General features: G+C 46.1%; 1 protein-coding gene across 2 annotated transcripts; it reads right to left on the bottom strand.

The window, feature by feature from the left end:
• Positions 1-34745: 34745 nt before the first annotated feature.
• LOC138662420 (solute carrier family 2, facilitated glucose transporter member 6-like) lies at positions 34746-132399 on the bottom strand. Of its 2 annotated transcripts, none has more exons than XM_069748027.1 (10): positions 132101-132399; positions 126465-126627; positions 126068-126274; positions 124654-124753; positions 45170-45381; positions 44926-45078; positions 38209-38317; positions 37950-38123; positions 37082-37227; positions 34746-36423 (listed from the first exon to the last, which is right to left on the bottom strand). In XM_069748027.1, exons 1-10 carry the CDS (start codon positions 132199-132201, stop codon positions 36268-36270), a joined length of 1521 nt encoding a protein of 506 aa, XP_069604128.1. In that variant the 5' UTR covers positions 132202-132399; the 3' UTR covers positions 34746-36267. The 2 variants fall into 2 exon arrangements, with proteins under 2 accessions (XP_069604128.1, XP_069604129.1); XM_069748028.1 differs by lacking the exon at positions 132101-132399 and adding an exon at positions 131646-131660.
• Positions 132400-144179: the final 11780 nt, after the last annotated feature.

Here is a 144179-nt window from a genome sequence, read left to right as displayed (position 1 = left end):
AAAAGTCCATATGCGGTGAAATTGCAAAAAAGTGCAATCCCACACTTTTTTTTTTTTTTTTTACTAGGTTCACTAAATGTTAAAACTGACCTGCCATTATGATTCTCCAGGTCATTACAAGTTCTTAGACACCAAACATGTCTAGGTTGTCTTTTTATCTAAGTGGTGAAAAAAAAGTCCAAAGTTTGCTTAAAAAAAAAAATAGCGCCGTTTTCCGATACCCGTAGCGTCTCCATTTTTCGTGATGTGGGGTCGGGTGAGGGCTTATTTTTTGAGTGCTGAGCGGACATTTTTAATTATACCACTTTTGTGCAGATACGTTCTTTTGATCGCCTGTTATTGCATTTTAATGGAATGTCACGGCGTCCCAAAAAAGTAATTCTGGCGTTTAGATTTTTTTTCCGCTACGCTGTTTAGCGATCAGGTTAATCCTTTTTTATTGATAGATCGGGTGATTCTGAACACAGCAATACTAAATATGTGTAGGTTTGATTTTTTTTTTCTGTTTTTTATTTTGATTTGGGTGAAAGGGGGGTGATTTAAACTTTTATGTTTTTTTTTATTTTATTTTTTTAATTTTTAAACACTTTTTTTTTTACTTTTGGCATGCTTCAGTAGCCTCCATGGGAGACTAGAAGCTGGCATAGCCTGATCGGCTCTGCTACATAGAGGTGATGCATAGATCGCCTCTATGTAGTAGAATTACAGCCTTGCTATGAGCGCCGACCACAGGGTGGCACTCATAGCAATCCGGCATCAACAACCATAGAGGTCTCAAGGATACCTCAGGTTGTTATGGCAATGCAGCACTGACCCCCGATCACGTGACGGGGGTCAGCGATGCACGTATTTACGCCCAGCGTGACAGAAGCTCTAGTTAAATGCCCGCTGTCAGCAAGAAAAAAAATAAAAATATTGTTGGAATATTCTTTGAAAGAGCTACATGGGCATATACATAGATTCGGTCTCATTCATTTCCTATGGGACTTGCGGACATGTGCAGCTCTTGCGGTGAGACAAAAAAACACCGCTAAAAGCTTTTTGTCCCGTTGCTGCAAGTACAGCATTTGCAGGATCGTGGCAAAACTGCAAGTGCAGAACATGTCTGCAAGTCCCATAGGGAATGAGTGAGGCTGTAAGCGATCCGTTACGCGGCAGATGCGGAGAAACTGCCGGATGTGCCGCAAATGGCAAAAATCGCTGATGTGAAAGTAGCCTAAGTCACTGCTGACAGTGTCTGCATTAGTCATATTCACCAATGGGGGAGGCAGCACGAAAAGTGCCTAGGGCGGCATAAACTCTAAATACGGCCCTGGCTTCAGTAGAAGGAAAATTACTACGTAAAGGCTGCAAAGTTGTGGGATATGCTCTGACCCCACCAAATATATATACATTTTTTTTTTGGGGGGAGGGGCAATTAGAACTTTTGCTATGCCCCCTCCCCCCCCCCCCCCGTAATTTCTATGTATACCCCTGACTTTGACCCTGCTCAAAGGACTCAAATGATTTATGCATGGGTTCTGCAAAAGAAAGCCTCACCTAGGATGTCAAGGGCTGTCATGATGTCACACATTCTTGTATCTGCTGTGGTTTCGGCTTCCCCTATAAAATCTGCCACCATGAGTGAAGGTCATGAATGAAGCCGATGAATTAATTGGCACAAAGTGTGCAGATACACATTGATCACAAATACAACATTTTATCTCAAGGTTTCTCTATGTAGAGCACCATTCCTCCATACAGTGTTATAGAAATGTCTGATGCCTCATCAGTGCCCTACAGTGCACTATGCTAATGTCAACTACAGTGCAATATAGTAGTGACAGCCAGTGTGTGATGCCACATGAAGGTCAGTGGTGGAGATCACCATGATGACCAAGTGATACTGAGGCAAAAAGGGCAAATGTCTTGTGGCCTTCACCATCTTAATGACCTCACCAATCCCATAAGACTAATTAGATTCAGAGGTTAACTCAATATCATTTGAAACTCACGAACTGAAGTTTCTTTAAGGACCGAAAGGGTATTATTTAGCACTATATAGCTGTATTATTGAGCACTGTATAGCTGTATTACTGGCTCTGTATAACTGTATTACGAAGCACTGTATAGCTATATTATTGGTATTGTATAGCGGTATTATTGGGCACTATATAGCTGTATTGTATTACTGGAATTATATAGCTGTATTTTTGGCATTGTAAGCTGTACTATTGGCTCTGTATGGCTATATTATTGGCATGTTATATTGATATTAGAGTTGAGCGACTTTTACTTTTTTACGATCGTGTCGGGTTTCGCGAAACCTGACTTTCTCAAAAGTCGGGTCGGGTGAAATCGGCCGATTATTGAGAAAAGTTGGGGGCCAACTGAAACACGAAACCCACATAGGAAACACGGGAATCAAAGTCGGCAGTTAGTGGAGGACAGGAAAACACCTACAGTGCCCATTTTAATGCCAAAAACATCAATTCTTATTTCTTAAGCTTGTCAATCTTAATTTACTTTATAATAATAGTCAGGCATTGAAAACAGGGGCTCATTTGGCTAAAGTTGTGGGGGGGTAGTGCTGGCTCAAGATTTTCGTGGGCCCAGGAAACGCGGAATACGTCACGGCAGTGGAGCAGGTAGAGGTAAGTGGAGCGCCCCAAAGGGCTTGGGATTATACGGTACCGGGCCCTTCTGTTCTTGGTGGGGATGTCACAGTGGCTGACCCGGCCCGTGGCCCTCGGGAGGTCTGTTGATGTTGTGGGGGAAAGGTCTTTAAAGGGATAATGTTCGTGACGCCACCTGTGGTATTCGGTCAGGGTGACCGACGCTGCTTAGGGGTCCACTGGGGTGATGTTATGGCAGCTAGATGGTATACCTTCCCACAGGTGAAGTATGTCCCCAGGGCTTCCCAGAATGTAGATGGTAGATGGTGGATGACGAGGACACAAGGTTGCAGTCTCTTTACCTTTACTGAAGGCTTCAGCATCCACAGTCCAGAGTAGGTCCCACAGGGTAGGCAGAGTCTGGCTGGTCTGAAGGCAAATCCAGAGTTCCCTTATCCAGGTGGAATTCAATAGCCTTCCTCTAGCGCCTGGGCGTTGTAGTCCCTCCCTGCTGAGCAACTCGGTAAGGTCCTCACAACTATTGTAGATGTTAAGTCTCTTTCTCTCTGTCCCCCTGATGGATAGGACTGCAGCGCCCCAGAGACCTGGTCGTTGCAGTAGTGTCGCTCTGCCACTAAGGGGAGTGCTGGTACATCTGATGGCACTAAAGAAGTTCATGTGACCAGGTATCACAAGCACACATTACACTTCACACTCCGGCCACTAGGGGGAGCAAAAGGTTTTATTAGGCCACTCCTCACACTGGTAAAACTAGGGGTTGGATAGGAAGTTAGACAGAAGCTGACTGGGTTTTGCCCAGGCAACATCCCATGGCAGGGGGTGTTGCGGGGGAGACTTCAGGGGAGTCCCTGTCAGGCGTGGGAACCTGGCAGAGACTTAGCGACAAGGACAGATCGTTGCAGAGCCGCGCCTGCACTACCTTGCGGCGGCATCTAAAGAAAGGACACGAAGCGAAGGATATTGTGGACAGTGAGAAACGAGATCAAGCACAAAAGAGAGCCAGTAGGAGTCGTGCCCCGAGAACGGCAACATCTTACTGAGGCGCGTAGCCTGTGCCCGGAACACCGAGGAAGTAACTGACTCTATGCCTTACTTCAAATACCGCAGGACAGTTAATTATAGGTTGGCTGTCTACCTTACATCACCTAAGCAGACATAGGGGGCAACCGTGGAGAGGGGCGTCCCAGAATAGCTCCGAGCCTTCCCGTCAAACGGGTGCGTCCTAGCCATAACAAACTTGGGGGACGGAGAGAGAAAGAACTAGAAAGAATGAGAAAGAATGAGAACAGAAGTTGTGAGGACTATCCCGAATGCTCAGCAGGGAAGCACTACAACACACAGGCGCTACTGGTAGGCAACAATTTCCACCTGCAAAGGGAACTCTGGATGTGCCTTCGGACCGGCCGGTCTCAGACAGCCCTGTTAACAGTGCTCTGGATTGTAGATCCTGAAGCCTTCAGTAAAAGGTAAAGAGACTGCAACCCTGTGTCCTTGTTATTGACTGCACCTCACACCATCGCCACCTACACCACTGGGATGCCCTGGGGACTCACTTCACCTGTGGGAAGGTATACCATCTAGCTGCCATTCCATCACCCCAGTGGACCCCAAGCAGCGTCGGTCACCCTGACCGAATACCACAGGTGGCGTCACGAAGTCTTAGCTGACTGTTATCACCCCTTTTATTGGACGCCCCTTAGCAGGGTCACGGACCGGGTCCAGCCACCGTGACAACCCCAGAACTGAGCCAGAGAGGACCGGTACCGAGTAACCCGCGGCCCTGCATCTGGGGGCGCTCCAGGACAAACCCGTATGACTGGTGGCCTGAGGCTTTTTATAGGGACCCTAGAGACGACCCGGCCCCCACAAGTTGCCACCCTGCCTCCTGGGTTAATGGTCGGGCAGCTAACGTGGAATTAAGTGTCCTGCCAGTCTCTGGAGTAACGACATAGAGATCCTTACTCCCTCGGTGTTCTGGCTACCGGTAGTGCGCTTCAGAAGGAGGCAGCCTGCTTCTAGCTGGTCTCCCATTGATATTCCTCTCCTTTTGCTATGACTTCATTGCTCACTCACTGCAACACAATTCCTTTCGTGTCCTTTCTTAGGATGCTGCCGCATGGGATGCAGGGGCAGCTCCATGTACCCTCGTATTCCGCAGGCCGCAGTCTGGAGCTGGCTGGAACCCACTCCAACCAGCCTCTGCCAAACTCGGTTGGGACTCACTGACTATCTCCTACTCCCTCCAGTCAGCTTCTGTCTCACTTCCTAACCGACCCACCAGTTTTACCTAAGTGTGAGGAGTGCCCTAATAGATAGAAGCATGGCTCCCCCTGGCGGACTGGAGTGTGAAGTGTGTATTGTGGTTGTGATACCTGGACAGAAGATCTCCTTCATTGCCTTCAGATGTAACATCACTCCCTCTGGTGAAAGAATAACATTACTGCAACGAACCAGGACTCTGGGGCGCTGCATAAGTATTTCAACTTTGCAAGTGCTGTGATCCTGAGCAAGCAGGGGGGCCCACTAGCTGGCACTGGCACAGGGCCCCTCATAGTACGGCAGTGTGTTTGACGACGGGCGGCGCCTCACACTGCCAGAGACACTTTTGCGTACTATGAGGGGCCCTTTGCCAGTGCCAACGAGTATGCCCCCCCACCTGGTGAAGGAACCTGCACTTTCATCTGCACCTTCCTCTTTGTCCCTGTGTAAGGTGGTATAGTATGCGGGAAGAGGAACCTGACTTTCAGCAGGGTCAGATTCTGGCGGTGTGAAGTGCAAGGGGAATGTAGACTGCAACAAAACTCAGTCCCAGTGTATTACACTACACAATGTAAGTGGCAAAAAGTGGCTGGAAGATGTACGACAAACTAACAGAACTGTGAAGTAGATCCACTTAGTGCCAATTTAAATCTCCCTTTTTTGGGGGGGAGACTGCAACAAAATTCAGGCCCAGTGTATAACACTACACAATGTAAGTGACAGAACGTGGCTAGAAGATATATCAAAAAATACAAGGGCTGTAGTACAATTTCAATCTCCCTACAATGATCTCAGGACAAGTATGCAATAAAAAGGACTGCTGCACACAAAAGTGTGGACAAATAAACAAGAGAACTGTGCAGAAAGGAGCAACAGGATTTTTGCTTTTAAAAAAGCAGTAGGTTCGCACAGCGGCGTACAAACAGCAATGCAGCTATCGGGGAGCCTTATAAGGCAGCCTAATAAGCTACAGAGCTGATGCACAAAAATATAAACTCCACAGCACAGGCTGGAGCAGGCGCCCATCCCCCATGCGGCGCTTAGTGGAAGCCAACATGACAGGGGTTGGTGAAGGAGAGGGGTGGGGGTGGGTAATGAGTCATTAGAGGGGGTAGCTATGGTAATGGGTGGGGGGTTTATAATGTTAGGGGGGAGGAGCGGGGCACTTTCCCGCTCTGAAGCGCAGCGAGAAGTCCCCTCACTCCTCCACTCACCATGGCGTCCGTGGCCCAGGCCCTGGAATCCCTCAGGCAAGCAGCGGAGAGCCAGCCGCTGGGCTGGCTAGAAGCACAAGTGGCGGGGATCATCAGCGGTGGAAGCGGCGCTGCAGCGTCGGATTCCGGAGCGCTGTGGCGTTCACGCCGGGTACGTCCCCCAGAGCGGCTTTCACCCGACGTCCCGTCCAGGCCTCAGCGCCGGCGCCGGAGCCCTTCCCGGGACCCTCTAGTCCAGGCGCCTGCATCCAAGCGCCCCAGCAGGCCCCGGGCTGGGAGGAATCCACCGGCCGGGCTGAGGCCTACAGCGTCGCGCGGCCCTTCCCACCCTGTGCCTGGGGCGGTGTCAGCGCTCGCTGGGGCTGCAGGAGGATCCGGATATGTTACAGCAGGCCGCCGGGGTAACTCACCTGGCGGGCGTCCTGCTTCGTCGCCGGGAATGACCCAGCGGTGGAGCACAGCAGTGGATGCAGCGGCAGGTGGCTCCCCAGTGGTTTCGGGGTTGCTGGACCTGCCAGTAGATGGCGCTGATGGCGCTCTCGGCGCGTGCCAGCACTGGAGTGCTGGCAGTGGATCGTCGCATCACTCCCCGCATCGTGGATCGGGCAGCGGGTCCGGAGTCAGCGGGGACGCCCCAGTTAAGGGGCCCGCTGGCTCATCTGCAAGCAACAGGCTCCCCGTTTCCAGGGCGGCCGGGCCCTCTGCAGCATCGCCAGCGGTCATCAGTGGACCTCCTCTCCCGGAGGGTCCGGAGGGAGCTTCGAGATCATCGATCGACGGTATGGACGCACGCCCAGCGGCTGGAGGGATCACAGCTCTCTCGCAGCCAGGTGAGTATAGCTCCATGTCTTGTTCGTCCATTGCGGTATCTCAGTCTGTGGGGGTTGGTACGGTGGGGGCGTCGGGCGTAGTTAGTCAGAGTGCGTCGGCGGCGTCCGGTTTGGGGGAAGCTGGTGTTAGCGAACTGCTGGGTAATGTTAGAGAGTTGATCGCGCGGCTGGATAGTGGTGTGTCTTTGCCTGGTCAGTTGGCCGCGTGGGTAGGGCCGCGGGAAGCCGGGCGAGTGTTTCCGGGTTGGGGCCTGGTGGCGCACAATAGCGCTGTTGAGCCGGTGTCTGTATCAGTACAGACCGAGAAAGAGAAAGAATGCAGGATTCATTTAGATGACAGGGCGCACGGAGAAGTGTTTTTCTGTTACATGGACTCGATTGGGGAGGCGCACCGCGTATATGGGGGTCAGGCGTGGCTCCGATATGACGAGCAGTTCAGGCAGAGAAAAGCGATACGGCCGGCTATACGGTGGGATCAAAAGGATATTGGCTTATGGCTTCGGGTGATGGCACCCACTCGGTTGGGACAACCCTTTCAGGGTGGGGCCGGCAGGACCGGCCAGTCTGCATCCCAAGGGACCGCTGGGGGGGTCCGGGATTCAGTCGGGAGGGCAGAAGCATGGCTTGTGCTGGCAATTTAAGTGCAGATTCGGCGCTACGTGCAGGTTTAAGCACGTGTGTTCGCACTGCAGTGGTTCCTCACATGGTGCTGCACGATGTTTCAAAAAGAACAAGTCCAGGACCGAGTCTGGTAATTCCAAAGGGGGTGACGCCGGTGAAGCTGGGCACGATGGCCCCCTATCTAAGTAAATATCCGGATAGGAAGGGGGCCGAACTGTTGCGGTCCGGGTTTCAGGATGGTTTTAGGATAGCGCCCCCCGCCCCCGTTTGTCATCCCCCGGTCTTGTAAAAACCTCAGGTCTGCTGAGGAATATGCTGGTGTCGTCACTGAGAAATTGTCAAAGGAGGTTGCTTTGGGCAGAATGTCGGGGCCGTTTCAGGATCCCCCTTTTTTGGATTTGGTGGTTTCCCCGTTGGGTGTCGTGCCTAAAAAAGAACCTAATAAGTTCAGGCTGATTCACCATTTGTCGTACCCTCGGGGTCGTTCCGTCAATGACGGGATTGATCCGGAACTCTGCTCAGTTGTTTATACATCGTTTGACGAGGCGGCCCGTTGGGTCCGGCGTTGCGGTAGGGGAGCGCTGTTGGCGAAGACGGACATTGAATCCGCTTTTAGATTGTTGCCGGTGAACCCGGTGAGTTCAAAGTTATTGGGGTGTTTTTGGAACGGCGGGTTTTTTGTGGACAGATGTTTGCCGATGGGCTGTTCCTTGTCGTGTTCGTACTTTGAAACGTTTAGTTCGTTTATTGAATGGGTCATACGTGACTCGTCGGGCTTTGATTCGGTTATCCATTACTTGGATGACTTTTTATGCATTGGTCCGGCAGATTCCAGGTGCTGTGAACTTGTTTTGCGTTCAGTTTGTTGGGTGGCTGATCTCTTTGGCGTACTGTTGGCTCCAGGCAAGACTGAGGGGCCCTGTATGTGCCTTTCGTTCTTGGGCATTGTTATCGACACAGTGAATTGGGAATTTCGTTTACCGGAGGAGAAGGTGGTCGTGTTACGGCTTGAGGTCGCAAGGGCGAGGCGTGTGAAGAAGTTGCAGTTACGGGAGGTTCAGTCGTTACTCGGTAAATTAAATTTTGCGTGCCGCATCGTTCCGATGGGGAGAGTTTTTTCCCGTAGACTAGCGGCCGCCACGAGCGGAGTTCGGGCGCCGCATCATTTTGTAAGGCTAACAGCTGAGCACAGGGCCGATTTGGAGGTTTGGGATCGTTTTCTGGCGGATTACAATGGTAGGTCTTTGCTCATGGAGGACGTTGGATTTGTTTACGGATGCTTCCGGCGGTGTAGGTTTTGGGGCCTACTTCAGAGGACAGTGGTGCGCGACGAGGTGGCCAGCTGAATGGTTTGCGAATGGCTTGGTCAAAAATGTGACTCTGTTGGAGATCTTTCTCATTTTGGTGGCTGTGCATTTGTGGAAGTCTGAGTTTCGGAATAAGAGAATCCGTTTTAATTGAGACAATATGGGTGTGGTGTGTGCTATCAACAGCCTATCAGCATCCTCACCTCCGGTGATTCGGGTTTTGCGGCAGCTAGTGTTGTCTTGCTTGTCTTTGAATGTGCATGTTACCGCCATGCATGTTCCCGGGGTTCAGAATTCCATTGCTGACTCAATGTCTCGTTTACAGTGGGATCGATTTCGTGTACTGGCTCCGACGGTGGAGGAACGGGGTCTGGATTGCCCACCGGAACTCTGGAGCGTGGTCTCAGGGCAGCAGATCATTTGATAAGGGCTTCACTGGCTCCCAGCACTTGGGCCGCGTATCAGTCAGTATGGGGCGCATGGGAGGGGTGGTTGGAATCCTGCCAGGGTGGAGGTTCTGCGGAAGATCAGGTGGGTGCCTTATTGTTGTGGCTGAGTAAAGGGGCTAAGGAGGGTTGGTCCTCAGCAAAGGCGGGGCGCATTTGTGCGGGCTTGGCTTTTGGCTTTAAACTTAGAGGGTTCAGGGATCTGACGAAAGTGTTTCTGGTCCGGCATGCGTTTAAGGGGTTTGGGCGACAGAGTGGTGCGGGGGACCGCAGACGCCCGGTTTCTTTCCAAATGTTGGAATCTCTAGGGGGGCGTTTGTCAGAAGTTTGTGTTTCGGATTTTGAAATCGCTCTTTTCCGTTTGGCTTTTTCCTTAGCCTTTTTTGGGGCTTTGCGGATCGGGGAGCTGGTGGCTCCGAGCAGGAGTAGTTGTGGAGGTTTGCTGGCTAAGGATGTTGTGCTGGCTAACGGTCGTTTGGAATTCTGGATTCGGCGGTCTAAAATGGATCAGCTGTGAAGGGGTCGAAGGGTTGTGCTGGGGGCAGTGGTTAATGCATTGATGTGCCCCATTCGTTGTTTACAGGCGTTTCTCAGTTTTGATCCGGTGAGGTCTGGTCCTTTATTATGCCACGCGGATGGGTCATTTTTGTCAAGATTTCAATTCATAGCGGTTTTTAGACAGGGGTTAGCGCTGATGGGTTTGGATACATCTCGTTTTGTCTCACATTCCTTTCAGATCGGGGCTGCGACCGAGGCCGCGTCAGGCGGTTTGTTGCCTGAGGTGGTGCAGAGAATTGGTAGATGGGAGTCGAACCGGTACAGGAGTTACATTCGGCCCTGAGGGGCTGGGGGGCGTTACGAAGTTAGAGAGTTATAGTGTGTTTTTCTATGTTAAGTTTCTTTTTCATTGTAGGTGCCAAACCCTTCTTGGTCTGGATATTGGGACACTCATATGTCCATTGGGGCACCCGACGGGCCGATATGCAACGAGACAGACGGCAGCTCGGGTTTCATCGGGACATGGCGGTCGTTCGGTTGTTAGGTCTCCGAGGCATGGAGTGGAGCAGGGTCAGCCAGGATGTGCACAACAGTGCCCAGCTTGACAGGCCTCCAGACATTTTGGTGCTCCACGCGGGAGGCAACGATCTGGGTGTTCGGCCTCTACGGGAACTGGTGAGGGACATTAAGCACGACCTTTTATGCCTATGGTTGGCGTATAGTGGCCTGACTGTCGTGTGGTCGGATATCGTGCCGCGTAGGTGTTGGCGCCACGCGAGATCGTCTGCGAAGATCAATAAAGCGCGGATCAAACTCAATCGAGCGGTGTCCGAGTTTGTACAGCGGAATGGGGGAGTGGCGGTGCGGCATGTGGACCTGGAAGAAGGGGGCGAGGAATTTTTGTTGGGTGACGGTGTGCACCTAAATGCTGTGGGTATTGATATATGGGCACTGGGTTTACAACAAGTTATTGAGAGGGCCATAGCAATTCGGTGTGGGGGGGTCTCGGGTCTTTGAGGGGTCAAGAGACCCTCGTTGTGGCGGTTGGGAGGGGTCCTTGAAGTTGGTGCTAAATTGCGCTGGGGGTCCGTGGGTATATGGATTCCTCAGTTGGTCTTACGTGGTGGTTATTTGGTCTGGTGATTTGGGGGGATTTGGCCAGCGGTGGCTTGATCCTCAGGGGTTCAGTGGACGATGGCACCCTTCAGGGTGATTTGGTGCTCCCGAGCCAGGGGGTAACGGCTGGGAGTAAGTTACGGTTGGTTCGTCCACTGTTTGTTACGGTTTGTTTAATCGCCAGATTTTCAAGCTTCAAGGACCCACCCCGATTTATTGATTGGTTATTTATTGATTGGTTATTTATGTAATGTTAATTTGTTTGTTTAATAAAGGCTGCTGTGGCCAAAATTATCCAACAATGGCTTTAGTGTCGTTTATGGTTCTTTGGGAAAGGGGGGCTTCATGCCTGGGGCCTGAAAGGTTAAGCACCCTACGTAAATTAACCATACCAATGTCAAGCACAGGCTGGAGCAGGCGCCCATCCCCCATGCGGCGCTTAGTGGAAGCCGACATGACAGGGGTTGGTGAAGGAGAGGTGTGGGGGTGGGTAATGAGTCATTAGAGGGGGTGGCTATGGTAATGGGTGGGGGGTTTATAATGTTAGGGGGGAGGAGCGGGGCACTTTCCCGCTCTGAAGCGCAGGGAGAAGTCCCGCCCGCCCTGTGTTTGTTATTGTCTCCATGGGTTAGTTTATTTTCGGGTCATAGTGGCTAGCGGTTGGGGGGGGGTCCTTGAAGTTGGTGCTAAATTGCGCTGGGGGTCCATGGGTATATGGATTCCTCAGTTGGTCTTATGTGGTGGTTATTTGGTCTGGTGATTTGGGGGGATTTGGCCAGCGGTGGCTTGATCCTCAGGGGTTCAGTGGACGATGGCACCCTTCGGGGTGATTTGGTGCTCCCGAGCCAGGGGGTAACGGCTGGGAGTAAGTTACGGTTGGTTCGTCCACTGTTTGTTACGGTTTGTTTAATCACCAGATTTTCAAGCTTCAAGGACCCACCCTGAATTATTGATTGGTTATTTATTGATTGGTTATTTATGTAATGTTAATTTGTTTGTTTAATAAAGGCTGCTGTGGCCAAAATTATCTAACAATGGCTTTAGTGTCGTTTATGGTTCTTTGGGAAAGGGTGGCTTCATGCCTGGGGCCTGAAAGGTTAAGCACCCTACGTAAATTAACCATACCAATGTCATGTCCCTGCAAAGAAAAGGTGGTGTTGGACAGTGGAAATCATTACAGCACAAGCAGTTTGGGGGTTAATCTTCCCTCCCTAATTATATTCCTTCTTCTGATGAAGCTGCAGCAACCTCTCCCTATGCTAAGATCGTCAGAAGTAAGATGGCGGTCGGCGTGCACGTCCCTTTATAGCCCCTGTGACGCCGCAGAAAGCAAGCCAATCACCGTCATGCCCTTCTCTAAGATGGTGGGGACCGAGACCTAAGTCATCACGCTGCCCACACTCTGCGTCCTCCTAGTCTAGTAAGAGGTTTTCACATGTACCCATTCAGATGGAGACGTTTATTCTCAGCAAGGTAAGGCAAGTTTAGGACCTGGTATAAGAGAGATGCCGTAACGGGGCTACCAGGTACACATAAAATTGGCCATTTTTATGCGCTAAAAGCTCTCATTTTTCATATTTCTAGTGCAGTAATGCAGTTCTAATTTCGTTTTTCAAGTTTGTATGTTCTAGCGCTGCAGTGTGCTGCCTTATTTACTTAACTATATACGAGTTGGCGACTCTAGGTTCAGCACCTGTTCACACTGTGTCTATGTTTGGATGTGCCGGTCAGGTTTTTTGAAATTTATTCTCTAGCCTTCTGATCGTGCACTCCGCCTCCTAGCTTCAGGTGTTTTAATTACAGCAGGTCCAATACCCCTCCACAGAGAGAGAGAATTTTAGTCTGGTAAGAGGTTTTCACATGTACCCATTCAGATGGAGACGTTTATTCTCAGCGAGGTAAGGCAAGTTTAGGACCTGGTATAAGAGAGATGCCGTAACGGGGCTACCAGATACACATAAAATTGGCCATTTTTATGCGCTAAAAGCTCTCATTTTTCATATTTCTAGTGCAGTAATGCAGTTCTAATTTTGTTTTTCAAGTTTGTATGTTCTAGCGCTGCAGTGTGCTGCCTTATTTACTTAACTATATACGAGTTGGCGACTCTAGGTTCAGCACCTGTTCACACTGTGTCTATGTTTGGATGTGCCGGTCAGGTTTTTTGAAATGTATTCTCTAGCCCAGAGGTCCCCAACTCCAGTCCTCAAGGCCCACCAACAGGTCATGTTTTCAGGATTTCCTTTGCATTGCACAGGTGATGCAATTATTACCTGGGCAAAACTAAGGAAATCCTGAAAACATGACATGTTGGTGGGCCTTCAGGACTGGAGTTGGGGACCTCTGCTCTAGCCTTCTGATCGTGCACTCCGCCTCCTAGCTTCAGGTGTTTTAATTACAGCAGGTCAAATACCCCTCCACAGAGAGAGAGAATTTTAGTCTAGTAAGAGGTTTTCACATGTAACCATTCAGATGGAGACGTTTATTCTCAGCGAGGTAAGGCAAGTTTAGGACCTGGTATAAGAGAGATGCCGTAACTGGGCTACCAGGTACACATAAAATTGGCCATTTTTATGCGCTAAAATCTCTCATTTTTCATATTTCTAGTGCAGTAATGCAGTTCTAATTTCGTTTTTCAAGTTTGTATGTTCTAGCGCTGCAGTGTGCTGCCTTATTTACTTAACTATATACGAGTTGGCGACTCTAGGTTCAGCACCTGTTCACACTGTGTCTATGTTTGGATGTGCCGGTCAGGTTTTTTGAAATGTATTCTCTAGCCTTCTGATCGTGCACTCCGCCTCCTAGCTTCAGGTGTTTTAATTACAGCAAGTCCAATACCCCTCCACAGAGAGTGAGAATTTTAGTCTAGTAAGAGGTTTTCACATGTACCCATTCAGATGGAGACGTTTATTCTCAGCGAGGTAAGGCAAGTTTAGGACCTGGTATAAGAGAGATGCCGTAACGGGGCTACCAGGTACACATAAAATTGGCCATTTTTATGCGCTAAAAGCTCTCATTTTTCATATTTCTAGTGCAGTAATGCAGTTCTAATTTCGTTTTTCAAGTTTGTATGTTCTAGCGCTGCAGTGTGCTGCCTTATTTACTTACCTGATAAAAATATACACATGGACAGTTTGTTTCCGGGGTCCTTACCGAGAACGACTGGTGCTGATAAAAATTTTAAAAGTTATGGATGCTACCTCTTATTGTCCTGGGGCCCTTATCTAAGAAGGGTCCGGGTGTCCTCCTAAGAAGGAGAAGAAAACTGGACAAGTTTTCAGCTAATGTTTTTACAATTTTTATGATATATGCACTAATTCTTCTTTTAGACCCCAATATGGTCAAGGACGACCATAATTAAAGTGTGGGGAATGTAGAAGTAGTGGATGTGATGTTCTATTCCTTGACACTCCAAATGGTTAACTGTGGTAAATGGATTTTATATTGATGTATGTTATCTAAGAATAAAAACCCTCTGGGGCTGCAGCCTAGCCTAGATAAGGTTAACTAGAACTGCTGGCCCAAATTAGGGAGGGGGAGCTAAGAGTTAGTGCCAAGTTCAGGGAGTGTCAAGTGCAGTTGAAGGGAGAGTGATCAAGTGATAGCAACTGTCACAGGCAATAGGCTACTAGGGACAGCATGAGCCTGTTCCTTGGGGCAGTGGATTGCCAAACAATCCTTCTGTTCAAGTCCATCTGTCAGTCTGACAGGAGGTGATGGAATCCAGGCGCACTGCTAGTGGAGGAGAAGACTTCCTAGTGTAGAAGAGTTAGCAGGAGGGATGCTCTACCCGTACTGAGAACCATGGCTGAAGTTAAGTCCAGTACCTGTGGGAAAGACTGTAACCCGTTCGGCCTTATCCTATATACCTGATTGTAATGACTGAAAGCTGCCACGTAAAAGTTTAACTGTTTTAACGAATTAAGAGTCCCCTGGATTGTTTGCTGTGAAGGTTCTGGAAGATAAAAGCCTGGAGCCAGTGGAGGCCTATGGGCCATATGTAAGTGTGATGCATCAGGGCACCGGGACTGCGACGTGTTTTGTTTGCAGTTCGCCCAGTGCTACCTCGCTCTGGCACTGTGCGGCACTATTGGGCACAGTATTATGCTGTTCCATGTATGTTGTTATATATGTTATATTTTACTCTGCTGCCATCCAATTGCCTTTTTCCGTATGGCAGCTTGTTATTCATTTATTCTTATGGGGATGTCTTTCACTTCCGGTTCTGGGGTCAAGTCTTCTCTTCCTCTGGCAGCCATTTCAGTTTCAGTTTACATGCTGTTGTGAGAGGACGCTCTTTAACCGGCTTAGGAAGGCATCAGTCTTTCGACCACTCTCTCTTGCTGCTCACACTTGCAGTCATACTTGGTGCTACATCTTACTGTACCTTGTCTGCACCTGCATTTCTGGAGAAAGTACTGTATTACCAGTTATCGGCTGTATGTCCAGATTTCCAAATAAACAAGTCTGGATTGCACAATCCCTGGTGTGCATCATCTCTTCGGACGCTGAACAGCATTGGTCCTGTCTGCCTCATATAGAGGAAATACGAAGGTACGATTCTCTCTCACAAAGCTTATTAATCAACCACACCTCCATTTGCCTCATGTGGGGACAGAACAGTCGAAAGACTGCCTTGAAGCCCAGCCGGAATCATCCTTATATCCCTATCCATGTGCCCACGCTCTGCTGGCTCACATACTACAGCCCTGCTCTGCTAAGAAATCTCCTGCAGCATCACCTCAGACTGCATTGTGCATAAAGACTCTCTGTATATTATACCACATCGCTGCAGATTGTCGTACCGCAGATCCCCACAGTTCTCCAAAAACACCTTGGGAATCTTATCAGGGGGTCGCAACTAAGATACACCGCGATTTCCAGCCCCCAATTCAAAAGTTCAGTTTCTTAAAGAGACAGCGCACCTTAAATCAAAATGGCCGAAAAGGACCTTACGCAGTTCTCCCAATGCTGAAACAGAGCAAATACAACAACCCAATACTGTCCATTATGAAGATCGGGAAGCAGAGCCCGCTTCCGCAACAGACCCAGGTGCACGACCAGTACCCTCCATCAAGCCAACATTAATGGTCCTCGAGAATTACTGTTCCACAAGGGACGAGTTCAATGACAACCTGGACGATCTATGGGAACGAGTCGCCTCCCTCATGTCAAGCGTCCAACGCCACAAAGATGATGTAGCGAGTTTACAGGACACTATAAGACAGCTAGACACGGCCCGCAGCAGATACAAGAGACTGTCCGCAAAGTATGCTGCCTTCCTAAAAGACTCTAAAATCGATGAAGCCCCAACAGAGTTAAGCAAGGCAGATTCCACAGACAGAGGAAGGGCCGCCGCCGTGCAAGACGCCAAAGATAAAGCGGAGCTTCGTATCGCCCATCTGCAAGAAACTAGATCGCACAGGTCAGCCTCGTCTAAACACTCTGTTCGGTCATACAAATCATCCTGCTCAAGAACTTCAGCCCTCAGCAACAGAATTCTAGAGGCCCGTTTAAATGCAGAGCGATCCAAACTAAGACGTTCATACACAGAAAAGGAAGCAGAAGCAGAGGCCCGAGCAAAGATTCTTGAAGCAGAAGCAGAGGCCCGAGCAAAGATTCTTCAAGCAGAAGCAGAGGCAAAAGCAAGGAAAGCAGAAAGAGAGGCTCGAGCAAAGATTCTTCAAACAGAAATGGAGGAAGAAATCGCATTAGCTGAAGCAAAAATACTCGAGCAAGCATTGAAGCAAAACCTCGACCCAATTTGCCTGCCACCACAGGAAGAAGACGACCCAGCTGTTCGTACCAGAGACTACGTGCAGAATCAGATACCTGCAGCGCACACCTTCTCCAGCGACATTCAACCCAACATTGCGGAAAGTCCAAGTCAGCCCAACCTATGGTGCCAGTATCGCCCACAGCCCCAACAGAGACCCGAGACCAACGCCGTGATGTACCTCCTCAGGGGCAGTCATCACCGCAAGACAACCGCAAGGCACACTCCAGCCTGCCTCCACAGTTCAAGCAGCAGTCATCAGAATCTCCAGAGGTTAAACCACAGCTCAACCCTGCAGCAACATCATTCTACCCGGGAACAATTCACCCTTCCACGCCACACAGCTTATACGCCCGAGGGGCACCACAAGCTACTACGGTAACAAGGAGTGAAGGATCAGACATGTCCGAGTTTGCCAGGTTTATGGTGAGCAGGGAGCTAATCAGCACTAGCCTCTCAAAATTCGACGACCGTGCAGAGAAATACAGAGCCTGGAAAGCAACCTTCAAGGCCGCCATTGCTGATCTCAACCTATCCCCGGAGCAGGAGCTTGACCTCATGGTAAAATGGTTGGGTCCTGAATCCACAAACCGTATCAAGAGTCTTAGGACTGTCTATGTGGGGCAGGCTGAAGCAGGTCTCGCTGCGGCCTTGCAGAGACTTGAAAGAACCTACGGCAGCGCTGAAGCCATAGAAAAGTCCCTATTCAAGAGACTGCAGAATGTTCCAAGGATCAACCTTAAGGAAGCCCACAAGCTTCTGGACTTAAGTGACCTGCTTATGGAGCTGGATCTTGCTAAAAGAGACCCTCGTCTGTCTGGACTGTGCTACCTGGACACTGCCCATGGGGTGAATCCAATCGTCTCAAAGCTGCCACATAGTCTGCAAGAGAAGTGGGCAGTGTGCGTCTCCAGGTATAAAAGGTCACATGATGTCGCCTTTCCTCCATTCATTCAGTTCTGCAAGTTCATTGACGAACAAGCCCAAATGAGGAACGACCCTAGCCTCGACTTCCTAGAGTCTAACATTGCAGCTCCAGCAACACCTTCATCAAGGTATGAAAGCATCGCACATAGACGCAAGGACTCGAACAGTGTAAGCGTCAGAAAGACTAACCTGCCATCACCTGCAGTACCTGCCGATAAGCAGTACACTATTCCGTCGAGGGATAAGTCTTTCAATCATGATTGTCCCATTCATAAAAGACCACACTCACTGAACAAATGTAGAGACTTCAGGTCCAAAACCATGCAGGAGCGCAAGAAAATCCTCAGCGAACTTGGGGTATCAGAACACATGGCCAAGTACTGTAAATCTGCCATTAAGTGTGAAGAGTGTCACAGCGACAGACACCCATCAACCTTGCACCCAGCCTCAGCCACCAGCGATCCAGCAGTCGCAGTTACCTCTAGTCCCGCTATAAACCATGGCGGGGAGCCACAGAATCACGCCAAGTCCACCACAGCTGTTTCCTGCTCATGCTCAGAGGTATGTGGGGAGAATCAAAGTGCTAAATACTGTGCCAGAATATGCCTAATCAGAGTCTATCCAGAAATGCAACCAGAGAAGGCTGTAAAAATGTAAGCCATTATTGATGATCAGAGCAATCGATCCCTAGCTGGTCCTAAGTTCTTTGAAGCCTTTAGGATCAAGGGACCAGCAACGCCCTACACTCTGAATACTTGCTCGGAGCACATAGAGACTAGCGGCAGAAGAGCACAAGGTTTCATCGCTTCTCCTGTCAATGAAGACATAGAAATACCCCTTCCTACGCTAATCAAATGCGATCAAATACCAGACCAAAGGGATGAGATCCCTACCCCGGAAGCTGCATTCTACCAACCACACTTAAGGCACCTAGCCAGTGTTATCCCACCTTTGGACACAGATGCTGAAATCTTACTTCTGCTCGGCAGAGACAATTTGAGGATACATAAGGTCCGCCAACAGTGTAATGGTCCTGATTACACCCCCTACACCCAGAGACTTGACTTGGGGTGGGTAGTCATAGGAAATGTATGCTTGGACCGAACAGGAGTCCATTCCTTTAAGACCTACGTACGCCGAGACGGGCGCACTACTTTCTGCAAACCATGTCCTTATCACTATGAGGTGAAGGAAAAGCTTCCAGATCCTGTACAGCTGCCTGATGTCATCCCTTCTCCCTTTGCAGACGACTTGGGAAGATCGGTGTTTCGTACCACTAAGGATGACAACAAAGTAGCCCTGTCTATGGAAGATAAGGAATTTGTCAGGATAATGAACAATGAGTTCCTTAAGGACGAGACCAATCACTGGGTTTTTCCCTTACCCTTCCGAGCTACCAGGGTAAGGCTCCCGAACAATCGTGAACAAGCCTTGTCCAGATTCAACTCTCTCAAGTGCTCACTAAGCAATAAACCGGAGATGAAAGAACACATCATCACCTTTATGGGCAAAATATTCCATAACAACCATGCGGAGCCAGCGCCTCCCTTAAAGGAAAACGAGGAGTGCTGGTACCTACCCTCATTTGGAGTATATCACCCGAAGAAACCTAAACAAATTACAGTTGTCTTTGATTCAAGTGCCAAACATCAAGGCGTATCTCTCAATGATGTCCTCCTCACAGGTCCTAATCTGACAAACAACCTAGTAGGAGTAACATAGTAACATAGTTAGTAAGGCCGAAAAAAGACATTTGTCCATCCAGTTCAGCCTATATTCCATCATAATAAATACCCAGATCTACGTCCTTCTACAGAACCTAATAATTGTATGATACAATATTGTTCTGCTCCAGGAAGACATCCAGGCCTCTCTTGAACCCCTCGACTGAGTTCGCCATCACCACCTCCTCAGGCAAGCAATTCCAGATTCTCACTGCCCTAACAGTAAAGAATCCTCTTCTATGTTGGTGGAAAAACCTTCTCTCCTCCAGACGCAAAGAATGCCCCCTTGTGCCAGTCACCTTCCTTGGTATAAACAGATCCTCAGCGAGATATTTGTATTGTCCCCTTATATACTTATACATGGTTATTAGATCGCCCCTCAGTCGTCTTTTTTCTAGACTAAATAATCCTAATTTCGCTAATCTATCTGGGTATTGTAGTTCTCCCATCCCCTTTATTAATTTTGTTGCCCTCCTTTGTACTCTCTCTAGTTCCATTATATCCTTCCTGAGCACCGGTGCCCAAAACTGGACACAGTACTCCATGTGCGGTCTAACTAGGGATTTGTACAGAGGCAGTATAATGCTCTCATCATGTGTATCCAGACCTCTTTTAATGCACCCCATGATCCTGTTTGCCTTGGCAGCTGCTGCCTGGCACTGGCTGCTCCAGGTAAGTTTATCATTAACTAGGATCCCCAAGTCCTTCTCCCTGTCAGATTTACCCAGTGGTTTCCCGTTCAGTGTGTAATGGTGATATTGATTCCCTCTTCCCATGTGTATAACCTTACATTTATCATTGTTAAACCTCATCTGCCACCTTTCAGCCCAAGTTTCCAACTTATCCAGATCCATCTGTAGCAGAATACTATCTTCTCTTGTATTAACTGCTTTACATAGTTTTGTATCATCTGCAAATATCGATATTTTACTGTGTAAACCTTCTACCAGATCATTAATGAATATGTTGAAGAGAACAGGTCCCAATACTGACCCCTGCGGAACCCCACTGGTCACAGCGACCCAGTTAGAGACTATACCATTTATAACCACCCTCTGCTTTCTATCACTAAGCCAGTTACTAACCCATTTACACACATTTTCCCCCAGACCAAGCATTCTCATTTTGTGTACCAACCTCTTGTGCGGCACGGTATCAAACGCTTTGGAAAAATCGAGATATACCACGTCCAATGACTCACCGTGGTCCAGTCTATAGCTTACCTCTTCATAGAAACTGATTAGATTGGTTTGACAGGAGCGATTTCTCATAAACCCATGCTGATATGGAGTTAAACAGTTATTCTCATTGAGATAATCCAGAATAACATCCCTCAGAAACCCTTCAAATATTTTACCAACAATAGAGGTTAGACTTACTGGCCTATAATTTCCAGGTTCACTTTTAGAGCCCTTTTTGAATATTGGCACCACATTTGCTATGCGCCAGTCCTGCGGAACAGACCCTGTCGCTATAGAGTCACTAAAAATAAGAAATAATGGTTTATCTATTACATTACTTAGTTCTCTTAGTACTCGTGGGTGTATGCCATCCGGACCCGGAGATTTATCTATTTTAATCTTATTTAGCCGGTTTCGCACCTCTTCTTGGGTTAGATTGGTGACCCTTAATATAGGGTTTTCATTGTTTCTTGGGATTTCACCTAGCATTTCATTTTCCACCGTGAATACCGTGGAGAAGAAGGTGTTTAATATGTTAGCTTTTTCCTCGTCATCTACAACCATTCTTTCCTCACTATTTTTTAAGGGGCCTACATTTTCAGTTTTTATTCTTTTACTATTGATATAGTTGAAGAACAGTTTGGGATTAGTTTTACTCTCCTTAGCAATGTGCTTCTCTGTTTCCTTTTTGGCAGCTTTAATTAGTTTTTTAGATAAAGTATTTTTCTCCCTATAGTTTTTTAGAGCTTCAATGGTGCCATCCTGCTTTAGTAGTGCAAATGCTTTCTTTTTACTGTTAATTGCCTGTCTTACTTCTTTGTTTAGCCACATTGGGTTTTTCCTATTTCTAGTCCTTTTATTCCCACAAGGTATAAACCGCTTACAGTGCCTATTTAGGATGTTCTTAAACATTTCCCATTTATTATCTGTATTCTCATTTCTGAGGATATTGTCCCAGTCTACCAGATTAAGGGCATCTCTAAGCTGTTCAAACTTTGCCTTCCTAAAGTTCAATGTTTTTGTGACTCCCTGACAAGTCCCCCTAGTGAAAGACAGGTGAAACTGCACAATATTGTGGTCGCTATTTCCTAAATGCCCAACCACCTGCAGATTTGTTATTCTGTCAGGTCTATTAGATAGTATTAGGTCTAAAAGTGCTGCTCCTCTGGTTGGATTCTGCACCAATTGTGAAAGATAATTTTTCTTGGTTATTAGCAGAAACCTGTTGCCTTTATGGGTTTCACAGGTTTCTGTTTCCCAGTTAATATCCGGGTAGTTAAAGTCCCCCATAACCAGGACCTCATTATGGGTTGCAGCTTCATCTATCTGCTTTAGAAGTAGACTTTCCATGCTTTCTGTTATATTTGGGGGTTTGTAACAGACCCCAATGACAATTTTGTTACCATTTTTCCCTCCATGAATTTCAACCCATATGGACTCGACATCCTCATTCCCTTCGCTAATATCCTCCCTTAAAGTGGACTTTAGACAAGACTTTACATAGAGACAAACCCCTCCTCCTCTCCGATTTTTACGATCCTTTCTAAACAGACTGTAACCCTGTAAGTTAACTGCCCAGTCATAGCTTTCATCTAACCATGTCTCGGTTATTCCCACTATGTCAAAGTTACCTGTAGATATTTCTGCTTCTAGTTCTTCCATCTTGTTTGTCAGGCTTCTGGCGTTTGCGAGCATGCAGTTTAGAGGATTTTGTTTTGTTCCAATCTCCTCACTGTGGATTGTTTTAGAAATGTTCTTACCTCCCTTCTGAGTATGTTTTCCTGGGTTGTCTTTGTTCGAGTCTAATGTTTTTCTTCCCGTCCCCTCTTCTTCTAGTTTAACGCCCTCCTGATGAGTGTAGCGAGTCTTCTGGCGAATGTGTGTTTCCCAGGTTTGTTGAGGTGTAGTCCGTCTCTGGCGAGGAGTCCATCATGCCAGTAATTCACACCGTGGTCCAGGAATCCAAATCCTTGTTGTCTGCACCATCGTCTTAGCCAGTTGTTTGCATCAAGGATCCTGTTCCATCTCCTGGTGCCATGCCATGCCATGCCCGAGTGTTGATGAGGTTCAGGAAAGAGCCCATTGCCATCACCGCCGACATTGAACAGATGTTCCACTGTTTCATAGTCAGCGAGGACCACAGGAATTTCCTCAGGTTACTGTGGTACAAGGACAATGACCCCAGCAAACAGATGGTGGAGTATCGCATGCAGGTGCACGTATTTGGGAACAGCCCTTCACCCGCAGTGGCAACATATGGCCCACGGAGAACCGCACTAGAAGGAGAGTCCGAGTATGGAACAGACGCCAGAGACTTTGTAGAGAAAGTCTTCTACGTAGATGATGGACTAAAATCTCTACCCACAGAAGAAGCGGCAATCGACCTACTTAAAAGGACCCAACATTTGCTGTACTGAGCTAAGCTTAGACTGCACAAAATTGCTTCAAACAGCCTGGCTGTCATGAGAGCCTTTGAGTAAAGTGACCATGCACCTGGATTTAAGGACATAGACCTAGGACCAGACCGTCTGCCTCTGCAGAAAAGCTTAGGCCTGAGGTGGAACCTGTCAGCTGGCGCCTTCGGTTTCCAAATCAACTGTGCAGACAAACCATTCACTAAACATGGTGTCCTGTCAGTGGTAAATAGCCTGTATGACCCACTGGGACCCACTGGGATTCGTAGCACCAATTACCATACAAGGTAAATCCCTTCTAAGACAGCTCTCCGAATCCTTCAAGGACTGGGATACCCCACTACCTCCTGATAAGGAATCGAAATGGGAAACCTGGAAGCAGTCTTTGTGTGCTTTGGATGAAATCCATATACCGAGATGCGAATCTCACTTGCTGCTAGCACTAGGATGGAACTCCATGTGTTCTCGGACGCATCCACGGAGGCCATTGCAGCTGTTGCCTACCTGAAGGTGACGGGATCCGACAATCAAGATCACGTTGGTTTCGTTTTCGGCAAAGCTAAGTTGGCTCCCAAGCCTGACCACACTATTCCCAGGCTTGAATTCTGTGGGGCTGTGCTTGCAGTAGAACTTGCAGACTTTATTCAGCATGAGCTGGAAACTCACATTGATGACGTACAATACTACAGTGACAGTAAAGTTGTCTTAGGCTGCTTTCACACTAGCGTCGTACTCGGCCTGTCGCAGTGCGTCGGGCCGACGTACCGATGCTAGCAGTGAATGCGCCGCACAACGGGGGCAGCGGATGCATTTTTCCAGCGCATCCACTGCCCCATTGTGAGGTGCGGAGAGGTAGGTGCGGAGTTCTGGCCGCGCATGCGCAGTCGGAAATGGCAGACCGTTGGCAGCAAAAAACGTTACATGTAACGTTTTTTGCGGCCGGCGGTCCGCCACATCACGGCGCAACCGTCGCACGACGGTTGCAATGTGTGTCAATGCGTCGCAATGCGTCGCTAATGTTAGTCTATGGGGAAAAAAACGCATCCTGCAGACAACTTTGCAGGAAGCGTTTTTTCCCCTAAACGACGCATTGCGACGTATTGAAAACGATGCTAGTGTGAAAGTAGCCTTAGGTTACATCTACAACCAAACAAGGCGCTTCTACGTGTACGTCAATAACCGCATTGAGAGAATAAGAAGGTCTTCCAAACCTGAACAGTGGCACTATATCCCATCTGAACTTAATCCAGCAGATCATGCCACTAGACCTATGTCTATAAATTCTTTTGCTAACTCTTCTTGGCTTTCAGGTCCAAAGTTTCTCCTGGAACAGAAGGGAAGTGAATGTTTCCAGGAAGTCTTCAGCATCCAGGATCCGGATGACGATCCAGAAGTCCGCTCCGAGGTTGCCAGCGCTTCAAACGCTTCTCCAATTGAATGAAACTCGTTAAGACTATAACAAGGTTTGTCCACATTGCGAGATCTCATCTCATCTCACATGGAGACAAAGACTGTCATGGTTGGTACGTTTGCCAAAAACCACTCTCTAATGAGGACTTTCCGGGAGGATAAACCATGAACGGAACACTGCACTATTACTTTGTCCATTGGATTACAGTGGGTCAGAGATAGTTTGGCCTAGTGCTGCTTCTCTGATCCGAAGATGGGTTTTCCTTTGGATTATCTCAGGAACTGACTTAATGTCTTATCTTGTTTAAAGTTGTTGTTATTGCATTACATGCATGTTTGGTTTAATTTTCTAGGTTGTTGGACATTATTTTAATATAGTGAAATCCCTTACGGAATTTCAGACGGGGAGTGTGCTGTTCCATGTATGTTGTTATATATGTTATATTTTACTCTGCTGCCACCCAATGGCCTTTTTCCGTATGACAGCTTGTTATTCATTTATTCTTATGGGCATGTCTTTCACTTCCGGTTCAGGGGTCAAGTCTTCTCTTCCTCTGGCAGCCATTTCAGTTTCAGTTTACATGCTGTTGTGAGAGGACGCTCTTTAACCGGCTTAGGAAGGCATCAGTCTTTCGACCACTCTCTCTTGCTGCTCACACTTGCAGTCATACTTGGTGCTACATCTTACTGTACCTTGTCTGCACCTGCATTTCTGGAGAAAGTACTGTATTACCAGTTATCGGCTGTATGTCCAGATTTCCAAATAAACAAGTCTGGATTGCACAATCCCTGGTGTGCATCATCTCTTCGGACGCTGAGCACCATTGGTCCTGTCTGCCTCATATAGAGGAAATACAAAGGTATGATTCTCTCTCACAACGCATATTAATCAATCACACCTCCATTCGCCTCATGTGGGGACAGAACAGTATAGTTGTTTTATTTGCTCTGTAGTGCTGTACTTTTGGCACTGTATAGCTGCATATAAATATTGTATATGCGTATATATGATGGGCATGGAGCGGGGACAGATCTGTGTACATAGCAGTTTTGTAGCAGTGAGGGAGGGGAGGTGTTTTGAGTCTCCAGGAACGCTGGGCGTGTTACCTGTGTGCACTCACCTGCCCTACCTGGGAGGGAGGCTCCTTAGCATCTAGCAGTTTCTGGAGCTGCGCTTCAGAGTCTTCTTGCATTGCATTGGGGTAAGTACTCTCCTGTATTTCCAACCGGGGCACAGATTTTGGAGACTTTTGGCCTCTGCTTGCACAAGTCTGTTGAACCATATACAGAATACAGACTGGATCTCTCCAGCTGCTGTAGAACTACAACTCCTAGCATATCCTGACAGCCTGTAGACATAACAAAAACTAAAAAGACAGGTGATTAATTATTATTCAATCTGTAGTTTATACAGACGCACAGACGTGTGGTTATAATTAAAGCAGTACTCCGGACACGACTGGTACATTCAGGTCTCTCCTGGATGCCCAAAATAAGAGGAGATCTTGTGGATTCTGAGGAGATTCATCCAATATCCCAGGCGCCGCAGCCCCACATACTCACCTTTCACTGTTTCTGTACTTACCCCTGCTCCAGGGACCACCACGGAAAACCTCGGGAGCTAAGGAAGGTCTGTGTAGAGAAAAGCAAGATGGTGGGAAGAGAGTCTGAATAGTTGTTTAAGGGTCTTCGCTCTATGAATTGGAGGGGTTCTGGTCTGGGCTCTATGAACATTGGGGGTACTGGTCTGAGGGCTGTAAACAATGACATCTTGTTTAGGGTCTGTACACATTCCTCTGAGTATGAAGAATGATTTTCTTTTATCTTTCTGTCTCCCTATCTATCTATCTATCTATCTATCTATCTATCTATCTATCTATCTATCATCTATCTATGATCAAATACATCCATGCAGGTCAATGGTTGGCATGAATCTGGCTTAACGTTTTAAGAGGGCATTGTGACTGCTCAGACAACAGCTCACTCATCCAACAATGAACGGAAGCTGGTGGCAGCATCGCACGCATTGGGACAGCTTTGGACTTGGGGACACTTTCAAAGTTTCCCAATTTTTCAGACTGACTGACCTTCATTTCTTAAAGTAATGATGGCCACTCATTTTCTTTACTTAGCTGCTTTTTTCTTGCCATAATACAAATTCTAACAGTGTATTCAGTAGGACTATCAGCGGTGTATCCACCAAACTTCTGCTCAACACAACTGATGGTCCCAACCCCATTTGTAAGGCAAGAAATCCCACTTATTAAACCTGACAGGGCACACCTGTGAAGTGAAAACCAATCCCGGTGACTACCTCTTGAAGCTCATCAAGAGAATGCCAAGAGTGTGCAAAGCAGTCATCAAAGCAAAAGGTGGCTACTTTGAAGAACCTAGAATATAAGACATATTTTCAGTTGTTTCACACTTTTTTGTTAAAGGGACACTGTCACCTGAATTTGGAGGGAACAATCTTCAGCCATGGAGGCGGGGTTTGGGGGCTTTTGATTCACCCTTTCCTTACCCGCTGGCTGCATGCTGGCTGCAATATTGGATTGAAGTTCATTCTCTGTCCTCCGTAGTACATGCCTGCACAAGGTAATCTTGCCTTGCGCAGGCGTGTACTATGGAGGACAGAGAATGAACTTCAATCCAATATTGCAGCCAGCATGCAGCCAGCGGGTAAGGAAAGGGTGAATCAAAAACCCCAAACCCCCGCCTCCATGGCTGAAGATTGTTCCCTCCAAATTCAGGTGACAGTGTCCCTTTAAGTATATAATTCCACATGTGTTAATTCATAGTTTTCATGCCTTCAGTGTGAATTTACAATTTTCATAGTCATGAAAATACAGAAAAATCTTTAACCCCTAAATCCCATTGAACGTACTATCTGGTCAAGGTGACCTGGGACTTAATTCCCAGTGACGGGATAGTACGTCCAGCATGATCAGCTGTGCTCACGGGGGAAGCTTGGCCGATTGCGGCCGGGTGTCAGCTGACTATCGCAGCTGACATCCGGCACTATGTGCCAGGAGCGGTCACGGACCGCCCCCGGCACATTAACCCCCGGCACGCTGTGATAAAAAATGATCGCAGAGTTTCAGCGGTAGAGGGAAGCATCGCGCAGGGAGGTTGCTCCCTGCGGGCTTCGCTGAGACCCTCGGAGCAACGCGATGTGATCTCCTACCTTCTTCTCCCTGCAGGCCCCAGATCCAAAATGGCCGCGGGGCTGCATCCGGGTCCTGCAGGGAGGTGGCTTACCAAGCACCTGCTCAGAGCAGGTGCTGGTAAGCCAGGAGCCCTGCTTGTCAGATCGCTGATCTGACACAGTACTCTGCAAAGTGTCAGATCAGCGATCTGACCTTATAACATGATGCCCCCCCATGGGGCAATGTTATAAAGTAAAACAAAAAAAAATTAGTTGTATAAAAAAAAATTCCTAAATAAAGAAAAAAAATATATTGTTCCCATAAATACATTTCTTTATCTAAATAAAAAAGAAAAATTAAAGTACACATATTTAGTATCGCCGCATTCGTAACGACCCGACCTATAAAAGTGTCCCACTAGTTCAGTGAACACTGTGAAAAAAAATTAAAAAAAAGAGGCAAAAAACAATGCTTTATTATCATACCGCCAAAGAAAAAGTGGAATAGCACGCGATCAAAAAGACGGATATAAATAACCATGGTACCGCTGAAAGCGTCATCTTGTCCCGCAAAAATCAAGCTGTCATACAGCATCATCAGCGAAAAAATAAAATAGTTATAGCCCTCAGAATAAAGCGATGCAAAAATAATTATTTTTTCTATAAAATTGTTTTTATCATATATAAGTGCCAAAACATAAAAAAAAGATATAAATGAGGTATCGCTGTAATCGTACTGACCCGAAGAATAAAACTGCTTTATCAATTTTACCAAATGCGGAATGGTATAAACGCCCCCCCAAAAGAAATTCATGAATATCTGTTTTTTGGTCATACTGCCTCACAAAAATCGGAATAAAAAGCGATCAAAAAAGGTCACGTGCCCGAAAATGTTACCAATAAAAACGTCAACTCATCCCGCAAAAAACAAGACCTCACATGACTCTGTGGACCAAAATATGGATATATTATAGCTCTCAAAATGTGGTAACGCCAAAAAATATTTTTTGCAATAAAAAGCGTCTTTTAGTGTGTCACACTAATCATAAAAATCTGCCAATCATAAAAATCTGCTAAAAAACCTGCTATAAAAGTAAATCAAATAAATAAAAAAATTTAAAAAATGTATTTATTTCCATTTTCCCATTAGGGTTAGGGCTAGGGTTAGGGTTACGGCTAGGGTTAGGATTAGGGCTAGGGTTAGGGTTTGGATTACATTTACGGATGGGATTAGGGTTAGGGGTGTGTCAGGGTTAGGGGTGTGGTTAGGGTTATAGTTGGGATTAGGGTTAGGGGTGTGTTTGGGTTAGAGTTTCAGTTAGAATTGGGGGTTTCCACTGTTTAGGCACATCAGGGCTCTCCAAACGCGACATGGCGTCCGATCTCAATTCCAGCCAATTCTGCGTTGAAAAAGTAAAACAGTGCTCCTTCCCTTCCGAGCTCTTCCGTGCGCCCAAAGAGGGGTTTACCCCAACATATGGGGTATCAGCGTACTCAGGACAAATTGGACAACAAATTCTGGGGTCCAATTTCTCTTGTTAACCTTGGGAAAACAAAAATTGGGGGGCTAAAAAATGATTTTTGTAGGAAAAAAATGATTTTTTATTTTCACGGCTCTGCGTGTTAGAGTTCCTGCCTCTGCACAGGGGGAATCTCGATCCGTCTCCGCTGCGGTCTCCCATTCTTCTCCAGCCACAGTGGAGTCTGCTCAGCAGGGACGTCGATCCCAGCGTCTCGCTCAGTCTGACTCTGTGCGAAGAGTTACTGCTGCTTTTTCTGCTTCTGCCATTGAAGCCAGTGCTGGGCAGCGGCGAGTGGGCGTTTCTGGATCTAAGTCCTGCTTTTCTCTGTCTGAGCATGCCCAGGGCAGGATCTCCCGTTGGAGATCGAGGGTCACATGCTAAGGTATTGCAGCACATCCCATTGGTCCTCCAGGAAGGTCCTGAAAGGGCAAAACTTTGGTAGCAGCTTCCTGTGCTGCAACTATATAAGCTGTGCATGACCGCACGGCCATGCGCTAGTATTGTCTTGAAATTGTGTGTGTGTGTAGATGGATGTATGTCGAAGGATGAAAGCTCCTAAATATCCCTCCCTAGTGTTGTTGACTGTTTGCGGATGATGGTAGCTATCTAGCGCCCGACTAGCCATCAGCACGAAACACACATAACAGCGTCTAGTTGCTGTGACCGCCTGTACGGCGCCGTGCTCTTACCTGACCCAAGCCTGGGTGGTTAGCGGCGTCCGCTTGTGCGGCACCGCACGCACTCTTGTGCCACTTAAATTATATTATTTCTGTCTCTCTGACACCCCTGTTATGGTGTCGAGCGCATGAGGTCTTTTGAACTCAAATCCTAAGTCTTGGGATTGAGTTCTGAGACTCTTTGCTTGCGCTCTTTGTGCGGTACCGTGGCCCTGTGATGCAACAGGGTTCGCTTCCTCCACACTGGGTGAAGTTAACCCATGTGTGTATCTTTATTGTACCACCATATCGTCCTCTCTACTAGCAGCAGGGTTTTCACCTGCACGGTGGACCTCGGACTGCGACCACACCTAGTACCATAACATCTTGTACTTGGTGCGTTCCACCAGTCGTAACATAATACTAGCGCCAAGGTCTGGCTAGTAAAGGATTGGCGATCAGAGTTCACAGCGGTACATCCAGCAGCTGGAGGGAAGGTTGGCGGCTCTTGAGCGTTCAACCTCAGCTGTGGATGTCACTGCTGTCGCTGTTCAGGCTGCTAGTGTTGCTGCAGCCACCTTGTCCACTGCCGCTCCTGTCCCGACTCTAACCCGCCTCCCGCTACCAGAGAAATTCTCTGGTGACAGTAAGTCTTGTAGAGGTTTCGTGAGTCAGTGCTCTATCCATCTCGAGCTCCTGGCCTCTCGTTTCCATACAGAGCGGGCTAAGGTGGGGTTTATTGTGTCTCTTCTATCGGACAGGGCGTTGCAATGGGCTACGCCGCTATGGGAGCGTGGCGATCATGTGGTGCAGAGTGCTCCGTTGTTTCTGAGCACTCTGAAACAGGTCTTTTTAGGACCTCGTGTCACCCATGATACGGCGCTCCAACTGTTGGCATTGACTCAGGGCTCGTCCTTGGTCAGCCATTTTGCCGTCCACTTCCGCACCTTAGCATCTGAGCTGGAGTGGTCGGATAAAGCCCTCATTCCTATATTTTGGAGGGGGCTGGCTGACCACGTTAAGGACGCCCTGGCCACTAGGGAGATTCCCGCCACACTGGAGGAATTAATAACTTTATCCACTCGTATTGATCTCCGTTTTCACGAGCGGAGGTTAGAGCGAGCCCAGTGTAGGCAGAGGTTTCGGCTGGCTCCCACCTTCACCAAACCTTTGGAATCTCCAGACCAGGCTCCTGAGTCCCATGAGCCTGTGGTAGTGTCACGAGCAGGATCTAAGTCCCGGACCGCTCGTGCACTCCAGATTTGTCATCTTTGCCAACAGTCAGGACATCTTGCCTCCAGATGTCTCCAGCGGTCGAGGAAACGTCAGCGTCTAGTGGTAGTTGGTGGAGGTGCACTAGACACGGCGACGTTTGCCTCCAAATTGTCCTTTAAGGGGACAATAACATTAGGCTCATCCTCTCACTCGGTAGAACTCTGCGTGGATTCTGGGGCGGAGGGCAATTTTATGTCTTCTGCCTTCGCCCAACGTCACGCAATTCCCCTGGTCATGCTACCTCAACCATTAACGGTACGAGTGGTGAATGGGTCGACACTGCCCGCACAGATTACACATCAAACTATCCCTTTTACTCTGTCCATGTCACCACCTCATCAGGAGATTATATCTCTACTCATCATTCCTGAGGGAATTGATGAGGTTCTCTTGGGGATACCTTGGTTACGGTACCACTCTCCTCACATCGAGTGGTCCTCAGGCAGAATTCTGGGATGGGGTGAATCTTGTGGGAACAGGTGTCATCGAGAGTGCGTTCAGGTTGCTACTACAGAGGTACCCGCAGATCTTTCCTCTCTCCCCAAGCAATATTGGTCTTATGCAGACGTGTTCTCCAAAAAGGCGGCGGAGACCCTTCCGCCCTATCGCCCCTATGACTGTCCTATTGATCTCTTGCCTGGTGCTAAGCCTCCCCGGGGTCGAGTCTATCCATTATCTCTCCCGGAGATGGAGGCAATGTCTCAGTACATTCAAGAGAATCTGGCAAGAGGGTTCATCAGGAAGTCAGTGTCACCTGCTGGGGCAGGGTTCTTTTTCGTGCAGAAGAAGAATGGAAAACTACGTCCATGCATAGACTACAGGGGTCTTAATGCTATCATAGTTAAGAACAAGTACCCTTTGCCTTTGATATCTGAGCTTTTCGATAGGCTTCGGGGAGCTAGAGTGTTTACTAAACTAGATCTGCGGGGTGCTTATAACCTGATTCGCATCCGTGAGGGGGACGAATGGAAAACGACGTTTAACACCAGAGATGGGCACTATGAGTATCTGGTGATGCCCTTCGGGCTCTGTAATGCCCCAGCCGTTTTCCAAGACTTTGTCAACAACATCTTCCGGGATATGCATCGCGATGCCTGCAGACCAATCCATCTAAGTCTGTATTCCAAATGGCGCTCCTTCACTTCCGAGCTCTGCCATGCGCCCAAACGGTGGTTCCCCCCACATATGGGGTATCAGCGTACTCAGGACAAATTGGACAACAACTTTTGGGGTCCAATTTCTCCTGTTACCCTTGGGAAAATAAAAACTGGGGGCTAAAAAATAATTTGTGTTGAAAAAAAAAAGAATTTTTACGGCTCTGCGTCATAAACTGTAGTGAAACATTTGGGGCTTCATAGCTCTCACAACACATCTAGATAAGATCCTTAGGGGGTCTACTTTCCAAAATGGTGTCAATTGTGGGGGGTTTCAATGTTTAGGCACATTAGCGGCTCTCCAAAAGCAACATGGCGTCCCATCTCAATTCCAGCCAATTTTGCATTGAAAAGTCAAATGGCGCTCCTTCCCTTCCAAGCTCTGCCATGCACCCAAGCAGTGGTTTACCCCCACATATGGGGTATCGGGGTACTCAGGACAAATTATACAACAACTTTTGGGGTCCATTTTCTCCTGTTACCCTTGGTAAAATAAAACAAATTGGAGCTGAAGTAAATTTTTTGTGAAAAAAAATTAAATGTTCATTTTTTTTAAACATCCCAAAAATTCCTGTGAAGCACCAGAAGGGTTAATAAACTTCTTGAATGTGGTTTTGAGCACCTTGAGGGGTGCAGGTTTTAGAATGGTGTCACACTTGGTTATTTTCTATCATATAAACCCCTCAAAATGACTTCAAATGTGATGTGGTCCTTAAAAAAATTGTTGTAAAAATGAGAAATTGTCGGTTAACTTTTAACCCTTATAACTCCCTAACAAAAAAAAAATGGTTTCCAAAATTGTGCTGATGTAAAGTAGACATGCGGGAAATGTTATTTATTAAGTATTTTGTGTGACATATCTCTGTGATTTAAGGGCATAAACATTCAAATTTGGAAAATTGTGCAATTTTCAAGATTTTTGCCAGATTTCCATTTTTTTCAAATAAACGCAGGTAATATCAAAGAAATTTTACCACTATCATGAAGTACAATATGTTTTGAGAAAACAGTGTCAGAATCACCGGGATCTGTTGAAGCGTTCCAGAGTTATAACCTCATAAAGGGACCATGGTCAGAATTGTAAAAATTGGTCCGGTAATTAACGTGCAAACCACCCTCGGGGCTTAAGGGGTTAAATGAGAAGGTGTGTCCAAACTTTTGGTCTGTACTGTACATATACACTGCTCAAAATAATAAAGGGAACACTAAAATACCACATCTTAGATATCTCAGAATGAAATTTTCCAGTTGCAAATTTTTATTCATTTCATAGTGAAATGTGTGCAAAACAATAAAACATAACAATTATCAATGTAAATCAAAATGAATATCCCATGGTGGTATGGATTTGGAAAGATACTCAAAATCAAAGTGGAAAATCAAATTACAAGCGAATCCAACTTCAGTGGAAATACCTCACGACAAGGAAAAGATGCTCAGTATTGTGTGTGGCCTCCACGTGCCTGTAAGACCTCCCCACTGTACAAAGCCTGGGCGTGCTCCTGATGTGGCGGCGGATGGTCTCCTGAGGGATCTCCTTTTAGACCTGGACTAAAGCATCCGCCAACTCCTGGACAGTCTGTGGTGCAATGTGACGTTGGTGGATGGAGCGAGATATGATGTTCCAGATGTGCTCAATTGGATTCAGGTCTGGGGAATGGGCGGGCAAGTCCATAGCTTCAATGCCTTCATCTTGCAGGAACTGCTGACACACTCCAACGACATGAGGTTTGGCATTGTCCTGCATTAGGAGGAACCCAGGGCCAATCGCACCAGGATATGGTCTCACAAGGGGTCTGAGGATCTCATCTCGGTACCTAATGACAGTCAGGCTACCTCTGGCAAGCATATGGAGTGCTGTGCGGCCCTCCAAAGAACCCCACAACATTACTGACCCACTGCCAAACCGGTCATGCTAAAGGATGTTGCAGGCAGCAGATCGCTCTCCACGGCATCTCCAGACTCTGTCACGTCTGTCACATGTGCTCAGTGTGAACCTGCTTTCATCTGTGAAGAGCACAGGGCGTCATTGGTGAATTTGCCAATCCTGGTGTTCTGTGGCAAATGCCAAGCGTCCTGCACGGTGTTGGGCTGTTCCTCTTGCACAAAGGCGGAGGTAGTGGTCCTGTTGCTGGGTTTTTGCCATCTTACGGCCCCTCCACGTCTACTGGTGTAGTGGCCTGTCTCCTGGTAGCACCTCCAGCCTCTGGACACTACGCTAAGAGACATAGCAAACCTTCTTGTCACATCTCACATTGATGTGCCATCCTAGATGAGCTGAACAACCTGAGCCACTGGACATGATGACCCTGGAGATCCCTTTCTTTCTGTGGATTCCTGCATATTCTTTTCATTACTACCTTTTCCCATAGAATCCCATATTCCTTTTTACACTTTTTCTTTTTCCTTGCCAAGAGCCATAACTTTTTTTATTTTTCCATCCTCATAAACATAATTTTGAATGATAATATTAATTGTTACCATATGATGTAGCTAATAACATGAAAAAAAATTCCAAGTGTGGTGAAAAGGTGAAAAAAAACCTGCAATTCTGCCATTGTCCTTTGAATTATGTTTTTACAGCGTTCAATGGGCAATAAAAATGACTTGTCAACAAATTTCTCTAGTTCACCATGATTACAATGATACCAAACTCATATACGGTAAGTTTTTATTATATTTTAGTGGGTAAAAATATGTAGAACATTTTAAAAACAAAATTTTGGATTGGGCCACCATTTTCTGACACCCATAACTTTTTGTAATATTTTTTTGTGGGCACAATTTTTTTGCCTGGGGAGCAGATGTTATTATTGTTACCATATAGGATTACATACAACATTTTGATCGTTTTTATAGCATTTTTGGTAGGGAGGTTCAGTAGTCAAAATATTTTTTATAGGGAAATGTCGTAACTAAAAACTGTTAGTGTTTGTGCAAATTTATGTTTGGACATGGAGTGAGGTAAGTTTCAGCGTGTTTTTTATTGGCATAAATGAGGAATGGCACAACGAGGGCATTATTACCATGGGAAGGCACTTTCACCATGTAGGGAGACAGACTGAGTATTATTATACTGTATATCTGGGCACAGGGGGCAGTATTACAGTGCGGAGGCACAAAGCAGGGAATATTGTGGTTTGATTGTGAAGGGCAGATAAGTGATATTGTTACTGTCTATGGCATTATACATCAGGGAAGCAGTTGAGGTCTGTGCAGGGGATGACAAAAGTTGGGAGACTGCTGGAAAAGTGATGCGCTAAAGATGTAATTGTATTACATTCTGCATGGACGGTTCTTGGATGGAAAAAGTCATCATGGCTGTCTGGGTTAGAAAGATAATAAAAGGAAAAGTGAACAACTTCGAACTTAGAAAATAACACCGAGGAGTCACTGAATTTGTTTCTACATTATATATTTTCTGGGCCAGGGCTAGTTTTTGTCAGGCAGTGTATGATGCCGAATCCAAACAGTATGTAACATGAACACTGTTAGGATTCCTCTGTGCTTGCTGGTTTGTCATATGCAATTTGCATATATGCAATGATGCCGCTTTTAGCTTCTCTTTCTGCTGCTTCCACTGTTCAGATCAAGTGGAACTGAGACCTGACTGGTTGTTATGGGCATCAGCACCAGTCTTTATAAAACTCCCCCATTATTTAATCTGTATTTGCCCTTTACAGAGCATAATATATCTATGGTAGATGTTATCCTGTGGCTTGCAGGTAGTTCATTACAGATCAGATTTGTATATGGTTGATTTTTTTTATTTTGTAGTTAAATTTACTGTTGCACATCAGCAGTGGTAAAGAACGTCTCTGCTCATATCGTAATGACCCTTATAATTCAGCAATGTTTCTGCCATCAGCACCCAGCAAATAATCAGAGTTAATTCTGATTTCATAGAAGCCATAAAGTTAGCCACTGCCAGTGACGAAACCTCCTCTGTTAGTCAGATTACTTGCATATTTGAAATTTCCTGCCCATCAACGGCGTAACTGGACACTCCTGGGCCTTTGAAATTGAAGGACTACCCTATGCATAGACCATTAATATTCGATTAGAGCGCCTAAAAGACATCCAGTTCCATTTAAAGGGCCAATCTAATGTACACTGTTACATTGCTTCTTTTGCTCTTGGTATAGAAGCAGAATGGCGGTCTACCAGCCGCTCCGGTGGCTACTTGATGAAGGAACGTCGACCAGTTCGGAAGTAGAATTCAATTTGTTCCAGAGTTCGTCCCTTGGTTTCTGGGACATAGAAATAAGTGAAGATTATGCAGCACACGCAGATGATTGTGATGAAGAAGAACGGAGTCTCCAGATTAAAGGCGTTCTGTGAAAAAATGAAAATTTCGAATCAATTTATCACAGCATCAAGTATAAGACTTTCTAATGAGACCCAAGGTCAGAAAAATGTAACCACATATACACTACATTGCCATCCTATTACCTATCTTAGAAGACAAGGACTTTGACATTGGAGCTGTTGGTTGTTAAGGCCTTCATACACATTAGAGAAAAGTCAGCCAAATATGCTAATTTTGGGGTATAGAGGCCTTCCAATTATCCCCAAGTGGCAGATGCCAGGCGAAAGAAGCTAAATTTTAATGCTTGATCCTTTTAGGAGTTGGAGGAGGGTAAGATCACTGTCTCTCCCAATTAAAAACACATGCATGCTCGGTTGAGTCAAGAAAGCATGTACCGTATATGGGGAGTCAACAGCTATTGAAGGTGTATGGACAAATTTATGTTGGGATATCCTAATTCTTTACATGATTAATATTTTGACCATAGACACAACCAGCGGAACCAAGGTGTCCCTTTTGAAAATCAGGGCGCATAAGTCTCATAATGAACAACGCCACCTGCAATGTAAGAAGATATTTCCCACATTTTCATAGAGTAGACTTCAACCCAACCACCAACCCGACGGAACTGTGCTGTATAAGTAGGACCTATGGCATGGCTCACGTTCCTTTACTGGTACTCACCACAACAGGCAGGAAAGCTTCGGTGAGTACAAAGCCGGTGATCCAACTGACCATCACGCAGAGGCCTGAGGCCATTCCTCGAGCTTTCAGTGGTAGGATCTCAGACATGAGAAGCCAGGTGATTGGTCCCCAGCCAAAAGCATAACCTGAAGAAGAGATAGTGTTAGGACAGTGAAACAGGTACCTAAAATTATGATTACTCAACTGCCCATAGAGCATTTACTTAATGGGTTGTGCAATTTCGAAAACACATTTTTATAAACCCCATTAGTTAATTCAGATTAAATAAAAAGGGGACCTCTCTGTTCAGAATTCTCATCTCTTGTCCAAAGAGGAGAGTGGTTACAAAGGAACGTCTCTTTCTCTGGAGAACCCGTCCTGTCCTGCATCACACAGGCAGCCAAAAAAAAAAAATTAGGCATTGTTTAATACTTCCAATCCCCTCTAAAGGCACTGAAAGGAAATTGAATAGTTTTGCTACAGATTACAGATGACTGCTAGAGGTTCCAGAAAGAAGATAAGTCATCGAAGGTCTCTTTTTACAAGTAGGGAGAGTTTAATGTGTTTTTGATCACTGAGCTGAGATTGAAAAAAAACATTGGGCTCAAAAGAGTATAACAGGTTTATCCATAACTTCATAAGCAATGCAGTAACACTTCTACACTCTATAGAGGTGCACAGACATCTGATGGGCACCTGTTGGTTTCCAACAATGTTGGACTCCACACATGTCGGACCCCGATGGTCATATTGAGGCAAGTTACTCTCCATGGATAGGTATATAGAGCCATGAACAGAAAAGATGGGCCGCACCTGTCAAGGGAGGGTATCACATGAGGTTGAGTGTACGTGCCACCAGGTCACTTACCTAAGATATACAACATGATACATACAAGGGGGATGATTTCCAAATAGTTAACATGAGCATCATGGGTGCGCGGGTCATTCGCAGTTACAGTCAGGTTGGTGGAATTGTTCTTCATGTCTACCGTGAAATGAATGTACAATCCCATGGAGAGAGAGGACACCAACATCAGAGAACCTGCCATACAAGGTAGAAGAGGCAAATGAGGAGGGCACCATGTGTGGAGTCCATAGAGAAGCATTGATTAGATTCAAATGCTTACCAGATATAAAAAGGAGGAGTTTCCTGCCCGCTTTATCCATTGCTAGAGCTGCCACAAGCACAGAGACCAATCTCACAAGTCCAACCAGGACAGCATCATATCCGCCTCTCTAGAAGAAGACGCCGCAGGTCAAGGATCACCCTCCAACATATAAAATTTCCCAACATTTCCGGCAGTAGTAATTGTCCTCATACATCAGTAGCGCATCGATCCCTGTCCCCACACACTGCATTGTCTTTTTTATCATTGTAGATAAGATATCTCTGTCCTTATTGTGGTAGGTGCTTGTGAGATATCCCTGAAATCCGAGGCTCACTGAGATATCAACAATTGCCCACAGGATCAAAGGACTCTAAAGTAGTAGGAAGATGGAATTTTAATTTTTCTATCATGATATTTTAACTTCATGTATCTCTATGTACTCGTTCAGACTGAGAATGAAGTATTTACCGTGATTGTGATGCTCGACTCCCTCTACTTCTTCTGGACTATAAAATAGTAATGAGTCGCCCCACGAGCCAGGGGTTACTCGGTACCGGGCCCTGCGGTTCACAGGGGGATGTCATGGTGGCTGCGACCCTGTCCGTGGCCCAGGGCACCCATGTAAAAGGGAAAGGTCTTTAAAGGGATATAGTTTATGTTTGTGACGCCACCTGTGGTATTCGGTCAGGATGACCGACGCTGCTTTATGGGCTCCACTGGGGGATGTTATGGCAACTAGATGGTATATCTTCCCACAGGTGAAGTATATCCCCAGGGCTCCTGGTGTGTAGATGGTGATATAGGGAGAGGTGCAGAGAAGAACAAGGACACAAGGTTGCAGTCTCTTTACCTTTACTGAAGACTTCAGCATCCACAGTCCAGAGCACCAGATCACAAGGCAGACAGAGAAGTCCAGGCAGTCCAGAGACAAGCGAGTCCCCCTGGGTAAGTCAGGTGGGAGCCTACCACTCTGCGCTTTCTGTCTCTAAGTCCCTGCTGCCACTAAGTGTCTTAACAAGGTCTTTAATCGTTCTGCTGTCCTAGGACAGGTATGGCAGGCAGCTCGGGCCATGTGAACCGAGGTCTGTTCTCAGTGACTTCAGGCTCCTAGGTGCTGCTGTGCCACAAGTAATTATGGGCAAAGTCCTTGTAGAACAATACCCTCCGATTCTGCTCTGTGTTTTATAATCTACAAAAGCCTTGGGCTCCCGGTACCTGGATTCTTGCACTGTAACTCTTCAGAGGCCTGCTCATGGCCTCCTGGAGCTCTCTCTTTCCTCTGTGCTCCACTCCTGTCTGTCCTTGCACACAGACTCCTGCTACAAACTGAGCTGTCTCCGCTTCCAAACCAAGATCTTTATTCCAGGGAAGCTGCCCTGAAACAGGGCTTGGAGCTCCCCCTCCTGGCCTGGAATAGGAAGGTGTTGTGTGAGTGTAAACCTACCAAAGCAAACCTCACTTGTCTCCAGACATAGCACTATCCTCCCCGTGAGGAAGACAGCACTACTGTGGTACCCAAACTCCTGGGGTGCCACATCCCTTCCCCCTGTTAAATCCAGTGCTCCCGGACTGGGAAAAGAGAATAACAAAATACAAGTTAAATAATGCAAACAATTTGACAAACATTTGAACAATAATAAACTTTGGCTTCCCTTTATGGGAGGTGAGGACACTTGAACGTTGCAAAATCAAGTCTATAAAAGTTCATCCGGTATTGTCTTTGGTCAGTTTAAACAAACAAGGTTCTACCCATGCCGCAAGTGGGCAGAACCAATGTGCACCACGAGGGTGCCAAACTGTTTACAATGAAAGTTTTTGAGTAAGCATTGTCCATTACCGCAATGTCCATTTTAAACCTGTAACAAAAATAAACAAGAAATTCAAACAAATAACAGTAATTATTGACATTTCTAGTCCCGTGTAAAGAGTTGGAATTTGACTCTTGGTGCTATGTGTAGACCTACGCGGTACAGGGGTTGCTAGTGACCTAACGGAATTCACTGTTCTCGCTACCACTGGTGTAGTGCACTATCTTATGGCTTCACTTCTTGTGAGTCTACGTAGCACTGGTATACTGGACCTTCTGGGACTACTTCTACTTACCGTAGGCATGGCAAATTCACCAATAGCACCAATAGAGGGTGGATTTTCTGGTTCCACTGCTGGGGTGACACTGGCTGCTTGAACCTGTTGGTACGGAGTCTCTTCAGGTTCTGGATGGTTCTGAGTCGCTTCTTTCTGTGTTTCCGGCTGGGGAAATGTTAAGACAGGTATCACTATGGCCTGATGTACTTGAGTCCAAGACTGGGGAAAATCTCCAAGAACAGTGCAAATTTTCTCTTCCTCTGTTTCCATGGGTGGAGATGTTCCTGGGTGTTTCTCTGTTCCTCAATTTATCAGGGCATATCTTGAGATGGTCTCTGGATACTGCCGTCGAAGTTTCTCCTCTATCTTTACTGATAATGCAGACTTTCGTGTTGTCAAAGTTTGAAGGCAGGACAGTATACGGTTCCGCTTCCCATTGATCATCAAGTTTGTGTATTCTCCTTTTACGCTTGAGCACTTGTTCACCTCGTGACAAGGAACTTGCAGGAGCATGTTGGTTAAAGTCTCTTTCTTGCTTTTGTCTGGCTTGTGCTAAATTTCTCTACACGCATTCTTGCACTTGGCGGTACTTTTCTTTTCTTTCAGTTTCTCAATCTGTATCTGATGAGATATGTTCTGGGGTTAAGACTCCCATGTCTACATCGAAAGGTAGTTGACTGTACCTTCCCCCCATTAAGTATGCTGGCGTATAGTTGGTGGAATTTACTGGGACATGGTTGTATAAGTCTACCAAGTCTGGTAACTTTTCTGGCCATAAGTTCCTCTCATGTGAGGGCAATATTTTCAGGAGATCAATCACTATCTGATTCATTTTCTCACACATTCCATTTGTTTGTGCGTGATACGGAGTTGTTCAGATCTTTTTATATCTGTACAGGTGGCAGAATTCCTGGAATACCTCCGCTTTAAAGGCTGGACCTTGGTCAGTGAGCACCTTCTCAGGGTATCCATGGGGTCTACAGAAGTACTGTTGGAAGGCTTGGGCTGCTGTCTTGGCTGTGTTAGGATTTGAACCTGCGACTCTTTGTTTGCTAGTCTGTTCCTTTGCTTGGTGAGCTATTTGGAACTTGCTTGACTTCTGCCTGAAACCATATGAACTTAGTCTGGGATAGAGATCATCACCTGCCCTGCTTATTTGTCCCCATCCTGATTGAGCTTGATTGGACCTGCTATATATACCTGGCCCTGTGCAGCTTCCTGTTGCTGAGTATTTTGTGTGCTCAGTCTAAGTGAGTGAAGCAATCTCTGAGCTCCTGGTTGGAAGGTGTCCTGCTGGCATCTTTCTGCTTCTTATTGATATTCTGCTGCTACTAACCTGAACTCCTGCTGCTCATACGGACTTTGTGCATGTGTGTGATCCAGGCCGGCCCTGGCTCGGGCTGGTCCCTGCATCTGCGGATATATTGAACTGCCACTGCCATATATTGCATCTCCCGAGGTCTTTCCACAGTCCGGTCACTTGTATACATCTGCTTCAGCCACTGACCTTCAGTCCTGTATCGCCAGTAACGTGACAGGCTGTCTGATCCTTGAGAGGTACAACCACCAGGAATCTGGAGTACTGATCCACAATAGTCAAAGCGTAGACGTAGCCTGACCAGCTTGGGGTTAGCTTCACATTGTCTAAGGCCACCAATTCAAGTGGCTTTTTGGTGACTATGGGCTGTAGGGGAGCCCTTTGGCTGTCACGGTCCTTTCTGCGCAGACTACATGGGCCACACTCACGGCACCACTTTTCGATGGTTTTCCTCATCCCAGGCCAGTAGAATCTTCCACGTAACAGGATCTCCAATTTCTTCCATCCAAAGTGTCCTGCTCCGTTGTGGTACGCTTCTTAGAGCCATGGGCGCATCTCGTCTTGGGACCACTATCTGCCAGACTAGCTCATGTGTGCGTGGATCAATATTTCTTCTGCACAGTTTACCATCATAGATGAATAGTTTGCCTTTTTCCTTCCAGAGTCGCTGTTTCTTGTGGATCATCTGGACCAAGGTGCGAGTCTGCCTGTGTAAGCAGTTCTTTCACCAGATGGATTGCAGGGTCGCTATCCTGCGTTTCCACCCATCCATGGTGGGGCAACGGATTCAGCGTGGTTCCGCTTTTGTTTTTCCGACTGTTTCTCACATAATGAGAGTACTGAGTCACTCCAGGGCGATGGAACTCTGGCAGCTCTACTTCTTCAAGTTCTTCTGGATCCTCTTCCACGTCTGGTAGGTTGGCATTCTGGACAACGCATCTGCATTGGCATTCTTGTGCCCTGCACGGTATTTGATGGTGAAGTCGTAATTGGACAACCGAGCCATCCATCGCTGCTCCAGAGCACCGAGCTTTGCAGTCTCTAAGTGGGTCAGCGGGTTGTTATCCGTGTAGACTGTAAATTTTGCAGGGGCTATATAATGTTTGAATCTCTCTGTCACTGCCCAGACGATGGCGAGGAATTCCAGCTTAAAGGAGCTGTAATTTTCAGGGTTCCTTTCTGTGGGGCGCAGCTACCTGCTGGCGTACGCGATTACTCTCTCTTTGCCTTTTTGTACTTGGGACAGTACTGCTCCCAATCCCACGTTCCTGGCATCTGTGTACAGCACAAATGGTTGGTCGTCTTCTGGGTAGGCCAGTACTTCTCCCATGAGAGCCAACTTCAATCGAGTGAAGGATCTCTTCAGCCTGTCGTCCCAGTCAAAAGCGGTATTCTTAACCTTGGTTTTCTTGGATTGGCCCACTAACAGGTCTTGCAGTGGTGCGGCTATCTTAGTGAAGTCTTTCACAAATCTCGGTAATAGCCTACTAACCCGAGGAACTGTCGGACTTCATGGAGGTTTCTGGGTTTTGGCCAGTTCTTGATGACGGTGACCTTGTCTGGATCTGGGGCCACTCCTTCTGAGCTCACCACATGGCCCTTTGGATTTCAACAGATGACATTTTGAGGGTTTTACCTTCAAGCCAAAGTTGGACAGGGCTTCAAACACCTCGGCCAGGTGCTTCAGATGATCCTCATACGTCTTGGAGAAGACAATGATGTCATCCAGGTACAACAAGACAGTTTTGAAGTTCTTGTGTCCGAGACAGTATTCCATCATCCTCTGAAACATTCCTGCAGCATTGCACAGTCCAAACGGCATGTAATTGAATTCGGAGAGACCCATCGGTGTTGTGGAGGCTGTCTTCTCCTTGTCCGCCTCTGCTACGGGAACCTGCCAGTACCCACTGGTGAGATCCAAGGTAGATAAGTAGTTAGCAGATTTTAAAGCAGCTAAGGACTCTTCTATTCTGGTCAATGGGTATGCATCCTTGTGTGTAATGCGGTTTATCTGCCTATAATCTACACACATCCTTATGGTGCCGTCTTTCTTTCTGATGAGGACTAATGGAGCTGCCCAGGGGCTACAACTATCTCTGATTACCCCAGCCTCCTTCATCTTTTCATAGCACTATCCTCCCCGTGAGGAAGACAGCACTACTGTGGTACCCGAACTCCTGGGGTGCCACAGTAACAACGATTAATTTACTAGGACTGGGTTGGATAATGAGAATTGGGCAGCTGCTCCGGCCCTCCTTTTTCCATGGGCTCCCAGTATTCTGCACCAATGCCAGTTTTAGTAGTCTGCAGATTGGTCATTTAAACTATACACATTAGATGAAAGTCAGCCAAAACCACAATTTTTAATGGGACTGACTGACCATCTGATGTGTATGGGTTCTTGCGACTTTCCCCAACAGATGTTGGAAATTTGTAGGCTGATACTTTTGTTTTCATGGAAGAAGCCTGTAGCGGATGTCTCCTCTCTTCCCGTTGAAAACACAAGACAAGTGCTCACGTCAATGGGAAAGTCGGAAGAGATATCTCTCTGCCAAACAAATGTAAAGACAACAGCTGAAAACAGAAAAGGATAATGACAGCTCACCGATGAAGTTTATAGAAGCCCAGCATGCACGAAACTGAGAGCCGACTACTCATGTGTAGCAATTGCAGAAAAGGAAAAAATGTTCCAGCTTCTGGTAAAATTGTCAGAGCAATCTATATTCCACCAAAAAACAATTAAAAATATGGTGGACAGGAACAGGAGCAAGCGACGCGTTTCGAATACGGTTGTTCTTTATCAAGCTAAATAACCTTGGTAAAGAACAACCGTGTTCGAAACGCGTCGTTTGCTCCTGTTCCTCTCCACCATATTTTTAATTGTTTTTTGATGGAATAAAGATTGCTCTGAAAATTTTACCAGAAGCTGGAACATTTTTCCCTTTTTTTTGCAATTGTCAGACAACAGCCACCTGATGTGTATGGCCACCTTTCCTGGTGTGCCTTAGTGAATGAGAGTATTATTGGTGCGCTAAAATGAAAGAATTGTGCTGCATCATTGTCAGTCTCAGTTACTTTGCAAAGCTCTACATGGCTGTAATCTGGACACTGAATGGCTGTATCTTTTGGGCTGGTAATATATGACAGTTTTATGGGAGCACCATCAGGTAAAATTATTATTTGAGTACTGTATAGAGGTATTAGGCATTGTATGGTGGCATTTTACATACAACTGGAAAAGTCATTACAACAGCAGCAGTAAGAACTTAGGGTAATGGATATAAACTGGAGACGTTGGTAAGTGGGAAACTCAAAAGCACAACTGCCCTCACCAGAATGACTTTGGTCTTGTTAAAGATGGGCTCCAGGTAGGTCAGTATTGGATTAATTCCAGATAATTGCTGCAGACACCTCATGAATACGGAGATGAGGATGGGCTTGTAGTAGTATTTGTCGGAGAGTTCGCTCCAGGTGAGAGAACTGCTCTGAAAAGATAGAAATATACATTTCCATAATCATCTCATTCACTGCTCCCAGCATCCAACCATCCATTCATAACTCCCACTGGAGCCTTACCACTTTCAGGACGCTCTCTTTAATCCTATGGAACTCCTCCCTGTATGCCGTGTTGGGGCCACGGAGCCAGACCAGGGCCTGAAGAGCCTGCTCATCCTTACCCTTAGATATTAAATAACGGGGGGAGTCAGGCATGAAGCAGAGAAGGAAGAGCATGAGGAATACGGGCACCTCACCAACTATTGCCAGCCAGCGCCATGGCAGGATGAGCCCTTGGAGAATGAGAATGGAGAGAACATAATGCAATGATCCCATGAATAAGACTGATTTCTATCCTCTTGAAGTAAAACATAAAAAGTCACAGCTTGTCCCCAGTTAAAAAGTGGTCAGTTTTACTCTTATTTTATTGAATAAAATGTGAATAAAGTCTAATGTAGTAGTGTTCGTAACGCCATCTGTGGTACTCGGCTAGGCATGCCCAACACTGCTTAAAGGGGTCCTCTGGGGATGATGGTATTGCAGCAGAGGTGGTATAACTCCCCACAGGTAGAGCTTAGTCCCCAAGGCTCCCGGTGCAGTTGGTAAGGATGATAGATGGTGAAGTGCAGGAAAGAATTGGAGGACACAAGGTTGCAGTTTCTTTACCTTTTACTGATGCAGTTCTGGTACAGGTCACAGGTGTTCTTTGGAATCTGGGCAGCCTGGAAGCGATTCGGAATCCCCCAAGCCAGGTGGGGTTGGAAGCCTCCCTTACTGCGCTGTATTCTCAGTCCCTTGCTGCCTGAGGCTTCACACAAGGTACTCTCTCATTCTGTCCTCTTAGGTGGACACTACCCGCATGGCAGGCAACTCAAGCCTTTTTTCAGGTGTCCCTTCTCCTGGTGACTCCAGGCTCTAATCTGCTGCTGTGCCTCCGGGTGTAATTGTGGCCAGGAGACTTGGAATCTCCTGCCCGCCGTTTTCTGCTGTGGGGCATACAGTTCCCCTCACAACCTCGGATTTCCGGCCTCCGGTTTCTACGCTTGATCCTGGGAGTGAGCTCACTCTCAGCTCCACTCCCAGTTTCTCTCTCCTCCTATGCTCCTTCTCCCCTCACTGTCTAATACAGACTGCCTGACTCTCCTGTCAGGAGCTGCAGAACCGCACGTCTGCTCAGCTCCAGCTCTCTTCACAGACTCTACTAGCTCCTCCTCCAGCCAGAATATGTAGGAAAGCTACCCTTAAACCCGGTCCAGAGCTCCCCTTTTGCCTGGAGTCAGAACAGTGTTGTATGTACGTGTTACCTGTTAAAAGGATCCTTGTCACTTCCAGGCATGGCATCCCCTCCCCGTGAGAAAAGCAATACTGTGACAACCGGCTTCAAATAGTAATTTGAAAGCTACTTTCTTGGCAGTAAAGAAGCAATGTCAAAAAAGTAGGTTTTGCTGAGTATTTTCTGCATTTTTTGGAGCATTTTGCAGCGTTTTTGGTACTTTTTTCCAGGTACATTTGTCTCCTGTGCATTCTAATAATGTTTAGTGCATAAAAAAATCTGATTCAACTTCTTCAAAAACACACCAAAACCTGACTCCTTCGTTTTATGCACCACCCATTGTCAGTGGGTGAAAAGATGCTGAAAGAAGTGACTTGCTACATTTTATGCCGGTTTCACACGTCCTGATATGTTCGGTACCGGTAAACACGGTACCGGAGATATCCGTGTCCGTGTGATATATCCGCGTGACAACCGTGTGCCGCATAAGGACCAAACGGTCGGCCAGCGGGAAGCAGCTCTACAGTAAGCGCTGTTCCCCTGCGTGTGGTGCTGAAGCCGGATGTCATCCCTTCTCCCCTGCTCAGCCAGTGACAGATTTCTTTAGCTGCGTCCGCAGCCTCTCTGTACTTCTTTCCTCCTAGATGAGTTCTTCAGTACTATGTATCTATACTATGCTGGGCCCCTTTCTTCAACGTTGTGGGACACAGTGACTTCTGGCCAGGCAGCTCTGTGAGCTGCACGGGCACCCAGGCCCCGACTGACTAAAACCAGGAAGCCTACCTATTCTTATGACACTGTGTGACACCCTGCACCGGGAGCCTTGGGGACTAAGCTCTACCTGTGGGGAGTTATACCACCTCTGCTGCAATACTATTATCCCCAGAGGACCCCTTTAAGCAGTGTTGGCCATGCCTAGCCGAGTACCACAGATGGCGTTACGAACACTACTACATTAGACTTTATTCACATTTTCATTAACCTCCTTTTACTGGATGCCCAGGGCCACGGACCAGGTCACTGTCACCGTAACCACCCCTTTAAACCCTTTATCCTCAAGGGTGGTTTGCACGGTAATGACCGGGCCAATTTTTACAATTCTGACCACTGTCCCTTTTTGAGGTTATAACTCTGGAACGCTTCATCGGATCCTGATTATTCTGACAATGTTTTCTCGTGACATATTGTACTTCATGATAGTGGTAAAATTTATTTGATATTACCTGCATTTATTTGTTAAAAAAAGGAAATTTGGCGAAAATGCAATTTTCCAACTTTGAATTTTTATGCCCTTAAATCACAGAGATATGTCACACAAGATACTTAATAAGTAACATTTCCCACATGTCTACTTTACATCAGCACAATTTTGGAACCAATTTTTTTTTTGTTAGGGAGTTATAAGGGTTAAAATTTGACCAGCAATTTCTCATTTTTACAACACCATTTTTTCTTAGGGACCACATCATTTTCAGGGGTCTATATGATAGAAAATAGCCAAGTGTGACACCATTCTAAAAACTGCACTCCTCAAGGTGCTCAAACCCACATTCAAGAAGCTTATTAACCTTTCAGGTGTTTCACAGGAATTTTTTGAATGTTTACAAAAAAAAACGAACATTTAACTTTTTTTCACATAAAATTTAATTCAGCTCCAATTTGTTTTATTTTACCAAGGATAACAGGAGAAAATGGACCCCAAAAGTTGTTGTACAATTTGTTCTGAGTACGCCGATACCCCATATGTGGGGGTAAACCACTGATTGGGCACATGGCAGAGCTCGGAAGGGAAGGAGCGCCGTTTGACTTTTCATTGCAAAATTGACTGGACTTAAGATGGGATGCCATGTTGCGTTTCGAGAGCCCCTGATGTGCCTAAACATTGAAACACCCAAATGACATCATTTTGGAAAGTAGACCCCCTAAGGAACTTATCTAGATGTGTGGTGAGCACTTTAACCCACCAAGTGCTTGTTAGGGCTAGCGGAACGCACCGAGTAGAAATAGAAATTTATTATTAATGGTGCGTTCGCAGCCCGGGGTCCACCGTGCAGGAAGAACCTGCTGCTAGTGAATGGTGGCACAATATGGCGGTGTAGACTAGCTCTGTTACCTCACAGAGCAGCCGCGAGAGGAAAGCACTGCGCCCTGTTAGCCTCACAGGAGCACAAGCTTACTGCCAAGCTGATAGCAGTCTGTGGTTAAGCAACACGCAATCTCCTCACCGGAGAAGCCGGTATTCTAGGGGCTTATTTCAGCCGGGTCCCTGAACACACTCATACAATCTCCTCACCGGAGGTGCCGGTATTCTAGGGGCTTATTTCAGCCGGGTCCCTGAACACACTTATGCTAACCACACTGGCGCAAAGCACATATGACTTGATACTAGCGCATGGCCGTGCGGTCATGCGCAGTTTATATAGCTGCAGCACAGGAAGTGGCTATAGAACTTTTGCCCTTCCAAGACCTGCCAAGAGGACCAATGGAATGTGCCGCAGAGCCTGAGCACATGACCCTCGATCTCCAACGGGAGATCTTGCCCTGGGCATGCTCAGTGTGTGCAGATAAGGACTTAGTCCCAGAGAAGTCCGCTCGCTGCTGACCAGTATAGGCTTTAAAGGCAGAAGCTGGAGAAGCAGCAGTAACTCTTCTCACAGAGTCAGACTGAGCGAGACGCTGGGATCGACGTCCCTGCTGAGCAGACTCCACTGCGGCTGGAGGAGAATGGGAGACCGCAGCGGAGATGGATCGAGATTCCCCCTGTGCAGCAGAGGAAACTCGACTCCTAACATTACCCCCCCTCCTAGGGCCCCCCCCTCCTTGGGCCTCACTACGTTCGAAGGCAGCAATGAGCTGCGGAGCCCGAATGTGCTCAACAGGCTCCCAGGACCTGTCCTCGGGACCATAACCCTTCCAGTCCACCAAATAAAATTTTTTACCACGCACCACCTTGCACCCCAAAATAGCGTTCACCTCATAATCGTCCGAAGACGAACCCGATGTCCCAGCAGATGCCTCGGAGAACCAGGACATATACACGGGTTTCAAGAGGGACACATGAAAGGTGTCCGTGATACCCAGGTGTGGCGGAAGGGCCAAACGATAGACCACAGGATTAACCTGCTCGAGGACCTTGAATGGGCCCAAGTAGCGAGGAGCAAATTTAGTGGACTCAACTCGCAGCCTGATGTTACGGGCGGAGAGCCACACCAAGTCGCCAGGAGCAAAGGTCGGGGCAGGGCGCCGATGTGCATCGGCGGAGGACCTCATTCTCTCCTTCGAGGCCCAAATGGCATCCTGAGTGCGGTCCCAAATGTCCCGTGCCTCCACTGCCCAGTCTGCCACCCTGGAGTCAGCAGAGGACACGGGCATAGGCACAGGAACCCGCGGATGCTGGCCGTAATTAAGGAGGAAAGGAGTCTGACCGGTGGAGTCGGCTACAGCGTTATTAAGGGCGAACTCTGCCCATGGTAATAAAGATGCCCAGTCATCCTGCCTGGCAGAAACAAAATGTCGTAGATATGTGATCAGAGTCTGATTGGCCCTCTCTACCAACCCATTCGTCTCGGGATGATATGCGGAAGAGAGATTTAACTCAATGCTGAGAAGACGACAAAGCTCTCTCCAGAACCGAGACGCAAACTGGGGACCCCAGTCACTGACAATTTTGTCTGGCATGCCGTGTAGGCGGAAGATGTGTCTTATGAACAACGCTGCAAAGGCCCGTGCAGAAGGTAACCGTGGGAGCGGCACCAAGTGCACCATTTTCGAGAAATGATCGGTAATAACCCAAATGACGGTACAGCCGCGAGACTTGGGCAAACCCACTACAAAGTCCATCCCGACCATCTCCCAGGGCCTGTCTGCCACCGGCAAGGGATAGAGTAACCCAGACGGCCGTTGTCGAGGAGACTTATTTTTGGCGCATGAGACACACGCCAGAACGTAATCTCTGACATCTCGCAGCATATGCGGCCACCAGTACGTCCTCGCCAGCAGCTCAGATGTCCTTTTTGTCCCAAAGTGTCCACCCACCCTGGAGGAATGAGCCCAAGAGAGAACCTCCGGTCGCAAATTTATGGGCACAAAAGTCTTGCCCGGAGGCACAGACTCAAGCGACACCGGAGCCACGGTTCTCAAGCTCTCAGAAGGAACAATAAGCCGAGGCTCTCCTTCCTCCTCCTCAGATGACACAACAGAGCGAGAAAGAGCATCAGCTCGAATGTTCTTCTCCCCAGCGACATAATGGAGGGTGAAGTGGAACCGGGAGAAGAATAAGGACCATCTGGCCTGGCGAGAATTTAGCCGCTGGGCTGTTTGCAAATATAGCAAATTTTTGTGGTCTGTAAATACTTGAAAGGGAAAACGAGCCCCCTCCAAGAGATGTCTCCACTCAGAGAAAGCCAATTTCATCGCTAGCAACTCCCTGTCCCCGATGGAATAATTCCTCTCCGCTGGTGTGAAGGTCTTGGAGAAGAAGAAGCACGGATGCTTCCGACCTTGAGCATCCTTTTGGAAGAGGACTGCTCCAGCACCAACGGAAGAGGCATCCACCTCCATTATAAACGGCTTATCGACATCGGGACGATGTAGGATGGGAGCGCTAGCAAAATGAGACTTAGTAGAAGAAAAGGCCCTGGAGACCTCTTCAGACCACACTTTGGGATTTGCTCCCTTCTTGGCGAGGGCTACCAAGGGAGCTACCAAAGTTGAGAAATGGGGAATGAACTGGCGGTAATAATTAATGAACCCCATAAAGCGCTGCACCGCTTTAAGTGAATGAGGTTCTTGCCAGTCCATCACAGCCTGTAGTTTGGCAGGATCCATAGCCAATCCCTGGGCAGAGATGATATAGCCCAGGAAAGGTAAAGACTCCTGCTCAAACACACACTTCTCCAACTTTGCGTAAAGAGAGTTTGCCCGTAAGAGGTTGAAGACTCTGCCAACATCTCTCCGGTGGGAGTCAATATCTGGAGAGAAGATGAGAATATCATCCAGATAGACTACGACCGAGGTGGAAAGCATATCCCGGAAGATGTCGTTGACAAAGTCTTGGAAAACAGCTGGGGCGTTACAGAGCCCGAAGGGCATCACCAGATACTCATAGTGCCCATCTCTGGTGTTAAACGCCGTCTTCCATTCGTCCCCCTCACGAATGCGAATCAGGTTATAAGCTCCCCGCAGGTCTAATTTGGTAAATACCTTAGCTCCCCGTAGCCTATCAAAAAGCTCAGAAATCAGGGGCAACGGGTACTTATTCTTAACGGTGATGGCGTTAAGACCCCTGTAGTCTATGCAAGGACGCAATTCTCCATTCTTCTTCTGTACGAAGAAGAACCCTGCCCCTGCTGGTGACACTGACTTCCTAATAAATCCTCTTGCCAAATTCTCCTGGATGTATTGGGACATAGCCTCCGTCTCCGGGAGAGAGAGGGGATAGACACGTCCCCGAGGAGGTTCTGCTCCAGGCAAGAGATCTATAGGACAGTTATAGGGACGGTGAGGCGGAAGGGTCTCCGCGGCCTTTTTGGAGAAGACGTCTGCATAAGACCAATAGTATTTGGGGAGAGTAGAGAGATCTGCGGGTATCTCAGTGGTGGAAACCTGAACGCACCCTTTCACACATCTGCCCTTACAGGATTCACTCCAACCCAATATCCTCCCAGAGGTCCACTCAATATGTGGGGAGTGGAAACGGAGCCAGGGTATTCCCAGCAGAATCTCATCCATTCCCTCGGGAAGGACAAGAAGGGAAATAATCTCCTGGTGGGATGGGGACATGGCTAACGTGAAAGGGACAGTCTGATGTGTGATCTGTAATGGAAGTGTCGACCCATTCACCACTCTAACGGTTACTGGTTTGGCAAGCATAACCAGAGGTATTGCGTGGCGCAGAGCAAAAGCAGAAGACATAAAATTTCCCTCTGCTCCTGAATCCACACAAAGCTCTACTGTAAGAGTGGATGTGCCTAACAGGATTGTCCCTTTAAAGGACAATTTTGAGGAAAATGCCGCAGTGTCCAGTGAACCTCCTCCAATGGACACTAGACGCGATCGTTTTCCCGACCGCCGTGGACATTTATTAGCGTAATGTCCCGGTTGCTGGCAATTTTTACATACCACAGGTACTCGAACGGTCTGAGACCTAGGTCCCGCTCGAGAAACCTCCATGGCCTCATGGGAGTCGGACGCCATAACAGGAGATTCTAGAGGTTTGGCAAAGGTGGGAGCCAGCCGAAACCTCTGCCTACACTGGGTCCGCTCCAACCTCCGCTCGTTAAAACGGAGATCGATGCGGGTAGCTATAGTAATAAGCTCCTCCAGTGTGGCGGGAATCTCCCTGGTGGCCAAGGCGTCCTTCACATGATCTGCCAGTCCTTTCCAGAACACCGGAATAAGGACTTTATCCGGCCATTCCAGCTCAGAAGCTAGAGTCCGGAATAGGATGGCAAACTGGCTGACCATGGATGAAGCCTGAGTAATTGCCAACAATTGGAGCGCGGTATCGTGGGTGACACGGGGTCCCAGAAAGACCTGCCTCAGAGCATCCAGGAAGATAGGAGCACTCTGTACCACACGATCACCACGTTCCCAAAGCGGCGTTGCCCACTCCAACGCCCTGCCCGACAAGAGAGATATAATGAATCCCACTTTTGCCCGTTCCGTAGGAAAACGTGCAGCCAGCAGCTCGAGATGTATGGAGCACTGGCTCACGAATCCCCGACATAGCTTACTGTCACCAGCAAACTTGTCTGGAAGCGGGAGACGGGATAAGGTCGGAGCAGGGGTGGCAGCGGACAAACTGGCTGCAGCTGCACTTGCAGCCTGAACAGCGACAGCAGTAACGTCCACAGCTGAGGTTGTGCGCTCGAGAGCCGCCAACCTACCCTCCAGCTGCTGGATGTACTGCTGTAGACGCTGACCGTCCGCCATTTACTAGCCAGACCCTGGCGCTAGTATTATGTTAGGGCTAGCGGAACGCACCGAGTAGAAATAGATATTTATTATTAATGGTGCGTTCGCAGCCCGGGGTCCACCGTGCAGGAAGAACCTGCTGCTAGTGAATGGTGGCACAATATGGCGGTGTAGACTAGCTCTGTTACCTCACAGAGCAGCCGCGAGAGGAAAGCACTGCGCCCTGTTAGCCTCACAGGAGCACAAGCTTACTGCCAAGCTGATAACAGTCTGTGGTTAAGCAACACGCAATCTCCTCACCGGAGAAGCCGGTATTCTAGGGGCTTATTTCAGCCGGGTCCCTGAACACACTCATACAATCTCCTCACCGGAGGTGCCGGTATTCTAGGGGCTTATTTCAGCCGGGTCCCTGAACACACTTATGCTAACCACACTGGCGCAAAGCACATATGACTTGATACTAGCGCATGGCCGTGCGGTCATGCGCAGTTTATATAGCTGCAGCACAGGAAGTGGCTATAGAACTTTTGCCCTTCCAAGACCTGCCAAGAGGACCAATGGAATGTGCCGCAGAGCCTGAGCACATGACCCTCGATCTCCAACGGGAGATCTTGCCCTGGGCATGCTCAGTGTGTGCAGATAAGGACTTAGTCCCAGAGAAGTCCGCTCGCTGCTGACCAGTATAGGCTTTAAAGGCAGAAGCTGGAGAAGCAGCAGTAACTCTTCTCACAGAGTCAGACTGAGCGAGACGCTGGGATCGACGTCCCTGCTGAGCAGACTCCACTGCGGCTGGAGGAGAATGGGAGACCGCAGCGGAGATGGATCGAGATTCCCCCTGTGCAGCAGAGGAAACTCGACTCCTAACAGTGCTTCACAAAAGTTTATAATGCAGAGCCGTAAAAATAAAAAATCATATTTTTTCACAAAAATGAACTTTTCGCCACCAATTTTTAATTTTCCCAAGGGTAAGAGAAGAAATTGGACCCCAAAAGTTGTTGCAATATTTGTCCTGAGTATACTGATACCCCATATGTGGGGGTAAACCACTGGGCGCATGGCAGAGCTCGGAAGGGAAGGAGCGCCGTTTGACTTTTCAATGCAAAATTTACTAGAATTGAGATGGGATGCCATGTTGCGTTTGGAGAGCCCCTGATGTGCCTAAACATTGAAACCCCCCACAAGTGACACCATTTTGGAAAGTAGACCCCCTAAGGAACTTATCTAGATGTGTGGTGTGCACTTTAACCTACCAAGTGCTTCACAGAAGATTATAATGTAGAGCCATAAAATAAAAATTCATATTTTTTCACAATAATGATCTTTTCGCCCCCAATTTTTTATTTTCCCAAGGGTAAGAGAAGAAATTGGACCACAAAAGTTGTTGTGCATTTTGTCTTGAGTACGCTGATACCTGATATGTGGGGGTAAACCACTGTTTGGGCGCATGGCAGAGCTTGGAAGGGAAGGAGAACCATTTGACTTTTCAATGCAAAATTGAATGGAATTGAGATGGGACACCATGTCGCGTTTGGAGAGCCCCTGATGTGCTTCAACAATGAAACCCCCAAGTGAAACCATTTTGGAAAGTAGACCCCCTAAGGAACTTATCTAGATGTGATGTGAGAGCTTTGAACCCTCAAGTGTTTCACTACAGTTTATAATGCAGAGCCGTGAAAATTTCTTTTTTTTTTCACAAAAATTATTTTTTAGCCCTCAGTTTTGTAGTTTCCCAAGGGTAACAGGAGAAATTGGACCCCAAAAGTTGTTGTCCAATTTGTCCTGAGTATGCTGATACCCATTATGTGGGGGGGGAACCACCGTTTGGACGCATGGCAGAGCTCGGAAGGGAAGGAGCGCCGTTTGGAATGCAGACTTAGATGGATTGGTCTGCAGGTGTCACATTGTATTTGCAGAGCCCCTGATGTACCTAAACAGTAGAAACCCCCCACAAGTGACCCCATATTGGAAACTAGACCCCCCAAGGAACTTATCTAGATGTGTTGTGAGAACTTTGAACCCCCAAGTGTTTCACTACAGTTTATAACGCTGAGCCGTGAAAATAAAAAATATTTTTTCCCACAAAAATGGTTTTTTAGCCCCCCAATTTTTTTCCCCAAGGGTAACAAGAGAAATTGGACACCAAAAGTTGTTGTCCAATTTGTCCTGAGTACGCTGATACCCCATATGTTAGGGTAAACCCCTGTTTGGGCGCACAGGAGAGCTCGGAAGGGAAGGAGCACTGTTTTACTTTTTCAACGCAGAATTAGCTGGAATTGAGATCGGACGCCATGTCGCATTTGGAGAGCCCTTGATGTGCCTAAACAGTGGAAGCCCCCAATTCTAACTGAACCCCTAATCCAAACACACCCCTAACCCTAATCCCAACTCTACCCAAAACCCTAACTACACCCCTAACCCGAACATGCCCCTAACCCCAACCACACCCCTAACCCCAACACACCCCTAACCCCCACAGACCCCTAACCCTAATCCCAACCCTAACCACACCCCTAACTCCAGCACACCCCTAACCCTAATCCCAACCGTAAATGTAATCCAAACCCTAACCCTAACTTTAGCCCCAACCCTAACTGTGGTGAAATATGTGCGTATATATACACGTGTGCAGTGGACTATGTATAGATTTATTATGTCACTGGCAAATGTAGCATCTGTCTTGAAAGCTACAAGTCGCACCTAGGTGTTAATATGTACTTTCCTGAGACAAGTAGACCTCTGTCTCCAAATCTCACCAGAGGGTCTAGCTAGGGCCAAGAAGAAAGGGAACATTGCCCTTGTGATATGATATATGTAGGGCAAACCTCTCAGGAGCTAAGAAAAAGAGCGCAAAACATATCCACCATATATTTGGCAGCCATGAACCAGAGGAAGGGTAAGAACCTCACCCCTGTGGCCGCCCATTTCTTGACAGCACATAGGGGCTCTCCTTTGAACCTTAGGATTGTGGGGCTACAGAACGTTGCCTGCGGTGACAGGGGTGGTAACCTCCTCCTGCAGATAGAGTCCAGGTGGATTTTTGAGCTCCAATCGGTGACACCGACAAGGCTCAATGAGGAGTTGCTTTTTACGGGGTTTCTGGGATAATTTTGTGTAGGGCATCAGGTCTAATGTGGGGGTATTCAGTATTTTATAAATCTATTTTTTGATTCTTATTAGGGTGTTCGAGGAGGATATGTGGTCATGCCTTTGCCTTTGACATATAGTGACGTTGGAATGTCAGAAATAGCATTATACTCCACAGAGTCGGTAACATCTATCAACATCTTTCCTTTATTGTATACTGGACATTCTATCAACGGTAAACCTCATGAACCTCCTTAGGCAAGTATGATGCATCTATACAGATTACAACAGGTACGGATGTGAGTGGCTACTGAACACATATCTTGTGATTTTTCCATGGTATTTGTGGATGTTGTTGGATTGGAACTCAAGGACATTTGGACACAATGGGCGGTGGTACACACAGCGATGGCCCATGACACATGACAGCATGTCTGAGCGGTCACATCCATCGGACTTGGGACTGCCTCGAATAGAGGGATTTAGCTGTTAACGGTGGAGAGTCTGAGGACCCTTAAACTATGTGGCACGCAGGGGGACACCACAGGGTTCACTTGTCCTTATATAGCATGATCATATGTGATATATTGCAATAAATGTATATTGAATTGGAACCATTTTGTTTTTCTATTTTTATTCTCCATCAACATCTATGGGGCTTTATTTAATTAAGTATTACACATTGTTGTTTCTTATATTTATTTATTTGTTGTAATTTATCAATATATATGTATTTTTCCCATAGTGTCAAGACTTATTGCCTTAACAAAATGCTCTATTTAGCATTGTTATCTTAATTCACCATATTCTATTCGCTTATTTTCATGCTCTGCATTTTCACCTATTTCCGCTCCTCCATCCATTTGGTCCTGGGAGATATGTTTGCAGACTATTTTCCCTGCATCTGGTACTCCCTTATGGGCTTTCCTTGATCTCCTACTCATTCCCTCCCCCCCTTGGCTGGTACCGGCGCTTGCGATCCCTCCTCCACTTTCCACTCCCACATTCCGTCCCTTCTCTGTCACTTTTTCCGTCCACATTAGCGCATGCGCAACGTGACTCTGCATTGAATCGCGGTGTGCGCACGTGCAGTTTCCATCATGGACGCCATGGACACTTCCGCTCCTGGATACAATCACGCTGATGGCGCGCCTTCCTCCCCTCCTGGTCCATCTAATTTCTGACACAGCGGTATGTCATTTACATAATTTTTTCTGATATTTAATCCTGATGCATTCATCTCTAGGCCACTTCCGCTGACAAAGCTGCTGCTGCAGCGATACGCGTGGGGCCTGTCCTTCACTTCCCCCCTCTTTTCAGGGCTATCATACCAGGTTCCCCCTTCTGGGAATTCCATTTTCTTGAGCCTTTTATCGGATCATTTTGGTGCGCGCTTATGGACTGCTTTGTTCATTTAGTGGTCACAGGAATACGGGACTCTGGACCATGACTTTGCCATTCGGCAACACTCAGGTTGTATTTTTCCGGACGTGTGGGGTTGTTGCTATTTACCCTATATGATACTTGTCCAGAGTGCCTCTTTTTCCAGCAAACAGGGTAATCAAATACCTATGGGTCGCTGATATATTGGCTTTCGCCTGGGCAGAACATTGATATTATTTGTGATCGATATTTCGGTGTGCACAGGGTCAAGGATTTAATGTACACATAATATTGTTCATGTTATTCACGTTGTTATTTCAATTGTTATTGGCTCAGGGTTTGAATTAAACCTATGAGTGTGGGTGTGACTTCTTGTTATGAATTTTAAATGTTTTTATGTACTTTTGTGAGGTGATAATAAAGGATTTTTTGAAATTCATACATTTGTGGTTGTGCCTGCCTACCCCAATTGGTCTATCTTTTCTCTTGTTGATGGGTGTTGTTATATATAGACTAGGTAGTGCACCTCTTTTTTCATTTATTGTTTCTTTTCCAATTAGTGCACCCCTTCCTATTGATTTTGAAAGGGAACATTTGACACCTCCTAGGTTGTCTCAAGAGAAAAAATAATATATTCATTAGTAGCGCGGCCGTGGCTCAAACAAAAAGCCAGCAATTATGATATTAACCCCTTCCTGACCCAGCCTATTTTGACCTTAATGACCTGGCTGTTTTTTGCAATTCTGACCAGTGTCCCTTTATGAGGTAATAACTCAGGAACGCTTCAACGGATCCTAGCGGTTCTGAGATTGTTTTTTCGCGACATATTGGGCTTCATGTTAGTGGTAAATTTAGGTCGATAATTTTTGCGTTTATTTGTGAACAAAATGGAAATTTGGCAAAATTTTTGAAAATTGTGCAATTTTCAAATTTTGAATTTTTATTCTGTTAAACGAGAGAGTTATGTGACACAAAATAGTTAATAAATAACATTACCCACATGTCTACTTTACATCAGCACAATTTTGGAAACAACATTTTTTTTTGCTAGGAAGTTATAAGGGTTAAAATTTGACCAGCGATTTCTCATTTTTACAACGAAATTTACAAAACTATTTTTTTTAGGGACCACCTCACATTTGAAGTCAGTTTGAGGGGTCTATATGGCTGAAAATACCCAAAAGTGACACCATTCTAAAAACTGCACCCCTCAAGGTACTCAAAACCACATTCAAGAAGTTTATTAACCCTTCAGGTGCTTCACAGCAGCAGAAGCAACATGGAAGGAAAAAATTAACATTTAACTTTTTAGTCACAAAAATGATCTTTTAGCAACAATTTTATTTTCCCAAGGGTAAAAGGAAAAACTGGACACCAAAAGTTATTGTACAATTTGTCCTGAGTACGCCGATACCCCATATGTGGAGGGGAACCACTGTTTGGGCGCACGACAGGGCTCAGAAGGGAAGGAGCGCCATTTGACTTTTTCAATGAAAAATTGGCTCCAATCTTTAGCGGACACCATGTCGCATTTGGAGAGCCACTGATGTGCCTAAACATTGGAGCTCCCCCACAAGTGACCCCATTTTGGAAACTAGACCCCCCAAAGAGCTTATCTAGATGCATAGTGAGCACTTTGAACCCCCAGGTGCTTCACAAATTGATCCGTAAAAAGTACTTTTTTTTCATAAGAAATTTCTTTTAGCCTCAATTTTTTAATTTTCACATGGGCAACAGGATAACATGGATCCTAAAATGTGTTGGGCAATTTCTCCTGAGTACACTGATACCTCACATGTAGTCACAAACCACTGTTTGTGCACACGGCAAGGCCCGGAAGGGAAGGAGCGCCATTTGACTTTTGAATGAAAAATGAGCTCCAATCGCTAGCGGACACCATGTCGCGTTTGGAGAGCCCCTGTGTACCTAAACAATGGAGCTCCCCCACATGTGACCCCATTTTAGAAACTAGACCCCCCAAGGAACTTATCTAGATGCATAGTGAACACTTTGAACCCCCAGCTGCTTCACAAATTGATCCGTAAAAATGAAAAAGTACTTTTTTTTCACAATAAATTTCTTTCATCATCAATTTTTTCATTTCCACATGGACAACGGGATAAAATGGATCCTAAAATGTATTGGGCAATTTCTCCTGAGTACACTGATACCTCACATGTGGGAGTAAACCACTGTTTGGGCACACGGCAGGGCTTGGAAGGGAAGGAGCGCCATTTGACTTTTTGATTGAAAAATTAGCTCCAATCGTTAGCGGACACCATGTTGCGTTTGGAGAGCCCCTGTGTGCCTAAACATTGGAGCTTCCCCACATGTGGCCCCATTTTGGAAACTAGACCTCCCATGGAACTAATCTAGATGTGTGGTGAGCACTTTAAACCCCCAAGTGCTTCACAGAAGTTTATAATGCAGAGCCGTAAAAATAAAAAATCATATTTTTTCACAAAAATGAACTTTTCGCCATCAATTTTTAATTTTCCCAAGGGTAAGAGAAGAAATTGGACCCCAAAAGTTGTTGCAATATTTGTCCTGAGTACACTGATACACCATATGTGGGGGTAAACCACTGGGCGCATGGCAGAGCTCGGAAGGGAAGGAGCGCCGTTTGACTTTTCAATGCAAAATTTACTAGAATTGAGATGGGATATCATGTTGCGTTTGGAGAGCCCCTGATGTGCCTAAACATTGAAACCCCCCACAAGTGACACCATTTTGGAAAGTAGACCCCCTAAGGAACTTATCTAGATATGTGGTGTAAAAATAAAAAGTTATTTTTCTTTCCTCAAAAAATATTTTTTAGCAAGCAATTTTTTATTTTCACAAGAGTAATAGGTGAAATTGGATCCCAAAAGTTATTGTCCAGTTTGTCTTCAGTACGCTGATACCCCATATGTGGGGGGGAACCACTGTTTGGGCACACGTCGGGGCTCAGAAGGGAAGTAGTGACGTTTTGGAATGCAGACTTTGATGGAATGGTCTGCGGGCATCATGTTACGTTTGCAGAGCCCCTGATGTGCCTAAACAATAGAAACCCCCCACAAGTGACCCCATTTTGGAAACTAGACCCCCCAAGGAACTTATCTAGATATGTGGTGAGCACTTTGAACCCCCAAGTGCTTCAAAGAAGTTTACAACGCAGAGCTGTGAAAATAAAAAATCATTTTTCTTTCCTCAAAAATTATGTTTCAGCAAGCATTTTTTTATTTTCATAAGGGTAAGAGGAGAAATTGGACCCCAATATTTGTTGCCCAGTTTGTCCTGAGTACGTTGATAACCCATATGTGGGGGTAAACCACTGTTGGGCGCACGTCGGGGCTCGGAAGGGAGGGAGCACCATTTGACTTTTTGAACGCAAGATTGGCTGGAATCAATGGTGGCGCCATGTTGCGTTTGGAAACCCCTGATGTGCCTAAACAGTGGAAACCCCTCAATTTTAACTCCAATACTAACCCCAACACACCCCTAACCCTAATCCCAACTCTAGCCATAACCCTAATCACAACCCTAACCCCAACACACCCCTAACCACAACCCTAACCCCAACACACCCCTAACCCTAATCTCAACTCTAACCACAACCCTAACCCACCCATAACCATAACCCTAACTACAAGCCTAATCTTAACCCTATTTCCAACCCTAGCCCTAATTCCAACCCTAACTCTAATTCCAATCCTAACCCTAAGGCTATGTGCCCACGTTGCGGATTCATGTGAGATTTTTCTGCACCATTTTTGAAAAATCCGCAGGTAAAAGGCACTGCATTTTACCTGCGGATTTACCAAGGATTTCCAGTGTTTTTTGTGTGGATTTCACCTGAGGATTCCTATTGAGGAACAGGTGTAAACCGCTGCAGAATCCGCACAAAGAATTGACATGCTGAGGAAAATACAATGCAGCGTTTCTGCGTGGTATTTTGCGCACCATGGGCACAGCAGATTTGGTTTTCCATAGGTTTACATGGTACTGTAAACCTGATGGAAAACTGCTACGAATCCTCTGTGGATCCGCAGCCAAATCCGCACCGTGTGCACATAGCCTATTTCTAACCCTAACCCTAGTTCTAATCCTAACCTGTTATGATCCGGTGACCTTGGAGCCGCATGGAACTTTCTCTGGAGTTGGTGTAAACTGTACTGACCGCAAAACCTGAACCTAACACCGCAACTAGAAGTAGCCGTGGGGTGTGCCTAACAAATCCTAGACACCTCGACACAGCCGGAGGACTAAATACCCCTATAGATGGAAATAGGAATTCTACCTTGCCTCAGAGCAGAACCCCAAAGGATAGGCAGCCCCCCACAAATATTGACTGTGAGTAGTAGAGGAAAAGATACACGCAGGCAGGAAACAGGATTTAGCAAAAGAGGCCACTCTAGCTAAAATAGGAAAGGATAGGACAGAATACTAAGCGGTCAGTATTAAAATCCTTCCAAAAATATCCACAGCAGAAAATACAAAAATTCCACCATCTAACTAAAGATGTGGAGCGTATATCTGCAACTCCAGAGAATCCAACAAGACTGAGAAAACACTGACACAGTCTAAGCAAGAGAAAACAAATGAATAGCATAGAATTATTAAGCACACAGCATGTGTGCCACAGAAACAAAAACAAGACACTTATCTTTGCTGAATTGGCAGCAAGGCAGGAGGAACCAGACAAAGATCCAAAACCTCCCAGAACCATGGACAACTGGCAAGGACTAATGAATCCTGCACACCTAAATACCCCAGTCAGAACTGCAATCAGCAGAAACACCTGACCAGGACTGCAACTCAGGGACAACTGCATTACCACCTACAACCACTGGAGGGAACCCAAAAGCGGAATTCACAACAGTACCCCCCCCCCTTGAGGAGGGGTCACCGAACCCTCACCAGGGCCTCCAGGACGATCAGGACGAGCCAGATGAAAGGCACGGACCAAATCAGCAGCATGGACATCAGAGACAAAAACCCAAGAATTATCCTCCTGGCCATAACCCTTCCATTTGACAAGGTACTGAAGCCTCCGCCTCGAAAAACGAGAATCCAAAATCTTCTCAACCACATACTCCAACTCCCCATCAACCAACACAGGGGCCGGAGGATCAACAGAGGGAACAACGGGCACCACATATTTCCGCAATAAAGATCTATGGAAGACATTATGGATAGCAAAAGAAGCCAGAAGCGCCAATCGAAAAGACACCGGATTAATAATCTCAGAAATCCTATAAGGACCAATAAACCGAGCCTTAAACTTAGGGGAAGAAACCTTCATAGGAACATGACGGGAAGACAACCAGACCAGATCCAAAACCCGAAGCTGGGAACCAACACACCGACGACGGTTAGCAAAAGATTGAGCCTCCTCCTGAGACAACACCAAATTGTCCACCACATGAGCCCAAATCTGCTGCAACCTGTCAGCCACAGAATCCACACCAGGACAGTCAGAAGGCTCAACCTGCCCAGAAGAAAAACTAGGATGAAAACCAAAATTACAAAAGAAAGGCGAAACCAAAGTAGCCGAACTAGCCCGATTATTAAGGGCAAACTCGGCCAATGGCAAGAAGGCCACCCAATCATCCTGATCAGCAGACGCAAAGCATCTCAAATAGGTCTCCAAAGTCTGATTAGTTCGCTCGGTCTGGCCATTTGTCTGAGGATGAAATGCAGAAGAAAAAGACAAATCAATGCCCAGCCTAGCACAAAAGGCCCGCCAAAACCTAGAAACAAACTGGGAACCTCTGTCGGACACAATATTCTCCGGAATACCATGCAGACAAACCACATGCTGAAAAAACAATGGAACCAAATCTGAAGAGGAAGGCAATTTAGGCAAAGGCACCAAATGAACCATCTTAGAGAACCGGTCACAAACAACCCAGATAACAGAAATCTTCTGGGAAACCGGAAGATCAGAAATAAAATCCATAGAAATATGTGTCCAGGGCCTCTCAGGGACTGGCAATGGCAAAAGCAGCCCACTAGCACGGGAACAGCAAGGCTTGGCCCGCGCACAAGTCCCATAGGACTGCACAAAAGAACGCACATCACGTAACAAAGAAGGCCACCAAAAGGACCTACCAACCAAATCTCTGGTACCAAAAATACCAGGATGACCAGCCAACACAGAACAGTGAACCTCAGAAATCACTCTACTAGTCCATCTGTCAGGAACAAACAGTTTCCCCACTGGACAGCGGTCAGGTCTGTCAGCCTGAAATTCCTGAAGAACCCGTCGTAAATCAGGGGAAATGGCAGAAAGGGCCACACCTTCTTTCAGAATGCCAACCGGTTCAAGGACCTCAGGAGAATCAGGCAAAAACCTCCTAGAGAGGGCATCAGCCTTAATATTCTTAGAACCCGGAAGATACGAAACTACGAAATCAAAACGGGAAAAAAACAAGGACCTTCGAGCCTGTCTAGGATTCAGCCGTTTGGCAGACTCGAGGTAAATCAGATTCTTATGATCGGTCAAGACCACAATACGGTGCTTAGCTCCCTCAAGCCAATGTCGCCACTCCTCAAACGCCCACTTCATAGCCAACAACTCCCGATTGCCAACATCATAATTGCGTTCATCAGGCGAAAACTTACGGGAAAAGAAGGCACATGGTTTCATCAAGGAACCAACAGGATCCCTCTGAGACAAAACGGCCCCTGCCCCAATCTCAGAAGCGTCAATCTCAACCTGAAACGGAAGAGAAACATCCGGTTGGCGCAACACCGGAGCAGAAGTAAATCGGCGTTTAAGCTCCTGAAAGGCAGCAACAGCCGCAGAGGACCAATTCGCCACATCAGCGCCTTTCTTCGTCAAATCGGTCAAGGGTTTAACCACGCTAGAGAAGTTAGCAATGAAACGGCGATAAAAATTTGCAAAACCCAAACATTTCTGAAGGCTCTTCACGGATGTGGGTTGAATCCAATCATGAATGGCCTGAACCTTAACCGGATCCATCTCCATAGATGAGGGAGAAAAAATGAAGCCCAAAAAAGAAACCTTCTGCACCCCAAAGAGACACTTAGACCCCTTCACAAACAAAGCATTGTCACGAAGGATTTGAAATACCATCCTGACCTGTTGCACATGAGACTCCCAATCATCGGAAAAAATCAAAATATCGTCCAAATATACAATGAAGAATTTATCAAGATAAGTCCGGAAGATATCATGCATGAAGGACTGAAAAACAGATGGAGCATTAGTAAGCCCGAATGGCATCACAAGATATTCAAAATGACCTTCGGGCGTATTAAACGCAGTTTTCCATTCATCACCCTGCTTAATACGAACAAGATTATATGCCCCCCGAAGGTCAATCTTAGTAAACCAACTAGCCCCCTTAATCCTAGCAAACAAATCAGAAAGCAAAGGTAAAGGGTATTGAAACTTGACCGTGATCTTATTCAAGAGGCGATAATCAATACAGGGTCTCAAGGAGCCATCCTTCTTAGCAACAAAAAAAAATCCCGCTCCCAACGGTGAAGAAGATGGCCGAATATGCCCTTTCGCCAATGACTCCTTAATATAATTCCGCATGGCGGTATGTTCAGGCACAGACAGGTTGAAAAGTCGGCCCTTAGGAAACTTACAGCCTGGAATCAAGTCAATAGCACAATCACAGTCCCTGTGTGGTAGAAGGGAACTGGACTTGGGCTCATTGAATACATCCTGAAAATCAGACAAAAACTTAGGAATTTCAGAAGAGGAAGAAGAGGAGATTGACATCAAAGGAACATCATTATGAATCCCCTGACAACCCCAACTAGTCACAGACATAGACTTCCAGTCCAACACAGGATTATGTGTTGTGAATTCTGTGGCAGAGTTCACTCCTGTGGTCACAAGTGGTACTTCGGCTGATTCTCTCTGGGATCTTCCGTTTGTGGAGGAAAGTGGTACTGCAGCTTCTGAGTTTCCTCCCTCAGGTGATCTGGTGAGCTCGTTAGCTTCTTCTCTACTTAACTCCACCTGATGCTTTGATCTATGCTTCCTGTCAATGTTTCAGTGTGGGACTTGTTTTTTCCCTGGATCATTCCTGTGGCCTGCTGCTCTGCAAAGCTAAGTTTTGCTTATGTTATTTTGTTGCTATTTTTCTGTCCAGCTTGCTTAATTGTTTTTTCTCGCCTGCTGGAAGTTCTGAGACGCAGAGGGACCACCTCCGTACCGTTAGTCGGTGCGGAGGGTCTTTTTGTCCCCTCTGCGTGGTTTTTTATAGGTTTTTGTGCTGACCGCAAAGTTATCTTCCCTATCCTCGTTCTGTTCAGCTAGTCGGGCCTCACTTTGCTAAATCTGATTCATCTCTATGTTTGTGTTTTCATCTTACTCACAGTCATTATATGTGGGGGGCTGCCTTTTCCTTTGGGGAATTTCTCTGAGGCAAGGTAGGCTTATTTTTCTATCTTCAGGATTAGCTAGTTTCTCAGGCTGTGACGAGGCGCCTAGGTTCTGGTCAGGAGCGCTCCACGGCTACCTTTAGTTGTGGTTTGATAGGCTTAGGGATTGCGGTCTGCAGAGTTCCCACGTCTCAGAGCTCGTTCTATTATTTAGGGTTATTGTCAGTTCACTGTATGTGCTCTGACCTCCATGTCCATTGTGATTCTGAATTGCCTTTCATAACAGTACAGGAAGCCAAAAGTGCTAATGATTCTCAATAGAGGGAAAAAATAAGTTCTGAGACCATTTTTTTTTTCTTTGCACTGTGTTTTGTCTTTTTTTTCCCCTAGACATTTGGGTGGTTCAGGACACAGGTGTAGCAATGGATATTAAAGGTCTGTCTTCATGTGTGGATCAGCTCACGGCAAGAGTTCAGAATATTCAAGATTTTGTGGTCCAGAATTCTTTGCTTGAACCGAGAATTCCTATTCCAGATTTGTTTTTTGGAGATAGAACTAAATTTCTGAGTTTCAAAAATAATTGTAAACTATTTCTGACTTTGAAACCTCGCTCTTCTGGTGACCTAATTCAACAGGTTAAGATCGTCATTTCTTTTTTGCGTGGCGACCCTCAGGACTGGGCGTTTTCTCTTGCGTCAGGAGATCCTGCATTGAGTAATATCGATGCGTTTTTCCTGGCGCTTGGGTTGCTGTACGATGAGCCTAATTCAGTGGATCAGGCAGAAAAAAATTTGCTGGCTCTTTGTCAGGCTCAGGATGAGATAGAGGTATATTGTCAGAAATTTAGAAAGTGGTCAGTGCTGACTCAATGGAATGAATCTGCGCTGGCAGCAATATTCAGAAAGGGTCTCTCTCAAGCCCTTAAGGATGTCATGGTGGGATTTCCTATGCCTGCTGGTTTGAATGAGTCTATGTCTTTGGCCATTCAGATAGGTCGACGCTTGCGTGAGCGTAAACCTGTGCACCATTTGGCGGTATTACCTGAGCTTAAACCTGAGCCTATGCAGTGTGATAGGACCTTGACCAGAGTTGAACGGCAAGAACATAGACGTCTGAATGGTCTGTGTTTCTACTGTGGTGATTCCACTCATGCTATCTCTGATTGTCCTAAGCGCACTAAGCGGTTCGCTAGGTCTGCCACCATTGGTACTGTACAGTCAAAATTTCTTCTGTCCGTTACCTTGATCTGCTCTTTGTCATCATATTCTGTCATGGCATTTGTGGATTCGGGCGCTGCCCTGAATTTGATGGACTTGGAATATGCTAAGCGTTGTGGGTTTTTCTTGGAGCCCTTGCAGTGTCCTATTCCATTGAGAGGAATTGATGCTACGCCTTTGGCCAAGAATAAGCCTCAATACTGGACCCAGCTGACCATGTGCATGGCTCCTGCACATCAGGAGGTTATTCGCTTTCTGGTGTTGCATAATCTGCATGATGTGGTCGTGTTGGGGTTGCCATGGCTACAAGCCCATAATCCAGTATTAGATTGGAAATCCATGTCGGTGTCCAGCTGGGGTTGTCAGGGGGTACATGGTGATGTTCCATTTCTGTCAATTTCGTCATCCACTCCTTCTGAGGTCCCAGAGTTCTTGTCTGATTACCGGGATGTATTTGATGAGCCCAAGTCCAATACCCTACCTCCGCATAGGGATTGTGATTGTGCTATCAATTTGATTCCTGGTAGTAAATTCCCAAAAGGTCGATTGTTTAATTTGTCCGTGCCTGAGCACACCGCTATGCGCAGTTATGTGAAGGAATCCCTGGAGAAGGGGCATATTCGCCCGTCATCGTCGCCATTAGGAGCAGGGTTCTTTTTTGTAGCCAAGAAGGATGGTTCGCTGAGACCTTGTATAGATTACCGCCTTCTTAATAAGATCACGGTTAAATTTCAGTACCCCTTGCCATTGTTATCTGATCTGTTTGCTCGGATTAAGGGGGCTAGTTGGTTCACAAAGATAGATCTTCGTGGTGCGTATAATCTGGTGCGAATTAAGCAAGGTGATGAATGGAAAACTGCATTTAATACGCCCGAGGGTCATTTTGAGTATCTCGTGATGCCGTTCGGACTTGCCAATGCTCCATCAGTGTTTCAGTCCTTTATGCATGACATCTTCCGAGAGTACCTGGATAAATTCCTGATTGTGTACTTGGATGACATTTTGATCTTCTCGGATGATTGGGAGTCTCATGTGAAGCAGGTCAGAACGGTTTTTCAGGTCCTGCGTGCTAATTCTTTGTTTGTGAAGGGATCAAAGTGTCTCTTTGGTGTTCAGAAGATTTCATTTTTGGGGTTCATCTTTTCCCCTTCTACTATCGAGATGGATCCTGTTAAGGTCCAAGCCATCCATGATTGGACTCAGCCGACATCTCTGAAAAGTCTGCAAAAGTTCCTGGGCTTTGCTAATTTTTATCGTCGCTTCATCTGCAATTTTTCTAGTATTGCTAAACCATTGACCGATTTGACCAAGAAGGGTGCTGATGTGGTCAATTGGCCTTCTGCTGCTGTGGAAGCTTTTCAAGAGTTGAAGCGTCGTTTTTCTTCTGCCCCTGTGTTGTGTCAACCAGATGTTTCTCTTCCGTTCCAGGTCGAGGTTGATGCTTCTGAGATTGGAGCAGGGGCTGTTTTGTCGCAGAGAGGTTCTGGTTGCTCAGTGATGAAACCATGCGCTTTCTTTTCCAGGAAGTTTTCGCCTGCTGAGCGTAATTATGATGTGGGCAACCGAGAGTTGCTGGCCATGAAGTGGGCATTCGAGGAGTGGCGTCATTGGCTTGAAGGAGCTAAGCATCGCGTGGTGGTATTGACTGATCATAAGAACTTGACTTATCTCGAGTCTGCCAAGCGCTTGAATCCTAGACAAGCTCGTTGGTCGTTGTTTTTTGCCCGTTTTGACTTTGTGATTTCGTACCTTCCGGGCTCTAAAAATGTGAAGGCGGATGCTCTGTCTAGGAGTTTTGTACCCGACTCGCCGGGTTTATCTGAGCCGGCGGGTATCCTCAAGGAAGGAGTAATTGTGTCTGCCATCTCCCCTGATTTGCGGCGGGTGCTGCAAAAATTTCAGGCTAATAAACCTGATCGTTGCCCAGCGGAGAAACTGTTTGTCCCTGATAGGTGGACGAATAGAGTTATCTCTGAACTTCATTGTTCGGTGTTGGCTGGTCATCCTGGAATCTTTGGTACCAGAGAGTTAGTGGCTAGATCCTTTTGGTGGCCCTCTCTGTCGCGGGATGTGCGTGCTTTTGTGCAGTCCTGTGGGATTTGTGCTCGGGCTAAGCCCTGCTGTTCTCGTGCCAGTGGGTTGCTTTTGCCCTTGCCGGTCCCGAAGAGGCCTTGGACACATATCTCTATGGATTTTATTTCTGACCTTCCCGTTTCTCAAAAGATGTCAGTCATTTGGGTGGTCTGTGATCGCTTTTCTAAGATGGTCCATCTGGTACCCTTGTCTAAATTGCCTTCCTCCTCTGATTTGGTGCCTTTGTTCTTCCAGCATGTGGTTCGTTTGCATGGCATTCCAGAGAATATTGTTTCTGACAGAGGTTCCCAGTTTGTTTCGAGGTTTTGGCGAGCCTTTTGTGGTAGGATGGGCATTGACTTGTCTTTTTCCTCGGCTTTCCATCCTCAGACTAATGGCCAGACCGAGCGAACCAATCAGACCTTGGAAACATATCGGAGGTGCTTTGTTTCTGCTGATCAGGATGACTGGGTGTCCTTTTTGCCTTTGGCTGAGTTCGCCCTTAATAATCGGGCCAGCTCGGCTACCTTGGTTTCACCGTTTTTCTGCAATTCTGGGTTCCATCCTCGTTTCTCTTCTGGACAGGTTGAGTCTTCGGACTGTCCTGGTGTGGATACTGTGGTGGACAGGTTGCAGCAGATTTGGACTCAGGTAGTGGACAATTTGACCTTGTCCCAGGAGAAGGCTCAACTTTTCGCTAATCGCAGACGCCGTGTGGGTCCCCGACTTCGTGTTGGGGATCTGGTTTGGTTATCTTCTCGTCATATTCCTATGAAGGTTTCCTCTCCTAAGTTTAAACCTCGTTTTATTGGTCCGTATAGGATTTCTGAGGTTTTTAATCCTGTGTCTTTTCGTCTGACCCTTCCAGATTCTTTTTCCATACATAACGTATTCCATAGGTCATTGTTGCGGAGATACGTGGCACCTATGGTTCCATCTGTTGAGCCTCCTGCCCCGGTTTTGGTGGAGGGGGAATTGGAGTATATTGTGGAGAAGATTTTGGATTCTCGTGTTTCAAGACGGAAACTCCAGTATCTGGTTAAATGGAAGGGTTATGCTCAGGAGGATAATTCCTGGGTTTTTGCCTCTGATGTCCATGCTCCCGATCTTGTTCGTGCCTTTCATGTGGCTCATCCTGGTCGGCCTGGGGGCTCTGGTGAGGGTTCGGTGACCCCTCCTCAAGGGGGGGGTACTGTTGTGAATTCTGTGGCAGAGTTCACTCCTGTGGTCACAAGTGGTACTTCGGCTGATTCTCTCTGGGATCTTCCGTTTGTGGAGGAAAGTGGTACTGCAGCTTCTGAGTTTCCTCCCTCAGGTGATCTGGTGAGCTCGTTAGCTTCTTCTCTACTTAACTCCACCTGATGCTTTGATCTATGCTTCCTGTCAATGTTTCAGTGTGGGACTTGTTTTTTCCTTGGATCATTCCTGTGGCCTGCTGCTCTGCAAAGCTAAGTTTTGCTTATGTTATTTTGTTGCTATTTTTCTGTCCAGCTTGCTTTATTGGTTTTTCTCGCCTGCTGGAAGTTCTGAGACGCAGAGGGACCACCTCCGTACCGTTAGTCGGTGCAGAGGGTCTTTTTGTCCCCTCTGCGTGGTTTTTTATAGGTTTTTGTGCTGACCGCAAAGTTATCTTCCCTATCCTCGTTCTGTTCAGCTAGTCGGGCCTCACTTTGCTAAATCTGATTCATCTCTATGTTTGTGTTTTCATCTTACTCACAGTCATTATATGTGGGGGGCTGCCTTTTCCTTTGGGGAATTTCTCTGAGGCAAGGTAGGCTTATTTTTCTATCTTCAGGATTAGCTAGTTTCTCAGGTTGTGACGAGGCGCCTAGGTTCTGGTCAGGAGTGCTCCACGGCTACCTTTAGTTGTGGTTTGATAGGCTTAGGGATTGCGGTCTGCAGAGTTCCCACGTCTCAGAGCTCGTTCTATTATTTTGGGTTATTGTCAGTTCACTGTATGTGCTCTGACCTCCATGTCCATTGTGATTCTGAATTGCCTTTCATAACAATTATGTACCTGCAACCATGGAAAACCCAGCACGATAGCATCATGCAAATTATGCAACACCAGAAATCGACAATCTTCCTGATGGGCTGGCGCCATGCGCATGGTCACCTGTGTCCAAAACTGGGGCTTATTTTTTGCCAAAGGTGTAGCATCAATGCCCCTTAAAGGAATAGGGTTCTGCAAAGGCTGCAAGGGAAAACCACAACGCCTGGCAAACTCAAAGTCCATTAAGTTCAAGGCGGCGCCTGAATCCACAAACGCCATGACAGAAAATGATGACAATGAGCAGATCAAGGACACAGATAACAGAAATTTAGGTTGTACAGTACTGATGGTAAATGAACTGGCGATCCTCTTTGTCCGCTTAGGGCAGACAGAAATGACATGAGAAGCGTCACCACAATAATAACACAACCTATTCTGACGTCTGAAACCTTGTCGTTCCATTCTAGACAGAATCCTATCACACTGCAGATCAGAACAGAAAATGCGGCAGCACTCACCCATCTGTGGTCCAATTCTTTATTCAAAACATGAAAAAGTACAGCCTTGCGATCCGAGGTAGTGCAGGTGGACGGGAGGTGAGCAGGTGAACGACGACAGCTGTTTCGCGCTGATCCAAGCGCTTCTAGGTCTGTAGAAGCGCTTGGATCAGCGCGAAACAGCTGTCGTCGTTCACCTGCTCACCTCCCGTCCACCTGCACTCCCTCGGATCGCAAGGCTGTACTTTTTCATGTTTTGAATAAAGAATTGGACCACAGATGGGTGAGTGATGCCGCATTTTCTGTTCTGATCTACAAGTTTGCATCTATCTTCCATGCGAGCACCCCCTATACTGAAGTCAGTCCGTCACCACTCACTGCTGCTGATCTGCCGGAAGAAGGAAGGCTGTGCAGCTCACTTTTTCCTTTGTTTTTGGCCTATCACACTGCATTGGCTCAGGAATTTGCTCTGAGGACAACGCCACAGCGCGCACAGTTCTGCGCTTCCGCAAGCGCCGATCAATCTGAATGGCCAGAGACATAGAATCACTCAGACCGAAAGGCGTGGGAAACCCCACCATAACATCTTTAACGGATTCAGAAAGACCCTTTCTGAAAATTGCCGCCAAAGCATCATCATTCCATTTAGTCAACACAGACCATTTTCTAAATTTCTGACAATACAATTCTGCCGCCTCTTGACCCTGAGACAGGGCCAACAAGGTCTTCTCCGCTTGATCCACAGAATTAGGTTCATCATATATTAAACCCAAAGCCTGAAAAAAGGAGTCTACATTAAGCAAAGCCGGATTCCCAGATTCCAGGGAAAATGCCCAATCCTGTGGATCGCCACGCAGCAGGGAGATGATGATTTTAACCTGCTGAATGGAATCACCGGAGGATCGAGGTCTCAGAGCAAAAAACAGTTTACAGTTGTTTTTAAAACTCAAAAATTTGGACCTGTCACCAAAAAACAAATCAGGAGTAGGAATCTTCGGCTCTAAAACAGGAGTCTGAACAATATAATCAGAAATACCCTGTACCCTAGCAGCAAGCTGGTCCACACGAGAAGCTAATTCCTGAATATCCATGCTAGCACAAGACTCTTCAGCCACCCAGAGAAAAAGAGGGAAGAGAAGACAAAACAGAGTGCAGAAAAAAAATGGCTCAACACCATTCTTCCCTTCTTCTGAGATGCATTTAACTCATTATTGGCCAGTTGTACTGTTATGATCCGGATCCGCACGGAACTTTCTCTGGAGTTGGTGTAAACTGTACTGACCATAAATCCTGAACCTAACACCACAACTAGAAGTAGCCGTGGGGTGTGCCTAACAAATCCTAGACACCTCGACACAGCCGGAGGACTAAATACCCCTATAGATGGAAATAGGAATTCTACCTTGCATCAGAGCAGAACCCCAAAGGATAGGCAGCCCCCCACAAATATTGACTGTGAGTAGTAGAGGAAAAGACACACGCAGGCAGGAAACAGGATTTAGCAAAAGAGGCCACTCTAGCTAAAATAGGAAAGGATAGGACAGAATACTAAGCGGTCAGTATTAAAATCCTTCCAAAAATATCCAAAGCAGAAAATACAAAAATTCCACCATCTAACTAAAGATGTGGAGCGTATATCTGCAACTCCAGAGAATCCAGGACTGCAACTCAGGGACAACTGCATTACCACCTACAACCACTGGAGGGAACCCAAAAGCAGAATTCACAACACTAACCCTAGTTCTAACCCTAACCCTAGTTCTAACCCTAACCCTAGTTCTAACCCTCACCCTAAAACCCTAGCCCTAGTGGAAAAAAAATATTTTCTTTATTTTACTATTGTCCCTACCTATGGGGGTGATAAAGAGGGGTTCATTTACTTTTTTTATTTTGATCACTGTGATAGGTTTTATCACAGTGATCAAAATGTACCTGTAACGAATCTCCCGGCCGGCAGATTCGGCGGGCGCACTGCACATGAGTCTGCCATTTTGGAGGATGGCGGCGCCCATGGACAAGACGGACGGACACCGGGAGGCTCGGTAAGTATAAGGGGGTGAGATCAGAGCACGGGGGTGCATCGGAGCACGGGGGGAGCGGACAGAAGGACGGGTGGAGCGGACAGGAGGACGGAGGAGCGGACAGGAGGAAGGAGGGGAGTGGAACACAGTACGGAAGACTGGGGAGGAGATCGGTGGCGGTGGGGGGGGGGGGGGCAGATCAGGGTTTCCAGCCATGGACGATGATATTGCAGCATCGGCCATGGCTGGATTGTAATATTTCACCACTTTTCATAGCTGAAATATTACAAATTGCTCTGATTGGCTGTTTCACTTTCAACAGCCAATCAGAGCTGAAGTACCACTCCCCCTGTCCCTGTGGGTCGGGTGAAATTGGAGTTAACCCGATCATTCTGTGACACAGTATATGCGTCACACGCCACCTCATTGTAGATTGTAAGCTCTCATGAGCAGGGTCGTCTTATTTCGCTTTAATTATTGTATTGTTAACGTTGTTACTTATGACTTTTGTGTTTGAAACTGTTAAACTGTAAAGCGCTGCGGAATATGTTGGCGCTATATAAATAAAGATTATTATTATTATTATTATTATTATTATTGGCACCGACTTTCATGATGCATACGCTGTGTCACAGGTCGGGAAGGGGTTGACCTGAGGGGGCGGTCTAGAAACCTGACCTCCAGACCAAGCTATAAATTAAGGCTGTGTACAGAGAATTGTGTTTACATAATGGGGGCAGCCTGAGAAGCTGGTGTGATCCAATCTACATTCGTCCTACCCTCAGGGAGCAGAAAACAACTACCAGTTAGATCATTTCTGTAAGTTTCTCCTGTTTATTTTCATATTGTTTTGCATAAGTTGTATGTCTTTTTATTATCATATTTTTTATACCTTTTCTTATTGTAAGCACTGAACCTTTTTCGTGTTAAAGTATAAAACTTTAAAAGTTGAACCTTGAATGTTCTAAAAGAATCCATAGCCTAAGGTGTGTGAGCCTTATGAGTGGTAGACAATATTAGCATTAATAGTCCGGGACTCATCGCCCGTGTATTCGGTGAGTGGTGGCAGCGTGTATGAGTGGTTGTGTGGCCTGGGTCGGTGTAGGATTTATGCTCCCATTACAGCATAGGACAAAGGTTGAATGCTGGACTGAGAGTGGAGAGATAGATAACCCTTGCAGGCACAACCCCAAGTCACATATGAGAGCGGACACGTGACGAATTAGTGACACCACGGAGTAGGGATCCATGACACAAACCCTAACTTTAGCCCCACCCTAACCCTAACTTTAGCCCCAACCCTAACCCTAACTATAGCCCCAACCCTAACTGTAGCCCTAACCCCAACCCGAGCCCTAACAATAGCCCCAACCCTAACCCTAGCCCTAACCCTAGCCCCAACTCTAACCATAGCCCCAACCCTAACCTTAACCCTAGCCCCAACCCTAACCCTATCCCTAGCTCCAACCCTAGCCCCAACTCTAACCCTAACCCTAATGGGAAAATGGAAATAAATACATTTTTTTATTTTATTATTTTTCCCTAACTAAGGGGGTCATGAAGGGGGGTTTGATTTAATATTTATAGCAGGTTTTTTAGCGGCTTTTTGTGATTGGCAGCTGTCACGCACTTAAAGACGCTTTTATTGCAAAAAATAGTTTTTGTGTCTCCACATTTTTAGAGCTATAATTTTTCCATATTTTGGTCCACAGAGTTACGTGAGGTCGTTTTTTTTGTGGGACGAGTTTATATTTTTATTGGTACCATTTTCGGGCATGTGACATTTTTTGATCGCTTTTTATTCCGATTGTTGTGAGGCAGAATGACCAAAAACCAGATATTCATGAATTTCTTTTTGGGGGGGCGTTTATACCATTCCACGCTTGGTAAAATTGATAAAGCAGTTTTATTCTTTGGGGTAGTACGATTACAGTGATACCTCAGTTATATCATTTTTTATGTTTTGGCGCTTTTATACGATAAAAACTATTTTATAGAAAAAATAATTATTTTTGCATCGCTGTGTTCTGAGGACTTTAACTTTGTTACTTTTTCGCTGATGATGCTGTATGGCAGGTCATTTTTTGCGGGACAAGATGACGTTTTCAGCGATACCATGGTTATTTATATTCGTATTTTTCATCGCGTGTTATTCCACTCAGTGATCACTGAAGGGGTTAAATAGTGGGACAGTTTTATAGGTCATGTCGTACTAAATATGTGTACTTTTATTGTTTGTTTTTTCTAAATAAAGAAATGTATAAATAAGAAATGCATAAATAAAGAAATGTATAATATATACCGTATATACTCGAGTATAAGCCGACCCGAGTATAAGCCGACCCCCCTAATTTTGCCACAAAAAACTGGGAAAACTTATTGACTCGAGTATAAGCCTAGGGTGGAAATGCAGTGTTTATACTGGCCCCATAGATGCCCCAATACAGTGCTCTGCAGTGTTTATACTGGCCCCATAGATGCCCCAATACAGTGCTCTGCAGTGTTTATACTGGCCCCATAGATGCCCCAATACAGTGCTCTGCAGTGTTTATAGTGGCCCCATAGATGCCCCAATACAGTGCTCTGCACTGTTTATATTGGCCCCATAGATGCCCCAATACAGTGCTCTGCAGTGTTCATAGTGGCCCCATAGATGCCCCAATACAGTGCTCTGCAGTGTTCATAGTGGCCCCATAGATGCCCCAATACAGTGCTCTGCAGTGTTCATAGTGGCCCCATAGATGCCCCAATACAGTGCTCTGCAGTGTTCATAGTGGCCCCATAGATGCCCCAATACAGTGCTCTGCAGTGTTCATAGTGGCCCCATAGATGCCCCAATACAGTGCTCTGCAGTGTTCATAGTGGCCCCATAGATGCCCCAATACAGTGCTCTGCAGTGTTCATAGTGGCCCCATAGATGCCCCAATACAGTGCTCTGCAGTGTTCATAGTGGCCCATAGATGCCCCACATTAATCTGTGCGATGGCCGCTGCTGCTGCAATAAAAAAAAAAAAAAGCCATACTCACCTCGCTACTTGCAGCTCCCAGCGTCTGGTCCCGGCGTCTGTCTGCACTGACTGATCAGGCAGAGGGCGCCGCGCACACTAGTGCGTCATCGCGCCCTCTGACCTGAACAGTCAGAGCGCAGATAGACGCCGGGAAGATGGATCGGCGGCTGGAACGAGGACAGGTGAATATAACATACTCACCTAGTCCTGGCGATCCTCGCGCTGTCCCCTCCTGTCTTCCGCGCTGCAGCTTCTTTCTCTGTCAGCGGTCACCGGCACCGCTGACAGAGAAATGAATACGCGGCTCCGCCCCTATGGGAGGTGGAGCCGCTTATTCATATCTCTAATGAGCGGTCCCACGTGACCGCTGAAGAGAGGAGGAAGCTGCAGCGCGGAAGCCCGTGGGACGGCAGGGACAGCGCGAGGATCGCTGGGACTAGGTAAGTATACCCCAGCGCCCTCAGCCCCTCACCCGCCGACCCTGCCACTACCGTGACTCGAGTATAAGCCGAGGGGGGCACTTTCAGCCCAAAAATTTGGGCTGAAAATCTCGGCTTATACTCGAGTATATACGGTAAATAAAGAAATGTATAATATATTGGGAACAATATTTTTTTTTTTTTTGCTTTACTTAGGATTTTTTTTTTTTACATATGTGAATATTTTAATTTTTACTTTATAACAGTGCCCCGGGGGGGGGGCATCATGTTATAGGGTCAGATCGAACAGGCACTGCAGGGACGCTTGCAAGCGCTTGCTCTGAGCAGGCGCTTGCAAGACACCTCCCTGCAGGACCCGGAAGCAGCCCCGCGGCCATATTGGATCCGGGGCCTGCAGGGAGGAGGAGGTAGGAGACCCTCGGAGCAACGCAATCACATCTCGTTGCTCAGAGGGTCTCAGGGAAGCACGCAGGGAGCCCCCTTCCTGCACGATGCTTCCCTATGCCGCTGGAACACTGCGATCATGTTTGATCGCAGTGTTCCGAGGGTTAATGTGCCAGGAGTGGTCCGTGACCACTCCTGGCACATAGTGCCGGATGTCAGCTGCGATAGTCAGCTGACACCCGGCCGCGATCGACTGCGCTTCCCCCTTGAGTGCGGCGGATCGCATATGACGTACTATCCCGTCACTGCGAATTAAGTCCCAGGTCACCTCGATGGGATAGTACGTCATATGGGATTAAGGGGTTAAGAACAGAATCTGCCAGGTACCGAGTACCCCACGATCCTAGAGGGCGCTCCAACTTGGCATCACGAACAGGATGAACCGATCCTGTGCACCATGGATTATACCGAATTGTTTAATTGCCACCATTGTTGGACCTCGTGGCGGGTGAGGAACGGAAAAGATGTGCTGTCATGGGTGGAGCCTCAGGACGGACGCGAAAGCTGGACCCGCCCACTGCAGAGACTGTAATGCGAAAGGAACTTGTCCGTCAGGAGGATGGATCCACCTCCAAAGATTGTTGGCGGGAAAGTGGAGCAAGGACCTCTCACAGAAGAAAGAGGAAGATAAGAGCGCGGGAAAGTGTGGCCGCAGCATGGCTGCGTGCTACCCGGTGGATGCTATGGCAAGTGGGGTGAGGAGCCACAGCAGCAAGTGGAAGGAAACGTGGACCTACCGGACAGACAAGACAAAACCCCGGACCAGATGACAGCGTTGGATCTGGAGCTCCTTGGCGCTGAAATGGAGGAGCTGGCACGACAACTCCTACGGTCGCAGCTGGCAGCGGTGGCCGCGCGGAAAGAGGCACTGCTGAAGAGGATGGCGGTGCCTATGAAAGACCTGGAGCCAGTACGGGATCTCACAACTTGTTGAGCAGAAGTGTTGCTGACATTATGTTTTCCACTTGAATGCTGTTTGTACCTTTTACATGTTTGCACTACCTCAGTTCCAGAATAAGTTGCATTTGTTGCACTTGCAAGGAAAAAGTGTTAGAATATTTCCGACAGTTTAATATATGAACGAGTAATATTAGCAAGTACCATTTTGTGTTGCAGAAAGTTCTATTTTTTGTAAAGCTATTTTTCACCTTATAGTATAGTGATTTGCAACGTTCAAGAAAGTAACCTCCAATAAAGGGAAGAAAAGTTTATATTACCTGTTACAGTTAAAATGAGCATTTCAAAAATTTTGTATGTCTAAACCCATTTATTGTTTATGCTTTCCCAGTCCAGGAGTACTGGATTTAACGGGGGGGATGTGACACCCCAGGAAGCCGATTGTCACATTGGTATTGCCTTCCTCACGGGGAGGGTGATGCCATGACTGGAAGCGACAAGGATCCCTTTAACAGGTAACACATACATATAACACTGTTCTGACTCCAGGCCAGAAGGGGAGCTCTGGACCTGGTTTCAGAGTAGCTTCCCTATATATTCTGGCTGGAGAAGGAGTTAATAGAGAGTCTGTGAGGAGAGCTGGAGCTGAGCAGACGTGCGGTTCTGCTGCTCCTGACAGGAGAGTCGGGCAGTCCGTAGGAGACAGTGAGGGGAGAAGGAGCATAGGAGGAGAGAGAAACTGGGAGTGGAGCTAAGAGTTAGCTCACTCCCAGGATCGAGTGCAGAAACCGGAGGCCAGAAATCCGAGGTTGTGGGGGGAACTGTATGCCTTACAGCAGAAACCGGCGGGCAGGAGATTCCAAGTCTCCTGGCCACAATTACTCCAAAAGGCACAGCAGCAGATTAGAGCCCAGAGTCACCACGAGAACGGACACCTGTAAAAAGGCTTGAGTTGCTTGCCATGCAGGTAGTGTCCATCTAAGAGGATAGATTGAGAGAGGACCTTGTGTGAATTCTCAGGCAGCAAGGGACTGAGAATACATCCCAGTAAGGAAGGCTTCCCACCCCACCTGGCTAGGGGGATTCCGAATCGCTTCCAGGCTGCCTGGATTCCAAAAACCACCTATAACCTGTGCCGGAACTGCATCAGTAAAAGGTAAAGAGACTGCAACCTTGTGTCCTCCAATTCTTTCCTGCACTTCACAATCTATCATCCTTACCAACTGCACTGGGAGCCCTGGGGACTAAGCTCTATATGTGGGGAGCTATACCACCTCTACTACACTGCCATCATCCCCAGAGGACCCCTTTAAGCAGCGTTAGCCATCCCTAGCCGAGTACCACAGGTGGCGTCACGAACACTACTACATTACACTTTATTCCCATTTTCATTAACCCCCTTTTACTGAACACCCAGGGCCACGGACCAGGTCACTGCCACCGTGACCACCGCTATAAGAACTGAACCGGCCCGGTACCGAGTACCCCACGGTCCTAGTGGGCGCTCCAACTGTGCCCCTCCTACTTTAACTATATGCTACAGTGTCCCCCTCTAATGGCCAACTATAGACACTATGCCCTTATCACCATACTGGGCCCGGGGACAAACTTTCCCTAACACAAAGTGTGCAAAACATATACAGAGCAATATACAAACAGTATAGCAATGCTTTTGTACATGGTGGTAATACACTTTATGTGTAGCTGTACCACCATGTACGAACACATAACATTCATTATGCACACTTAAAGGGGTTGGGGAGAAGAGGGAACAATAACATATTTATATCCCCTACATTTCCCCTTTCTTTAAAGATGGTTGTCTTCAACCATGGCAACCTTTAAATATAAAACATTATTTAAACAATAGAAAGGACTCAATGTGAGTCATGTCCATGATATCTCCAGAGGGGGAGATGACCCCCTTCCTTTAAACATGGTACTCCTGTACTGGAAACACAATTTTACTGTAGAATCCTGCTTCTCCAGCAGAATGAGCACCACGGGTGCAACAAAGAGAAAAAGAGTCCATAGGCGCTAAATGTTATTCATCAGGTTCGCAGTCCTCCAGAACAAGCAAACACACACAAGAAAAACACTACAGTCCTGTGTGACCGCTTTTGGCCATGGAACTTTCTTTCCACTGAGGAAAACAACAGAGAGCTTCTTTTCTGCCCTGAAAGGACGCGGAATAGTCCTGTTAGTATACGGTACAACGGCACCAGAAACGCAAGAGTTCAGTCTCTTCAATGGCACGCACCTCGCGCCGCTCCAATAACATCACTTTCCCTTTCCCTGTCCCAGATCAGGGGTGACTCTGCGGCCACAGCAGTCACAGGTTGCCTCGGAGAGGCAGGGGTGGCAAGAACATCATGGGCAGTCAACTGTGCCGAGCTCAAGTCAGCATGTTGTGCTATCTCCTCTGGGGTGCATACGGCCACCGCCACTGCGAAATAGCCCCGTGGGCAACGCTCTTTGAAAAAGGAGACCCAGTCCCCTTCTTCCAGTATCCTTTCAAATTTAACTGAGGCTGCATTTACATAGACCTTGTGATGGGTCTTGACCTCACGTATGATACTGTAGCCTTGGCCTATTTCCACATAAGACAGCTGGCCATAGGTGTGGTGACCAGCCATAGCACCACCTCCTGGCTGGCGCAACACGGCTCAAACTTCATTCTCCCTTTTCTACTTCTGTTCTATGACCCCGGCAATCCAGGCCTGTTGGTCGGGGGAAGGGAAGGGACCCCCGCAAGGCGAGCAGGACCCACGGCTCTCTGGGGCACCTGGTGACACATGGCACATCTCCCCTCCAGCACCTGGTGAGCTGGAGTGCGGTTCTGGACCTCTTACTCCTCTCTCACAGGTCGGTTAGCCGCGGCAGGGAGTAACGACCAGGAACGGGTTCCAGATGGAGACGGTATTCTTGGGACACGGGTGGATGTTTACTCACCACCCCTGGCTGTCGTGCTCTGTTCAAGTCCTCTCCTTGGTCGCCGGAACTTCTTTCCGGAAGTAGACCCGACTGTGGCCTAGTTTACGGTTTGAGATTCGGTGGACGTGGAGGCTCCGAAATCGCAGCAACATCACCCGTCCTCAATAGACGACTCGGCTCCAGACCCGGAGGCTTCGGATGGGATGACACTTGCTCCGTTGGGACTTGTCGCTGTTTTTTCTTGGGATGGTATGTGGTCTCAAACAGACTCCGAGGTTCCCCGGCTTCAGGTAGGGACTCTGCTCCTCACGCGACATTGTTCTGCTGCAAGGTCTGAGCCCGCTCTTTCTCCTGCCGCCATTGCCACTCGAAGCGGTTCACCCCTCTACCGCCACAGGACCGATGCATGCCTGACGGTGCTGAATCGCATAATGACACCGTGCAGCTGCAGCCATGATGTTCTTCTGGGCCACATCCATTCCAGGGTGGGGTTGCTTCCAGTAGGAGTGGGGGCACATTTCTTTGGTGCATTCTCCGGAGGTGTCGCTCAAAGGAACTTCATTTCGGCGCAGACACACCCACGGGGGATACAATTATAGCAATAGTCCTTCTTTTTGGAGCCACTCATTGCCTTCTTGATCGCCATCTTGGTTGAGTCAGTCCTTAATACATTTTCAGTCACATACAGATTTTCCGTCATCTACAGGGCATCCATACCTCCTGAAGTTGCGGCGGTAGTCACAGCCAAAACATTTTCTTCTGTCTTCGTTGCCTTGCTGGCTTCACCGCCATATGGGGCAGTGAGATCCTGCTGACTACACCAAGTGTAGGAGGGGGGAGCCAGGGAGGTAGCCATGGCCGACAGCAATCCCTGTATCACTCCCTGGACTCCGTCCTACATAAGATCACATCTCCCTGTTGCAGTACTTTGTAGCTGGGCTATCTGGACTTGCCCGGTACGGGATGTATTCCTCATTGACGGTTCCGCAATAATGGAGACACACTCCGGCTCAACTTCAAAGTTAACTCTTTTACTCAGCACAGCTTGTTCAAATACAGGCACTTCAAGGATCACAGTTGATTTCTTCCTTTATGTCCCTTCTTTGTCTTTTCCAACACTATGTTCAGCCCCGGGTCAAACCATATCTTCCGGTCCCGCAGAATCTATTCCATCCGGAATTCTTGCCTCACATGGGGGAGTCCTACACCGCTTTGCCCCGGTTCTAAGAACTGCCACCCAGGCAAAGATCTGCCACATCTTGCTTGTGCTGCCCGGCTGAACAATCTTCTTTCTCTCTCTATGGGGACAGATTCATTTAACTGCGTCCGCAGCATCTCTGTATGCAGCGCCCCAGGGTCCTGGTCGTTGAAGTAATGTCATTCTTCCATCTGTGGGAGTGATGTTACGTCTGATGGCAATAAAGGAGATCACCTTACCAGGTATCACAAACCACACAACACACTTCACACTCCAGTCCACCAGGGGGAGCTATGCTCCTATCTATTAGGGCACTCCTCACAATTAGGTAAAACTGGTGGTCTGGATAGGAAGTTAGGCAGAATCTGACTGGGCTTCACCCAGGCAGCACCTGTCAGGCAGACAGGGGGAAGGAGGAACATCAAACAGCTGCAGAAAGAGAGGTCCCTGACAGAGGTGGGATCCTGTCAGAGGCCTAGATAGAGGGTTACGGAGTTGCGCCTGCCCCGACGAGCGTCAGCATCCTAAGAAAGGACACGAAGAGAATTGCGTTGCTGAGAGTGAGAAACGAAGTCATAGCACAAGGAGAGGAATCCAGAGGGAGTTCTGCCCTGCAATAGGCTGCCTCTCTCTGAGGCGCAGAAGCCGGTAGCCAGAACACCGAGGGAGTAAGGAACTCTATGCTTTACTTCAGAGACTGGCAGGACAGTTAATTCCACGTTAGCTGCCCGATCTTACACCCAGGAGGCACGGTGGCAACTTGTGGGGGCTGGGGCGTCGTAGGGTCCATGTAAAAAGCCTCAGGCCATCAGTCATATGGGTTTGTCCTATCCATACCATCTGGGGGATAGAGAGAGAGAGAGAAATGTAGAAAAGCCGCGGAGACACCATCATGTGTTTCTCAACGCAAGCAATAAATAACCAGGTCTTTAACCGGGAAGGAACAACCACGGGAAGGGCAGCATCCAAAAGGAAAACCACCTATGCCAAAACATGGTATCCATCCACAGACAGCTGTTTCGGGGTATTTGCCCCTCATCAGTGTGGAGTAGGAGAAATATGCAAATGCTGCGGAGACACCCAAGGGATGGGAGCAGTGTTCTGGATCACTGCGTTGAGAAACACGCGATGATGTCTCCGCGGTGTTGGATGTTTTGATCTCCCCGAGGTCATTCATCCTTATGTTTATAGTCCTTTTACTAGGCACTGCTCCTAATAGCCAGTTTCCTACTCCACACTGATGAGGGGCAAATACCCCGAAGCAGCTGTCTGTGGATGGATACCATGTTTTGGCATAGGTGGTTTTCCTTTTGGATGCTGCCCTTCCCGTGGTTGTTCCTTTCCGGTGAAAGACCTGGCTATTTATTGTGTGGCACCCCTAGGGGTATTTGCCACAAAAATAGTTACTGACACTAAATACAAGTACTAAAATAGCAAAACTGCACTACCACCTCCGGCCAGAAGGGGGAGCTCCAGATACTCCCCTTGATCCATTCTGGTCTGAGAGAAAAACTGGCAGTTAGGCTAAGGAGCTGAAAGTGAGAGGTCATACAGCTGAATTTCTAACAGCCCTGTGACTGTTTCCAGGCCTAAATCACTGGCCTGAGGAGAAGAGGGACAGAGAAAAAGGACATTGTGAGAACCGGGTAGCATTAATCACTACCCAGAACAGGCGCAAAGACGGATACCGGATCCGTGGCTGTATTCATTATATATAATACAGCAACCGGAAAAACGTGAGGTGATATCAGCTTCACTAGGGCCGGACGCAGCAACAGACACAGAGTTCAGCGGTACTCCTGGAGGGGGTAAGCCGATAAAAGGACTCGGGTTGCCCGTTGAACCAGGACCCGGAGGGGACAGATTGGGCCGGCAGCCAGTTCACATACAGCAGCAGGGCCACACAGAAACTGCGTACAATAAGAGGCGAAGACCCCGGCAGGGTCAAAGTAATTCAGAGTTCCCATACAGACTCCGGTGACAGGACTGGTTGTAAATCCCTTTATGTTGAAGTAAACTGGTTAAACGTTTCAGTGCCTCAGTCTTTCATTTGGACAATAGCCATCTATCCAGGATCAGGATCATCACCGCTGGGAGAACCTGCTGCTGATCAAGTAAGTGCCTGTTCCCTCATGATACCCCTTACACTGTGCATTGCCTGAGGCCACAGCACCGGGTCAAGCCACCCTTGACATCTCCCTCAAGAGACAGACCCCATTGGTCCGGTGCTGGGTACCCCGGTCTCCTGGGCGTCACATTTGGCATCACGAACAGGATTCAGCCAGCCCATATACCGGGTATTGTGTGCCGTGATTGGAGCCCAAAACTGTGAAAACTTGGATGAAAAATCTTGAAAATTGACTTTATTAAAGAAAATTCCATTTCCCATTAAAAACTATTGAAAGTGACTTTTCCCCATTGGTTATAATGGAGTGAAGATGGCCGCCATCACCTCATAACCGTTAGGCACGAGACTGTTAATTGAGTTATGCCATTACCTGAGCCCCAGTCTGACTGAAAAACTTCAGAATCCGCCATTACAGAGCGCGTGGCGGGCGGGAGCAGCAGGGGGCGTGTCATTGTGGGCGGCACCAAGCTGATCGCTCTGATATCAGAGCAAGAGGAAAACCAATCCTGCTGCACAGCGGAACGAATCTACACTATCCCGACGGAAGCGGAGGACCGGAAGGGTCCGGATTAACTAAGGGGGCACAGTATGTCGCAGCACGGAGATGCCGCAGCACCCGGCGACGCTAATGCAGCTGAAAGACAGAGTGTCGATAGAGAGTCCGGCAGTGCAGCGGTGCAAGGAGTGGCGCCCATCATGTCGGTGCTGATGCCATATACCCCGGGTGGCCCGTGGCTTCCAATGTATGAAGGTGAGCCTAATACCCTTGACGATTTCAGAGAAAAGATGCTGGCCCATTTTGACATGTTCCCCGTGGGTGAAGTTCAGCGTGTTAGTCTCCTGATGATGCAGTTAAGTGGCCATGCTAAGCGAGAAGTCACAGCATGGGCAGCTGATCTAAAAGGCACTGTTGAACGCATATTTGCTGGATTAAAAGCTACATTTGAAACCACTGCCGGCAGCAAAGCTAAAGTACGATTCTTTAATTGCAAACAAAAAGCTAATGAGGGCGTGAGAGACTTTGCCTTAAACCTGCAGGAAGCCCTTAAATCACTTACACTGGCTGAACCCATTTTTAAAACCGGAGCGGATAAACTGCTAAGAGATCAATTTATTGAGGGACTCTACACCCCTTCTCACCGGGGGCATGTGAGTATGCTTGTTTTTAAGAACCCTGAATTGACATTTGCCCAATTAAAGGAGAGCGCTATACGTCTCCAGCTGGCAGAGGCACCTCGGGATCAGGATCCTGCGCAACCCATGGCAGAGGCACCTCAACAGCAGGGAGTGCAAGTGACATCAGCTATGTCCGGGGCCATTGCTAAGCCGCTGGGGCCCAGTACTAATGAGGCTCTTCAACAAAAGCTTGACTCTTTAACTGATGTTGTTGCTTCAATGGCTAAAACCATGCAGGAGATGAGAGGACCCAAGATGGAGTTGCCAAACCGTAGAGAGGATGTTCCATGGATGAGACCCCGGAAATACCCGACATGGAGAGGACGACCCCGCGACCGCTACCAACCGGATGGACAGCCCATTTGCCGCCGTTGCCAGCAGCCAGGCCACTTTGCACGAGATTGTGATTTAAACGGGAATCCCCTGGGAATGCGGGCCGCTTCACAGGAATGAACTTTCAAGGCCCAACACCCTGGCACGACAGGTACATCGGAACACGACCCATTATCCCTATCGTGCTGGACGGAATTCCCCTCAACGCTTTGCTGGACACAGGTTCCCAGATTTCATCTATACCATATATCCTTTATAAGAGGTACTGGGCTGATGCAGATATTGATAAAGGGCCCTCTGATGTTGAACTAGATATATGGGCCAGTAATGGTAAGTTGGTACCGAAACTAGGATTCAGGGAGATGACCATAAAGATTGGTAAAGTAGAACTGAAGAAATAGGGTATAATTGTTGTTGATGTTGACCGGCGGAAATGTGAACCAACTGTATTGATAGGAATGAATGTGTTAGAGAACTGCTTTGCCGAAGTTATTTCTGTCTTACAGCAAATTGCTGAAACTGCCCAATCCTACCAGCAGAGAGTTCTCCGGAGGGAAATAAAAGTATTGATGTTAAGGCAACAGGTAGAAGTTGCAGGTGGAGAAATCGGCAGTGTGAGGGTAAGTGATCCAATGTCTATTGCAATCCCACCAAAAACAGAAATGCTGGTATGGTGTAGAGCAGCCATTGGTACTAAGGGACGAGATTATCAAGCCTTAATAGAACCAGTGTACACCGACAGCAGGCCCACTATACTCACAGCACGAGGGGTAGTCGAGGTACACCGGGGACGAGTGCCGGTACGACTTTTGAACTGTGGAGAGGAAGAGGTCACTTTGCCAAGGTATGCTACAGTGGCAAAGCTATATACTGTTGACAACAATGCCATCACAACCATTAAGCCCTTAGAACCAACCTGTCAGGTGGAAGTCAACGGCTCAGATGGAGAATTGGAGGATTGGTGCCAACAGCTACACGTGGGCATAAATTCAACACCTACCCATCAAAAACAAGGGGTGTATAGGCTAGTGACGGAATATGAACAAGTCTTCAGTAAACACCCATTGGACTTCGGACGGATAGAAGGGGTAGAACACACAATCCCCACCGGTGACCATCCCCCAATAAAAGAAAGATATAGACCCATACCGCCCGCTCACTATCAATGTGCAAAAGATATGCTGAGGGAGATGAAACAGGCCGGGGTAATAAGAGACAGCTGTAGCCCCTGGGCGGCCCCTCTAGTGATTGTCAAAAAAAAAGGACGGAACCATGAGAATGTGCGTAGACTACCGGAGGATTAATAACATCACCCATAAAGACGCCTACCCCTTGCCTAGGATAGAAGAGTCCTTGACTGCTTTGAAATCTGCTAATTATTTTTCCACCTTAGACTTAACAAGTGGGTATTGGCAAGTCCCTGTGGCTGAGAGAGATAAGGAAAAGACGGCATTCACCACACCAATGGGTCTATGTGAATTTAATCGCATGCCATTCGGACTCTGCAACGCATCCGGTACCTTCCAGCGGCTGATGGAATGCTGCCTCGGACACAAGAACTTCGAGACCGTCCTCCTGTACCTAGATGATGTGATCGTCTACTCAAAGACTTACGAACAACACTTAAAAGACCTGGCAGAAGTGTTCGAAGCCTTATCCAGGTATGGCATGAAAATCAAGCCATCCAAATGTCACCTTCTCAAGCCAAAGGTACAGTACCTGGGACACATCGTGAGTTCGGAGGGAGTAGCACCGGATCCCGAGAAAATAAGCGCCATAAGGGATTGGCCAAGACCTACCAACGCAAAAGAAGTGAGGCAATTCCTGGGATTGGTGGGTTACTATCGCAGATTTATAAAAGGATTTACCAAGTTGGCAGCACTGTTGCAAGACGCCTTGGTAGGGCAGACGAAGAAACCTTCAAACCGAGACCCTCCTTTTCAGTGGAACGACGAAAGGGAAGACTCCTTTGAACAACTAAAGAAGGCACTAACCGGAGAAGAGGTTCTGGCATACCCAGATTACCATCAACCTTTCATCCTCTACACCGATGCCAGTAATGTGGGACTAGGAGCGGTGCTGTCACAAAAGCAAGAAGGTCGGGAGAAAGTCATCGCCTTTGCAAGTAGAAAGCTCCAGCCAACTGAAAGAAATTCAGAAAATTACAGCTCCTTCAAATTGGAACTACTGGCAGTAGTTTGGGCTGTGACTGAACGTTTCAAACACTATCTGGCCGCTGCAGAATTTATTGTCTATACTGACAACAATCCGTTGACCCATCTGGACACAGCCAAATTAGGTGCGTTAGAACAGCGATGGATAGCCCGGTTATCTAATTACAACTTCATAATCAAGTATCGAGCAGGTCGCAAGAATGGAAATGCCGATGCCCTATTCCGGATGCCACACTTGAGAGATGTAGAAGAAGAAACGGGGGAGCTTGAAGAAATTGAACTACCAGCCTTCCATCATCCCAAGGCAAAACATCATCAGTCAAGTACCTATCAGAAACAACAAGAGGTGAATTTTAATCCGTTAGCACTAGGGTTGAGCGACCTTGACCTTTTTAGAGTCGAGCCGTGTTTCGCGAAACCCGACTATCTTAGAAGTCGAGTCGAGTGGAATCGGCCGATTATCGCGAAAAGTCGGGTATCGCCCGAAACACGAAACCCAATGCAAGTCAATGGGGGAGCATAGTCGGCAGTGAGTGGAGGCCAGGAAAACACCTACACTGCCCATTTTAATGGCAAAAACATCCATTCTTGTTAAAGAAGCTTGTCAATCGTAATTTACCTTATAATAATTGGAAGGCACTTGAAATTGGGGGTCATTTGGCTAAAGTTGTGGGGGGTAGGGCTGGTTCAAGTAATTAGTGGGCCCAGTAAATCTGGACCACATCACGGCAGTGGAGCAGGGAGAGGTAAGTATTTAAACTTTGCAAGTGCTGTGATCCTGAGCAAGCAGGGGGGGCCCACTCGTTGGCATTGGCACTGGCACAGGGCCCCTCAAAGTACAGCGGTGTGTTTGCACGGCGGGGGCGCCTCACTTTTGCGTACTATGAGAGGCCCTGTGCCAGTGACGTCGCCAACTAGTATTCCTCCCCCCACCTGATGAAGGAACCTGCACTTTCATCTGCACCTTCCTCTTTGTCCCCGTGTAAGGTGGTATGGTATGCGGGAAGAGGAACCTGACTTTCAGCAGGGTCACAATCTTGCTGTGTAGCGTGCACGGGGAATTTTGCGTTATGGGTCAATGTACCAGCAGACTCATCTATCACTGGCTGGGCAATGGGCAGGATGAGGAGGAAACACAGATATAGGCCCAAAGAATAAAGTGGGCTAAATGCAGTTCAAAATTGGTAACACAGGACTAACCAGGGGGCATTGCAGTGGAGGACAACTGGAATGAGAGGCTGACACAGAGAGTAGGCCCAAATCAGTAAGTAGTCGACATGCAGTTCAAAATTGGCAACCGTAGTAAACAGGCGGCCCAGCTTTGTTCAGTTGAGGAGAACAGCAAGGAGTGGCAGACACCGATAGTAGGCCCCAACCCAACTAGTAGGCCAAATGCAGTCTAACATTAACAACTACTTAACAAGAGCCTGAAAATGGAATTTCAGGACAGGAAACCAGGAGAACAGCAAGGAGTGGCAGACACCGATAGTAGGCCCCAAACCAACTAGTACGCCAAATGCAGTTGTTCCATTTAACTACAATTTAATGAGAGCCTGAAGATAGAAGTTCAGGAAAGGCAACCTGGAGAACACCTTGGAGTGGAACACACCATCTCTCTACACCCCATACCCAATTTGTAGGCCTAATGCAGCGTAGTTTCCAACAACTACTAAACGAGAGCATGAAGATTGAAGCTCAGGAAAGGCAACCTGGAGAACACCTTGGAGTGGAACACACCATCTCTCTACACCCCATACCCAATTTGTAGGCCTAATGCAGCGTAGTTTCCAACAACTACTAAACGAGAGCATGAAGATTGAAGCAATGGAGAGGAAACCTGGGGAACACCTTGGGGAGACAGACACCGTTAGTAGGCCCTACCAAAGTTGTACACCCAATGCAGCTTTAAAATTCCTAGAGGCTGAAAACAAGACAATTGACGCTCAGCTTTTTTCAAAGGAACACAGCTGAATTGAGTGGCGCAGACAGACACAGGTAGTAGGACTCAAACCAAAAATGTGGCTCACTGCAGCAGAAAAAAGTTACAGGGGTACACAAGCTGCAGTGCTCTGGGCAGTGGAGGACAATTTCAATAGTGAACCGCAGACAGACTTTGTACGCCTACTATTAAAAAAAGGATGCTCTATGCAATTATAAATAGGTTCTAGGGGTACACGGGCAGCAGTGGTGTGGCCAGTGGAGGCCTAGTGGAAGGAGTGACCGCAGACAGGCATCGAAGGCCTAAAATAATAACACATGGCTGTAGGCAATTTTAAATTGGTTCCAGGGGTACACGGGCAGCAGTGGCCTGGTCAGTGTAGTAGTAGTAGAAAGAACGGACCGCAGACAGGCATCGAAGGCCTAAAATAAAAAAATTGGGCTGGCTGTAGGCAATTTTAAATTGGTTCCAGGGGTACACGGGCAGCAGTGGTGTGGTCAGTGGAGGCATATTGTAAGGAGTGACCGCAGACAGGCATCGAAGGCCTAAAATAATAACACATGGCTGTAGGCAATTTTAAATTGGTTCCAGGGGTACACGGGCAGCAGTGGTGTGGTCAGTGGAGGCCTAGTGGAAGGAGTGACCGCAGACAGGCATCGAAGGCCTAAAATAAAAAAATTGGGCTGGCTGTAGGCAATTTTAAATTGGTTCCAGGGGTACACGGGCAGCAGTGGTGTGGTCAGTGGAGGCCTAGTGGAAGGAGTGACCGCAGACAGGCATCGAAGGCCTAAAATAATAACACATGGCTGTAGGAAATTTTAAATTGGTTCCAGGGGTACACGGGCAGCAGTGGCCCGGTCAGTGTAGTAGTAGTAGAAAGAACGGACCGCAGACAGGCATCGAAGGCCTAAAATAAAAAAATTGGGCTGGCTGTAGGCAATTTTAAATTGGTTCCAGGGGTACACGGGCAGCAGTGGTGTGGTCAGTGGAGGCATATTTTAAGGAGTGACCGCAGACAGGCATCGAAAGCCTAAAATAATAACACATGGCTGTAGGCAATTTTAAATTGGTTCCAGGGGTACACGGGCAGCAGTGGTGTGGTCAGTGGAGGCCTAGTGGAAGGAGTGACCGCAGACAGGCATCGAAGGCCTAAAATAAAAAAATTGGGCTGGCTGTAGGCAATTTTAAATTGGTTCCAGGGGTACATGGGCAGCAGTGGTGTGGTCAGTGGAGGCATATTGTAAGGAGTGACCGCAGACAGGCATCGAAGGCCTAAAATAATAACACATGGCTGTAGGCAATTTTAAATTGGTTCCAGGGGTACACGGGCAGCAGTGGTGTGGTCAGTGGAGGCCTAGTGGAAGGAGTGACCGCAGACAAGCATCGAAGGCCTAAAATAAAAAAATTGGGCTGGCTGTAGGCAATTTTAAATTGGTTCCAGGGGTACACGGGCAGCAGTGGTGTGGTCAGTGGAGGCCTAGTGGAAGGAGTGACCGCAGACAGGCATCGAAGGCCTAAAATAATAACACATGGCTGTAGGCAATTTTAAATTGGTTCCAGGGGTACACGGGCAGCAGTGGCCTGGTCAGTGTAGTAGTAGTAGAAAGAACGGACCGCAGACAGGCATCGAAGGCCTAAAATAAAAAAATTGGGCTGGCTGTAGGCAATTTTAAATTGGTTCCAGGGGTACACGGGCAGCAGTGGTGTGGTCAGTGGAGGCATATTGTAAGGAGTGACCGCAGACAGGCATCGAAGGCCTAAAATAATAACACATGGCTGTAGGCAATTTTAAATTGGTTCCAGGGGTACACGGGCAGCAGTGGTGTGGTCAGTGGAGGCATAGTGGAAGGAGTGACCGCAGACAGGCTTCGAAGGCCTAACATAACAAAAATGTCAATACAATGGTATTGTCAGTGGCAGGCATTGAAGGATGTCAGCGCATAGACTAAACATTGGTGGAGCTGTGAGATAATTTTGCAAGTGGTAGAGCACTGTTTGAGCTGGGGGGGGGGGAACTGTCTTGTGGCCGGCGGTACAGGCCCAGGGCCCCTCATATTACAACGGTGTGTCTGACGTTGGGTGCGCACCACCACCGCCAGAGACACTTTATTGTACTAGGAGGGTCCCAGTGGCAGTGCCGTCGACGAAAAGCAGGCACACCCACCTCTTCAGACAAACAGCACTCTCACGGGTGCTGTCGCCAAGTGTCGATACCACGGCCCCGTGTGGGGAGTTTGGCCATTTAGTGAGGTGTAAACATGTCGTATGCTGGACAATCAGGTGCAGAAAATTACGAGATTGGAAAAGGCATTCAGAATAGTCCACAGGCAAGACCTTTTCATACGAAAGCTAGGTGTCAGCCGGGCAAGGTGGGGCAAAAGATTTCGAAATCCAGTTGTGGTTCATTTTAATGAAGGTTAGATCATCTACATTTTGGGTAGCCAGACGAGTCTTTTTTTCTGTTAGTATTGAACCTGCAGCACTGAATACTCTTTCTGATAGGACACTAGCTGCCGGGCAAGCAAGCTCCTGCAATGCATATTCTGCCAATTCTGGCCAGGTGTCTAATTTTGATGCCCAGTAATCAAATGGGAATGACGGTTGAGGGAGAACATCGATAAGGGATGAAAAATAGTTTGTAACCATACTGGACAAATGTTGTCTCCTGTCACTTTGAATTGATGCTGCAGTACCTGTCCTGTCTGCGGTCATAGCAAAATCACTCCACAACCTGGTCAGAAAACCCCTCTGGCCAACGCCACTTCTGATTCCTGCCCCTCTAACTCCTCTGGTCTGCTGGCCCCTGCAGCTCGTGTGAGAACGATCACGGGCGCTGTGTGCAGGGAATGCCAGAAGCAAACGGTCAACAAGAGTTGATTGTTTGGTTGCTAATATTAGTTCCAAGTTCTCATGTGGCATTATATTTTGCAATTTGCCTTTATAGCGAGGATCAAGGAGGCAGGCCAACCAGTAATCGTCATCGTTCATCATTTTAGTTATGCGTGTGTCCCTTTTGAGGATACGTAAGGCATAATCCGCCATGTGGGCCAAAGTTCCAGTTCTCAAATCTGCGGTTGTGCTTGGTTGAGGGGCAGTTTCAGGCAAATCCACGTCACTTGTGTCCCTCCAAAAACCAGAACCCGGCCTTGCCGCGCCACCAATTTCCAGTGGCCCCGGAAAAGCTTCCTCATTAAAAATATAATCATCCCCATCATCCTCCTCGTCCTCCTCCTCCTCTTCGCCCGCTAACTCGTCCTGTACACTGCCCTGGCCAGACAATGGCTGACTGTCATCAAGGCTTTCCTCTTCCTCAGCTGCAGACGCCTGATCCTTTATGTGCGTCAAACTTTGCATCAGCAGACGCATTAGGGGGATGCTCATGCTTATTATGGCGTTGTCTGCACTAACCAGCCGTGTGCATTCCTCAAAACACTGAAGGACTTGACACATGTCTTGAATCTTCGACCACTGCACACCTGACAACTCCATGTCTGCCATCCTACTGCCTGCCCGTGTATGTGTATCCTCCCACAAAAACATAACAGCCCGCCTCTGTTCGCACAGTCTCTGAAGCATGTGCAGTGTTGAGTTCCACCTTGTTGCAACGTCTATGATTAGGCGATGCTGGGGAAGGTTCAAAGAACGCTGATAGGTCTGCATACGGCTGGAGTGTACGGGCGAACGGCGGATATGTGAGCAAAGTCCACGCACTTTGAGGAGCAGGTCGGATAACCCCGGATAACTTTTCAGGAAGCACTGCACCACCAGGTTTAAGGTGTGAGCCAGGCAAGGAATGTGTTTCAGTTGGGAAAGGGAGATGGCAGCCATGAAATTCCTTCCGTTATCACTCACTACCTTGCCTGCCTCAAGATCTACAGTGCCCAGCCACGACTGCGTTTCTTTCTGCAAGAACTCGGACAGAAATTCCGCGGTGTGTCTGTTGTCGCCCAAACACTTCATAGCCAATACAGCCTGCTGACGTTTGCCAGTAGCTGCCCCATAATGGGAGACCTGGTGTGCAACAGTGGCAGCTGCGGATGGAGTGGTTGTGCGACTGCGGTCTGTGGACGAGCTCTCGCTTCTGCAGGAGGACGAAGAGGAGGAGGAGGGGGTGCGAACGGCTACAGCCAACTGTTTCCTAGACCGTGGGCTAGGCAGAACTGTCCCAAACTTGCTGTCCCCTGTGGACCCTGCATCCACAACATTCACCCAGTGTGCCGTGATGGACACGTAACGTCCCTGGCCATGCCTACTGGTCCATGCATCTGTTGTCAGGTGCACCTTTGTGCTCACAGATTGCCTGAGTGCATGGACGATGCGCTCTTTAACATGCTGGTGGAGGGCTGGGATGGCTTTTCTGGAAAAAAAGTGTCGACTGGGTAGCTCGTAGCGTGGTACAGCGTAGTCCATCAGGGCTTTGAAAGCTTCGCTTTCAACTAACCGGTAGGGCATCATCTCTAACGAGATTAGTCTAGCTATGTGGGCGTTCAAACCCTGTGTACGCGGATGTGAGGCTAAGTACTTCCTTTTTCTAACCATAGTCTCATGTAGGGTGAGCTGGACTGGAGAGCTGGAGATCGTGGAACTAGCGGGGGTGCCGGTGGACATGGCAGACTGAGAGACGGTGGGAGATGGTATTGTTGCCGCCGGTGCCCTAGATGCAGTGTTTCCTACTACGAAACTGGTGATTCCCTGACCCTGACTGCTTTGGCCTGGCAAAGAAACCTGCACAGATACTGCAGGTGGTGCGGAAAATGGTGGCCCTACACTGCCGGAAGGGATGTTGCGTTGCTGACTAGCTTTATTGGCCGAGGGTGCTACAACCTTAAGGGACGTTTGGTAGTTAGTCCAGGCTTGCAAATGCATGGTGGTTAAATGTCTATGCATGCAACTTGTATTGAGACTTTTCAGATTCTGTCCTCTGCTTAAGGTAGTTGAACATTTTTGACAGATGACTTTGCGCTGATCAATTGGATGTTGTTTAAAAAAATGCCAGACTGCACTCTTTCTAGCATCGGATACCTTTTCAGGCATTGCAGACTGAGCTTTAACCGGAGGGCCACGCTATCCTCCAACAGGTTTTGGCTTTGCCACGCGTTTTGGGCAAGATACGAGCCCTGCAGATGGAACCTGTTGCGATGTTGATGCCTGCTGCGGCCCCTCCTCCTCCGCTTCAGAACTGCTGCCGCCTGCACCCTGTTCCCCCAATGGCTGCCAATCGGGGTCAAGAACTGGGTCATCTATTACCTCTTCTTGTAGCTCGTGTGCAACTTCGTCTGTGTCACCGTGTCGGTCGGTGGTATAGCGTTCGTGATGGGGCAACATAGTCTCATCAGGGTCTGATTCTTGATCATTACTCTGCGAGGGCAATGTTGTGGTCTGAGTCAAAGGACCAGCATAGTAGTCTGGCTGTGGCTGTGCATCAGTGCACTCCATGTCAGATTCAACTTGTAATGGGCATGGACTGTTAACTGCTTCACTTTCTAAGCCAGGGACGGTATGTGTAAAGAGCTCCATGGAGTAACCCGTTGTGTCGCCTGCTGCATTCTTCTCTGTTGTTGTTTTTGCTGAAGAGGACAAGGAAGCGACTTGTCCCTGACCGTGAACATCCACTAACGACGCGCTGCTTTGACATTTACCAGTTTCACGAGAGGAGGCAAAAGAGCTAGAGGCTGAGTCAGCAAGATAAGCCAAAACTTGCTCTTGCTGCTCCGGCTTTAAAAGCGGTTTTCCTACTCCCAGAAAAGGGAGCGTTCGAGGCCTTGTGTAGCCAGACGACGAACCTGGCTCCACAGCTCCAGACTTAGGTGCAATATTTTTTTTCCCACGACCAGCTGATGCTCCACCACTACCACTACCCTCATTACCAGCTGACAATGAACGCCCCCGGCCACGACCTCTTCCACCAGACTTCCTCATTGTTTTAAAAACGTAACCAAACTAACGGTATTTGTTGCTGTCACACAACTTACACGGTGAGCTATAACTTCAGTATGATTTAGCTACCCCTTTACAGGTGAGTGAGACCACAACGAAAATCAGGCACAATGTTACACACTCTGTTGTTGGTGGCAACAAATGAGAGAGATGCCACACATGCAGGACTGTCACTGAAGCACAAATGTAAATATTAATCTCCCACTGATTTGATTTTTTTTTTTTTTTCAGGGAGACTTTAGGAAAAAAAAATAATAGAATAAAATGATTTTTTCAGGAAGAATTTAGAAACCAAATAAAATAAAATGATTTTTTCAGGGAGAATTTAGAAAACAAATAAAACAAAAAAAGGCTTTCTATGGCCCACTGAGTGAGAGATGACGCACACAGGAGTCAGGAGTGGCACACAAGCCCAGAGGCCAATATTTATCTCCCACTGATTGATGTAGTGATTTTTTCAGGTAGATTTTGGAACCCAAATCAAGCTAAAAAAATAATAGGCTTTCTATGGCCCACAATTGGAGAGAGAGAGAGAGATGGCACACCCAGGAGTCAAGACTGGCACACAAGCAGAAAGGGCAATATTAATCTCCAACTGATTTGATTTTTTTTTTTTTTTCAGGGAGACTTTAGGAAGAAAAAAAATAGAATAAAATGATTTTTTCAGGAAGAATTTAGAAACCAAATAAAATAAAATGATTTTTTCAGGGAGAATTTAGAAAACAAATAAAACCAAAAAAGGCTTTCTATGGCCCACTGAGTGAGAGATGATGCACACAGGAGTCAGGAGTGGCACACAAGCCCAGAGGCCAATATTTATCTCCCACTGATTGATGTAGTGATTTTTTCAGGTAGATTTTGGAACCCAAATCAAGCTAAAAAAATAATAGGCTTTCTATGGCCCACAATTGGAGAGAGAGAGAGAGAGATGGCACACCCAGGAGTCAAGACTGGCACACAAGCAGAAAGGGCAATATTAATCTCCCACTGATTTGATTTTTTTTTTTTTTTCAGGGAGACTTTAGGAAAAAAAAATAATAGAATAAAATGATTTTTTCAGGAAGAATTTAGAAACCAAATAAAATAAAAAAGATTTTTTCAGGGAGAATTTATAAAACAAATAAAACAAAAAATAGGCTTTCTATGGCCCACTGAGTGAGAGATGACGCACACAGGAGTCAGGAGTGGCACACAAGCCCAGAGGCCAATATTTATCTCCCACTGATTGATTTATTGATTTTTTCAGGTAGAATTTAGAACCCAAATCAACCAAAAAAATAAATAGGCTTTCTATGGCCCACTATTTGTGAGAGAGATGGCATGCTCAGGACTGGCACACAAGCCCAGAGGCCAATATTAATCTCCCACTTTTTATTTTTTTTCAGGGAAAATTTATAAACCCAATAAAAAAAATAATAAATAGGCTTTCTATGGCCCACTATCTGAGAGAGAGAGATGGCATGCTTAGGACTGGCACACAAGCCCAAAGGCCAATATTAATCTCCCTTTTTTTTTTCAGGGAGAATTTATAAAATCAAAAAAAATAAATAAATAGGCTTTCTATGGCCCACTATTTGTGAGAGAGATGGCACGCTCAGGACTGGCACACAAGCCCAGAGGCCAATATTAATCTCCCACTTTTTTTTTTTTGTTCCAGGGAAAATTTATAAACCCAATAAAAAAAATAATAAATAGGCTTTCTATGGCCCACTATCTGAGAGAGAGAGATGGCACGCTTAGGACTGGCACACAAGCCCAAAGGCCAATATTAATCTCCCACTGATTGATTTATTGATTTTTTTCAGGTAGAATTTAGAACCCAAATAAAGCAAAAAAAAAAGGCTTTCTATGGCCCACTGAGTGAGTGATGATGCACACAGGAGTCAGGAGTGGCACACAAGCCCTGAGGCCAATATTTTTCTCCCACTGATTGATGTAGTGATTTTTTCAGGTAGATTTTAGAACCCAAATCAAGCAAAAAAATAAATAGGCTTTCTATGGCCCACTATCTGAGAGAGAGAGATGGCACGCTTAGGACTGGCACACAAGCCCAAAGGCCAATATTAATCTCCCTTTTTTTTTCAGGGAGAATTTATAAAACAAATAAAACAAAATATAGGCTTTCTATGGCCCACTGAGTGAGAGATGACGCACACAGGAGTCAGGAGTGGCACACAAGCCCAGAGGCCAATATTTATCTCCCACTGATTGATTTATTGATTTTTTCAGGTAGAATTTAGAACCCAAATCAACCAAAAAAAAAATAGGCTTTCTATGGCCCACTATTTGTGAGAGAGATGGCACGCTCAGGACTGGCACACAAGCCCAGAGGCCAATATTAATCTCCCACTTTTTTTTTTTCAGGGAAAATTTATAAACCCAATAAAAAAAATAATAAATAGGCTTTCTATGGCCCACTATCTGAGAGAGAGAGATGGCACGCTTAGGACTGGCACACAAGCCCAAAGGCCAATATTAATCTCCCACTGATTGATTTATTGATTTTTTTCAGGTAGAATTTAGAACCCAAATAAAGCAAAAAAAAAAAAAAATAGGCTTTCTATGGCCCACTGAGTGAGTGATGATGCACACAGGAGTCAGGAGTGGCACACAAGCCCTGAGGCCAATATTTTTCTCCCACTGATTGATGTAGTGATTTTTTCAGGTAGATTTTAGAACCCAAATCAAGCAAAAAAATAAATAGGCTTTCTATGGCCCACTATCTGAGAGAGAGAGATGGCACGCTTAGGACTGGCACACAAGCCCAAAGGCCAATATTAATCTCCCTTTTTTTTTCAGGGAGAATTTATAAAACAAATAAAACAAAAAATAGGCTTTCTATGGCCCACTGAGTGAGAGATGACGCACACAGGAGTCAGGAGTGGCACACAAGCCCAGAGGCCAATATTTATCTCCCACTGATTGATTTATTGATTTTTTCAGGTAGAATTTAGAACCCAAATCAACCAAAAAAAAAATAGGCTTTCTATGGCCCACTATTTGTGAGAGAGATGGCACGCTCAGGACTGGCACACAAGCCCAGAGGCCAATATTAATCTCCCACTTTTTTTTTTCAGGGAAAATTTATAAACCCAATAAAAAAAATAATAAATAGGCTTTCTATGGCCCACTATCTGAGAGAGAGAGATGGCACGCTTAGGACTGGCACACAAGCCCAAAGGCCAATATTAATCTCCCACTGATTGATTTATTGATTTTTTCAGGTAGAATTTAGAACCCAAATAAAGCAAAAAAAAAAAAATAGGCTTTCTATGGCCCACTGAGTGAGTGATGATGCACACAGGAGTCAGGAGTGGCACACAAGCCCTGAGGCCAATATTTTTCTCCCACTGATTGATGTAGTGATTTTTTCAGGTAGATTTTAGAACCCAAATCAAGCAAAAAAATAAATAGGCTTTCTATGGCCCACTATTTGTGAGAGAGATGGCACGCTCAGGACTGGCACACAAGCCCAGAGGCCAATATTAATCTCCCACTTTTTTTTTTTGTTCCAGGGAAAATTTATAAACCCAATAAAAAAAATAATAAATAGGCTTTCTATGGCCCACTATCTGAGAGAGAGAGATGGCACGCTTAGGACTGGCACACAAGCCCAAAGGCCAATATTAATCTCCCACTGATTGATTTATTGATTTTTTCAGGTAGAATTTAGAACCCAAATAAAGCAAAAAAAAAAAAAATAGGCTTTCTATGGCCCACTGAGTGAGTGATGATGCACACAGGAGTCAGGAGTGGCACACAAGCCCTGAGGCCAATATTTTTCTCCCACTGATTGATGTAGTGATTTTTTCAGGTAGATTTTAGAACCCAAATCAAGCAAAAAAATAAATAGGCTTTCTATGGCCCACTGACTGAGAGATGGCACACACAGGAGTCAAGAGTGGCACACAAGCCCTGAGGCCAATATTTCTCTCCCACTGATTGATGTAGTGATTTTTTCAGGTAGATTTTATAACCCAAATCAAGCAAAAAAATAAATAGGCTTTCTATGGCCCACTGAGTGAGAGATGGCACACACAGGGATGGCACTCTAGCAGAAATGTCAATCTTAATCTCCCACAAAAAAAAAAACAAAAACAGGGAGTGTCCAACAATTACTATCTCCCTGCAGTAATCTCAGCCAGGTATGGCAGGCAGCAATAAGGAGTGGACTGATGCACAAATTAAATAAAAAGTGTGGACAAACAAAAAAGATAGCTGTGCAGAAAGGAAGGAACAAGAGGATTTGTGCTTTGAAAAAAGCAGTTGGTTTGCACAGCGGCGTACACACAGCAATGCAGCTATCAGGGAGCCTTCTAGGGCAGCCCAATGAGCTACAGCGCTGAGGGGAAAAAAAAAAAAATGTAGCTTCCACTGTCCCTGCACACCGAAGGTGGTGTTGGGCAGTGGAAATCGCTACAGCACAAGCGGTTTGGTGGTTAATGGACCCTGCCTAACGCTATCCCTGCTTCTGACGAAGCGGCAGCAACCTCTCCCTAAGCTCAGATCAGCAGTAGTAACATGGCGGTCGGCGGGAACGCCCCTTTATAGCCCCTGTGACGCCGCAGACAGCAAGCCAATCACTGCAATGCCCTTCTCTAAGATGGTGGGGACCAGGACCTATGTCATCACGCTGCCCACACTCTGCGTTTACCTTCATTGGCTGAGAAATGGCGCTTTTCGCGTCATTGAAACGCGACTTTGGCGCGAAAGTCGCGTACCGCATGGCCGACCCCGCACAGGGGTCGGATCGGGTTTCATGAAACCCGACTTTGCCAAAAGTCGGCGACTTTTGAAAATGAACGACCCGTTTCGCTCAACCCTAGTTAGCACACCATAGATGGGCTGACACCCAAGACAGCAATCCGGCTGTGAAGTTGGTGAAGGAACTGTTAACTGAGCAAAGTGCATATCCCGATGAGGATGCCCCAGAAGAGACGCATCAACTCTGGAAAGAGAGAGGCAAAATGTTCCTGTATCAAGGGAAGCTCTGTAGAAGGTACACCAATCCGAAAACACATGAATTGGTTTGGCAAATTATCGTGCCTAAACAAGATGTCAAGATGGTCCTCGAAGCTTACCATAATGGTGCTGGTCACTTCGGTTGGAAAAAGTTAGAAGTACTTCCAAGAGAAAGATTTTATTGGGTCGGGATGAGAAAATCAATCGAACAGTGGTGCAGAAATTGTGGCCCGTGCAACCTCAGAAGAAACGATCAAAAGAACCAAAGAGCACCACTGCAGCCCATAATCACCAAACAACCACTTGAACTTGTAGCCATGGACCACGTGAAGTTGACACCAAGCCGATCCGGCTATGTCTATGCCTTGACCATCGTGGATCATTATTCACGCTTCTTGGTAGTAGTACCCGTAAAAGATCTGACAGCAAAAACAGCAGCCAAAGCGTTCCAAACGTACTTTTGTAGACCCCATGGATATCCGGAACAGGTTCTCACCGACCAAGGTACAGCCTTTGAATCAGAGATCTTCAGAGAATTCTGTAATATGTATGGTTGCAAAAAGATCCGGACGACGGCCTATCATCCACAAACAAACGGCTTATGCAAGAAGATGAACCATATTGTAATAGACCTACTAAAGACTTTACCTGAGACAGAAAGGAATCAATGGCCAGAGAAATTGCCTGACTTGGTGGATCTGTATAATCATGTCCCGGTGAGCTCCACCAACTGCACCCCAGCTTACCTTATGCGTGCAAGACCCGGCCAATTACCAATCGATCTAGAAATGGGAATTCTGAAACCAGACGCAGAAGTTCAAGACTCCAATTGGGATATCATACAGCAAAAGCAGTATCGCCAAGTGCAAGAGAGTGTGGAAAGAAGCCTTCAGCAAACTAGAGAAAGACAAGAGCGAACTTTCAACCAGAATGCTCTAGCGACCCCATTAAGACCGGGTGACCAAGTGCTCAAGAGAAATCGTCGAACCAATAAACTAGACAATCAGTGGGAAGCCGTACCCTACACAGTTTTACCAACAAGAATGGATAATCCTAAAATGTGTCTCATTAGCAAAAACAGAGGCTTAACATCTGTACTAGTGTCAAGAGACAATCTTAAATTATGTCCGGAAGCATTGAAAGAGCCAGAAGTTGTCCAGCCAGAACCAGAAGTTATTCAACCCATGCAGGTTCAACCAGTAAAGGAAAAAGAAGAGGAAATGTATCACACCTGTATAGGAGACTTTCCCAAAACTCTACTAACATACCATGGTGCAGTAGTGGTTCCCATGGTGGCCTTTTACCCAACACCGAACCCAATACCAGAAGTCCCAAGACAGGAAGAGGCTGACCCCGTACTACGGGAGGTTCCAGGCCAGGAAGAACAGATTCCTGATCAGAGTAATCCCATTCACGGTGGACTTGCCAACTCCATAGTCGTGGAATTATCTTTAGCAGAGCGGGCAGATACTACATCCGCAGTAGACAGTAGTACACCACATGGAGAGATACCGCTATTACGTAGATCACAGCGTAGTACCCAGGGTCAATTACCGGCCAGGTATGCAGATTACCAACTATAAAACTATAGTCATCGTTATCATTCTGCAACGTTTAAGCCCAGTGCCTACAGAGACTTGTCTGTATGAACTTCTTGCATATTCTTGAACTTGTTATCAACCCGGAAGCACTAAATCAAAGCTCCGGAAAGACTGCTTTTTGAACTTTGCTTTTTGCTCTTTTTGAACTTTCTTTAGACTTTATATTGACAACTCTGTTGGAAAAATGGAACTAAATTCCTGGACACAAAGTGCAGTGCCTTTCCTAGTACCTTCAAGGATAGAACTGTATTAATGGATGCTATTTGAAGTGACTTTTTACAGAACTCTATTTTTGTTTCCTTGAGTGGTTTTTGTAACTTTTCATTTTTAAGACTCTGTACATATTAATTGTTATTTTAAAATGTTATCGTCCCACAGTCCCGGTGTACTGTTCTTAACTAAGGGGGAATGTGGCACCCCTAGGGGTATTTGCCACAAAAATAGTTACTGACACTAAATACAAGTACTAAGATAGCAAAACTGCACTACCACCTCCAGCCAGAAGGGGGAGCTCCAGAAACTCCCCTTGATCCATTCTGGTCTGAGAGAAGAACTGGCAGTTGGGCTAAGGAGCTGAAAGTGAGAGGTCATACAGCTGAATTTCTAACAGCCCTGTGACTGTTTCCAGGCCTAAATCACTGGCCTGAGGAGAAGAGGGACAGAGAAAAAGGACATTGTGAGAACCGGGTAGCATTAATCACTACCCAGAACAGGCGCAAAGACGGATACCGGATCCGTGGCTGTATTCATTATATATAATACAGCAACCGGAAAAACGTGAGGTGATATCAGCTTCACTAGGGCCGGACGCAGCAACAGACACAGAGTTCAGCGGTACTCATGGAGGGGGTAAGCCGATAAAAGGACTCGGGTTGCCCGTTGAACCAGGACCCGGAGGGGACAGATTGGGCCGGCAGCCAGTTCACATACAGCAGCAGGGCCACACAGAAACTGCGTACAATAAGAGGCGAAGATCCCGGCAGGGTCAAAGTAATTCAGAGTTCCCATACAGACTCCGGTGACAGGACTGGTTGTAAATCCCTTTATGTTGAAGTAAACTGGTTAAACGTTTCAGTGCCTCAGTCTTTCATTTGGACAATAGCCATCTATCCAGGATCAGGACCATCACCGCTGGGAGAACCTGCTGCTGATCAAGTAAGTGCCTGTTCCCTCATGATACCCCTTACACTGTGCATTGCCTGAGGCCACAGCACCGGGTCAAGCCACCCGTGACATCTCCCTCAAGAGACAGACCCCATTGGTCCGGTGCTGGGTACCCCGGTCTCCTGGGCGTCACAATTGCTTGCGTTGAGAAACACGTGATGGTGTCTCCGTGGCTTTTCTACATGCATTTGCATATTTCCCATAAGGGATGGGAGCAGTGTTCTGGATCACTGCGTTGAGAAACACGTGATGGTGTCTCCGCGGTGTTGGATGTTTTGTTCTCCCCGAGGTCATTCATCCTTATGTTTATAGAGAGAGAGAGAAAGAGACATAACATCGAGAACACCAACATCAGTTGTGAGGACCTCACCGAGAAGCTCAGCAGGGAGGTACTACAACACTCAGGCGCTAGAGGAAGGCTACTGATTTCCACCTGGATAAGGGGACTCTGAAATTGCCTTCAGACCGGCTGGACTTTGCCTACCCTGTGATCTGGTGCTCTGGACTGTGGACGCTGAAGCCTTCAGTAAAAGTAAAGAGACTGCAACCTTGTGTCCTCGTTATTCACTGCGCCTTACAGCACCCACCATTCACCATCTACACTCTGGGAAGCTCTGGGGACATACTTCACCTGTGGGAAGATATACCATCTAGCTGCCATCACATCACCCCAGCGGACCCCTAAGCAGCGTCGGTCACCCTGACCGAATACCACAGGTGGCGTCACGAACATTATCCTTTTAAAGACCTTTCCCCCATTTATTAACGGATGTCCCCTAGGGCCACAGACCGGGTCAGCCACCGTGACATCCCCACTGACAACAGAAGAAGGGCCTGGATCCGAGTACCCCACTACCCTACTGAGGGGCGATCCATGTACTTCTTTCCTCCGAGAGAAATTCTTCAGTACTATGTATGCTATGCTGGGCCCCTTTCTTCAACATTGCGGAGCACAGTGACTTCTGGACAGGCAGCCGTGTGAGCTGCACGGGCGCCCAGGCCCCGACTGACTAAAACTAGGACGCCTAACTATTCTTATGCCACTGTGCCCCTCCTACTCTATCTATATGCTACAGTGCCCCCTCATATACAGAGCAATATAGGGACAGTATAGCAATGCTCTTGTACACGTGGTAATACACATTATGTGTAGCAGTACCACATAATAACATTCATTATGCACACTTAAAGGGCCACTGTCACCCCCCTCCAGCCGTTATAAACTAAAAGAGCCACCTTGTGCAGCAGTAATGCTGCATTCTAACAAGGTGGCTCTTTTAGTTTTTGGTTCATGTATTCCCAAAATAAAGCGTTTTGAAACTTATCCAAAATACCTGTCTTTATCCAGGGAGGCAGGTCCTCACTCCCCAGCTTGAACCGCTACTCTGCCGTCACTCAGATCTTCAGGGGCTTTCGGCGCCGCCCCCTCCACGCTGTTTTTGCTTCAAAACCGGCGCCTGCGCTGTGTACTACTGTGTTGTGCAGGCAGTGCGACCACCCACCTTGGTAATCCCTGCCCCGCAGTGTGTTATGCATTATGCACAGTGCGGGGCTGGGATTCCTGGGCATGCGCACTGCGTGTGTCAGCCACTCACCCAGGTCCCCCCGCTGACACACGCAGTGTGCATGCCCAGGAATCCCAGCCCCGCACTGTGCATAATGCATAACACACTGCGGGGCAGGGATTACCAAGGTGGGTGGCCGCACTGCCTGCACAGGCGTAGTCTGCAAGCCTGGCTGGGACGTCAGACGGCCAGAGCTTACTGCGCCTGTGCAGTGCCCCAGAGATCTGGTCGTTGCAGTATGATGCTCTGCCACTAAGGGGAGTGATGGTACATCTGATGGCACTAAAGGAGTTCTCCTGACCAGGTATCACCAGAACACATTACACTTCACACTCCGGCCACTAGGGGGAGAAAAAGGCTTTATTTATTGGGCCACTCCTCACACTGGTAAAACTAGGGGTTGGGGAGGAAGTTAGTCAGAAGCTGACTGGGTTGGATTCAGGCAACATCCCGTGGCAGGGGTTGTTGCAGGGAGAAAACACAGGGGGGTCCCTGTCAGGCGTGGGAACCTGGCAGGAGCCTAGCGAACAGAACAGAACGTAACAGAACTGCGCCTGCACTTCCTTGCGGCGGTATCCTAAGAAAGAGACACGAAGGGAAGGATATTGTGGAACAGTGTAAACGAGATCAAGCAAAAAGGAGTACCAGTAGGAGTCGTGCCGTGAGACCGAGGCAACATCCTACTGAGGCGCGTGGCCGGAACACTACGGGAGTAACTGACTCTAGGCCTTACTTCGAACTCCGCAGGACAGTTAATTATAGGTTGGCTGTCTACCTTAAATTTCCTACGAAGACATAGGGGGCAACAGTGGGAGAGGGGCGTCTCTAGGGTCCCAGAAGACCTCCAGGCCTTCCCGTCATACGGGTGCGTCCTAGCCATAACATATCTGGGGGACGAGAAACTAGCAACATCTGGAACAAAAGAGAGAGAGAGCTGTAGAGAACGACGAACGAGAACAGCAGTTGTGAGGACTATTCCGAATGCTCAGCAGGGTAGGACTACAACACACAGGCGCTAGTGGTAGGCAACGATTTCCATCTGCGAAGGAAACTCTGGAAGTGCCCATCGGACCGGCCGGTCTCTGATAGCCCTGTTAAACGTGCTCTGGATTGAGGATCCTGAAGCCTTCAGTAAAGAGGTAAAGAGACTGCAACCTTGTGTCCTCATTATTGCCTGCACCTCACACCATCACCATCCACCTTACTGGGAAGCCCTGGGGACATACTTCACCTGTGGGAAGGTATACCATCCAGCTGCCATTCCATCACCCCAGCGGACCCCACAGCAGCGTCGGTCACCCTGACTGAACACCACAGGTGGCGTCACGAACCCCTGACAGACTGCACCACCTTTATTGGACGCCCCTTAGCAGGGTCGCGGACCGGGTCTAGCCACCGTGACAGCCTCAGAACCGAACCAGAGAGGCCCGGTACCGAGAACTCGTGGCCCTGTGTCTGGGGGCGCTCCAACTGCACAACACAGTAGTACACAGCGCAGGCGCCGGTTTTGAAGCGAAAACAGCGCGGAGGGGGCGGCGCCGAAAGCCCCTGAAGATTTGAGTGATGGCAGAGTAGCAGTTCAAGCTGGGGAGTGAGGACCTGCCTCCCTGGATAAAGACAGGTATTTTGGATAAGTTTCAAAACGCTTTATTTCGGGAATACATGAACCAAAAACTAAAAGAGCCACCTTGTTAGAATGCAGCATTACTGCTGCACAAGGTGGCTCTTTTAGTTTATAACGGCTGGAGGGGGGTGACAGTGCCCTTTAAAGGGGTTAAGGAGAAGAGGGAAAAATAACATATTTATATCCCCTACAGCTACACGTACCGGAGGTACTGACGTGTGAAACCGGCCTTAGTCAGGAAAAAAACAAGGTTTGTGCATGAGACTTGTGAAATCTCATAAACTTTGCTGGTAATGTGAAATGCAGCTGAAAATTTGCATGAAAAAATGCTTGAAAAATGCTGCAACAGCGCAATGTGTGAACATAGCCTTACCAGGTCATTTTTACCACAAAATGACAGCCATAAAAAATTGAATTTTTTTCACCTTGTCACTTGTAATTTTTTCCCCACACCTTTTAGTACATTATGTGGTAAAATGAATAGTGTAATTCAAAACTGGAACCCCCCAGCCGAAAAAGAAAAATGAGGCCTCTTTTGGCTATTGGGATAGAAAAATAAAAACGAAATTGTTCTTGAAAAAAAGAGAAGAAATAAATGAAAGCTCAAAAATGAAAATTGGCTGTGGCGGGAATGGGTGAAAACTAGAGTTGGTGCAAATTAATTTGCATGACTCAGTTTATTGGCTAAGTCAGTAATCTCTGGCCGTCGGACGGAAGCCATTTTGATTAGCCAGCCTGGAGAAACATCATCTTTGCAGTGCGAGACCGGCTAATCAGAAGAAGGGCCGCGAATGTTGTCAGTTAAACGGCGGTTCTCATTACAATCATGGCTGATGGACAGGTCATGTGAATCAATTTGCACAAACTTTAAGACATTTTGGTTTTCATTCACTAATGGGAAGCAGAAATCTTAAACATGGTGGAGAATTGTAACCAGGGCCGGTTTTAGGCAAAGTGGGGCCCTAGGCAAAGTTTAAAATGGGGCCCCAAATGCCACCATATTGCACATCAACAGAAGCATTTCGGTTGTATTTACATACGCTGAGTTCAGGCTGCTAAACGAGTGTGATCGACAATATTGAAATCGTTCAACGCTTGTTTCCCGGCCTCTTTCCACCGTCTGAGAAAGAATGATGGGGACAGAACAATCAGTAATAGATCACTAATAGATCACCATACAGTATCATGTTATCAGAAGCACATCTACAGTTTACACCGGCAATGTGCTGCTGAGAACAATGATTTTTGTTCTGGCATGAACAATCCAATCACTCGATGAATATGCAGCATTTTGCTTGTTTAGTATAATACACCCCATAGTCCTCCATATATTATAATGTGCACCACAGTCCTCCATATTGTGAAATGCACACTGCATAGTCCTCCATGTAATATAATATGCCCCATAGTCCTCCATATAGTATAATACAGTCAGTCCTCCATATAGTATTATACACTTACCTTAGTCCTCCATATAGTATAATGCACTCCTCATAGTCCTCCATATATTAAAACACACTGCTCAGTCCTCCACATAGTATAATACACTCCTCATAGTGCTCCACATAGTATAATGCACCGCCAGAGTCATCCATGTAGTACAATTCACTTCCCATAGTATAACGCACCCCATAGTTCTTCATATAGTATAATGTATTCCCCATAGTCCTCGAAACAGTATAATGCAGCCACCCCATAAAGCATAACATAGCCATCCCACAGAGAATAATGATATAATGCACCCCCCCATGGAATATAATGCAGCCCCCCTCGTATAGTATAATGTAGCCCCCACATAGAGCATGATGCAATCACCCCTCACAGAATATAAATATAATACAACCGCCATTGAATATAATGTAGCCCCATCAAAGAGGATGATGCAATCCTCCCTCATAAAATCTAATACAGCCCACATAGTATATAATGTACCCCCCTTAGTATAATACACAGCCACATAGTATAAAACACAGCCTCCCTCATAGAATATAATGTACAATGTACCCCTATAGTATGTAACACAGCCACATAGTATATAACATAGCCTCTCCATAAAATATAATATACCCCCATAGTATATAACACAGGCTCCCCCATAGAATATAATATACCCCCAATAGTACATAACACAGCCTCCCCCATATAATATAATATACCCCCAATAGTATATAACACAGCCACATAGCATATAGCACAGCCTCCCCCATAGAATATAATATACCCCTCAATAGTATATAACACAGCCTTCCCATAGAATATAATATACCCCCCAATAGTATATAACACAGCCTCCCCCATAGAATATAATATACCCCTCAATAGTATATAACACAGCCACATAGTATATAACATGGCCTCCCCATAGAATATAATATACCCCCATAGTATATAGCACAGCCTGCATAGTATATAACACAGCTTCATAGTATATAGCACAGCCCGCATAGTATATAGCACAGCCCTCATAGTATATGGCACAGCCCTCATAGTATATAGCACAGCCCGCATAGTATATAGCACAGCCTGCATAGTAAATAGCACAGCCCTCATAGCATATAGAACAGCCCGCATTGTATATAGCACAGCCCGCATAGTATATAGCACAGCCCGCATAGTATATAGCACAGCCCTCAAAGTATATAGCACAGCCCACATAGTATATAGCACAGCCACATAGTATATAGCACAGCCTGCATAGTATATAGCACAGCCCTCATAGTATATAGCACAGCCCACATAGTATATAGCACAGCCCACATAGTATATAGCACAGTGTATAGCACAGCCTGCACAGTATATAGCAAAGCCCGCACAGTATATAACACAGCCCGCATAGTTTATAGCACAGCCTGCATAGTATATAGCACAGCCCGCATAGTATATAGCACAGCCCTCATGGTATATAGCACAGCCCTCATAGTATATAGCACAGCCCACATAGTATATAGCACAGCCTGCATAGTATATAGCACAGCCCGCATAGTATATAGCACAGCCCGCACAGTATATAGCACAGCCTCCCCCATAGAATATAATATACCCCTCAATAGTATATAACACAGCCTTCCCATAGAATATAATATACCCCCAAATAGTATATAACACAGCCTCCCCCATAGAATATAATATACCCCTCAATAGTATATAACACAGCCACATAGTATATAACACGGCCTCCCCATCGAATATAATATACCCCCATAGTATATAGCACAGCCCGCATAGTATATAGCACAGCCCTCATAGTATATAGCACAGCCCACATAGTATATAGCACAGCCTGCATAGTATATAGCACAGCCCGCATAGTATATAGCACAGCCCGCACAGTATATAGCACAGCCTCCCCCATAGAATATAATATACCCCTCAATAGTATATAACACAGCCTTCCCATAGAATATAATATACCCCCAAATAGTATATAACACAGCCTCCCCCATAGAATATAATATACCCCTCAATAGTATATAACACAGCCACATAGTATATAACACGGCCTCCCCATCGAATATAATATACCCCCATAGTATATAGCACAGCCCGCATAGTATATAGCACAGCCCTCATAGTATATAGCACAGCCCTCATAGTATATAGCACAGCCTGCATAGTAAATAGCACAGTCCTCATAGCATATAGCACAGCCCGCATTGTATATAGCACAGCCCTCAGTATATAGCACAGCCCGCATAGTATATAGGACACAGCCCTCATAGTATATAGCACAGCCCGCATAGTATATAGCACAGCTCACATAGTATATAGCACAGCCTGCATATTATATAGCACAGCCCGCATAGTATATAGCACAGCCAGCACAGTATATAGCACAGCCCGCACAGTATATAGCACAGTGTATAGCACAGCCCGCACAGTATATAGCACATCCCGCACAGTATATAGCACAGCCCGCATAGTATATAGCACAGCCCTCATAGTATATAGCACAGCCCACATAGTATATAGCACAGCCCTCATAGTATATAACACAGCCCACATAGTAAATAGCACAGCTTGCATAGTATATAGCACAGCCCGCATAGTATATAGCACAGCCTGCACAGTATATAGCACAGCCCACACAGAATATAGCACAGTGTATAGCACAGCCTGCACAATACAGTATATAGCAAAGCCCACACAGTATATAACCCAGCCTGCAAAGTATATAGCACAGCCCGCATAGATAGTATATAGCACAGGTCGCACAGTATATAGCACAGACCACACAGTATATAGCACAGCCCGCATAGATAGTATATAGCACAGCCCGCACAGTATATAGCACAGTATCTAGCACAGCCCGCATAATATATAGCACAGCCCACAAGTATATAGCACAACCCGCACAGTATATAGCACAGCCCGCACAGTATATAGCACAGCCCACACAGTATATAGCACAGCCCGCACAGTATATAGCACAGCCCACATAGTATATAGCACAGTCTGCATAGTATGCATAGTATATAGCACAGCCCGCATAGTATATAGCGCAGCCCACACAGTATATAGCACAGCCCGCACAGTATATAGCACAGCCTCCACAGTATATAGCAAAGCCCGCACAGTATATAACACAGCCCGCATAGTATATAGCACAGCCCGCACAGTATATAGCACAGCCTGCTCAGTATATAGCACAGTATATAGCACAGCCTGCACAGTATATAGCAAAGCCCACACATTATATAACACAGCTCGCATAGTATATAGCACAGCCTGCATAGATAGTATATAGCACAGCCCACACAGTATATAGCAGATCCCGCACAGTATATAATATAATAATAATAATAATTTTTATTTATATAGCGCCAACATATTCCGCAGCGCTTTACAAATTATAGAGGGGACTTGTACAGACAATAGACATTACAGCATAACAGAAATACAGTTCAAAACAGATACCAGGAGGAATGAGGGCCCTGCTCGCAAGCTTACAAACTATGAGGAAAAGGGGAGACACGAGAGGTGGATGGTAACAATTGCTTTAGTTATTCGGACCGGCCATAGTGTAAGGCTCGGGTGTTCATGTAAAGCTGCATGAACCAGTTAACTGCCTAAGTATGTAACAGTACAGACACAGAGGCTATTAACTGCATAAAGTGAATGAGAACATGATGCGAGGAACCTGTTTTTTTTTTTTTTTACATATAAATAGGCCACACAGGGATCGTTAGGTTAATACGTTGAGGCGGTAGGCCAGTCTGAACAAATGAGTTTTTAGGGTACGCTTAAAACTGTGGGGATTGGGGATTAGTCGTATTAACCTAGGTAGTGCATTCTAAAGAATCGGTGCTGCATGTGTAAAGTCTTGGAGACGGGAGTGGGAGGTTCTGATTATTGAGGATGCTAACCTGAGGTCATTAGCGGAGCGGAGGGCACGGCTAGGGTGGTAGACTGAGACCAGGGAGGAGATGTAGGGTGGTGCTGAGCCATGGAGTGCTTTGTGGATGAGGGAAGTAGTTTTGTACTGGATTCTTGAGTGGATGGGTAACCAGTGTAATGACTGGCACAAGGTAGAGGCATCGGTGTAACGGTTGGTGAGGAATATGATCCTGGCAGCAGCATTCAGGACAGATTGGAGCGGGGAGAGTTTGGTCAGAGGGAGGCCGATTAGTAGAGAGTTACAATAGTCCAGACGAGAATGAATAAGTGAAACAGTTAGAGTTTTTGCAGAGTCGAAAGTAAGAAACATTCTAGAAATGTTTTTGAGATGCAGGTAAGAAGAGCGAGCCAGTGATCGAATGTGGGGGGTGAATGAAAGGTCAGAATCAAGGATGACCCCAAGGCAGCGGGCATGTTGCTTTGGAGTAATGGTGGAACCGCACACGGAGATGGCAATGTCAGGCAAAGGTAGGTTAGTAGAGGGAGAGAACACGAGGAGTTCAGTTTTTGACAGGTTTAGTTTCAGATAGAGGGAGGACATGATGTATATAGCACAGACCGCACAGTATATAGCACAGCCCACACAGTATACAGCACAGCCCGCATAGTATATAGCACAGCCCGCACAGTATATAGCACAGCCCGCACAGTATATAACACAGCCCTCAGTATATAGCACAGCCCGCATAGTATATAGCACAGCCCGCATAGACAGTATATAGCACAGTCCGCACAGTATATAGCACAGTTCGCACAGTATATAGCACAGTCCGCACAGTATATAACACAGTCTGCATAGTATAGAGCACAACCCGCATAGTATATAGCACAGCCCGCACAGTATATAGCACAGCCTGCACAGTATATAGCACAGTATATAGCACAGCCTGCACAGTATATAGCAAAGCCCGCACAGTATATACCACAGCACACATAGTATATAGCACAGTCTGCATAGTATATAGCACAGCCCTCATAGTATATAGCACAGCCCACATAGTATATAGCACAGCTTGCATAGTATATAGCACAGCCCGCATAGTATATAGCACAGCCTGCATAGTATATAGCACAGCCCACACAGTATATAGCACAGTGTATAGCACAGCCTGCACAATACAGTATATAGCAAAGCCCACACAGTATATAACCCAGCCTGCAAAGTATATAGCACAGCCCGCATAGATAGTATATAGCACAGGCCGCACAGTATATAGCACAGACCACACAGTATATAGCACAGCCCGCATAGATAGTATATAGCACAGCCCGCACAGTATATAGCACAGTATATAGCACAGCCCGCATAATATATAGCACAGCCCACAAGTATATAGCACAACCCACACAGTATATAGCACAGCCCGCACAGTATATAGCACAGCCCACACAGTATATAGCACAGTATATAGCACAGCCTGCACAGTATATAGCAAAGCCCACACAGTATATAACACAGCTCGCATAGTATATAGCACAGCCTGCATAGATAGTATATAGCACAGCCCACACAGTATATAGCACATCCCGCACAGTATATAGCACAGACCGCACAGTATATAGCACAGCCCACACAGTATATAGCACAGCCCGCATAGTATATAGCACAGCCCGCACAGTATATAGCACAGTATATAGTACAGCCCGCATAGTATATAGCAGAGCCCACATAGTATATAGCACAGCCCGCATAGTATATAGCACAGCCCGCACAGTATATAGCACAGCCCGCACAGTATATAACACAGCCCTCAGTATATAGCACAGCCCGCATAGTATATAGCACAGCCCGCATAGACAGTATATAGCACAGTCCGCACAGTATATAGCACAGTCCGCACAGTATATAACACAGTCTGCATAGTATAGAGCACAATCTGCATAGTATATAGCACAGCCCGCACAGTATATAGCACAGCCTGCACAGTATATAGCACAGCCTGCACAGTATATAGCAAAGCCCGCACAGTATATAGTATAGAGCACAATCTGCATAGTATATAGCACAGCCCGCTCAGTATAAAGCACATCCCGCACAGTATATAGCATAGCCCGCACGGTATATAGCACAGCCTGCAAAGTATATAGCACAGCCCGCATAGTATATAGCACAGCCCGCATAGATAATAATATATAGCACAGCCCGCACAGTATATAGCACAGTCCGCACAGTATATAGTATATAGCATAGCCCGCTTCACCCCCCGAGAATGGCCCCACAGTCCAGTATTCACTGTGAAGCCGGAGTCACACTAGTCTGTAATACGGACGACTGCTATGCGATAAAAAAATCGCATAACACTCGGCCAAATGTTAATCTATGGGGCAGCTCCTATTATCCGTTGTTTTCTTCGCCGTATTCAGGATCTGAGTGAAATCGCAGCATGCTCCGATTGTCAGCGTATCTCGGCTGTCTATAGGTGCATGAAAAAAATGGATTACACACGGATCATCAGTGTGACTTGCGAGAAATACGCACCGGTGTTCTATAGAAAAGCCGGCAATTCAGTGCGGTGTATAGTAAAATCATACTGACAGGTTAGAATAGAACAGATAAAGTTAATGTCTACACAGAGTATATACAGTTAGGGCCAGAAATATTTGGACAGTGACACAAGTTTTGTTATTTTAGCTGTTTACAAAAACATGTTCAGAAATACAATTATATATGTAATATGGGCTGAAAGTGCACACTCCCAGCTGCAATATGATAGTTTCCACATCCAAATCGGAGAAAGGGTTTAGGAATCATAGCTCTGTAATGCATAGCGTCCTCTTTTTCAAGGGACCAAAAGTAATTGGACAATGGACTCTAAGGGCTGCAATTAACTCTGAAGGCGTCTCCCTCGTTAACCTGTAATCAATGAAGTAGTTAAAAGGTCAGGGGTGGATTCCAGGTGTGAGGTTTTGCATTTGGAAGCTGTTGCTGTGAGCAGACAACATGCGGTCAAAGGAACTCTCAATTGAGGTGAAGCAGAACATCCTGAGGCTGAAAAAAAAGAAAAAATCCATCAGAGAGATAGCAGACATGCTTGGAGTAGCAAAATCAACAGTTGGGTACATTCTGAGAAAAAAGGAATTGACTGGTGAGCTTGGGAACTCAAAAAAGCCTGGGCGTCCACGGATGACAACAGTGGTGGATGATCGCCGCATACTTAATTTGGTGAAGAAGAACCCGTTCACAACATCAACTGAAGTCCAGAACACTCTCAGTGAAGTAGGTGTATCTGTCTCTAAGTCAACAGTAAAGAGAAGACTCCATGACAGTAAATACAAAGGGTTCACATCTAGATGCAAACCATTCATCAATACCAAAAATAGACAGGCCAGAGTTAAATTTGCAGAAAAACACCTCAAGAAGCCAGCTCAGTTCTGGAAAAGTATTCTATGGACAGATGAGACAAAGATCAACCTGTACCAGAATGATGGGAAGAAAAAAGTTTGGAGAAGAAAGGGAACGGCACATGATCCAAGGCACACCACATCCTCTGTAAAACATGGTGGAGGCAACGTGATGGCATGGGCATGCATGGCTTTCAATGGCACTGGGTCACTTGTGTTTATTGATGACATAAGAGCAGACAAGAGTAGCCGGATGACTTCTGAAGTGTACCGGGATATACTTTCAGCCCAGATTCAGCCAAATGCTGCAAAGTTGATTGGACGGCGCTTCATAGTACAGATGGACAATGACCCCAAGCATACAGCCAAAGCTACCCAGGAGTTCATGAGTGCCAAAAAGTGGAACATTCTGCAATGGCCAAGTCAATCTCCAGATCTAAACCCAATTGAGCATGCATTTCACTTGCTCAAATCCAGACTTAAGACGGAAAGACCCACAAACAAGCAAGACCTGAAGGCTGCGGCTGTAAAGGCCTGGCAAAGCATTAAGAAGGAGGAAACCCAGCGTTTGGTGATGTCCATGGGTTCCAGACTTAAGGCAGTGATTGCCTCCAAAGGATTTGCAACAAAATATTGAAAATAAAAATATTTTGTTTGAGTTTTGTTTATTTGTCCAATTACTTTTGACCTCCTAAAATGTGGAGTGTTTGTAAAGAAATGTGTACAATTCCTTCATTTGCTATCAGATATTTTTGTTCAACCCTTCAAATTAAACGTTACAATCTGCACTTGAATTCTGTTGTAGAGGTTTCATTTCAAATCCAATGTGGTGGCATGCAGAGCCCAACTCGCGAAAATTGTGTCACTGTCCAAATATTTCTGGCCCTAACTGTATATATATATATATATATATATTTGTCAGTGAGACACATATATATATACACATACATTTATATTTCATATAGCGCTAGATAGCAGAAAAGCCGGTAATTCAATTGTCGGCTTTTGCTTTCTCCTTCCCAAAACCGACAGGATATGAGACATGGTTACATACAGTAAACCATTTCATATTCCTTATTTTTTTACATATTCCTCACTAGTAATGTTAGAAGTGTATGTTTGCAAAATTTGGGGGCTCTAGCTGTTAAAATAAAAGGTTAAATCACGGAAAAAACTGGTGTGGGCTCCCTCGCAATTTTCTCCGCCAGAGTGGGAAAGCCAGTGACTGAGGGCAGATATTAATAGCCTAGAGAGGGACCATGGTTATTGGCCCCTGGCTAAAAAACATTTGCCCAAAGCCACCCCAGAAAAGGCACATCTGTAAGATGTAAGATTCTGGCACTTAGCCTCTCTCTTCCTACTCCTGAGTAGCGGTGGGATATGGGGTAATAAAGCTTTAATTTGTATTGTAAGGTGACATTAAGCCTGGTTAATAATGGAGAGGCGTCAATAAGACACCTATCCATTATTAATCCTATGTTCTTAAAGGGTTAAAAAAACACACACACACATTAGGAAAAAAGTATTTTAATGAAATAAAGACACATGGTGTTGTAATAGTTTATTAAACGCTCAATCCAAATGACGACCATTGTCACCTGAAACAAAGTTAAAATAAAAAAACAACAATATCCCATACTTCTCCGGCGTTACAGTCAAGTCCCACGATGTAAATCCATTAGAAGGGGTTAAATAATTTTATAATTTTATAATTTTAATTTTACTGCTAATGCAGTTGTGCTCCTGCCTGTAAAAAGTGGGGAATGAATTGAAAGCAGGGGAACGTAGCATCATAGACTTGCGGTGCGGCGCCCCCTGCTGGCATAAACTCATATGAACTCATATGAAATTCCCTCGATTTAACCTTTTATTTTAACAGCCAGAGCCCCCAAATTTTGCACACATATACTTCTAACATTTGTAGTAAGAAATATATATATATAAAAAAATAAGGGATATGTATTGGTTTACTGTATGTAACCATGTCTCATATCTTGTCAGGTTTGGGAAGGAGATAGCAAAAGCCGACAATTGAATTACCGGCTTTTCTGCTATCTAGCGCTATATGAAATATAAATAAGTATATGTGTGTCTCACTGATATAGATAGATAGATAGATAGATAGATAGATAGATAGATAGATAGATAGATAGACTGTATATATTTTTTTACGAATATTTGAGCCCATGGATCCATTCTATGCCCATTTTGCAAGCCGGCGAGAAAATTTAACCATACGGATGACACACAGATAATTTTTGGAGAAAAAAAATCGGATACGGATCACTGTTCAGGAAATTTTCTGCGTATCTCGGCCATCAAAAATGGACTGTATTTTTATACGTTGTGTGTGACTTCGGCCCACACTCCTCACCTCTCCTCGTGCTCGCACTACTCTCTGTTCCTGTCTCAGCGGCTGCACTGCCTGCCACACAGTGAGTGCGCGAACGCCATCACGCACCCTCAGTGTCAGAGGCAGAGCGGGGAATGATGGGAGAGGGAACATCAGCTGACGCTCTCTCTTCCATCATTGCTTTGAACTGTACCGGCAGATGCCGGTGTAGTTCAATGCGGTGGCAGCGGGGGAGGCGGCGCTGGCAGTAGGTGGGGGAGCGGGGGCCCTATGCAGCTGCCTGGTCTGCCTGCCCCTAACGCTGGCCCTGATTGAAACATAAAGTATAATAGAGAGTTGGATGCTGACATGTTATGACTGCGGTTACAGCTATAACTAAATAGCTGTGTACATGACTGTCGTCAGCCATGACATGTTGTTAATAAAGTTAGTTGTAAAAAAAATTACCTCACAGACAAAGTGACAGAGAGAGCGCAGGGCAGAGACGCTCCTGTACACTGACTGACAGACATGATGTGATAAAATACTGAGAGAAATACTGTTCTGCGCTAGCATGAGAAGCCATAATCATGGCCAGACTGTGTCCTCAATAATCTGCTGCTGACAGCTCATAATTACCAGAGGAACTCTCATTCCAGAAGAAGCAAAGATGGCTGCCAGCACTAATCCTGCCAGATTGTGCTTTTTCATTTTCCCAAGAGAACTAACCTTTTTTTACCCATATGAGGTCTTGTTTTTTTGCGGGATGACTTATAGTTTTAAATTACACCATTTATTTTACCATATAATGTACTGGAAAAACAAAGGAAAAGTGTGGTGAAAAAAAAAATCTCAATTCTTCCATTATTTTGGGGTTTTTTGTTTTTACAGCTAAAATTGTCAATAAAAAATGACCTGGAAACATGATTTTTCAGCTCAGTACGATTACAGCGACACAAAACTTGGAGAGCTTTTTAATTTATTTTTATTTTAGTGTGCAAAGAAAATTCTGAACTTCATAAAAGAAAAAAATTTGATTTGTGTGTCCATTTTCTGTGGTTTTATTATTTTTTTTTCATTTAATAGTGCTGTCTGACAGCTTTTTTTGCATCAAACTAATGATTCAATTGATACTATATGAAGCTTATTTTTTTTATAGTTTTTTACACCTTGTTTTTTTAACCCCTTTACTCTGAGGGTGGTTTGCACGTTAATGACTTGGTCAATTTTTACAATTGTGACAACTGTCCCTTTATGAGGTAATAACTCTGGAACGCTTCCATGGATCCCGGTTATTCTGACAATATTTTCTGGTGACATATTGTACTTCATGATAGTGGTAAAATTTCTTTGATATTACTTGCGTTTATTTGTGAAAAAAACGGAAATTTGGCAAAAAGATTGAAGATTTCGCAATTTTCCAACTTTGAATTTTCATGCCTTTAAATCACAGAGATATGTTACACAAAATACTTAATAAATAACATTTCCCACATGTTTACTTTACATCGTGCACACGGAGAACAGTGTGTCCTTGTTTGGAGGCAATGAAGGAGAACTCTTTGTCAGGTAACACAATGCATGCAACATGTTCACACTCCAGACCAGAAGGGGGAGCTCTAAGCCTGTTTAAGGTAAACTCCCCTATAACAACATCCTGATATGAAGTGAAAGGTGGAGTTCCTGTCAGGAAGACAGAGGGAAAGGACGCATAGGAGCCATGTGACCTGAAGTGCTACAGCTCCTGGGAAGAGACATAGAAAGCAGAACATATTGCAGCAAGCGTGAAGGAATGCAGAGCAAAGGAGAGGATATCAGAGGGAGATCAGCCAGGAGCAGGCTGCTTCCTTCTGAGGCGCAGAAATCCGGTAGCCAGAATACCGAGGGAGTAAGGATCTCTACGCTTTACTTCAGAGACTGGCAGGACAGCTAATTGCAAGTTACCTGTCTGCACCTACACCCAGGAGGCACGGTGGCACCTCTCAAAGGCCGGGGCATGCTAGAGTCCCTACAAACAGCCTCAAGCCACCAGTCATATGGGTTTGTCCTATGCTATCTGAGGGACAGAGAGAAAGACATAACATCTACAACAGTTGTGAGGACCTTATGAGAAGCTTAGCGGGAAGGTACTACAACACCACTGCGCTAGAGGAAGGCAACTGATTTCTACCTGGATAAGGGGACTCTGGATTTGCCTCCAAACCGGCTGGACTCTGCCTGCCCTTTGATCTGTGCTCTGGACTGTGGATGCTGAAACCTTCAGTAAAAAGGTAAAGAGACTGTAACCCTGTGTCCTGGTTCTTCACTGCGCTTCACACCATCCACCATCTACACACTGGGAAGCCCTGGGGACATACTTCACGTGTAGGAAGGTATATCATCTAGCTGCTATAACATCACCCCAGCAGACCCCTTAAAGCAGCGTCGGTCATCCTGACTGAATACCACAGGTGGCGTCACGAACATTCCCTTTAAAGACCTTTCCCTTTAACGGACGTCCCAAGGGCCATGGACCGGGTCAGCCACCGTGACATCCCCCTTGAGAACCGAAGGACCTGGTTCCGAGTACCACCACGACCCCATGGGGGGGATCCATCTTTTGGCGTCACGAACAGGATCTACTTAAGCCTGAAAATCGGGTCATGTGCGCCTAGAGACTGTGTCAGAATTGTGCTTGAACTGTGATTTGCCGCCAAAATCCGCCATTGCCACGCTGCGTGGAGCGCGAGGGGGAGGAGACATACCTTCGTGGGCAGACCTAGCCAAAAGAGCGCAAAGCAGAAACGACAGGTACCGTGCTGCTGCCTGGAACACCGGAAGTGAAGACTTCGTACAGTGGAGCCGCAAAAGAAGATGCCGGCTTCTGTCAGGTTAGCGAGGGGAAAGAACCAAGTCTAACCCGGGAGGGGAGTTGGCGGCGGTCGCAGCCACAGACCTTATAGCACCCCCAGGTCTCGCAGCAGACGTGCCCGCAGACCCCACGATAGATGCAGCCACAGGCCTTATACCGCCGTCAGATCCCACAGAGCCCGCCGCTCTCAGCCAATGCAAGTAGAGGAGCTGCGGAGACACCATCACGTGTTTCTCAACGCAGGCAGTGAATAGCCAGGCCTTTCACTGGGAAGGAACAACCAAGGGAAGGGCAGCATCCAATAAAGGAAAACATCCAATAAAGGAAAACCACCTATGCCAAGCATGGTATCCATGCACAGACAGCTGTTTCGGGGTTTTTGCCCCTCATCAGTGTGGAGTAGGAAACTGGCTATCAGGAGCAGTGCCTAGTAGAAAGTCTATAAAGGCACGGATGATTGACCTCGTGGAGACCAAAACATCCAACACCGCGGAGACACCATCACGTGTTTCTCAACGCAGTGATCCAGAACACTGCCCCCAAATATGCAAATGCAAGTAGAGGAGCTGCGGAGACACCATCACGTGTTTCTCAACGCAGGCAGTGAATAGCCAGGCCTTTCACCGGGAAGGAACAACCAAGGGAAGGGCAGCATCCAATAAAGGAAAACATCCAATAAAGGAAAACCACCTATGCCAAGCATGGTATCCATCCACAGACAGCTGTTTCAGGGTTTTTGCCCCTCATCAGTGTGGAGTAGGAAACTGGCTATCAGGAGCAGTGCCTAGTAGAAAGTCTATAAAGGCACGGATGATTGACCTCATGGAGACCAAAACATCCAACACCGCGGAGACATCATCACGTGTTTCTCAACGCATTGATCCAGAACACTGCCCCCAAATATGCAAATGCAAGTAGAGGAGCTGCGGAGACACCATCACGTGTTTCTCAACTCAGGCAGTGAATAGCCAGGCCTTTCACCGGGAAGGAACAACCAAGGGAAGGGCAGCATCCAATAAAGGAAAACATCCAATAAAGGAAAACCACTTATGCCAAGCATGGTATCCATCCACAGACAGCTGTTTCGGGGTTTTTGCCCCTCATCAGTGTGGAGTAGGAAACTGGCTATCAGGAGCAGTGCCTAGTAGAAAGTCTATAAAGGCACGGATGATTGACCTCGCGGATGATTGAAAGTCTATAAAGGCCCGGCTGGCTCTCATCAGCCAGCCGGGCACCGCCCAAGCTACAATGGCCATCATGCCACTCTCCATGCCATATATACCTGGAGCAGCCTGGCTCCCACAATATTCTGGAGAATTGCATACAGTACATTAGCTGACTTTAAAGAAAGACTCTGCAGCCTGCTTGAAGTTTACCCCCTGACAGAGCATCAGAAAGTCCACATTGTAACGGGCCAACTGCTTGGAGTGGCTCTGAGGGTGGTGAAATCCTGGCCAGCTGCGGATAAAGAGACTGTGCAGCGGATCTTTGCTAAGCTTAAAACCACCTTTGACACCCGCACCGCTACAGAAATCTAAATTAAGTTTTATGGGTGCAAGCAGAGGCCGGAGGATAGCCTACGGGACTATGCCCTTAATCTCCAGGAAGCACTGCAGGCAATCAGGCAGGTTGACCCTAACAGCATGCAAGATGAAGACAAACTCTTAAAAGATCGGTTCATTGAGGGACTCCTGTGTAATAACCAAAGGGCCCAACTGCACCTCCTGGCCATGCAGAATCCGGACCTAGCCTTTGCACTATTCAAAGACAAGGCCATCCAGGTGCTACAGGAATGGCAGCCCAGCCATGCAGTACCCCCTAGGCGTCAAGCCCTCACGTACCACCAGGAGGTGGCGCCAGATCCTCAAGTCCCTGCTGAGGCCGATGCCCAGGTCCTTGATGATGATTCTCCCGCAGGACTACGCCCCCAGCTGCAGGAGCTGACCAAGAACTTTGCTGCGCTAGCCCGGACCGTGCAGTCCCTACAGGAGGCCCCCAAGGAGAAGATCAAGCTGGCTTCCAGACTGGGGGATGTTCCCTGGTGACGACAGAAGAGGATCCCGCCGACCACAGGAAGAGACGACGATCGCTATCATCAGGATGGACAACCCATCTGCTGCCGCTGCAATCAGGCAGGCCACATCGCAAGGTACTGTCATTTAAACGAGCAACCCCTGGGGCAGAGGGCCAATCCCCAGGAGTAGGATGACCAGACCCACAAAACTGGAGAGCCAAGTACGTTGGAGGATGACCTGTTCTCCCCAATGTGATCGACGGTATCCCCATGAACGCTCTGTTGGACACCGGTTCTCAGGTGACAACTATGCCTTACATCCTTTATAAACGTTATTGGGCTGACACAGACATTACTTGTGGCCCTGATGATGATTTCATCGTAGTAGCCAGTAACGGTCAGCCCTTACCACAAGTGGGATGCAAAGAGGTCACTATTAAAGTGGGGCGGGTAGAGTTGAAATCCCAAGGGATAGTGGTTGTTGATATTGATCGCCGTGAATGTAACCCTATGATGACCATTGGTACTAATGTCATAGAAAATTGTCTTTTGTGTTGTGTGTGTGTGTTTTGGAGTAGATATGATGTTTGATCACCTCTTATTACATTTTTTGTTGTTGTTGCAGCAGATGAAAACCTGCAATTCTGGATTTTTTTATTTTTTTTCTTGTGACGCCGTCTATTATTCGGATTAATTTATTTTATATTTTGATAGATCGGACTTTTGAGAACACATCAATACCATATATGAGTATTTTTTATTTCTTAATTTTTAATGGACGATAAGGGGTGATTTGAACTTTTATTTTTTTCTTTCATTTTTTTCAAACATTTTTTTTACTTCTCATTGTATTTGTTAAGTCACATTCGGGCACATGAGTCTGCGTTCATCTGATCGCTTCTACTATATATAGAAATACCACAGTATTGCTGTATACAGCAAAAATCACGGTCTTTTATGAACATCAGTCACTGGCTGGCTTTCACTGGAAAACTTTCATGACAAGAACAGGGGTCTTCAGCAGACACTTGGCCATCATGGCAACTCATCAGTGCCCGCAATCATGCATAGAACAGCGCACCTCCCTACCAGCGTGCTGTAAATGTCATAGATTGACAGCGGCATTTGACAGGTTAACAACCATGGATAGCGCTCTGATGGCTGATTATCACAGCCATCATCTGCCAGCAAAGATGAGGGCTCGATTTATAAGCCTGCATCAAAGTCAGGGAGATGGCATATGACATACCTTGTACATCAAATGTCATTGAGGGGTTAAAAACTGCACCTCGGCAGCTACACTTACCCAAAGAATAGAGAACCAAAGCTCCACAAACAGCCATCAGCTGAGGACAGGCCCCCAATGCCCCCCGTACACCAGCGTGGGAGATCTCAGATATATAAACCTAGAACACACAAAACACATATGTTAGCGTTGTGAGTTGTGAGATGAACTGTTTATCCTGAGCCACCTGATTCATTAGTAGAATTCCAGAACTGCAGTCGACACTGACACACAATCGCGAAATAAATCAATAAAAAATGGCGAGTCATTTCTGTGAGGTTGGCATATACGGTTCTTACTTGCAAATCCGTAGAAATCCTGTCACTCTAAAATTGGACTTCAGCATGGTAATGAAATGCTATGCTGATCAGTTACCATAAATGACCCTTCTGTCCCCAAATATGACGACAGCAGCTTACACATACCATGGATTAGTACATGACATTGCATGGGGGCCTAAAAGCCTCAAATAGAGAGCTGAGATGGGGGATCGCTATGATACGATCCTCACACTGTAGAATGTATTGTACATTAAAAGGGTTAATAAGTGGAAATCCTGGAATGCATAGCCCCTGTTTATGGACATTTCCACGGTATGTGATGGTCTATATTATGTGTGACGAACAGAGGGACGATTATGGGACATGGTTACCATAAGATGTATGTGCCCATAAGTTGCATTCATTTTGGTAGAAGGTGTCCATATATTTATCATATAAGTGTCATTGTAAATGTGGTCATTTCCATGTGGAGATTTTAGAAATGTTGCTTTCCGTCCATCCCTTTATCTTTCTTCCAACAAAAGACATGGCAGAAACATTTCCCTGTATTCTTAGGCCATAGTATATCAGTACATGTTGATAAATGTCCTTTTTTGATATAACCCCGTGGTCCTTATCATATTATTACATGTTTATCTAAGTCCATTTCAGTAGAACTCTTTGGCCCATATTATAGAATTAATTTCCCATCCGTATGATATCATAAGTTTGTTTCAGTAGTACCTTTTGTCTATATTATGTACATGTGGATCTCAGTTCGTTTCAGTAGAACTCCTTGGTCCACATTATATCATTACATGTTGATCTACATACGTTTCATTAGAGGTCCTCGGGCCATGTCATTACATGTTGCTGTAAGTCCATTTTAGTAGAACTCTTTGGCCCACATTATATCATTACATGTTCATTTACGTCTGTTTCACTAGAGGTCCCGGTTAAGGTTATTACATGTGGATCTAAGTCCGTTTCGGTCGCAGGAATATATAGATCTCTAATATGGAATTGGTCATGGCTCCTGCCGAGAAGGGAATTCACTGTTGTTCGCATTATTTGGTGCATTAGTAATTCGATTATTCTGCATTATTTTTCTGTATTATTAATCACGTCTCTGTATTATTAATTAGATTTTACTATACACAAGTGACAAGTCTTACCGGTATGGATGATGCTGCCAGTCCTCCGGCCACACCTGTTAGAATCCTGCCCAAAAGTAACATTGAGACGTGTTGTGCACTGCCCATGAGCAGGAACCCCACGGCTGCTGGAAAAGCCGAGAACATGATACTCAGTTTACGTCCCAGTCGGTCATTTAGGAACATCGAGCTTATCCCTCCGAGACAGCATCCCAGAGCAAAGATGGACTGTCCAGGGAAAAAAAAAGAAATTATAAGCATTGTTCAGGATTAGAAAAGCATGGCTGCTTTCTTCTAATGACAGCACCACAGCTGCTCACAGGTTGTGTGTGGTATTGCAGCTTAGTCATATTCATTTCAATGTAGCCAAGCTGTAATACCACTCATTGATTGATACAAAGAGAGAAAAGATCTGTACCCCGAACCATGACTTTTCTGCATCTGTAATATGCAAAACTGGATCAGCATCTTCTTCCAGAACTGGCAGCACAGGTGACGGGTAAACCAGACCGTATCCATGGGAGAAGCTACCAAGAACGGCGGAAAAGGCGGCCAAGAACATCTTCTTGTTGTCTAGTGTTCTGTATGGAAGGAGGTAAGAAGAGTTTCAAAATAAGGACCCCCAACTTAGTGATTGTCATCAAATCATGACCTAGTGGACGAGAGGACTCAGAGCTCGCCCCCAAGCTGAAATTTTCAGCCATTAGAGAGAAAAAGGGAGTAAGACTCTGAGGCCTGGGTCCTACATACTCAGTTTATCCACATATGCAGAAGTTGGGTATGGAAAATAATCTCCAAATTGTTGACAAGGGCACCTCTTTTTGTGGGCATACAATTTGGATCAATGGCTTATGCACTGCAGCTGTTGTTGTCCTGCATGGGGGCCCACCGGAGGATTCTCCTGTTCTCCTGTGGACCAGTCCATGCCTGGATATACTTGAGATTTTATACCATATGAATACACATTTCACTTGTAATCTACTAAGGAATAGTGGCACCCAGTGCTGATCAGCATTTAGCACTGCTATACACTGCGTACAAACTTAATAGGCAGTGGGTACTTTGACCATAACATAATTTTTGCAGATTTTTCAATTCCAACCTTGTCTAAACCTGAGTGCTTATTGGATGAAGCAAATCAGGTGAGATGTATTTGTGTAATGAGGAGAGTCTGGCCTAAAGATATCAATGCCCTTTATCAAGGTGTAAAATGAGCCCCCAAAAAATTTATTAGAATGAAAAATCAAAAATTGTTACACGTCTTACAGAGGATGCAGTGCTCTTGAACTTGCTCAGATATTGGGGCGATCACAGAACCATCAAAATATTTGTTACAAATACGCAACGGGCCACAAAAAAAGCATGTTGAGAAAAAAAGACAAAGACCAGGACCAGCGACACCCATTTGATTGGACCGCCCGGCAGCTGAGTATAATAAAAATTATTTTTCGGGTCTTCCAGGTCTGGTTGGGGGCTTATCTACAGCATTATAGAATGCTGTATATAAGCCCTGAAAGGTGGTGGCCTTGTATCGGCCAAAACTTACGGAAGGAGGCTGAAACCTAACCAATACTGAACAAGACACAGAAGTGCAAGGTTTTCAGTGCTCAGAAACATGGCCGAGGTGATGATCCTGAACCAGGTCACCACTAAGCAAGACACAGAGGGTGGAATGGCAAGACTGGGCCAATAAATATCGGATAACAGATTGTTCAAAGATTTTATGGACTGATGAGAGGAGAATGACACTTGACAGACCAGATGGGTAGCCCATGGCTGGAGCAGTAACGAGGCACAGACATCCATATGCACTCAGACACCAGCAAGGTGGAAGTGGGGTACAGCTTGAGCGGGATTATTAAAGATGAGCTAGTTGGACTTTTTAGGGTTAGAGATGGTCTAAAAATCAACTTCCAAACCTATTGCCAATTTTTGAATGCTCTTTCTTCTCGCAATGGTGGAGGAAAAAGACTTCATCTTTCATGAAAACTGGGATTTGTATGCAGGACATGCTCCATCACAGATATGAAATCTGCACTGCTTGTGTGCCAGTAAAGACCTTAAAGCATAACCAATGTTTTAATTTTCATTTCAGAAATCAATTGTACACGTGAAAATAAGCAACTCTGTATTATATGTTATCAGATAAATTTTCTTCTCTCTCTGCCAAAATTGATTGGTCATTGTAGGGATTCGGACAAAAATCCGAGAGTGGACCCTCTGGGTCGTGACTCTAGAGTCCCCGGGGTCGAGCGGACCAGATGGAATCACCCCCTATACAGGGAGTGTTAGGGGCAGGACCTCGGGGGAATGGAGACACAACAGCTAGAGCCAAAGGGACGACCCAAGATAAGGAAGGTGATCACAGAGCTATAGGAATGGCGGTAAAATGATAGGAAAACAGGACTTAACTGATAAAGACAGGAACACGAGATGGTGCAGGACACGGCTGGAACACAGGACTTGGCAGGAGACGGCCGGAACACGGAACTTGGCAGGACACGGCAGGAACACGGAACTTGGCAGGACACAGCAGGAACACGGAACTTGACAGGACACAGCAGGAACACGGAACTTGGCAGGACACAGCAGGAACACGGAACTTGGCAGGACACAGCAGGAACACGGAACTTGGCGGGACACAGCAGGAACACGGAACTTGGCAGGACACAGCAGGAACACGGAACTTGGCAGGACACAGCAGGAACACGGAGCTTGACAGGACACAGCAGGAACACGGAACTAACACTGAGACAAAGCGAGAACTAAGCTGGGAAAAGATACAGGGGAGCCTTAGGGCATAGGGACACTGACAGCAGGCAGTGCACCTACAAGGCAAAGGCGTCTTGCCTGGAAAGACGCCGAGAAGAAATAGCCGATGGGCGCCGCCATGTTGGGGCGGAGCCATCGGGTCGCGACCTCCCAGCAGGCCCAGCGACGGAGGAGACGCGACCGCGCATGCGCAGAGAGACCGGACGCCGAGAGCCGGCAAAGGAGGACGCAGCGCGGCGCGGGACAGGATCACGAGCGCGCCGCGGGATGGAAGAAGCCGGGTGAGTATGCGCAGCGGGCGCAGCGGGCGTGACAGTCATTATCAAAAATTTCAATTCTGAGGTAAAATCTGTATTCAGTGTAGACTTTCCCATTACTGTGGTAGGAGATGGCAGCTGCTACTGATAATATTATATGTAGTTGGGAGGAGGGAGGAGGTAGAGACAGCGCTGATCCCTCTTCTCATCTACATACTGTATAATATCAGTAGCAGCTGGAGTCTCCTATGTCAGTAATGGGAAAGTCTGTCTACACTGAATACAGATTTTACCTCAGAATTGAGAATTTTGATAATGACTGATTAATTTTGGCAGAGAGAAAAGCAGATCTCTTTGATAAGATATATGACAGAGTTGCTTATTTTCATGTGTACTATTGATTTATGAAATAAAAATTAAAACGACGGTTACGCTTTAAAGATGAAAGAATAAAGACATGGCTCCTTCCTCACCCCACCTAAACTTCATTGAGCACTTATGGGCCATTCTTAAACAGGAAATTTATGGTGAAGCAAAACAGACACCACGCTGAACAGAGTCTGGGAGACTGTGCTTGGTGATCATCAACAGATTAAAGAGGTTTTACCACATACAAAGTACATTTAAGTTAATAGATCTTGGAATAATAATAAGTTCCATAATTGGATGTGTTTAAATAAAATGTTCCTGTGGTGAGATAATCTTATACATGTGCCCCTGCTGTGTACTGTGTAATGGCCGTGTCTGACCGTACAGGGACATGGTCTGATCATACCGCAGCTTCTGGGCAGGGGAGGACGCAAAAAAGTATACCGTCATTACAGCAGGGGATCACAAATGATTCTTTTTGTGAGGTAAAACATTTCCCTGCCTGTTTTTCAAGCAATGCTTTACCTCAAAGAAAGAATCAGCTGTGATCCTATGCTGTCCTGTCTGTATATTTCTTTGCTTCTCCCTGCCCAGGAGCTGTGGTATGATCAGACCATGTCCCTGCTCGGTCAGACACTGCCATTAGGCCGGTTTCACACGTCAGTGGCTCCGGTACGTGAGGTCACAGTTTCCTCACGTACCGGAGACACTAACTCACGTAGACACATTAAAATCAATGTGTCTCTGCACATGTCAGCGTGTTTTCACGGACCGTGTGTCCGTTTGGAAAACACGGAGACATGTCAGTGTTCGTGGGAGCGCACGGATCACACAGACCCATTAAAGTCAATGGGTCCGTGTAAAACACGTACCGCACACGGATGCTGTCCGTGTGCAGTCCGTGTGCCGTGCAGGAGACAGCGCTACTGTAAGCGCTGTCCCCCCCGCGTGTGGTGCTGAAGCCCCATTCATTTCTTCTCTCCAGCAGCGTTCGCTGGAAAGAAGGAATGAATAATCTTTTTTTAAATTTATTTTTGTTTTTAAAATAAAGTTGCCGGTAATCTGCCCCCTCCCACCCCCTGTGCGCCCGCCCGCTGGCATTAAAATACTTACCCAGCTCCCTCGCCGCTTACATCCTCTTAGTGTCGCTGCTTGTCCTGTATGAGCGGTCACGTGGTGCCGCACATTACAGTGATGAATATGCGGCTCCACCGGGGTGGAGCCGCATATTCATTACTGTAATAAGCGGCACCACGTGACCGCTCATACAGGAAGAGCTGCTACGCTGAGAGGATGTAAGCGCCGAGGGAGCTGGGTAAGTATTTTAATGCCAGCGGGTGGGCGCACAGGGGGTGAGAGGGGGCAGATTACCGGCAACTTTATTTTAAAAACAAAAATAAATTTAAAAAAAGATAATTAATTCCTTCTTTCCAGCGAACGCTGCTGGGAAGAAGGGATGAATACCGGCTTCAGCACCGCATGCAGGGGACAGCGCTTAACCGTAGCACTGTCTCCTGCACGGTCCGTGTGGTCCTCAGTCGGCACACGGGCGGCACACGGCTGCCGCACGTGTGCCACACTGATGTGCTACGTAAGCACATGGATACACAGACACGGATAATTCCAGTACCAATTTTTCCGGTACCAGAATTATCTGGACGTGTGGGACAGGCTTTCCACAGTACACAGCAGGGGCACATGTATAACATTATCTCAGCACAGGAACAACATTTTGTAAACACATCCAATTGTGGAAACTATTATTATTCCAAAATTTATTGATTAAAATTAAGTTCCTTCATGGGAATATCCCTTTAAGAAACAGACTCCATGGATGTTCAGCTTATGACTGTTAATGAAAAGAAGGGCGGCTATATTGGTCACTAATATTTTTTATGGAAATATCAGACATTTATATTTGTACATATTGAGTTGTTTGGTTATTATTCTCACTTTCACAGATGAAAATAAACAATTGAGATTGAAATTTAACATTTTTCATATAATTGCATAATAATTCTTCACACAGAGATATTCTCCTAAGAAAGACAAAACCGCACTTTTACTTTCTTAAATATTTAGTTTTTTGGTTTACTTTTTTGGATTGACCAATAGTTCTGTAATTGTTCAATAATAAAATTATTCAATAAAAATACAAATTGCATAATGATTGCGCACGCAGTATACAGATATTCTATTACTCAAGTGACTTCCATTCAGCAAGCGCTCATTTCTAGTGACATTGGACATCTGGAGCCTACAATGAAGAAATGAGAATTCACTCTGGAAAAACATAGATAGATGGATAGATAGATAGATAGATAGATAGATAGATGATAGATAGATGTAATGTAGATAAATATAAATAAATAGACAGAAAGACATGAAAAGATAGTTAAAGATAGCTAAGAAATATAAATAATACAAAGATGAACATATAAATATGATGAATAGAAGGCAGAAAACATATACTAGATAGATAATAGAATGATATGACAATGTGACATATTGTTACCTAGTTAATAGACATGTAAGAAGGATAAATAATAGATATGAAATACATAGATGAAGAATAGATAGATGAACAGGATACATACATAAGTACGGTAGATAGATAAAAAGGTAAGCGGATAGGATGTATAGATCGATCACTTACTTTATATATTTCTTTTCAGCTTCTCTCAGGGCTTTTCCCACAGACTGATAATTAGATTTTTCGGGGTCGCTCAGGAGAGGTTTGTTGTCCATGGTGGACATGTTGTGAGGTCCAGGAGGATGATTTTGCCGAGTCCTGTCCAGTTACTTCATGCTGCTGTAGTCCTTGCTGTGCTGAGTGGAGGACTGTGCATCAGAGGTGGATTCTCACCACTGGGGAGGGTCAGTGTCATCGCCTCCAAGGAAATCTTCACTTGCTACATTTAGTGGATGTCATGCAGCTGACATGTCATGCAGGGGTCCTGACTGTACAGGGGGAAATCTCATCACTCGTGACAAAAGTGGGCAGAGCCACTTGCAACCCGGTCAAAAGCATAGTGCCCAAAGGGAAAGGGGACACTGCCTCTGGCAAACCTGACAAAGGTCTAATTTCACCAAAATGCACACACTTACCGGTAATTTGCATTTGCTAGATGGAAACTGTGAACAAGCTGCTGCTGACTGATCAGTTAGGACATGCGCACACGATCCGGAGTTGCTGCGGGTTGGATGCTGCGTATTTGTCATTCAGAAGTTACAGCATAGTGTATGGGATTTTAAGAAATCCCCTGTACACTCTGCATGCACAGATGCCCCCGGCTCACCCATGGAGACGGACATGCGGCGCGTCTCTCCAGACCACAGCAGGTCAATTTCTCTTGCAGAGATGTGAATTTCTGCAAGAAATTTCACCATGACAATGTATTGGACTCGGTGAATCTGCAAGATTCGGTGATCACATGTAGATTCACCTGTGTTTAATAGATAAATAGATAGATGGCAGCACTTTGGACGCAATGAACATGCGCTGCATCCAAAGCGCTGCCAGAACTGGATCGTCTGCACATAACCTTAGGCTAACTCTGTATTGTAAGAACAAAAAAAAATCCCTAAATTGTAAACACGGAGGACCGTGACACTAACAAACACCTATGCAGAGCAGAAAAAAGTCTTCCAATCATAATGGTTTGTCATTCCATCTGTACACCCTAAAGGTTTGGTAGTCCTATAGGTCACGTTTAACCCCTTAAGCCCCGAGGGTGGTTTGCACGTTAATGACCGGGCCAATTTTTACAATTCTGACCACTGTCCCTTTATGAGGTTATAACTCTGGAACGCTTCAACGGATCTTGGCGATTCTGACATTGTTTTCTCGTGACATATTGTACTTCATTTTAGTAGTAACATTTATTCGATATAACTTGCGTTTATTTGTGAAAAAAACGGAAATTTGGCGAAAATTTAGAAAGTTTTGCAATTTTCCAACTTTAAATTTTTATGCCCTTAAATCACAGAGATATCTCACGCAAAATACTTAATAAGTAACATTTCCCACATGTCTACTTTACATCAGCACAATTTTGGAACCAAAATTTTTTTTTGTTAGGGAGTTATAAGGGTTAAAAGTTGACCAGCAATTTCTCATTTTTACAACACCATTTTTTTTTAGGGACCACATCTCATTTGATGTCATTTTGAGGGGTCTATATGATAGAAAATACCCAAGTGTGAGACCATTCTAAAAACTGCACCCCTCAAGGTGCTCAAAACCACATTCAAGAAGTTTATTAACCCTTCAGGGGTTTCACAGGAATTTTTGGAATGTTTAAATAAGAATGAATATTTAACTTTTTTTCACACAAAATTTATTTCAGCTCCAATTTGTTTTATTTTACCAAGGGTAACAGGATAAAATGGACCCCAAAAGTTGTTGTCCAATTTGTCCTGAGTACGCTGATAGCCCATATGTGGGAGTAAACCACTGTTTGGGCGCATGGCAGAGCTCGGAAGGGAAGGAGCGCCATTTGACTTTTAAATGCAAAATTGACAGGAATTGAGATGGGACACCATGTTGCGTTTGGAGAGCCACTGATGTGCCTAAACATTGAAACCCCCCCACAAGTGACACCATTTTGGAAAGTAGACACCCTAAGGAACTTATCTAGATGTGTGGTGACCACTTTGACCCACCAATTGCTTCACAGAAGTTTATAATGCAGAGCCGTAAAAATAAAAAATCATATTTTTTCACAAAAATGATCTTTTCGCCCCCAATTTTTTATTTTCCCAAGAGTAAGAGAAGAAATTGGACCTCAAAAATTGTTGGCCAATTTGTCCTGAGTACGCTGATACCCCATATATGGGTGTAAACCATTGTTTGGGCGTATGGCAGAGCTCGGAAGGGAAGGAGCGCCATTTGACTTTTCAATGCAAAATTGACTGGAATTGAGATGGGACGCCATGTTGCGTTTGGAGAGCCCCTGATGTGCCTAAACATTGGAACCCCTCACAAGTGACACCATTTTGAAAAGTAGACCCCTTAAGGAACTTATCTAGATGTGTGGTGAGCACTTTGACCCAACAAGTGCTTCACAGAAGTTTATAATGCAGAGCCGTAAAAATAAAAAATCTTATTTTTTCACAAAAATGATCTTTTCGCCCCCAATTTTTTATTTTCCCAAGGGTAAGAGAAGAAATTAGACCACAAAAGTTGTTGTGCAATTTGTCCTGAGTGCGACGATACCCCATATGTGGGGGTAAACCACTTTTTGGGTGCATAGCAGAGCTCGGAAGGGAAGGAGCGCCATTTGACTTTTCAATGCAAAATTGACTGGAATTAAGTTGGGACGCCATGTTGGTTTGGAGAGCCCCTGATGTGCCTAAACATTAAAACCCCCCACAAGTGACACCATTTTGGAAACTAGACCCCATAAGGAACTTATCTAGATGTGTTTTGAGAGCTTTGAACCCCCAAATGTTTCACTACAGTTTATAACGCAGAGCCGTTAAAATAATTTATTTTTTTTTTTCGCAAAAATTATTTTTTAGCCCCCAGTTTTGTATTTTCACAAGGGTAACATAATAAATTGGACCCCAAAAGTTGTTGTCCAATTTGTCCTGAGTACGCTGATACCCCATATGTGGGGGGGAACCACTGTTTGGGCGCATGGCAGAGCTCGGAAGGGAAGGAGCGCCATTTGGAATGCAGACTTAGATGGATTGGTCTGCAGGAGTCACGTTGCATTTGCAGAGCCCCTGATGTACCCAAACAGTACAAACCCCCCACAAGTGACCCCATATTAGAAACTAGACCTCCCAAGGAACTTATCTAGATGTGTTGTGAGAACTTTGAACCCCTAAGTGTTTCACTACAGTTTATAACGCAGAGCCGTGAAAATAAAAATTCTTTTTTTTTTTCACAAAAATGATTTTTTAGTCCCAGCTTTGTATTTTTACAAGGGTAACAGAATAAATTGGACCCCAAAAGTTGTTGTTCAATTTGTCCTGAGTACGCTGATACCCCGTATGTGGGGGGGAACCACTGTTTGGGCGCATGGCAGAGCTCGGAAGGGAAGGAGCGCCATTTGGAATGCAGACTTAGATGGATTGGTCTGCAGGCGTCACGTTGCATTTGCAGAGCCCCTGATGTACCCAAACAGTAGAAACCACCCACAAGTGACCCCATATTGAAACTAGACCTCCCATGGAACTTATCTAGATGTGTTGTGAAAACTTTGAACCCCCAAGTGTTTCACTACAGTTTACAACGCAGAGCCGTGAAAATAAAAAATCCTTTTTTTTCCCACAAAAATGATTTTTAGCCCCCCAAATTTTTATTTTCCCAAGGATAACAAGAGAACTTGGACCCATAAAGTTGTTGTCCAATTTGTCTCGAGTACGATGACACCCCATATGTTGGGGTAAACCCCTGTTTGGGCGCACGGGAGAGCTCGGAAGTGAAGGAGCACTGTTTTACTTTTTCAATGCAGAATTGGCTGGAATTGAGATCGGACGCCATGTCGCGTTTGGAGAGCCCCTGATGTGTCTAAACAGTGGAAACCCCCAATTATAACTGAAACCCTAATCCAAACGCACCCCTAACCCTAATCCCAACTGTAACCCTAACCACACACCTAACCCTGACACACCCCTAATTCTAATCCCAACCCTAATCCCAACCGTAAATGTAATACAAACCCTAACCCTAACCCTAGCCCCAACCCTAGCCCTAACCCTAACCCTAATGGGAAAATGGAAATAAATACATTTTTTTTAATTTTATTATTTTTCCCTAAGGCTAGGTTCACATTGCATTAGGGAAATCCGTTTAGCACTAGCGGATTGCGCTAACGCAATGTCTTTTTAGGTGTCGTGTTTAGTGGTCGCGTTAACGTCCCCGCTCTGGAAGATCGGGGATCGGACCTCGGGCGCGCCGCGGACGCTGCAAGCAGCGTCTGAGGCGCGCCACAAAAGAACGGCACCTTGCTAGCGCGAGCCGAAAATGGCACGCTCTAGCGATGCGCTACACCCGAAAATCACATTGCTGTCAATGGTTGTGCTAACGGACCCGTTGCACGGCGTTAATTGTGACATTTTCGCCGTGCAACGCTGTCCGTTAGCGTTAACCCATTAACGCAATGTGAACCTAGCCTAACTAAGGGGGTGATGAAGGGGGGTTTGATTTACTTTTATAGCGAGTTTTTTATATCGGATTTTTATGATTGGCAGCCGTCACACACTAAAAGACGCTTTTTATAGCAAAAAAGTTTTTGCGTCTCCACATTTTGAGACCTATAATTTTTCCATATTTTGGTCCACAGAGTCATGTGAGGTCTTGTTTTTTGCGGGACGAGTTGACGTTTTTATCGGTTACATTTTCGGACATGTGACAGTTTTTGATCGCTTTTTATTCCGATTTTTTGTGAGGCAGAATGACCAAAAACCAGCTATTCATGAATTTCTTTTGGGGGATGCGTTTATACCGTTCTACGTTTGGTAAAATTGATAAAGCAGTTTTATTCTTCGGGTCAGTACGATTACAGCGATACCTCATTTATATCATTTTTTTTATGTTTTGGCGCTTTTATACGATAAAAGCTATTTTATAGAAAAAATAATTATTTTGGCATCGCTTTATTCTCAGGACTATAACTTTTTTATTTTTTTGGTTATGATGCTATATGGCGGCTCGTTTTTTGCGGGACAAGATGACGTTTTCAGAGGTACCATGGTTATTTATATCCGTCTTTTTGATCGCGTGTTATTCCACTTTTTGTTCAGCGTTATGATAATAAAGCGTTGTTTTTTGGCTCGTTTTTTTTTTTTTTTTCTTACGGTGTTCACTGAAGGGGTTAACTAGTGGGCCAGTTTTATAGGTCGGGTCGTTACGGACGCGGCGATACTAAATATGTGTACTTTTATTGTTTTTTTTGTTTTTTTTTTATGTAAAGAAATGTATTTATGGGAATAATATTTTTTTTTTTCTGCTTTATTTAGTAATTTTTTTTTTATTTTTTTTTACAAGTGTGGAAATTTTTTTTTTAACTTTTTCACTTTGTCCCAGGGGGGGACATCACAGATCACCGATCTGACAGTGTGCACAGCACTCTATCAGATCGGTGATCTGACATACAGCCGGGCAGGATTAGAGCTGCAGCTGCAGCCTGATCCTGACCCGGAAGTGTTCCCTGCAGGACCCGGATGCAGCCCGGCGGCCATTTTGGATCCGGGGACTGCAGGGAGAAGACGCTCGGTACACGGTGAGCACATCACCGTGTACCGATCGTCTCAGGGAAGCCCGCAGGGAGCCCCCTCCCTGCGCGATGCTTCCCTGCACCGCCGGCACACCGCGATCATCTTTGATCGCGGTGTGCCGGGGGTTAATGTGCCGGGAGCGGTCCGTGACCGCTCCTGGCACATAGTGCCGGATGTCAGCTGCGATAGGCAGCTGACACCCGGCCGCGATCGGCCGCGCTCCCCCCGTGAGCGCGGCCGATCGCATATGACGTACTATCCCGTCCATGGGAATTAAGTCCCAGGTCACCTGGACGGGATAGTACGTCATATGGGATTAAGGGGTTAAATTTGTGAGTTTTCATTTCTTGGATTTCCTTCTTCCATGTTAAAAATGACTGGTCCATCTCCTTTCTGAAAATTTCTAACTGGTTAATATACAATGTTTCTTTTGCAAAGCCTCAATTTCAGTCTCAAGAGTATCAAGACTTCTCTTATTATGGCCAATCAGTAACTCAATCATGGAACGGGAGCAGTTGTTACAGGCCCCTTCCCATTTTTGGCGAAAGATACTATCATCAATTCGAAATGCTGGCGCTATTTTAGCCCGTATTCCCCTTGGTATCATGTTTTTTGTAAGGTAATTCTCAAGTGAAGCTTTATTCCACTACTTTTTTAACCTTTTCTTCATTAAAGATTTGGAGGAATTGATCAAATCCTGAGCTATGTCAAGGCCATCATTTCATTCTGGTGTGACATCTCCTTTGAATACAGAATTAATTTGTGAAAGCCAGGTGGTATCCTTAGCGCGTAAATCAATATTGTGCGAAAAAACTGTGAAAAAAAAACAGAAAAAAGATAAGAACAAAAAAAATGCCCTAAATTGTAAACACGGAGGACCGTGACACTAACAAACACCTATGCACAGCAGAAAAAAAAGTCCTCCAAACCTAATTTGTATATAAAAAGATAATTTTGATTGAAAAATACAATTAAAAGATATTTTAAAAAAGTGTTTGGAGATGTATACAGACCATAAAGAAAAAAGCAAGCACAACACTGGAGCCAGAAATACTGTAGATGCATAGTACCTGAAAAGTTATATTGCATCCATAATTACAGTTAGGGCCAGAAATATTTGGACAGTGACACAATTTTCGCGAGTTGGGCTCTGCATGCCACCACATTGGATTTGAAATGAAACCTCTACAACAGAATTCAAGTGCAGATTGTAACGTTTAATTTGAAGGGTTGAACAAAAATATCTGATAGAAAATGTAGGAATTGTACACATTTCTTTACAAACACTCCACATTTTAGGAGGTCAAAAGTAATTGGACAAATAAACATAACCCAAACAAAATATTTTTATTTTCAATATTTTGTTGCAAATCCTTTGGAGGCAATCACTGCCTTAAGTCTGGAACCCATGGACATCACCAAACGCTGGGTTTCCTCCTTCTTAATGCTTTGCCAGGCCTTTACAGCCGCAGCCTTCAGGTCTTGCTTGTTTGTGGGTCTTTCCGTCTTAAGTCTGGATTTGAGCAAGTGAAATGCATGCTCAATTGGGTTTAGATCTGGAGATTGACTTGGCCATTGCAGAATGTTCCACTTTTTGGCACTCATGAACTCCTGGGTAGCTTTGGCTGTATGCTTGGGGTCATTGTCCATCTGTACTATGAAGCGCCGTCCAATCAACTTTGCAGCATTTGGCTGAATCTGGGCTGAAAGTATATCCCGGTACACTCCAGAATTCATCCGGCTACTCTTGTCTGCTCTTATGTCATCAATAAACACAAGTGACCCAGTGCCATTGAAAGCCATGCATGCCCATGCCATCACGTTGCCTCCACCATGTTTTACAGAGGATGTGGTGTGCCTTGGATCATGTGCCGCTCCCTTTCTTCTCCAAACTTTTTTCTTCCCATCATTCTGGTACAGGTTGATCTTTGTCTCATCTGTCCATAGAATACTTTTCCAGAACTGAGCTGGCTTCTTGAGGTGTTTTTCTGCAAATTTAACTCTGGCCTGTCTATTTTTGGTATTGATGAATGGTTTGCATCTAGATGTGAACCCTTTGTATTTACTGTCATGGAGTCTTCTCTTTACTGTTGACTTAGATACAGATACACCTACTTCACTGAGAGTGTTCTGGACTTCAGTTGATGTTGTGAACGGGTTCTTCTTCACCAAATTAAGTATGCGGCGATCATCCACCACTGTTGTCATCCGTGGACGCCCAGGCCTTTTTGAGTTCCCAAGCTCACCAGTCAATTCCTTTTTTCTCAGAATGTACCCAACTGTTGATTTAGCTACTCCAAGCATGTCTGCTATCTCTCTGATGGATTTTTTCTTTTTTTTTAGCCTCAGGATGTTCTGCTTCACCTCAATTGAGAGTTCCTTTGACCGCATGTTGTCTGCTCACAGCAACAGCTTCCAAATGCAAAACCACACACCTGGAATCCACCCCTGACCTTTTAACTACTTCATTGATTACAGGTTAACGAGGGAGACGCCTTCAGAGTTAATTGCAGCCCTTAGAGTCCATTGTCCAATTACTTTTGGTCCCTTGAAAAAGAGGACGCTATGCATTACAGAGCTATGATTCCTAAACCCTTTCTCCGATTTGGATGTGGAAACTATCATATTGCAGCTGGGAGTGTGCACTTTCAGCCCATATTATATATAAAATTGTATTTCTGAACATGTTTTTGTAAACAGCTAAAATAACAAAACTTGTGTCACTGTCCAAATATTTCTGGCCCTAACTGTATATGTGGTTTGTAAACACCTGCACAGTAAACTCTAATTATAAAGTGCACGTATGTAAAGTAATAAACAGTAGTCTTCTGAAAAAAATAATAAATAAAGTGCAGAGTGTGGAGAATAAGAGTAGAGCAATAGGGTACAAATAAGTAAATGAATTAGTAATGCTGGACACTACTAGGGAATTGTCTGTGGAGCACCCCCTCTCTCCCCCCCCCCCCCCCCCCCCCGGAGCACCATCAAATCCATACGCTAAGATGTGGCCTTTATGGAAGAGTGAGCAGTAAAAAGCCTGTACTTACATGCAAAAAATATAAGGTTCTTTTTGAGTTTGCCAAAAGACATGTGGAACACTCCCCAAATGTATAGAGGAAGGCGCTGTTGTCAGATGAGACCAAAATTGTACTTTGGCTAAATACTATGTCTGGCGCCAGACCAACACAGCTCATCACCGAAGATCACCATCCCACAGTGAAATATGGTGGTGGCAGCATCATGCCGTGGAGATGTTTTTTGGCAGCAGGGACAAGGCAAATGGTCCATGTCAAGGGGAAGATGGATGATGCGAAATACAGGGATATTCTTGAACAAAACCTGTTTCAGTCTGTCAGTGGTTTGAGACTCGGAGAGAGGTTCACCTTCCAACAAGACAATGACCCAAAGTGTACTGCCAAAGCAACACTCAAGTGGTTTAAGGGAAACAAGTAAATGTTTTGGAGTAAACTAGTCAAAGCCCAGACCTTAATCAATTTGAGAATCTGTAGTCAGACTTGAATATTGCAATTCACCACAGGAACCGCAATATTGAAGGAGCTGGAGCAGTATTGTCTTGAGTAATGGTCAAAAATCCCAGTGGCAAGAAGTGAAAAGCTCATAGAGACTTATCCAAAGCGACTTGCAGCTGTAATTTCTGCAAAAGGAGGCTCTACAAAGTACTGACTTTATGGAGGTGAATAGTTCTGCACACTGAATTTTACAGTATTTGTGTCATATTTGCTGTTTGCTTCACAATAAAACGAAAATCAAATGTTCACAGTTGTAGGCATGTTCTTTACATACACTGATACAAGCCCTAAAAAGGACAGTAAAATTCCCAGTTGTGAGGTAGCAAAACATTAAAAATACCAAGGAGGCGAATACTTTTGCAAGCCACTGTGTGTATGTATATATTATATTATTTTATATTATATTATATATTTATATATTATAATTATATATACTGTGTATATATATATATATATATATGTATATATATATATATGTATACATGTATTATAATTATAGAGGGAGAGATAGATACATGTATTCCTTATGCCCCATGTTTAGCTTGTTGTCTGTTTCATGTCCTCACAGTTGTGATTGATCTTATGGACTATTGTGTAACTTATTGGAAATCTCCGCTTCCTCTGTCACGATAAAAGTCTTCAGATGATGGTTTAATGATCATTTTCACTTTACAGTTCCACTTTATGCATTGCAGAATCATTTTCTTTTCCCATGGGCAATAAAACAGGAGAGGGGAATGATAATGAACGTATCTATATCAATTAATATAAAATCTATCCATCTAAAATCCATCTATCTTCCACCTGAAATCTCTCGATAAAAATAACACAACTGATATCTATCTACAACCTTAATTCCAAAAAAGTTGAGAAAACCAGAATGCAATGATTTGGAAATCTGAAAGCGCCATATTTTATTCACAGCAGAACATAAAGCACAGATCAGAAGTTGAACATTAGACATTTTTTTATTTTATTTAAAAAAAAAAAAAACTCATTTAAAAATTGATGGCAGCAACTCATCACAAAAGAGTTGTGCCCGAGCAGTGTCCACTATTGTGTCGCATCCCCTCTTATTTTTACAACAGTCTGTAAACATCTGGGAAGTGAGCAGACCAATTGCTGGAGTTTTAGGAGAGGAACGCTGCCACATCATGTCAGATATAGGATTATTGCTTCTCCACAGTCAGGGGTCTCCATTGCTGGATTTTTCATTTCCTAATGCACCAAATGTTTTCTATCTGTAAACTGGAATGCAGGCTGCCAGTTCATCAATTGAACTCTTCTGCGGAGTTGTGCTATTGTGAAGGAGGCAGTATGTTATTTAGCATTATCTATACAAGGCCTTCAATGAAAATTATGTCTGAATGGAGAATATGTTGTTGTAAAGCCTTTATATAATGCTTAGCATTGATGGCACTTTTCAGGATGTGTAAGCTGCCCACAGCATAGGTAATAATGCAACGCTGTACTATCAGAGATGCAGGAACTGCATACTGATAACAAGCTGGATGGTCCCCCTCCTTATTCTGACCCCATAACTACGCTTGCAAGTGTAGGGCGCTTGAGCCACCATTTTTAGGCTGCCTCAGTATAAAACCAGTATTCACACGGAGACATATCAAGAGATAGCTTGAACGCGACTGTAGGAGGCACATATGAAGATTCCAGAAGGTTAATTTTCCAGCTAAATTCTTGTAGATATGCACACATACAGCAGGTAAAAAAAGACTTCAGAATCAGGGCTGGACACACATGAATGTAAAACCCCAGAAAGCCGGTTATTAGTGGTATTGCCTTCCTCATGGGGAGGGTGATGCCATGCCTGGAAGCGACAATGATCCCTTTAACAGGTAACACGTACACGCAACACTGTTCTGACTACAGGCCAGAAGGGGGAGCTCTGGACCCGGTATGAGGGTAGCTTTCCTATATATTCTGGCTGGAGGAGGAGTTAGAGGGGAGTCTGTGAGGAGAGCTGGAGCTGAGCAGTCAGGAAGATTGTAGGAGACAGTGAAGGGAAAAGAAGCAAAGGAGGAGAGAGAGAAACTGGAGTACAGCTGCGATTGGGCTCACTCCAGGATCAAGTGCAGCGCCCCAGAGTCCTGGTCATTGCAGTAATGTTATTATTCCACCAGGGGGAGTGATGTTACGTCTGAAGGCAATGAAGGAGATCTTCTGTCCAGGTATCACAACCACAATACACACTTCACACTCCAGGCCGCCAGGGGGAGCCATGCTTCTATCTATTAGGGCACTCACAGTTAGGTAAAACTGGTAGTCTAGACAGAAAGTGAGAAGGAGGAGAGGAGAGTAGACGGAAGGTCTGTGGGAGAATGAGGGTTCACGGAGCTGCGCCTGCCCCACATGCGGCAGCATCCAAAGAAAGAGACATTGAAAGGAATTGTGTTGCAGTGAGTGAGAAACGAAGTCATAGCAAAAGGAGAGGAACATCAAGGGGAGACAAGCTAGAAGCAGGCTGCCTCCTTCTGAAGCACAGTACCGGTAGCCAGAACACCGAGGGAGTAAGGATCTCTATGCTTTACTTCAAAGACTGGCAGGACAGTTGATTCCACGTTGGCTGCCCGACCATATACCCAGGAGGCATGGTGGCAACTTGTGGGGGCCGGGGCGTCTCTAGGGTCCCTATAAAAAGCCTCAGGCCATCAGTCATACCGGTTTGCCCTATCCATCAGGGGGACAGAGAGAAAGAGACTTAACACCTACGATAGTTGTGAGGACCTCACCAAGGAGCTCAGCAGGGAGGTACTACAACACTCAGGTGCTAGAGGAAGGCTACTGATTTCCACCTGGATAAGGGGACTCTGGAGTTTCCTTCAGACCGGCCAGACTCTGCCTGCCCTGTGATCTAGTGCCCTGGACTGTGGATGCTGAAGCTTTCAGTAAAGGTAAAGAGACTGTAACCTTGTGTCCTCGTTATTCACTGCGCCTTACAACATCCACCATCCACCATCT

This window comes from Ranitomeya imitator, chromosome 2, assembly GCF_032444005.1.
Source record: "Ranitomeya imitator isolate aRanImi1 chromosome 2, aRanImi1.pri, whole genome shotgun sequence".
Lineage (NCBI taxonomy): Eukaryota > Metazoa > Chordata > Amphibia > Anura > Dendrobatidae > Ranitomeya > Ranitomeya imitator.
The sequence above is the reverse complement of the archived record's forward strand: the minus strand, read 5'-3'. Positions and strand labels throughout refer to the sequence as shown.

Excerpts from the sequence above, each read along its gene's own strand:
- LOC138662420 (XM_069748027.1), bottom strand. The coding sequence starts at position 132,201 with ATGTCCACCATGGACAACAAACCTCTCCTGAGCGACCCCGAAAAATCT. Across the intron at positions 126,275-126,464 it reads CAGAAAAGTCATGGTTCGGG|TCCATCTTTGCTCTGGGATG; the intron begins GTACAGATCTTT and ends TTCCCTGGACAG. Across the intron at positions 45,079-45,169 it reads AAGAGAGCGTCCTGAAAGTG|AGCAGTTCTCTCACCTGGAG; the intron begins GTAAGGCTCCAG and ends CTATCTTTTCAG.